The 130,208-nt window shown below is 45.9% G+C and overlaps 2 protein-coding genes across 6 annotated transcripts; one reads left to right on the top strand and one right to left on the bottom strand.

The window, feature by feature from the left end:
• Window positions 1-12,342: 12,342 nt before the first annotated feature.
• LOC142563672 (uncharacterized) lies at window positions 12,343-64,647 on the bottom strand. 3 transcript variants are annotated; one of them, XM_075674264.1, is made up of 4 exons: window positions 64,505-64,647; window positions 28,480-28,951; window positions 20,167-20,215; window positions 12,343-16,837 (listed from the first exon to the last, which is right to left on the bottom strand). In XM_075674264.1, exons 2-4 carry the CDS (start codon window positions 28,939-28,941, stop codon window positions 16,512-16,514), a joined length of 837 nt encoding a protein of 278 aa, XP_075530379.1. In that variant the 5' UTR covers window positions 28,942-28,951; window positions 64,505-64,647; the 3' UTR covers window positions 12,343-16,511. The 3 variants fall into 3 exon arrangements, with proteins under 3 accessions (XP_075530379.1, XP_075530380.1, XP_075530378.1); XM_075674265.1 differs by lacking the exon at window positions 64,505-64,647 and adding an exon at window positions 48,501-48,970 and having other exon boundaries at window positions 28,480-28,946; XM_075674263.1 differs by lacking the exon at window positions 64,505-64,647 and adding an exon at window positions 48,501-48,969.
• A 1,863-nt stretch (window positions 64,648-66,510) lies between these two features.
• LOC142563671 (uncharacterized) lies at window positions 66,511-119,679 on the top strand. 3 transcript variants are annotated; one of them, XM_075674260.1, is made up of 5 exons: window positions 66,511-66,731; window positions 78,410-78,547; window positions 87,837-88,308; window positions 96,082-96,130; window positions 112,567-119,679. In XM_075674260.1, exons 2-5 carry the CDS (start codon window positions 78,540-78,542, stop codon window positions 113,115-113,117), a joined length of 1,080 nt encoding a protein of 359 aa, XP_075530375.1. In that variant the 5' UTR covers window positions 66,511-66,731; window positions 78,410-78,539; the 3' UTR covers window positions 113,118-119,679. The 3 variants fall into 3 exon arrangements, with proteins under 3 accessions (XP_075530375.1, XP_075530377.1, XP_075530376.1); XM_075674262.1 differs by lacking the exon at window positions 78,410-78,547 and having other exon boundaries at window positions 66,512-66,731; window positions 87,842-88,308; XM_075674261.1 differs by lacking the exon at window positions 78,410-78,547 and having other exon boundaries at window positions 66,512-66,731.
• Window positions 119,680-130,208: the final 10,529 nt, after the last annotated feature.

Below are 130,208 nucleotides of genomic sequence, written 5' to 3'. Positions count from 1 at the left end.
GCTATCAGGCGCGCGCTGATTGGCTAGTTGGGCAAAACCGGATGAGCTGATTGGCTGGTAGAGCGCACTACGTCAAGTGAAGGCGATAGTATCGCCAAGTGATCGCCCGATAATACGTCCCCAGGCTCACGTCCCCAAGGCTGATGGAGGGTGGTGATGAGGACCTACAGCTCTTTAAATGTAATCAAGTTCTTTCAGTAATAGCACTGTGTGCGTCAGATGTGCCTTTCCGTTGTCCTTGTCGTTCAGCTGGCGCTACAAAATAAGTTATCCCGTTCCAGCAAGCCCCTATCTATCCTCATCGGCAATGGACGCCATGCTCATTAAAAGAGAAGTGCTAAGTTAATGAACGAACAAGAATGCATGTGCAGGAATCACAGAGGCCTACACTAGGCTTCATTATGCAGCATAATTCCAATTACCTTGTCGACATTGTTTGTATTAAATCTATCTTCGGCGGATAATACCCCTGCCAGAGCCACTGCATTGAGGCCGTGTTCTGACGCAAGGACGGGTTTTCTTAGAGATTGTTTCCAGTCCTGCGAGCTATAAGGTTGCTTTCCATGCCGAAGCCCCAAGGTCTACATCAAGTAAACACGCCGTCCGATGGCACAAAGTAGGCTTGTGCAGCCGTTATCGACTACATGTTCTTGCACTGCAATGAGATTCTGGGGTGATGTATTATCTGTTACAATGGTTTTTGGAATAATAGCAATTGCGTGTAAGTCAAACGCGGAAGAAGAAGTGGGAGTGCTGTACGTGCGCTGCGATGCTACTTATTGTTCTGGAGGCTACGGTTCTTCGCGCTTTAAATCACACGAGCTTTGACAACCAATGTGCCGACACACATCCTTATGTATTGTCAACCAGCGACAATCTTGGACGGCGAAATTTCGCTAAACATTGATGTTAACATCAGCTTATATTTTAATCCATTATAGGACCACGGTTTCAATCAGGGGTGCTATGCAGGATGCGCCGAGTTTCTCGTTCACCCGAGTTTTACCCGAGTTTGCTCGACGGCAGTCAGTGAACGGAGATAGCGCGGAACGCGCCGAAGGTGCAGGCAAAAAAATATGTAGACACAAAGCCGCGTATGACAACATGAGCGCACCCTGCGCGGCACGCTGCTTCCACGTTTCAAGCGCAGAAGGCTGCACAACGAAACGCGCCAGCGCCACGTATTGTTATCAACGGATTATCGCAACTTAGCGAAACCGTGACTGTCCCGCTGTCTGTCTGCACACTTGCCGTGAGCCGCTTGCCACGCCTTTCCCGGGCGCGTCAAGGGCGTGCCTTTTCTTTCGGGCGCTATCTTTCTTTCCTCCATCGAATGCGAACAGGGTACATGCGGCGCATTCTTGCACCCACACTTTCACTCAAACGAATACGTTAAAGTACAACAAATAAAATCATATACATTTTTATTTCTCTAAGTATCTGTTTTTTGTTTTCAACGCTGGAAATTTGTGATGACAAACGCAGATCGAGCAAATTATTAAATTTTGCACTTCTTGCCGCGAGTGGCGACAGTGAGGCGAAAGCTTAGAAGAGGTACATTGAAGCCGGTCGCGCGCACGAGGGCGTTCATACGGTGATAAGTCGCCTAGGGGCGCTGCAGAGCTATTCTCAATAATGTCGGTCATGATCCATGGAGGGTCATGGCCACTCTTTCTCTATTAGGGGAATAAAAACGCAGCGCCGCGGTACGGCTGTTCATCGCAGGCGCTTCACTAGGCCATTAAGGCTCCCGGTTTACCAGCTAAAAACGACACAACGGCTGTCGTTGCGAAATGGCGGTATGTTATTGTAGAGTGCGTAGTGACGCAGTTCAGTGAAAATGTACCAGTTTATCTTTGTGCGCGAAGCCTCTGCGATACATTGCGAAAAGTGCGTGCTTCCCCAGCGACACAATTCATCGCTTGCCCAGTGAAGGTGCCTCTGAGCGCATGTACGCAGTATATGAGTGTGTTGTGCAGTCGAAGGTGCTTGCAGATTACCTCTGCTGGAGCCAGCAGCGATCGCAGATGGATATCGTAACGACACCGTAGCACTCGCATTTTGGCAGGTGAGGGCTCTTGTGTGCAGTTATGAAATCAGATTTCGAACGGAGAGAGGTGTTGGAACTGTTGAGTGCGCAGTGCTTGTGATGAAGAAATGCCATTGCACTGGGTCTAGAAGAGCGAGCGATTCTCAGACGCTGATCGTGTTTACGACGCTGTGGCTCCGTTTCATCACCGATGACAGAGCAGCCATCTCAGACGACTGCTGCAATACGCACTCCTCAGCATCGCCGTCCCCCTCGCCGCATCGACGCCTTGTAAGCACAGTGACGTGCCGATTTACTGTGCGCTACGCGCCACAATGCAGGCCATGAAACCGTGTTGTGCGGCCATCTCAGCCCGAGAAGATGTATAAGCCAGCGACAGTCAACGCTTTGTTTTCGATAGTGGTGCTCAGTACATCACCGATGACAGTGCGTTGTGCGCGTTTTATGTCGGCGGTCAAGATTGTTGATGCCTCTCAGCTCGACACCGCGGCGCTGTTGCCGGAAGATAAGTTGGGCGTGGCCCAACTGTAGTGGGTGCGCGCACAAGAGTTACATGCCTCGCGCGGGGCGTGACCTCTGGTTTTGATTGACAGGCGAACTCGTGCTAAACTCGTACATCGCGAAACCCCCTCCGAGTTCAACTCGGGAACATGGCGGCGGCAGCAGCAGCCTGTTTCATTGCATCCAGCGGCAGCAAGCGTCAGTATGAGCGTCTGGACCCGTTCACCTACATGACCGACGGGGAGTTTCAGCGTCATTTTCGCCTGTCGACGACATCAGTGCGCTGGCTGTGCGACGAGCTAGGCGAAGACTCTCGTCTGCGGAGACAGCGTGGCGGGCTTCATTCGCTCACCGTCGTAGAGCAAGTCATCTGTGCGCTCCGTTTCTACGAGACTGGAGTTTTCAGAGGAGCGTCGGCGCCGAGCGTTACATTGGACGCCATCAAACTACTGTTAGCCACTGTGTCAGAGATGTGTCTGACGCGCTTATCGATGCGGCAGTGCGTAAGCGGTGGCTAGCTTTCCAGAATACTGCGGCTGAGCGGGCATATATAAAAGAATGCTTCCTACTTCGTGGGAACATTACGAACGTAGTCGGGTGTGTCGATGGAACGTACGTAGGAATTAAGGCGCCTTCAATGTCAGCGTTACTGTGATTAACATTGAAGCAATGTTTAGACACGCCATATTGCCAAATTCGTCACTTCTGTGTAGCCGACTTAAATTTTGTGTTAGCGACATCTCACATGCGGCTGCTAATGATACTGACTTTTTCGCTGGTTGTTCTACTTGTCTGTCAGGGTGCCTTCCAAATGGCTCACTTTCTTGGGAAAGAGGTTAATTAAGTATAAATAGATAAATGGATATCACAAATTGTGTGAAGTAGCCTATGAATCCTAATCTCATAAAGAACTTGGGGTTCTTCATTGGTGAAGTTACTTAGTATGCACAATGCTGAATTTTGGTCATGCGTAATCTATCGACCGCACTATGAAACAGCGAGGCATTGCACAATTTGTTGCAGCGCGAGATGTGGATGTTGCGCCAAGCCGGTTGTGCCTATGCATTTGTGGCGAAATGAAAATGCATTGAGAATCTTAGTGTGTTGGCTTGCATGAAGAAAATACTTCAGATTGTTTGCTCTGTTCACCGTCGATGCATGTGCCAGAGGTTCAGTGTATGTTCCTATTTTGGAGGGGCGGCGTTATTCTGGATGGATAAATTGTATATTTTCGTCTCATAATGGGGCTCTAACTCTTAAGCAGTAGAATAATGCGCATCCAATGCTCTGCAGAACTCTCTGTACATGATGTCATGAACCACCAAGGCAAAATTACACATCGGGAGAAATGTGGTGCAGATGCCAATGAAAAGTGCGTCTTTAACCCACCATGATAAAAATAAAATTGCAGAGCAAATAGACCATTTGTGCAGCTTTAGAGCAATGATTGCACAAAACGTGATATGCTCAAACGAGTAAACACTTGCTGCAATGCCAAAGTAGGCTGAGCGACATGCAGCGTATATTGGCATTGAACATGTCTCGTAACCATTATTTTTATTGTAAGCCTGCGCTGTCACACCTTTCCCTCCGGCACTCCCTTTACTTAAACGTACAATGTATTTCCTTTGGTGTCAGGAATCAAAGGGGTAAGCATTAACCAGCCTTGCAGCAGCAAGACTGGTTAATGCTTGCCCCTTTGATTCCTGTGAGTTTAGTGGTAAAGAATATGGCACGTGCATACATAAACCTGTGCTGCAAAATTTAACATTTGTGATTTTTTGGAGAGCTAATTTGTGTTGGGAAATTTCAAATATGTGCACCATTGTGGCCTAATAACTAGAGCATTGGTGATGTTGAAGACTGGGTGTATTGGTATAGTAGCTTGAAGTTTAATTGCACAACAATTCGACGGGACACAAAGAAGAGAAATACACACAGCAGAATGCTTTGCTGTGTGTGTTACTCTTCTTTTTGTGCCGTTGAATTGTTGTGCGATCCAACTTCAAATAGAGCATTGGGCTTCCTTGGTGCAGGACAGAGGAAGTGTGAGCTATTCGACAACATGCCAGTGCGTTGCCACACAATTATGGAAGTCGGAAGGTTTGCAAACAAAGCTTTGCTTTCAAATCCACCTGCTCATGTTATACAAGCACTGATTGAAAGAACCATCATACAAAATAATGGTGAAATCAATGGCCTGTGAAAAGTGTAATTTGTATATAGACACTGTTGACATAACAGGTGCCATACTGGCCTCAAAATTGTACTGGACAGAGCAGTTTGTTTCCTATGTGTAGCACAACCTCCCATTACATGCTGTGCAGACAACCAAGCTCAGTTTGTTTTGACGTGCTACACAACATTCACTGTACTCTGTTTTTGATTCTAAAGAAGTGCCAAACACCACCTCTTTTTCAAGGACGTCATGGGAATATTTGGCGAGACCTTTTGCAGCCCCTCATAATGGAAGTGTGGCCAGCCAGCTTTGCTTGGATGCCTTTATAGATTTCTGCTCCTGATCATTGTGTGCTATCAAGTTGCAGAAGTCTATGCAACTGGTGCAAGGCATTACGTGTTTCTATAGTCGGATACAACTTTAGGAGGCTGCGGAATCTGCACTTTAAGGCAGGTGAACACAAGCCTGCACCGATGGGCACGCACTCTAGACTGACATCGTGCCGCCAGACAGACTAATACCTGCTCGTTGGAGAGGGACTATTTCTTTAGACGTGGAGGCAATCGGCTGCTGCATTTTGGTCATCTGGGCGGGGCCCCTCCTGTCTTCTGAAGTTTTTTCCGACTGTAAAGGATGCTGCTTTTTATACATCACAAAAGGACAAAGTGTACAATTATTTGGCCTATGAAATGAATACATCAGAAGTGTGCTATGCAAGGGCTTAATATGTGTGAAATATAGTACATGCAATTATAAGACAATGTTAAAAAATATGTGGTATCGAACATGCATGTAATGGCACATTTGAATCGGGGTGTGTTGCAGTCATATGCACAGTCTATAGGTGATAGCATTATTAAGCTCCTGCTGTTTCCTGTCTTCATTGTGAATTACACACACCGTTCATCTTGTGGCTAATCAACACGCACTGTATTCTTGCACATAAAAAAGAACAAACAGCACAATGACGTGTATGCTGCATTAGTGTATTTCTTATTTACATGGTCCAAGAGTGGCACAGGTTGTCTTATGTTTTTGCCTATTTTGAAGGGACACCAATGCATGTTACAAGTCTCCTAATATGCACATCACAATGTTTACTGCAATAATTTTATTCATGTTCTTGAATAATAAACAAAATATTAAACTGAAAGCTCCTTTATAAGGTGCCTTCTGTGGGCTCGACAGGAGAGCAGTGAGGGCACCGATACTACTCTTGCAGAGCAGCCCTCTGGACCTCTGGCACACTCTCAACAGCACGTGCCTGGTGCTCGCCTAGTGCCACCAGGCGGTTGAGTGCCTCCAGCAGCAGAATGTTTTGCTGCAAAAAAGTGTATTGGAATGAATCAGCCGCATACAAACCATTATTTACAAAGAAAAATGCTCGTTGCACTATTAGTACTAAGTTCCCTTAACTGTGGACACCTCTAGTGTAGTATGCATAATAAAACAGTGTGTTGGGACAACGTTGCTTTATTTTTCATAACTGGGGTTTTCTTTTTCAGAGCCAATTGTCATGTTGATTAGTGTGCCAGCAGCTAAGGTGGCCCTGCACCTTCACGAGTCTCTACTGTCAGCACCACAAACCTATTTTTGCTTGCTGCAAAACAAATGCCTCACCCTACAATCCCGTCTTATGCGAGCTGATTGCATCCTATGCCTACAAACATCATATTTTTGTCCCATTACGCAATTTTCTACCACCCTCGGCTGTAGTTCTCTCTCCTTGACATCCATTCTGTCACGCTTATGTAATCACCTGTTATGAATTGGCAACAAGTGATCGATTACGTGCATGGCCTACCTGCTGATTCCTTTTTTTTTCTTAATCTCAACTAGCATATCAGTTGCCACGGTTTACTACACCACTGTCTTCCTGCCTTAATGCTATCTCCAACAATTTTTGTTACTTCGCTTTCTGCACAGTCATTGACATCTCAAGTTTCTTTGTTGACCTCCAGGTTTATGTCCCATATTGCATAACCGGTAGAATGCAATGATTCTAAACTTTTTTCAAGGATATCGGTAACGTGGCGATCACGATTCGGTAATGCCTTCCATGTGCTGTTCAACCCGTGAAATTTTCGTATAAGTTTCCTGCTTTATATCAGTACCTGCTATTGATATTTCACCTGGATAAAGATACTCTTCCATAAATTTTGCGGGCTTAATGTCACTCATGAATTTCTGTTATCTCACCAAGTTAGTGAAGGTTACCTTCAACTTTTCCATGTTTTCGCGGGCCCACTTGCATGTAGAAGCACGAACACTCATTGGTTTTCACTGCCTTCTTTAAACTGCTGGACGTTCAGTTCGTTACTACGAAAGCTACTTAATCCGTGCACTCTTATTATGCTAAATATCAAACAGTAGAAATATACTTATCTGCAGTTTGTCGATGTCTCCTTCACTGTGTTGGTAGCGAGATCCATCGTCGGTACCACCTCCTTGTCGCATCGTAGCTATATAAGATGTAATGTAACACTATGTAATGTTCGTGACGCTCGCAGAAGCAGCACCGGACAAGTTGTTTCTTCAGCACTGCGCCGTGAACAGTAGGTGCGCGTTGCGATCTGTAAAATCGCCGAAGCTATTGGCAGTCTTTCGGGGTGCACGGAAAGATTGCTCACGGAGGAACAGAACTATCCAAGAAATAGTGGTCATCGTCGAGCCTGATCACTACGTCGCGCACTGCAAGCTCGTTGTACGAGTTTGTTTACACTGGGCGCCTCCGATGCTTAGCCGCCATGCTCGCCCGGTGAATGGATGTGATGACGCCACCACAGCGTTCCCTCGTGGTATAATGCGAAGCGTACTAAATTACAAATTAGTCTAATGCACATTCAGTGTACATGTTGTAAGCTTTAAAATGCTTCTAAACCACGTTAAACTAACTAATATTGTACTAAATGCGTTTGTATGATAACTCGCTTGTGCATGTAATGCACTCGGTGGAACGACAAACAAGTGAAAGAAGGCACGACCATGCACCGACGGTATGATCACGTGAGCCCCAGTTAGTCGACCGCCCAGAAGGCAACGCCCAAGGAATGATAGCCAGCCAGAATGAATCTAGATAAACCAATGAAACTGGAGGTTTGTCGAAAGATAAACTGTGTCTCGGTACCATTCGTGCTTTCATCTTGGGGTGTCGCCAGAGCTCGTTAAGATCCCGAGTTTCGCCAAACTCGGCGCATCCTGCATAGCACCCCAGCTCTCCAGTTACCCGTCCCTTACAGCAGCTGACTGCATTTGGGCCTGCCAAATCCCGGATTTCATGAGCCGATACATTCGAGTGTCGATGTGAACTTATCTTTCCTTTATCCATGGTCAACTCTCGCACTATAGGACATCACGGGTCATCTTTTGCACGTTCTATGGACTTGCCCAACTCCGCTCATTCCACCTCACCTTAAAATGAGCCGCCGGCTTTGCACTTCTAACGTCGCACTGCTGCCTATCTGTCAACGTCCAGCCTACAATCATACCTTTCATCGCTCATTGCGCCGTCCTTAGCTTCACTTCAATTTAACTTATCCTCCTATTTCCAGCATAGTAACTTCATGCTGTCAAAATGCATTGAATATGTACTTTACTTTTCAAGAATGCTAGTGAAGCGGTATTCACGTGGCAGGGCCCTCGACGAGGACGGAAGCGCGACGTTATGATCCGTCACGTTGCTTCGCGCTGCTGCCCCACTCACAGGGAGTGTGCGGGGATTGGGAGACAACAATTTCGGCAGACAGCTTCAGCAGCCCACAGTATGGATGCCAATCGTGCGCACCGGTGCGGGTATGCTGTGGTGAGCGAGTTGAAAAAGGAAGCCGCTTCATTGTTGAGCTTTGACATGTCACCAGGCGTTCGCGTCGCTCATAACCAATCCCTGCGAAGCGAACAGGACCGCCTAGGACCACCGAACAGAGCGGTGATTTTGATACTGCTTTTATAGTGCCAGTGAGCGGGGCCTGATAGGTTGTTAGACACGTCGGCAAGATCCGCGCTGCCTCCCTCACCAAGATGAGATTTTTTTCCAGGGACGCAGCAAAACCAGCTCCCATATCCCCAGCGATGCACAGGAGAGATCCTTGGCCCCGAAGAGGCAGGTGTTCCGCACTCCGTTCTGAGAAGCAAATGATTTCTCAACAAAGCGAATACCGCTTAAAGTGCCACTCATCACTTGTAGAACATATGGAAAGAGACGTTGGCTTCCCTCGCGTGTTTCCACTCGCACATACAGCACACAGCGAGCGGCGACGATTTTATCGCCCTTGATACTTTACACGGTACCTCACGCCGAAAGCGACGGCAGAAATGCGCCTGGAGTGTCGCAATAATAAAGCCCACAGAGTGAAAAACTGTCATCTGTAGCCGTGAATTTGTGCAATGAAGAGAGACAGGTCGCTGTTATTGATGTCTGCAAGTTATTAAATTTTGTTGAAGCTTCTATGACGAAAAGGTGAGCGCAATGGTTAGCGGAAGCTCATCTTTACATGGCGAATAAGCGGAGTCCGCACCAAATGGTGGCGGTATTTATGTTTCAGAGAACATCAGGAAGCACACTTACTTCTTCACTTTGAACTATGAACCTCTAGGGCCTACGGCAGCAAGGTTCTCAGCGCCGAAAATTAGCGGCGAGAACTTGCAGTGGCATCCTCTCGCGAGTGACGTCACGCCCAAGACGCCGCTCGTTCCGGCGCGCTCGGCTGCCGTGCGCGCTCGTTCCGCTCGTGTGTGCCCGGGGTATGGGTGGCTCGAGCCGTACTTAGTTAAGGACATGTGGGCTTCTTTCTCCTGCTATGCTTGAACCGCAGCTCCTCCTTCAAAAGCGCATGAGTCGAGAAAATTTGCGGCTTGGATATGGCAAGCTATGTAGCGTTTAAGCGGCCTACTGGTTTTGCAATACATATATGCGCTGTGTCTGTCCATAAAGTTTGCTTTAAAAAAAGTCTGCAAATTCCACACGCGCAGTTGTGTATGATGCTTCGATAAACACTTAACATGCCCTTAGTACTTAGCTGTGAGAGACATTGCATTTTACATGGACGAAAAATCTTGGCATTTGGAGTCAATGTTATCCTTGTTAGAAAGACACTGGCTAGCGAAGCTGTCATCATGATTTCTACTAGTCTGGTGAGTTGTTCTAGTCAAATATGGCCACTTTATTAATGCGTAAAAGAAAGGGTAAGGCGCGCAACTTTCACCGCTCTCCGAAACAGGCCCCCATAAAAAGAATTGCTCGTGGCTGCTTACACGATGGCGCGTCATGTATAGTACTTACATAGTTAATTCACAAATTTCGGCTGCTTGCTACTATAGTAGCAATCACCTGAAAGTAAAGGTTCGTGATTAAGATCGAGAGCCAATCAACTGCAAGCGATAAAATGTTTCATGGTGGCCCTCAGTAGCTCTTATCGACGATATGACACACCCAGCTCACGCAACGGTAGCAACCGACCGTCGTTACGGCAAGGCACGCATTGTTCGCGAAACCCATCAGTTCACTACAACTTGGAATTCAAACCATGAAGCAGTTTTTTACGGCGCCAATTGCAATGGCTAAAGTATACTCCAGGTATTACAGCGCAGCTTATGGTGCATAGAAAGGAAAACTCAAGTACCTTCTGCCTCAACATGTCTAGATCTAACCATGTTTAATTTTACAAACGGAGAACTATTCACTTCGACAGTACGTAAAAGAGAACTTAGCAAACCTTAACAAGGAAGACACCACAAGCCTCACATATTTTCCTTGATTTTTGACCCTCCAACGGGGAATTATGTTATCTTCAAAATGTTCCATACTACAAATGAATGACGCTTCGGCTTATTTATGACTGCAGGCATATACAGTCCAAAAGGCATATTTAACTAAATAATTTGTGCCGAGCAGCCTGTGTCAGTTCACCAAACAGATTCACCATGTATATTCCTCAAGCAACAAACACTAGTAAATTGCTCAAGTGAGTTGAACATGTAGCACGGGAAAGGGATTATATATTGGTACATTCCGTTTCGTATTCGGCAAACAGCTGTAAGCCCCAATTAGTTTTACTTCAAATTACTGCCACTTAACATAAGCACCTGAAAGAACCGCCTAATTTCGAGGAGTTAAAGAAGCAAGTGGTGCTGGTAGAATGTAAACTGGAATGTTAGCCAAGTCCTCATGATACTGCAGAGCTTTTCTGTGAAGAAATGCGAAAATTCGATATTATGCCATGAAATACTCGTCGCGAGCTAACCTGTTTTAGCGGATTAAAATCAAGGTAACTGTTGTAGAAGTCATATACAGCCAGCGTTTGTGACATACTTCTTACACGGCGGCAGGTATGGTATCATGACTGGATTCTTATCCACCGTTTTTTCGTGGGCGCCGCCATATTGTGAACGCAGTGGCGCCGCCTATGAGCAGCGCCGTACTGGCTTGGGTGAAAGCGCTGCTTTGCATGGCGGGTATAGGCTCGGCGGTAGGTTCTGGTGTTGGTTATCGCGGTCGTGCGGTCTATTTAGTATGACGCGCGTCTTCTACATGGTAAACGGTTCTGTGAGACATGCTGAAGTGGTTAAGGGCATTGTCAACATTGTCACATTTCAATTACTAAAAAGATGGAGAACAACAAGACATCAGACATAAATTGTACACTATGAATCAAGTTGCAGCTGTGACAGAACATGTACAAAAACACTAGCTTCGTGGGAGTAAGAGAAGCAGCAAAGGTAGGTGTCACTAGTGAAGCAAGGACATCGTCTTTAGCAGATCAGTTCGTGCCTGTGGTAGAGGGACTACATGGCACACGGGCGCCTATTCTTCAGGACACCGGCTTGAGTGCAGTTCTACTTAGAAGTCTAGTTAAGAACAGTCAGCTCACAGGCAAAACAGCACCAATAGTTTTAGGCCACGGTACAATGAGGTGGCTGCCGAGGCCAATATTCAGTAGTAACAACAAAATCATACTATTCAGGGCCAAAAAATATTCAATGTGTTGAGAAGCCCTCGTACAATTGAAAATAAGTTTATTTTTTACAACCCAACTTCTCCGGACATCCACTGTCACATATATTCTCAGCTTTGTTCCCACGTAACAGCCTCTCACTATCCAAAAGGTTCCTGCGTTGTGTATATAATATAGAGACCTTGACAGTGACATTCTTTTTCCAAGGAGACACTCCTTGAGGGCGACAGCTCGACACCTCCAAGGTGATGAAAGTCATGTGCTTCGACTGCAGGTTAATCTAAAAAAAAATGCAATTCCTGGCAAAAAAGAAACAGCTAGAGGTCTTCTGCTGCTCTCTTGAAATGTACCAACAGCTGGCCTTCTCAGTGTCATGGCTCAAAGCCCACCGACCACCTGTATGTGATGGCACTTTGGATGGTTGTGCTCTTCGAAGTACTTGTCTAATAATTTAACTGCATTCTTTCGGCCACTTTCGACTAAATATACAGCCCAATATTAACAAAGTGAAAATGAACATAGCTGAGTTATCAGAAGCAAATGATGATGGCACATTCTTGTGGCCTTGTTAGAATTTCATTACGTTTTCACTGTGTAGCATGAGGCGATGCTTCAAAATGCTAACTGATTTCATCACGCAGCTAGCAAACAACTCGTAGATGCACCACTTCCATACCTTTATTTAAAACCACAGAATATCATGCTGCCGAGTTACACCCTGTTCCCTCTTATTACAATAGAAAAACAAATAAATACATAGCATGCAATAACAAAGTAACTTGAAATCAGGCAAAATGGCCCCTCTGACGGTCCAGAATGTCTGATGTGTGGAAAGAAAACAAGAACCACAATTTTTGTTACCGATGGCACAATTAAGCAGCAACAAGTCGCACGAAATGTATAAACTGGGCATTGTAAGAAAACATGAAAACAAGAAGCCATAGGCTGCTTCGTCCCGCCACCTGCTTACAGAAAGAAAAAGCCCTGCTAAAGCAACAAGCCCTATAAGAATGTATGGCAGAAATTACAAATTCATGAGAGCCAGAAATAGACATAGTATAAGTAAGCATGCACTTTTAATTTATGCATACAAGCAGACAAAATGCTTTTTCTTCCTTGTAACCAGTAAGCTATTTAAACCCAAGCCACCACGGTGAAAATTTGATGATGTACGACAGAAGTGTGATTTCTCAATCTAGATTACATTGTCGTTTAGCTTTAGTGCCACTACAAAAAACACGGCATTATCACAGAAAATGGTCAACTGTAAACAAAATAAAAAGGACGGCATTTAAAAATGTTTCTGCAATGCAGGAAACGCAGGCACCCTTATCTGTCGCTCCTATCGTGCGAGCCACACAAAGCACCAACGTGAGAGGTGGCTTATGCCCTACTGGACAGCTAGATGACATTCTCAAATTTTCATGTTAGTAACAATCAACTTCCTCGCCGCGCATGCAAGCATGGCACAAACGGCCTAGATGAGGATTGGCACATCCGGTGCAAGTGGCATGAAAAAGGTTTTGCAGGTTTTGGACAACCTACGCACTGATGAAGCTTGAGGACAGTGCTAGCAACCGCAGGAGTCAATGTTTTTCAATTTTTCAAGTATCCCTGTAAACTGTCACCCGGCGAAAACTCATCCCATTTGCAAGTAACAATTACTATAGGCAGAAATGATGTTATGCATGCTTTTGTCTCAATTTTCTTGCAACATTCAAAAGTTTCTTTGAAATATGTAATCTGCAGTTTTAGATAATTTGTCAAAAGAATATGCAACAGAAGCCAAGTCGAGTCGAGCGAAATATACAAAGTGTGGTCAACATAGTGAAATGAAAGGCGAGATAATTCAGCTAAGAGACTGGCGCTTTACATATCGCCGCAGGTCTCTTGAAAAACAGGCACTGAAAGGAGCATAAACTGCTGACTCTTTAGACTGGAGCACAGGAAGTAATTTCAAGAGTGGTATGGACGCCTTCGTTACCTTTAACATACCTAAATAGATGCCTTTTCTTCTCCTACATGTAAATAAAGTATTTTTTAGATACAGCTTTCTGCTTGTTTCCATATATTTATTGAGAGCGGGGGGGGGGGGGGGTGTCGACTTTTGCACAATTCTGAGGCAGTGTTCATAAAGGGGCCCTGAACAACTTTTTACACAAGTCGAGAAATGGATCTCAAGTTAAACAGAATATCTCAGATATACTTTGGGGCAAAAAGTACTCAATGCATTCAGGAGAAGCAGAGTTAGCAACCAAAAGTCACCTGTGATCCCCTCCGCAGTGCTCCCGCCCCTTCAATGCCTCGCCTTAATGCGGAGCGGGGCGTGCCCAGCAGGTTCTGCCTACTTAACGAAACCGTGGAACACAGCTAAAATTTGATTTTCGATATTCACGTAAGCACCACTACTTCCGATTTTGGTGCCTACAACGCGCCAAATGTGGTTGTCCATAGCGAGTCGCAGTGGGCTCAGCGAGCGGATGTGCCGCGGCACCTTGCAACGGTCGCGGTATCTACGCTAGGCAGCAGGCTGGAGCTACATGCAACTGCGTATGCACAGCATTTGCTTTCTGTACGACAGGGCTTGAATGCATGTCCGCACTCAAATGATCCACTGTATGTGCTGCTACGTGGGGCAGACCGGCTTTCGTCTGTACTAGCTTGACCAGCGGATAGTAGCCACATCTAATTTTCACGTTCTGAAGCACTGTCAATAGATCAATGTGAAGTGAAGACTGCCAAGGCGCGTAGTCAGGAGCGACCAGGAGTGAGCGCATACCAGTAAACGTGCATGAGGTCTGAGCTTATGTTTCGCGTGTTTCGAGGCTACTTGAGAATGTTCACAAGTAGTCAAAATTAGCAAGACGAGATGGCTACCACACCGATAAGCAGGGTGGCCAAAGTTTAATTCCTACATGGACGGCCGCAGCCGAGCGCGAGTAAAAAAGAGTCGGCCTGTTTTGTAAAGCAATTATTTTCAAAATTTGAAAGCCGACTTTCGCTCACTACAGCCTGTATACCAAGCGGCATCAATCAATATGCAGAGTAACAGCAGGAAGAAGTGCACTGATCCAAACACCCTTCTTGATTGATGTCAACTATTGGCCAAAAGCAGCCATGTATGAGAATTTCCTATGTGACGAAATATAGCAGCCCAAAAAGACTCTGGAGAACGCCTGTGTTAAAGAAGGGGTGCTTGAGAAAAGGGTGGCTTCACGTTCCACTTGCAAACATCGTGTGCCACGCACGACTGCGAAATTTCTCTGAGATCATCACGACAGTGCATACTATCCGCGGAATGCGCTAATTCACGAATCCCGAAGGGTGGTTCAGGGCCCCTTTAAGCAATCCTTTCACGAGATTTCGTGCGATTCAGCAATGGACGTGCTGAAATATGTGACCGAGAGCCTTTCTAGCTCTGAGCCTAGCTTGTTATCTTCACAAAGTGCCTGTAATGCTTTCGGTCATATATTTCGAAAAGTTCAATACCGAGTAATGCAACATCTCACAAAAATAATCACATCCACAAAAGTGACGGTCCGAAAATGCTATTTCTCTTTAGCTGCCTCTGGGCTTCCATATCTTTGGGACAATAATGAATGACCTCAGAAAAAAGGCCTTTCATAATACTAATAATGCAGTCTTGCGTGCAATCATTTTAATGGTTCACCTACATTGCTATGTAATTATACTGACAGTGCTGGAAAAGCGCACAAGCATTGTTAGGGACTTTTAAAACACACGCCGTGCATGTGGCAAATATATTGTAATTTCCAACAAATGGTGTTTGCGGAGCTTAATGTCAGTACTGTTGTATGCTGTCACAGTGCAAAACTAATCTCATTTGAAAATAATTACTGTGGTCAGAAAAGAGACGAAAATGGCGTTATACGAGCTTTTGGCACTCAAGCATTATTTTGGAATTGCAATTATTTTATTTTGAATAATGCAATTATCCTGCATGTTTGCAATCAATAAATGTTTTGAAATGTGTGCTCTGCCGGTTCAGACAATTTGTTCAAACTGTATGCAACAGGAGTTGAAACAAGTCCTGCCAAACATTCAAATGCCGGGTAACAAGGTTGAGCCCTGCTCTTATATGCCTGTGAGACCAACACTGCAAGGAAACAGTGAATTTCAAATTCCAGAACAGGAACGTTTCCAAAACCATATCAAAAACTATGAACTGGTATTGTCGCAACTATAAACATGGCTGATAGGGCCATCTAGCCATTGAGTCAAGAGGATATGTTCTGCAACTGCAATGTGATGCATTGCACTGTGATGCATTGCACCATGATGCTCTTGAGAATGTCATGTAGCTGGCACTTATTAAAAGTCAGATGGCGATTATTATATTAATTTATAGCATTAGAGAAGCATGATTAATAAGCAATGTAATCAGTAGACCCCTCGTGTGGAGACTAAAGATTTGGTACCAAATTCTGAAAGAATGAGTTTACTTCTGATGAAATGTTTTCAATTTATTTCGCTAAGTTTCCCCATGTGACAGCAAGACCTTATTTTGAACGAATTTCATTCGTAAGAGATTAAATGAGGTTTACCCAGCGACAAAAGTATCATATCTTTGCTGCACTCGAAAATGGTTATTTTCGAAATGCCTCTTGTTTTTTAGCTGCCTGCTCATTTTGTTCGTTTTGACAGGTCTCCTGTCCCTTTGTTTTTTCTGTTGGCTCCCCATCAGTTGATTGCACCTTTTCACTTCCAGATGCCCCATCATTCTCTCCACAAGTGTCTTTTCCATTGACTAGTTCACCTCCTTCTCCAGACCCGCCAATGCCTTCTCCGTTAGCAACGTTTACGGTTTCTGCTACAGCTCCTGTGTCGGTTCCTCCGCCACTTCCTCCGTCAGGGTTATTTCCCGGACTTTTCCTAAGGTGCGTTTCAACCATAACGCCACAGATGAAGCCGTAGCACCAACGCTGGCACCTCCCGCTGCAACTACGGCTTGTGCAGTGGCCGTCAGCCCTGCGGCTCCCCAGCTTTGGCACAGGGCAAACAAGCTGTCTTGGGCAATGTAACCCCCCAGCGTTGCTTGGTATGCAGCAGCCGCCGAGCCCGCTACAACTCCAGTCGATGTGAACCCAGCAGCAGCCAATGCAACGGGCGCTGCAAGCACAGCGGCAGCGCCTAGACCTGCAAAAAAAACGAATGTCAGCCAGCTTTTTGTTGGCTTACCAGTGCAGAGTATTGCACAATGCGAGGAGAGAAACAAGTTATAACCAGAGTTCAGCACTTCTCGCTCTCATTGTCTACCGTTAGGCTGACTAGTGCTGGTGTTCATCCAAAAAGAAAATTTGATTTCTTTCAGTGACAATACCCTTGATTGAAAACTTGCTAGACCTGTCTTTTATCGTTTATTTTTTTCACACAAGAACAGAGTACTCATCTTTTACCGCCTTCATGTAAAAGTTCCTATTCCGTTATCCATATGAGAGATTATTTGGCATTATTGTGATCAATGACGGACGCTCTTGGCATTTTTGTTGTTGTATGCTGATGAAAAATCACGACAGCAATGAAAACAACAAACAAGAGTGGTGGTGAAAACATTCATGAGCAAAATACAACAGAATAGACCTCGAAGGGAGAACACCTAAGTGAGCTCCCCAGTCCGGGACTCTATTGGTGATGGCTGCCGTTCGGAGCACGCGTCACCAGGGCACGCTGGTCGCACAAGCTAGAGCAGCTGAGCAGGGTCTCCTCCCAGGCCTCCCGTGTGGCAACGAGGAAACGGGGTACAGTGGCAAAGAGGCCCAAGCAGCCACCATATGGTAGGTGTCGGCCAGGACCCCACAATAGCGACAGTGCCTACTTGTATTAGGCAGAAAATGCCGAGCCACAGATGGACCCAAGTTGATCTGTGAGCAGTGCAGGGTTCGTTTATTGGTCTTAGACAGACCACGGGCCGGGGTAGGAAGGAGCCGACGACCATCGCAGTAATAGGACAAGATTGTTTCAACAGATGTGAGGGACTGGGTTGCAGGATTAGGCGAGGGGGATGAAGGGCAACGTCCCGGAGAAGAAGCATGCGGGCGGCCGCCTCAACAGCCTCTTAACGAGGAAAACCCTCGTGACCTGAGGACCAGGCAAGTCTGACAGGGTGATGTACGAAATGCCAGGAGGCGGCCCGGAGTAAGCGACTCACGAGACATGACCGGCAAGGCGGACCAGGCAGAGCGTGAGTACGAGATGACGCTTGCATTGGGGTGGGAGGTAGCCAAGGCAATGGCGACCTCCTCCGCCTGAGTTGAAGTAGAGGCCCGAAACGAGAGGTAATCAATCCTGTTTCCCTCGTGGATCATGGTAACTGAAATGTAGCCAGAGGGGGAAGTACCCGCGACACCCACATAGAAGACTCCGGGGTGAGATCCTTGTTGAGATTTAAGGGTGCGGACACGAGCGGCCCGAGGAGAAATCCTCCATATTACGAGGGAGAGGGGCAACCCTGTCTGGCACCATTGCTAGCCTGTATATTACCGATATAATGGTCAACGGTCTATACGAATGAATTCTATCTTTCTCCTCTTATCTTTATAATTACATTCACTCTACTTTGTCGCCAAGTGTATGGTATTCGTATATATTTTAAAGTTTCTTCCACTGCTGTCACCAGAGCTTCCTTACTTTTTGGTCCTAGTTCATTAATCAGCCTGACGGCAACCTCATCTAGCCCTGTGGCTGTGCGCTTAGGAATTTTCTCTTCGGCTTTCTTTACGTTGAAATTTGTCAACACCAGCTCCTTTTCCACCTAGGTCTCCTTCATGCTCTCTTTTGTCATTGCGCTGGAAAAATTCTGGTGTTATTTTTCGGATGCAATTTATTACCGCTTCTTCTTCCAGTCTGTTTTCATCTTCATCTAGGATATGTTGTTGTATTGTTGTAGACTTCCTGCCTAATAATTTTATGCGGTTCCAAAATATTCTAGGTGCGGCCTTCTTTTTCTCACGTATTTATGAGAACCAACCTTCACTTTCACCTTTTAATTTTGCTTGCACCAGTATTTGAACCATAGACTTTTTCTCCCTTTATATTTCCCATTTACGGTGTATTTACCATTGGTTACTTCATCCTTCGGCAACTGCGCCTTCTTTGCCTGCCTGTACTCACGGGATGCTTTCTGCTGTTCGGCGATCGCGTCTCCTATCTCCCTGTTGCACCAGCTTTTCGGTTTCTTTTTTCCTTTCCAACTCAGCTGCGCCATCTAGGAGCGATGGGTCATACTGGTTTGCTTGGAGCAGTGGAAAATAGGGGGGGGGGAAGCGGGCCTTCGCATGTGGGTCATTGGTTGCTGGTGGAGAGTGCGAGGGAATCGTGACATGGAGAGCCGGGATGAGACAAGAGGAGGGCACCGGAGATGGCCTCGCGCTGCGTATTCGTTGTGCCGCCTGGCAAACGGGTATATGGTCACATCTGCGCCTCCAAGGGGAGGTCAGGTACCCCAAAGAAGTCACGCAGAAAGTAAGCTTGCCTCTTTCAACCCTTGTAACACTGGTTGCGTTCAAAGGTGCATTGAACTCCAGAGATCCCCATTCGAGGCATCCTTGAGCCAGATGAGAAGCTGCGCAATAACAACTTCCTTATAAGTTTTGCTTTACATAGATTCCAACAGGGCCCATTGGATCTGCGGCATTATTCTCTTTAGTGTCCTTTGGGAGTAAACAGGATGAGGGTGCCCGACTCTAGCACGTTAATAAATCGGATATTAAGAAAGCGGCCAGCTACGCTGACCAAGCCGAACTCTTGGCTTGATACAAGCATGCCCCATGCTGCTTGGTATAAGCAGGTCGACTGCATGCCCCCTGTTCGATCTGTACGTGCAGCACAACGATAAAAGCAATCACAACGACATGAATACCAACATACTATTAGAAAGGACGCTGGACATGGCAAGCTCCGTTTCAAGCTTTCATGTGCTACTCTATCGATTTCATAACAAGAATAGAGACAAGCACTTAACACTTCTCAAAAAGCTTTTAGACATATACAATCTAAAAGCGAGTTTACACTCTTTGGGGCTTACTATATTTCCAAACAAAAGTCGTGTTCTGTGTCCCCTACGCTTCCTTTTTTGAAAACTTCACTCACTACTTTCTTGTCAAGAGTGCTATCTCATGCTCATAATGCGCATTCCATTCGTGACCTGGAAGTACCGGGCAGCAGCAGTAAAGAAAGAAATTTGATGGAGGATAGATTACGATTATTGTTTGGGAACAAGGTAAGCCCCAAACTGTGTAGACTTTTCTGATTGTAGAGGAGAATGCCTAGGCTCAGAGTCGACTGTTGGAAGTGTCAATCCACATTGAGAGATTTTGACTGGACCTTTGTCAGCAACTCGTTAGATGGAAGCGCTTTTGTTAAGGACTCTATGTATGAAACAGGCAAGAAGAGGTGTGGAAATGTGCCATCATGATAATGCTACTAAATTTGAACTCAGATGCAAACATCTCGAGCAGTTTACAAACCAACTGCTACTCCAGCCACGATACCTGCGGTCTTGAGCTTGTCTTTGGCCTGCAATCACACAGAGAACAAAAGGAAATGAGACTTTGAAAAAAGATGCAGGAAGCACATCAGCATTGAAGTTTAACTTACTAAGCTTTCTTTTACCCAAAGCATCGCGCAAGATGCCCGCAACCACTTTAATGCAATAAATACTCACTAAGCCCCAATTGCTAAGCTGGCGGATCTCCTGAGCCATAATAGCCAGAGCTCTAATCCAGGCACCGTACTTCTCCTGCCACCACAAGGCCTCAGGTGCTTATAGCAATTATAAAGAAAAGAAAGGCCATGCAGCCTGACAGAATTCATTTCGGCTCAAAAGCATGTACCCCATATAAGTGTATTGAATAGTGAGGCAAAACTATCGCTATTATCGATACTAGCAATCACTTAGACATTGCTGAACTATCAACAGAACAAGAACTATAGATAGCACCAGCGATAGAACTCTATTGATAATAATATCAACAGCGCCCTATCGATAAAGTAAGTTCACGAGATACATCGCATGTTAACAGTGTAACATAAGCTTGGCTCCATTTCCTTTTACTGTGATAGCAATTATATGGACACTCCAGGTCCATTTCTGTCGTGGCCGTGATGTTCCGTATAAAGTCCAAGGGCGATAACATTGTCACTGCACCCTGTATGCTATATGTGCAAGTGAAATTGAGTGAAAATGTGGAGGAAGCGCGCAGTCTTCCATGGCACGCAAAGCACCAGGGAGGAGGGAAAGGAAGGGAGGATTTCCAGCGGCTGCTGTGTATGGCGCGGCCGCACGGGCCTTATCTTGAAAGCAATCTGCGATGGGCACAGAGTGTGCGAGTGCTGACAGCTTCCTGTGCACTGTGTTTTGAACACTGAGTTCGAGTTGAAACTAGAGGCAGCCCAAAGGTAAATTCGCTCACTGCTGCTGCCGTATTTTCTCATTCCAACATTTTGACAGCGAGTTTCCGCAGTCATCGCGTGAGATGTGTTCATGTTTGCATGGTGCGAGTGACACCACGCTTGGTAATTTAGTTAGTAAGCAAGTGTTTACAAGTTTGTACGGCCAATAAAACCACTACCCTTACTACGTGTAGCTGCCTACTTATTTTCTATCATAATCGATGCTTTGCCTTTCGGGCGAAACTGCAACTTTTTTTCTGTGTTTACTAATGGTCAGTTCTGCATCTATAGCCGATAATTCCGAAACTATCGAGTGCACTGCCAACAGTGAATGACTGCACTACTATAGGTAGTACTACTACTATTATAAATATAGTCACATTATTGATACTTACTTCATGAATTATCATAATACACTATCAACAGTCAACAATCAACTGATAGTTTTGCATCCCTAGAACTGATACATTTTCTAAGTATCGTAGTTTCCTGTTATAAGATGCAGGTATTTTGCAAGAGTTTTGTCAGCGCATTTTGTACCATGTGTGACTTATAATGCATAAAACTATGTGTAATAATGGGGCCAATATAATGTTTTTTTTCGTGAGGACAGAAAAGCATGTGCGGCAGCCCTCTGGAAGAAAAATTATTTCATTTTAAAAGTGGCGTGATCGTGGTGATAAGATGTCAGCTCCTCGGGCTTGCCTGTATGGCTCCCTTAGCGTACAGGCTGGCCGCATAGGCTGTGCTGCGTATGCAATAAACGCCACTGTCGTGGCCTACACAATATAAGTGCCTCCTAAATTAAATCTCGAGCATACTAGTTTGCGTATAGTTTAGTTTTTCTGAAAGAAAATGTTTACCTAAGATATTGATGTAGGAGAAAGGCAACACAATATCCTATTACGTCGTGACACCCGACATCAACATGTTACAAAAAAGCTCCACTTTGTTATCAGAATCATCATTAGTGATGATTAGTGATGAGAGTAGCAGTTTGTCCACGTAAAAAATCGCAGCAGTCTAGCAGTAGTCATAGTGCTTCTAGCTTCAGGCTACTCCGGGACCCCACCAGCTAGACGCACGTCGGCGTCTTGCACCGCAAGCATTCTCACCAGTTGAGTGGGCATATCAAAACTTCCCACCATAATGCTCTGCGCGAAAAAGCTGCTGACCCAGGACAAATTTGAAGAGCATAAACGTAAGCTTGCCGAACCTGCTAGAACAAAACTTGTCTCGAGCCGCTCGGGCCCCATCACATCAGCGCCCACCAACGTCTCATGCTGCAACAATTCGTACAACGTCTCGCATTACATAGATGTCAGCTACAGTTGAGTCTGCTAAAATTTATACCGACTTTGGCTCGTGAAGTTTCTTTGTTATTACGTTTTTTTCTATTTTTCCCCGTAAGCATATAAGCGAGGTTTTTCAGTATTCACATATCCTGCTCAGCAAAACGAAAACTGGTTTGTTTCATTTTTCCAAAACATGGATACCGGATACCAATAAGCTAATTTGGGCTCTCCGATGCTTGCCGCTACTTATTTTCGTGTATAGTGGCATTGCACTTTGATGTGTAGCAACAACAATGACAAGCCAAAAACGTCAAGTCAGCACTCCTCTAGTCTTTTCTATGCTGTGGATGAGCCTCACTCATAAAGGAATATTCTCCAACATTTGCGCGTGACAAGCGTCACCTGTTAAGGTATACCTGCTTCCATCTACTGAGTGCCACAGACAAGTAGCAGTAGTTTTATTATTTGCATGGGAATTTTGCACTACTAGATGGCGCCAGCTTCACAGAATACTCACTTTCTTGTGGGCGCAGTTGCTATAAAAAACCAAGAACCTAGCTCTCTTGGGTTTTAAGAAAGACAGTATGAAGTTAAGCAGCTGCAGTGACAATGGCTGCCCTTTTCAGTACCGAAACGTGTTTGTTCTTCACCTCAAGTAATGAAGTATACCTGGAGAGCTTTAGCGACTTGTTTTTAGAGCATCAACTGAGCAATGACAACTGCAAAATGTTTGAGCCTCTAGCAGACTCTTTCGCATGGATACAGTAGACAGAAATGCTTTGCCAAGTGTGCCTCTGCAATTTCTTTCGTCACAACACCAGGATTTATGCACCGTGTTGACAACAAAAGCATACTCGACTTCTATTCCAAGAAATGTCAGGCCTCTTACAGACCTTTCATGTGTGCGCTGCTACACTCTCCCAAAAAGTGGAGAGAATGTAGCAGAAGTGCTCTCTTGCTCTCTCCGATCAAAAGAACCCTCTTCACCTCTAGTATGAGCCGTATTTATGTAGGACAAGGTAGAATCTTATGCACATGCTTTTTGTGCAACTCACTTTTAGTATTTGTCGAAATGGAGATTGACAAACGGACGGGATAGAGGATCGGTATCGAATTTCTTGTTAAACGTGGTAAGAATGGTGCAGAAATTCATCAAATGTAATGCCTACAGAATTATTGGATGTCCTAAAGAAGAGAAATGTGTTCAAGTGGGCTAATGATTTATGGTCAAGCTGTGAAGACTTCAAAGACAAAGGAAACTCAAGGGGCCCCTCTACCTTGTGCAAAGATGAAAACGTACATTGTGTGCATCATTTTGTGCTGAGTGAGCACCAACTGACTGTTCGAATAATGGCAGAATCACTTGGCAAGGGAAAACCATACATTCACGATATTTTGACAAAAATTTCGAAATGAAAAAAGTTGGCGTTAAAGTTATGCCGAAACTGCCAACTCTTGACCATCAGCTGCCACGAAAAGATGGTTACATTATTTGGAAAACTTCAGACAACAGCGATGAGTATTTGCAAAGGCTCTTCACCAGAACTATTTACGATCCAATTACAAATACAATGAAGCTAAATACAACTCTAAGGGTACCGCTCAATAGTTCAATATATCAATAATTAGAAAAGCAAAAATATGCCTACCTGAAGCTTATCAGGCATTTCCGCACGTCTTAGACAGTTTCCCAAGATCATGAAACACTGGACTTATCCGGTTTGCTTCTTCAAGGCCATGTCGAAGGAACCAGTTTACTTAATTTTTTCACATGAATGTCACAAATAAATCGCCCATGCTGTGGAGTAGTCTTTCACATGCTGATCACAATGTCATCCTCAAGAGCCTGCATCGCCCGAACACAAAACTACAGTGCGCCCAGGGTTCGTGCGGAACATTTTACTTAAATTCAAGGTAAAACGAGAACAAGGTAAAAGCGGGAGCCAATGTTTCGACAAGTGTATTTGTATTTCTGAAGGCGACAAATGCTTTTCTCGGCACAGTATATATATAAGTAGGGTTCTTCTAAAGGGAGGAGGGGGTAAGGCGAGTGCGTGAGGCAACGACCGAAGGTGTATTAGCGGCGACAGGGTAGAATTGATAGCCCACTGACCTCTAGCGAACCCTGTTGCCGCTAACACACCTTCGGTCATTGCCTCACCCACCTTACCCCTTCTACCCTTTAGGATAACCCTGCATACATACACTGTGCCTAGGAAAGCATTAGTCGGTGTGGAAATGACAAGTCCACTTGTTAAAATGTCGGCTCTCGCTTTTACCTTGTCCTAGTTTTGCTCATCGTCTTGAATTTCCATCTCCCGCCTTCCACTTGTTTTCCAAGGTCAATTCAAGGATTTTGAGAATGCCTAAGGACAAAATTTAAAGGGACGCTAAAGGCAAATACTGAGTAGACACGGACTGTTTAACTACCGTTCTACAAACCTCGCAACACTTGTATCGCACCAAGATAAGATTTAGTTCACAAGGAAATTGCACCTGAAGGGTCCGAATGCTTTTTTCCAAATTCGAATCATCTGCCACCCAACCGGCGGAGTGCTGACATTGCATATGCCATCCTCACCCTTTGCTGCCATCGGTGAAAACAACCCCGCCTGACAGACGGTGCTAGCGAGCCAAGACAGAGCGGTGGACTCGTGGCTGCAGCTGCTTTTTGGTCAAGTGGCGTGGACCATTCGGGCATCCCGCGACATCATATGGAAGTTGAATTCTCTGCTACTTGCAGTTTGTGCGACTTTCGCGAGCCAGCAAAACCAGTGTAGCACTGCGCAATGACGAACTAATGAAACGCGAAAGAGTGGGTGGCACTGAGTTGAGTGAAAATGAAACCTTTCGACCACCCGCGTTGTCGTCAGGGATAATTTCAATGAGTTCTTTTTTCTAAAGGATGTAATAGAACTGGACAAGTAGGATCTTATTTCGTCTTACGATACAATACAAGAATGTTTTTTGCAACGAATGGTTGAGTACTAGTGACAAAATTTAACTGAGGAGTGCTTTCGTCATCGAGCAAATGCTTGAATGTCGTGGGGGAATCACTAACCATGTCGTGCATTTACCTCAATTTCCAAATTAAGGCTAGGTAATATTGACGCCTTAGAGATTCTCGAGCGCTAATCTATCAATTTAGCTTGACTCCATATTTGCCTTTAGTGTCCCTGTAAGGAGAGGAAACAAAACTTATTCATATGCACACAATGAAAAATGGTGAAATTGTCTTCATAGCTGCAATTTCCAGCAGCTAGGCAGTTTCTGAGTTATACACGCACTTCAAGCTCTTTGAGTGCCTTTTCAACGATGACTTTCCACATTGTAATGATTACATTGTGTTCTAGCATGATATTTAGTAATGTCCGTCTTCAGCCAAAGACACTCATTATGATAATGCCAAATGGCTGAAACTTTCCACCACACATTCCTGGAGCCTAGGCCTCAACAATGGAGCCATAATGACTGTGGTGTGAAACAACTATCAACAAAAATGGTGACACGCCTTTGTGCCTTGGTCAGGTTTCGTCTAGTTCCACGATTGCAATTACAGTTTAAATAAGCCAGTCATTGGCAGCTAAGGACCTGCCACACTAACTCGCTTAGCAACACTCTGAAAGAAGATATGTAGGATTATTTCCCGGTAGACATTGTCCATGGCATAGCCCCTATGTGGATAGTGTTACCTTGTGTTACCGTGCACACAGTTTTTAAATTCTTTTTGATCGAAATCAGTCAAAGACGAATCCATTCCGTAGTCTCTCTGGTCCTTCTGAAACATGGTGCCGTGATGGATACGCGAAGACGGACATCATACAAACAACACCCTTTGCATTGATGGGTTTAAGAATGAATCAGCGGTGTCTGGCTCAACACCAAACCGTAACGGGAAGCACGACGATCTATAATCGGCAACAATGCAGCTGCACAGGCGACAGCTCTTTCAATACGATTTCAAACATGAACAGAGAAGTCGTGTCGAAGTAGCCAGAGATGTTTAAAGCAAACGTGACAATGTTTATCAGAGAAAATTATGAGAAGGTCGCGAATACACTAAGAGAGAACAATTGCTAACACTTCTGAAACAGGTGAAGTGCGTGTCAAAGACACAAAACCAGGTCAAGGCTCAGATAGAATTGCCTGTCGAACCGGAAGATATGGTAACAGAATGTCAAAGAATTTAAAAGTGCGCACTTAGGTTCCTTTTCTTGGGCTTCCCCAACTGCATCAAAGCCTCATATTCGCGACAAATTTATAACAGAATAAATATGGTAATTTGACTATGGGTACAGTGTGATGTAGATTGGATGAACAGAAGTAGACACGCACAGCACTCTGTGTGTCTTCTTCTGTCCGTCCTGTGTACTTTGCGTTGCACTCACAGTCATGAAAAACCAACAAACCCAACTTTTTACATAGCGCTGTGTGTGTCTACTTCTTATTAGTCCTGTGTTCTTCGTGCTGTACCAACAGTCATGAATAGCCAACAAGCCCAAGTTTCTACACAGATCTAGGTGCGTCTACTTTTCTCAGTCCGCTGTACCTATGCTCAATGCTATACCCAAAGCCCAACTTTGTACACAGTAATTTGCTTCAGTTCAATACGTGTGTGTGTCGCAAGTTGTGGTCAAGATAAAAAAAAGTAAACTGCATTTATAAGTAGCACTTGAATTTCTGGTGAATTCACTTGAAGCAGTTTTCAAAATAGTCTCAGTACAATTTTTGAGCCACACCTCAGTCATTCATTGACTTTTTGTATTTTGATGCTCCTTGGCGAGTTACCACTACATTCACATATCGGATTTGTCAGTTTCGAGCCTTTTCCCGAGGTGATCCCGGAGAGTGTGCAGTCTAAAAATGTTGGGATGATCCCGAAGATAGTGCACGCAATCCAAAGCTACAACAACACATGTGAGAGGTGACGCAATAGAGTGCCGCACGTAGTGAATCTGCCCGATTCCGATCCCCAACTCGCTCAGGAAGATCTGCGGAGGCCACACACTGAGGCCACGCGGTCTTGGAGGTTACGCGCCGACTTCTCGGCAGCACCACTAGATGGCACAGAGTATCCGGAAAGAAGAGGAGATTGGCGGCCGCATGACACATTTCACAGCGTGCGCACCCACCGACGCACCGTGCATTTCGGAAGCCACATGCAGGCTTCACAGCAGTGCGACTAGGTGGTCCCGAAAGGTTATAGAAAAGAACGAAAAAGGAGTCCCACTTCAGCACATGCCTCATACATACCTCATTTCGACGGTGATAATACACTGTCTCACTATATTGATCCAATGGTAAATGCATTACCGTCGACAGCTATTATGACATGCATTCTGCCGAATTTTTCCTACATCGCAATGATGCAGTAATTTCGGTGAACAGCTGCTTCCTTCTCTTTATTACAGAAGACAGTGTCGCACAGCAGACACCTCCCAGTCCGACATCAGCGGTGGCAGGTTATGACTCAACATTCTGCTGCCATCTCTGTAACTATAGGGCACATTACTGCATCCATGCAGCTCCACTGTTGTCAAAGTCACCATTTCGGACACTGCAAACGGCTTTTCTTGCCACCCCGTGCTGGCCCTAGGCTGAGACTGTAATACCGAGTATGCTTTTGGTTACTTGCACCCTCGCCCTTGCCTGCAAGGCATTGTGTACACTAACGTCAAACAGCTTGGCAATGGATATGCAACTTTGTCCATGCTTGGATAAGACTAACAGTGTAGCAGTTTCTCATGGCAGCTCAAGATGAGCTACCAAAGCTAAACCCTTAGCTTTGATAGCTTTACGCTCATATGTGTGTGCCTGAACAGTGGCATTTTTTTCTTCTAGTTCTACATGTTTAGAAACAATGGCGTTCTTTTTAAATGCTCCCTCAACCAGGTAATTTATTTCAGAGTTTGCTACACATTATCGTGCGGTGCAGTAGAGTCAAGTTCTTTGTCTATATAGACACAGTGGTTAACAGAGAGACCAGAGATGAATTAGCTGTGCAAAACATGCTTATGCGCGTCTTTTATTGATTCTTCTACAAATCTGCAAAAAGAATTTCGAGGAAACCTTAAAGCAAGGACATAAGCTTACCTCAGAACTCAGAAAATGTTGCTCATCAGGAGGCTTGCCATTGCCTGGAGCAGAGGATCCAGGCGCTGAGCCTGAGGGCTTGGGCATTGTGTCTGTGTCTTCCGACTCAGTATCATCTCTGTTGTCCACAGTGGCACCAGGCTGGTGGGAACTGGCAGAAGCAGTCTGCGAAGTCCCCGGCTTTTCAGCAACTGTGCTGTCCACAGCCCTTTTAGGCTTGATAGTTGTGGCAGAGGCGAGTGGCGGTGCTCTAACTTCAGACACTAATCTTAAGCCCTCCAACTCTGCGATCAGTTCCCCGTCCACAGGCCTGCAAGGCTGGCTGGTCCTGGAAGAAGCGCGCAGTGGTGCTGTAGCCCCAGGTACTAAGCCCAAGTTCTCCGTCTCAGCAAAAAGTTCTCCATGCGCGCTCATGCCAGGCGGCATGGAGCTGGTAGGTGCATCCAGTTGCGGCGGAGCCATGGCTACTGTACTGCACAAAACAAGGGATCAAGCTCAGTTTACTATCCCCTTTTCCAACTTATCAGTTGTTTCTCACAGATAATATCCTGTGCAACAGGTGCAGCACTATTAGAACACAGGTTGACTGACTAGTGGTCTTTAATGACTTCAACTACCACTTGAACTATGAGACACAACGAGCATATCTTACAGTCAAGATTATCCTTCACTTTGGATTGACTTTGGCCAACTGCCAGATAATGAATGAACCAGCAAGTGAACGCACACAGGCGAAACAGAGGGTATGATGAATGCAGGTTCAATCTTCATCTTCTGCTATCTTTCACACGTTCTACACACTTACCCTGCTGGTCACCGATTACCTCCACAATTAGTCCTAATACAGGACAAGGGAACTACCTTAGCCTGGAGTCAACTTCATCCAGCCTACTTTGACGCAATCCCTAGCCGCTCAATGTATCTTTCTGCCAGGTCACACTGCACTCCTGTCCCCAGGCTGCTAATTCATTTAATTTAATGAATAACAGTTACCTATTCTTCACATTACATGGCACGGCATGCCAACTCCCCTTAATACTATTAACTCTCAGCTGGAATATCATCCATTTGAATTTTATAACTAATCTATGGTGCTGCCTGCCCAGCATATTCACTATAGATTGTAGGAGATGTCGATGCCATCTGATAAAATAAAATTACACTCTTGTGTGTAGGACCAGAAGCTGGGGGAATTATGGGTAACACTGAGCTTAGTGTCACTCATTACTTCCCCCCACCTCTGGCTTCTGTATTGGATTGGCGCTGCTCGCTACGTGCTTGCGCGCGCATTTCCGAGCGCAGATTGCTGTGCGCCTGGTTTCTGCGCTAGGCTTTTACACAGTTTCTTTTTTGAGCGCAGATAGGTGTGCGTTTGCTTTTTGCACTAGGCTTTTATACGATCGCTTGTCGCTGCTTTCCATTCGGCGCGGCTTGGTGCAGGCGCACAGACTTGGTGTGCGCCTGTTTTATGCACTGGTCTTTGAACACATCGCTCGCTGTTCGCGCTTATATATAAATACGAAGTGAGCAAAGTGAGCGTCGCTTAGCGCGGAAGTGCTGCTCCGCGGGCGTACCGTGTATATAAGCGTGCAGCAATGCCGGGAAACATTCATACAAGAGCAAAGGGTCAGAAAACAGCGCTTTGTGTTCAATTACTTTGGCATGTACCTTCACACTGGGTAGCGCCGAGCGATCGCTTCTAACAAACGCAGAAATGAGTCTTTGCAGCGCGTGTGGCCATTAATTGACTCCCACCTCACGGCCATGTGAGGTGCGACTCCAGCAGCGGTGCAGTTACTCTGCAGCTGGCGGAGAGGAGGTGGCGCTTCACTTGCTGCCAATAACTTTCTATTTTTTGCGTGTGAACGCCCGTGATAGCTCGTGAGGTTGTGCGGGATGAGCTGCTCGCGCGACCCCCACTCGGTGGCCCCGGGAGGATTGTGCAAATTGATGAATGCCTCCTTCGCGGCAAGCGAAAATACAATCGAGGCCGCCTGATGACGGGCGACAACGTTCCGCCGAGCCGCCAAAATCACGGCAGCATTGCAGATGGTGGACCATGGGTATTCGGCATGATCTGCGTGACCACCGGGCAGCTCCGACTATTCAAGGTCGACAGACGAGACACGGCGGCGCTAGGCCCCATTATTGCAGCCTACGTTGAACCGGGGACCACCATACACAGTGATGAATGGGCTGCATACAACTGCATCCCGAACTTAGTGGATGCTAACGGAGCGAGACTCAATCTGCAATGGGAAACCAAACCACAGCGTGAACTTTGTGGACCCGATCACGGGCGTTGACACGCAAAAAAATTGAAAGTTATTGGCATGCAGAAAGTGAAGCGCCACCTCCTCTCCGCCAGCTGCAGGGTAACTGCAACCGCTGCTGGAGTCGCACCTCACATGGCTGTGGTGGGAGTCAATTAGTGGCCACACGCGCTGCAAATACTCATTTCTGCGTTTGTTAGAATCGATAGCTCGGCGCTGCCCAGTCTGAAGGTACAGGACAAAGTAATCAAAAACAAAGCGCAGTTTTTTTTACCCTTTGCTCTTGTATGATTGTTTCCCGGCATTGCTGCGCGCTTACATGCACGGTACGCCTGCGGCGCAGCACTTCCGCGCTAAGCGACGCTCACTTTGCTCACTTCTTATTTATATACAAGGGCGAGCATCGAGCGATGTGTTCAAAGACCAGTGCAAAAAGCAGGCCCACAGCAAGTCTGTGCGCCTGCACCAAGCCGCGCTGAATGGAAAGCAGCGACAAGCGATCGTATAAAAGCCTAGTGCAAAAAGCAGACGCACACCGATCTGCGCTCGAAAAGGAAACTGTGTAAAAGCCTAGCGCAGAAACCAGGCGCACAGCAATCTGCGCTCGGAAAAGCGCGCGCAAGCACGTAGCGAGCCGCGCCAATCCAATCCAGAAGACAGAGAAGAGGGGGAAGTAATGTGTGACACTAAGCTCAGTGTTACCGAATAATGGACGTGATAAATTGAAAGGGAGACCAACTGCATAACCAGGTAAGCTGTTGCGGTAAGGGTTAAACAATTTTTATTTAGCCAGTATTATGATTCACATCTGTGTTCCTTTTTTTGTTGTTGTTGGCATACGCTTGTATTATTCTTCCTAGATTACAAGGTATAGGTGTAGCTTTTACCTGGCAGGCTCTGTCGTGCATGTAGTTTTATTATCTTAAAACTACTGATTGTCAAGTTCTTCTGCGCAAATACATATCTCTGTGTTTGAACGATAAACTTGTAGTTGCGAGTCAGTACTCATGCGTGTTACCTTGCTTTCTTAATCCTCGCATCATTGAGCACCACATTAACATGTATAAACATTCCCCAAACACAAGTTTCCCTAGTATTGAACTATTCAAGCTGCCGTCGATGACGTATCACTGTCGGATCACTCCGATATGATCACTCGAATCTGCTATCTCTACACTGTTAACCAAGTACACCAAGAAATTCGACATTGGGTGGGATTGCCTTATATTTGCGCATTTATCCCTAAAGGTTCAAGCAAAAACCGTCAAGCAACCTAACACAACTAGGAAAGGAACTGTCAAAACCCCCTTCTCTATGTATTTGTGACATGAAGCACCTGTACGCGCCCACTGTATTTTTTCTAATCAAGGCCAGATTCGATTCTAGGAAGACCTTCAAAATACAGGTCGGAAAGAAGAAAGCCTTCCTCGATGATAAGTAGAACGTGAAAAGGCATTATATTGTTACGGTGAAGAGAAGGAAGAATTTGAATTGGACTAGAAGACGAAGTCTGGCAGTTCCCTGAACGCCATATCACTCAGTTGTAAAAATACATTATTTTACACTCGTGGGCCTGCTTTCTTCTTCCAACATTTTTGTGGAGGTGCAGGGTACAATCACGGAACTTCTCAGCGGACGTCATCTACCTGCCCCCACAATGGCAAATCAACCGACACAAGCGACAACGCCTCAGCAGTCCGCGCCAACGGTCATCCTCACTCATCCGCGGGACCCAGGGACATTTTCTGGCACGGACAACGCCGACGTAGAGAAGTGGCTTACGATGTACGAGCGAGTGTGCGACAACAACAGGTGGGATCCAACAATGATGCTAGCAAACGTGATATTTTATCTAAGAGGAACTGCGAAGCAATGGTACGTCACACACGAAGCTGACCTAACGAGCTGGGATGTCTTCAAAGAAAAAAATGCGAGACCTGTTTGGCAGACCTATCGGTCGTCAGCTGGCAGCAAAAAAGAACTTGCGTGCCGCGCTATGTCAGAATCCTATGTCATGTACATACAGGAAGTGCTGGCCCTCTGTGGCAAGGCTGATAACAACATGACCGAGGCAGACAAGATTGGTCCCATACTGAAAGGTATTGCAGACGATGCCTTCAATCTCCTGATGTGCAAGGATTCTGCCACTGTGGATGCAATTATAAAGGAGTGCCGGCGCTTCGAACAAGCCAAGGGCCGCCGCCTCACTCCGATTGCCCAATACCGCCGCGACATCTTTTTGCGAAGACCCGCCGCGGTTCGTTCAGCCCACAGGACCGGAAGATATCACGCGCATCGTTCGCCGTGAGCTTGAGGCCACGGCTCCGGCTCAAGTTCGTTCCGACTGTCGGGAAAGCGTGCCCGCTATCTCCCTTATACAAGCAGTCGTTCGTGAGGAAATGGCAGGTTTGGGCATTCCATCTCTCTGCTCAGTCCGCCATACAAACACCTACCAGGTTTCTGCGGCTGCTCGCTCCCATACGCAAAGCTTTCCGCCACTCCGTCGCAACCCATCTGACTGGCGCACAGCGGATGATAAACCCATCTGTTTTAATTGCTCCGGTATTGGACACATCGCCCGTCATTGCAGCAACCACTGGTCGTCGCCTCCTCGGTGGTCGTCTCCGAGTCGCTACCGCCAAGTACTAGACAATCGTACTTTCTCGCCCGATACGCTGACTAGGAACATCAACGCCGACAGTGCTCCATCAAGATCCAGCCGCTCCGTCTCCGCAAGGGCGTAGGTCCCGTTCGCCTCTCGTTCACCGCTCTTCGTCCCCTTCTGCAACCGGTCGCTTCGCTTCGGGAAACTACGCGGTGCAGCTGCCGGAGGTGAAGCTGCAACTCCGACCCGGCCCACAAATACTCTGTTGACCCTGCCTACATGTAGAAACCTACTGGACATTGAAGTTGATGGCATTCCTGTTAGATCACTCGTTGATACAGGAGCGCAGCTTTCAGTTATGAGCGCTGCTCTCCGCCAAAGGATCAAAAAGGTTCGGACACCCACCGTACTGGGCACTGTGCTAGCCGCCGATGGGAGTACTTCACCTGTCCTTAGAATGTGCACAGCACGTGTAACCGTTGGGGGGTCATTATACCGTTGTTCTATTTATCGTCCTTGAACATTGTCCGCACGACCTAATTTTCGGCCTCGACTTCCTTTCGAAACACTCTGCCCAAATTGACTGCTCCGCAGGTGTTGTACAATTGGATCTGCCGCTTCCTGCCGACGCGACAATTTGTGCTTCACACCACTTATGTTCTGCTGAGTTCGTAAGGCTGTCTCCACAAACGGTTACAAATGTCCTCCTGACACTCTGTTCTCCCGTACCTGATGGCGGGTACGTCGTTTCGCCGCTTACTGACGTGGTTTTGTCGCGCAATATTGCCCTGCCGAGCACCTTAATTCGGATTCGCGAAATCTGCACTCGCGTGCCCATCCTCAATTTTGGATTTTCGTCGCATGTGCTGCCACACGGTGTCGCCATAGCGCATATCACTCCTTTGGAAGAATTTGTGGTTTCTTCTTTGACCTCTGAATCCTTCCTCAGTTCCAACGGACCTTTGTCGCCCACTCCTCCGTACTCGACGCCTGCGGACGATGTTTCTAAGATGATCGCCCCTGACCTTCCTTCCGATTAAGCAGCAGCTCTTCGTCACCTCCTGTCATCTTATCGGGACATCTTTGATTTGGACGACCGTCCACTTGGCCAGACATCTGTTGTCACGCATCGCATCAACACTGGTGAAGCCAGCCCCATTCATAGGCGGCCATATCGTGTCTCCGCAACAGGAAGGGCCATCATACAGAAAGAGGTAGATAGGATGATGGACAAAGACATCATTGAACCTTCCAGTAGCCCGCGGGCATCACTGGTTGTCTTAGTAAAGAAAAGAGACAACTCGTGGCGCTTCTGCGTTGACTACCATCACCTCAACAAGATAACAAAGAAGGATGTTTATCCCTTGCCTCGGATTGATGACGCTCTTGACTGCCTTCACGGATCCCAATACTTTTCATCAATTGACCTTCACTCCGGCTATTGGCAGATTAGCGTCGATGAGATGGACCGTGAGAAAGCCGCCTTCGACACACCGGACGGTCTGTACTAATTTAAAGTAATGCCCTTTGGATTATGCAATGCGCCAGCTACATTCGAGCGCATGATGGACTCTCTCTTGCGCGGCTTGAAGTGGTCTACATGCCTGTGTTACCTCGACGATGGGATTGTGTTTTCGCCGAACTTTGAGAGCCGCCTGCGGCGCCTGACTACCAAACTATCCGTGTTTCGCAGCGCTGGCCTTCAGCTAAACTCCTCCAAGTGCCATTTCGGTCGCCGTGAAATTAACATGCTCGGCCATCTCGTAAACGCCGCCGGAATCCAACCTGATCCACAGAAAGTTCACGCCGTGCGAAATTTTCCTATACCTTGTTCAACAAACGATGTCCGTAGTTTTCTCGGCTTATGCTCTTATTTCCGGCGATTTGTGAAAAATTTTGCCGACATCGCTCACCCTCTCACTGACCTTCTTAAGAAAGGGGTCTCTTTCTCTTGGGGACCACTGCAGGAGAAAGTCTTCTCTACCCTTATTGAGCGGCTTACAACTTCCCCAATTCTGTCACACTTTGACCCTTCTGCGCCCACTGAAGTACGAACTGACGCGAGTGGTCATGGCATCGGCGCTGTCCTCGCTTAGCGTCAACAGGGCCAAGACCATGTCATCGCTTATGCTAGCCGCCTTCTTTCCACGCCCGAGCGAAATTACTCCATTACTGAGAGAGAATGTCTCGCGCTCGTATGGGCGGTCGCGAAATTCCGGCCGTACCTTTTCGGTCGGAGCTTCTGCGTCGTAACCGATCATCACGCCCTCTGCTGGCTCTCCTCTTTGAAGGACCCAACTGGACGACTTGCACGTTGGGCATTGTGTCTACAGGAATATACATTTTCTATTATGTATAGGTCAGGGCGCCTGCATAAAGACGCTGACTGCCTGTCCCGCAATCCCGTGGATCAACCGGACGATACCGATGCAGACTCGGACATCAGTATTCTATCCATCTCCGACTTCCTCCAAATTGCCGACGAGCAGCGCAAAGATCCTTTTATTCCATCACCTTGCGCGATGGAACTTTATACCGTCGTAGCGTTCGTCCTGACCGCCCGGAACTCCTTCTAGTCGTTCCCAAGCACCTTCCACTTGACGTGCTCCAGCAACTTCACGACCCTCCTACTGCTGGACATCTGGGCATCACTCGTACATACGACCGCCTGCTGCACCACTTCTTCTGGCCCTGTGCGCCGTTAAAGAAGTGCGGCACCGCTTCTTAATCGATCTGTGCACCGTTATGTCGCTTCTTGCGACCTGTGTCAGCGCCGGGAGACATCTGTTATGCCTCCTGCTGGTTTGCTGAAACCAATTGATATCCCTACACAGCCCTTCTTCCATGTGGGCCTAGACCTCCTGGGCCCCTTTCCAATTTCCATCAAAGGAAACAAATGGATTGCTGTATCAACCGATTGTGCCACGAGATAAGCCATCGCACGAGCGCTACCAACCAGCTGCGCTACAGATGTCGCCGATTTCTTACTATACGACGTCATCCTGCACCACGGCGCCCCTCGCCAGTTGCTGACGGATCGCGGCCGCTACTTTCTATCGAAGGTCGTCGATGATCTGCTCCGCTCCTGTTCTACAGAACACCAGATTGCTACCGCGTGCCACCCTCAAACGAACGGCCTCACCGAGCGACTCAGACGCAAGCTAACTGAAAGGCTGGCCATGTACGTTTCCGACGATCACCGCGACTGGGACGTCGCTTTACCATACATCACTTTCGCAGACAACTCGCCCCGTCACGACACTGCTGCATTTTCACCATTTTACATGTTGCATGGCTGCGACCCCACCTTGCTCTTTGACAGGTTGCCACCTTGCGCAGTACAATCACCCAGCACTGGTTGCGCTCGCGATGCTATTGACTTAGCCTCCCAGGCCTGAGAAGTTGCCCGTCATCGTCTCACAGTCTCGCAAGCTTCTCAAAAGCGACGCTATGACCTTCGGCACCGAGAATCCCATTTTTCACCTGGTTCCCTTGTCCTTCTCTGGACGCCTTTACGTCGCGTAGGCTTGTCGGAAAAACTACTCTCCCGTTATTCTGGTCCGTACCAGATCTTACGCCAACTGTCCGATGTCACATACGAGATCGCCCCAGTCGGTCAGCCTTCAATGCCTCCTAACGTCACCAGCGATGTTGTTCACGTCGTCAGGCTCAAGCCCTATGACCCCCCATTAAGTGAGGCTCTATAACTTGCACCGGGACGGAGCTACTCTGCCGGCAGGGTGATGTTACGGTGAAGAGAAGGAAGAAGTTGAATTGGACTAGAGGAAGACGAAGTCTGGCAGTTGCCTGAACGCCATATCACTCAGTTGTACATATACATTATTTTACACTCGTGGGCCTGCTTTCTTCGTAAAAGGTGTATGTCACATCACCAAAATGTCGCACTTTCAGAACACTCGCATTGTCAGATTGGCCGGAGTTTCGACTTCATGCCACTGCTATCCAGTTCACTACCTGACTAAGCGAAGTAGACATGTCAAAGGCGTGATGAAATAGACAAATATCTCAACTTGTTCCATGCAATGCCTTGAGGAGGAGGAGGAGGAGGAACTTAATTATTGCAGAAACTGTTGCGCGGTTTATTCCTGGGTGGTTCCCTCTGACAGGGCTCCACTGGCGATCGCGGCTCGCCGGGCCTGGTCGAGGGTCGCCAGTTGGCTTCCCAGGTCCAGTTCGGAGAGTCTCGCCTCCCAAGACCACGTAGTGTGTGTGTGTTGTGACTCGTGGCGAAATAGCGTCGCCCGGACGGTCGGTACATTCGTGTGTTATGTGCGCGAGTGTCGCTGTGTGGTTGTTACACCAGGGACATGTCCGGGACGTATAACTGCCTGGGGAGATTGCGTGTAGACGAGACAAGTGTGGGTATGCGTTAGTTTGCAGGCGGCGCCAGTCCCTTGCCTGGAGTTTATTGAGAGCTTTGTGTGGGGAAGCGCATTGCGTTCTTCCGAGACGTTGGTCCTGTAGTATTTGTTGATCTGTCGTTGTTTGCAACCTCCTTTGCCTTCACCTGCATGACCTCCCTTGTTTCCGATACTGCTCCTTCACCTTGTGTCCCGAGAAAATTAGCATCTTATTCCACCTTAGAGCATTGATGTTTCCCTAGTCATGAGAGTGAGACTGTTCCAGCAACACTACATTCTCGATTCTAAGTCGGCCACCGAATTTTGTACAGCTTAAAGGAAAATGTCAATATCCATATGAGTAAATATGGCAATAGTGTTATATTAATGCCAATGTAGCTTTTAGATGAGCAGCTGCCTTAGGCTGAACTGTATCTTACTTGCATAATGCCCACACCTCTTCTATGCGGAAAATTTATGCAAAGTGCCATGATTATATAGAATTTTTCCAATGCATTATTCTTGGCGCTAAAGAAAAAAGTTAAATTAAGTGATTGTATATTGGGCTTCTCAATCCAGCCAATGTAATCTCAAACAAAATACTTTCCAATAGCACTTAGCTTAACAATAAGGGCACCGGTTCTATGCAAGTGGAAACTGCAAAGGCCCTTTATTGGCAGACCGTAACTGCACCTAGCCACTAAACGAATGAATAAGGTGGCTCTAGCCTAACCTATTAAGAGTCTGTTCAACACTGATGTAACCGACTGCTGTCTCATCACTAGCCACTGTTGTTGGCCTTCAGCTTTAAACCAGCCGTATAGCTTCCATATTACAACATGGCAAAGCGACATGAAGAAAACAATGCCAACGTTACCTACCCATTAAATGGCAGAAACATCACGACTTGTGGAGTGAATATAATTGTGATTCCTTGCACCTGATAGATTCATGACGCCATGTAGAGCTCGACTAGCATGCACTATCACCGTCACTGACCTGAACAAGCAGACAACGGTCCCTGCAGCAATTTTAGAGGGTGCGATGAATACTAAAAAATATAATTTTCGTTAGGCAATGCGGGGGATGCGAGCATTATACGAGTAATTGTGGTATGTGCTGGCACTCTCGTCGGCTGAATCTAAGCTATACGAACTACTAGATCGAAATGAAATTGATGCAATTGCCACGGCACACGAATGCAGCATGCGACTTGGTGTGACATGAACACTGTCACATGCACTTACACACATTTGCACACAGTGGCGTAGACATGCTATATTCCTGGGGGGGGGGGGGGCGGGTGTTCTCTAGGGGGAGGGAGGGTTCATACAGTGTTTTTACCCTGGCTATTGTAAGTAGTTCATTTTAGGGGGTGCTTTTCAGGGCGTATGTTTATGGGCATGTGTCGGATGTTTTCGCCATGTGTTTATCGCCAGTACCACGACACATGCACCACCGAGCACAAATCTGAAAAACAACACACTTGTGCGAGCTGCCATGTTGTGCGGGTAGAACACCAGCCCCTCTCCTTCTGAAGCAGTAATACACTCGGCAATGACTCTTTTCTTTTTTTTAATACTCGGAAACAGGAAACAAAGCCTGGGGCTGCAGATTACCAGGTCACACGCACATAAACAAGACAACACAAAAAAACATTCTTCAAACGTACAGAGGATTAAACAAACAAATACAATGGTAAAGTAGGTATATAAAGTCAGGGAGTGTTTCAGATGCAGCAACTACAGTGGTTCTCCTGCGACATGAAATTTCTTTTTTCTGGCAGGTATTCGTTTGATAATGTCGTTTGCCACAAGATCTAGGTCCATTCACCGAGCAAGTTCTTTGTGGCAGTACAGCACTGCGGTGTGGTTGAGTCTAGCTAGTCCCATTGCGGAACACAGAAAATTCTTCCCTCTTTGGAGGCAAGTAAAATATGTCTTTGAAGTGCAAGATGTGACCGGAACTGTCAGTGAAATTCAGAGAAGCTTAACAACCTCAGGAAGGAGCGTCCTGGAATGGCTCAGCATCTTTCCCCGAAAGAAGGTCTTTCAGTCATAAAATGTTGCAACTGTCACATTACACCGCTTTGTAATTTTCATCAACATGGCTTAATACAGCTTGAGGCAGCCTGGATCAAGGCCTCGTCCCCCTTGCCTAATGCACACAAATACATGCTGCTGGCTTATCCCATCAAACTTTTCCACATGTGTCATGTGATGCCACATTTCTGGCGGAAAACACTTGTGCAAAGATGCATGCACAGTGTCAACAACTTAGGAAGAACCATTGCCAATAGAAATCTTAGAGAACTGAATGCGTCTGCGTGCCATCCTTCATCATAATGACGGGGTCCTTGCCTTGTCTTCTTGGGGACGCTTGGATTTAAAAGCTCAATGTTTAGTGCTTTGCTTGACAAGTCACTCCAAAAACTAGAAAGTTGTCTTGAAGGTGGCCAAGACTCTTTTTAACGGCCTTCATTAAGAGTGCTGCATCGCTAAAGTGCAGGTTCCTTTTTAGCAGAGCAATATTAACAGTTTCCAGCCTTTAAAAAACAGGTACCATCAGCCTAAGCATAAAGGAGTCATAAAACTTTCCGAGCACTTTTTCACAGCCACTCCCTCGGGCTCATGCCTCGTTCTTATTGTGCGATGAAACCTTGGTTTTATCAAACTACTTCGAGTAGTTCAAAGCAGTTGTTCAAAACAGGCTGAAGTGAGAATTCCTTTAGTGTCCATCTTGTTTGGCAGAATCCTCTGAGTGCTTGATTTTCTCCCTTCTAAAACTGCTCGAACCAACTGAGTCCTTTTGGAGAACTATTCACAAAATTTATCAAGTCTGTAAACAAGCTGACCGAAACCCGGCACCGATTAACTTTCATGCATAAGTCTAGCAATGCCAGGTTCAAAGTGTGTGCAAGGCAAGGCCCATAAAACAGTCTATGCTCCGCATCCTGTACTAGCGCATGAAACCCACCACTTTTATCAGATAGATCTGTGGTGAAGAGAGTACAAACGCACTTTGGTGTCTGCAGTTATGTAAAGGCTCAGAAACACCTCCACCACTTCCAGGCTTCCTGTAACGTATCTAAGCTAGAAGGATACCTGTTCATGTGTGGTTATGCACTCTAAGAACAGTTTACACCCTTTGGCTTGCCCCTTCTGCCACACAAGAATAATCGTCATCTGCCTTGATGCGTTTCCTTTCTTTATCGCTGCAAGCCCGGAACTTTCCAGTGACGAACGGCACGCGCGTTATCAGATGGGGCACTCCAAAGGGTGTAAACTGTTCTATGCTGATAACGCGCGTGCCATTCGTTACTGGAAAGTTCTGGGCTCGCAGCGATAAAGAAAGGAAACGCATCAAGGCAAATGACGATTATTTTTGTGTAGCAGAAGGGGCAAGCCAAAGGGTGTAAACTGTTCTTAGAGTGTGTCGGAGGTCTGGTCAGAAAACACGGCACAAAACAAAGCATTCTGCACTTCGTTCATTCAGAAGCAAAGCAGACTATGGGCTTGTCTGGCTTGTCTGCTTTAAAACCCCTCCATCCATGCGCCACCGCCGCTTTCTAAAGTAGCGACAACCTTTGTTGTGCGCCGCCATTTCCCCTCACACCAAATCCAGTTCCGGCATTTCCGGTTTCAAAATTTCCGGTTCCGTCGTTTCCGCTTCCTGGAGTTGCGCTGCGGGAATTTCCGCTTTGACTACCGATGGTGAGACGCCCGCGCGTGCTTAGCAGAGCTGTGGCAGTTGCCATGAGAAGAATGCAAAGGGGACAAGCTGTTGTATTCCGCTGAAGTAGTACTTCGCGGTCGCTGTTTTCCAAATGCACGAAAAACAACAGCGGTCTCCAAGCGCCCAGGCACTACATTCCACTGTACGTTCTCTCTCGTGGCACAAGCCGTCGCAGGTTGACACGAAGCAGCGAACACGATCAGATCGCTGATTACAATAGGCGGTGGTTCTTGGATGGAATATCATTCACAGTTTAAACCGCAGCTGGTGCAATTAAAGCCTCTCCAACGACGCCAAATAAACAAAGCTAAAAAAAACATAACACTTCCAGTCGGAACAGAAAGCTGCAGCTACGGAAGTTCCGCGTGACGCCGGAAGCTAAGGGGGTGAGTGGGAAAGGAGCGTGGAGGAGGAGGGTAGGTTCGCAGTACATAACCTGGTCGGCGAAAACATGTATAGAGGGGCTTTCATCTGCTTCACTGGCTTCGCCGCCGTACAGAAAACTTAGCCTAGGCTGGTGTGGCTCGGTTTGCCACCGGGCAGCAGTCAATTGCTCTGCGTGTGAATGAAACATCAGCAGCACGTAAATGAAGCACATAACCGCTAATTTGTAACATTGTATATTCATGATGACCCAGCTTTCAACCTGTGGAGTACAGGCTTACAAATACAAGTTAATCAAGATCATGGCCTAGGCATCAGTTAATCAAGATCATGCCCCCCTGAAGCCTGCGCCTGTTTGCACATATTTTGTGGTCTCAGACACTGCTCTCAAACTTAATTACAACTTGCATGATGTTAGATCCCTTAAACTGCACTACGTGGTTCCAATTTGAAACAAAAAAAGTACATACCTTAGAGGGACCCTCACCAGGTCTGGCCTTTTGAGCTGACAAGCGCAGAGCATACAATGCGTGATAACGATCATGTCTGCAAAGTATCACATCGCTACGCATCGCGGAAAGATCTAAAATATCAAGCAGAATGCCGTTTTTCCTTCTCGCGACCGCCACGCTACAAGCCGGAGGATGACGTACTCGTGTCCCTGCGCCTAGGTACTCGAGTCTGCAGTATGACGTCGCTCATGGTGACACGCGACTTCGAGAATTAATCAAGGCACGACCTGTTATTTGTGTGATCTGTTGCTTCAACTGACGAATTCAAGTTTAGAAAAATAATAAAACAGACGAACGGATTACCTGCATGTTTTTTTTTTACTTTACTTCGCAACGAAGCAAGGGAGATGTACTACCGCTTCGTCAGCTTGTTCCCATGGTCATGGGGTCACGTGCACAGGTACCAAAACTATGGCATTTTCCATCATGCTCCAGCGCATGATCATGCTCTGCAATCCGCTTGCTCTGCCTCAGTATTCGTGTAGCATGGAATTATACTTCTAGTCAAGTGTCCTTGTGCACGGCATGCAAAATAATATGCTCAGCGAAACGATAACAGCTTGCACACATTGCCGCCAGAGAAAATGCGCATCACCGAAAAAAAAAGAAGCGAGGAGACAAAAAAAGTGAAGGCGAGGCCCATGACGTATGTGTCAGGCGATCCTCGAGGTCTGGCATAGGAGAACGAAGGGAAGGATTTTCACTTGCGAAGGCTAGACGGGGCGAGTGGAGAGGGAGTCTCAATATGCAGTGGAGCCCACCTGCTGAAATCATATATAGGTTCGCGGTACTATAATATTTCTATCTCAGATATTGATGAGCCGACATGAAGAATGTTTGCGGTGGAACGCTCCCTACAGAACACGGAACAACTTCCAGCATATAACCAAAATTTGCTATGGGGCCTGCTGAGGGGCCCTTTAAGTCTTCTGAAGGGCTTTGACTGTACGTTCATAGGACATTAGAAAAAATGCTTGACCAATTTAGAGTGGTAAACTATTCTCTGAAAACTGTACTATCACTCTTTTTGGGGAAAAAGACTCAATTATAAAATTGTGAAAATAAAGGTCAATCTTGCATTGGGCTATGTTGGCATAGAAAATGTTATCAAAGCTTTCTAGGCAGAGTCTGTGGTTCCATTAATATTCAACGTAGTCCTTCTTTACCAATAAACAATTCACTAAACCTGAGCAGACAATGCCAAAAACCGTGAAGACAGTGCACGGTGGTGCAAGAACTTCTACATGGCGTTCCGCGCATGGCGTTCGCATTTATATTTCATGTCTGCATCTCTTCTGGCTTACCAAACTTCCCATCTTGCTAAGTCACTGTTTTGCTATTGCAGACGCTTAATTTATGGCGCCCTTTGGCCATAACGGGACCTTACGCCACTAAACAACACACATTCATTCAGAAGCTTAATTTACTAATCTAATGTAACTATCCCTTTTAGCTTCCTCATAAAAAGGCACTGAAAGCTTTTTGATGACTAAGAAAACATTACCAATCTATAGACAATGCTGGCATCAACATGCGAGCTGAAAATTATTCTGCTGCTTGCTGAAAGGAACCTCAAATCTTACATAATAAATTGACTGTGTAGGTTTCAAAGCCCCTACTCTATTTCAGCCTCAGGCAAAATAGGCGATGAAGCAATGAAATTCCATAAAGCACGATGGCCCACAAGCACCAGCTATTCAGCACGAGTCGTGCACAGCCTTCCAGACTTCTTCCAAGAAACAGGGCAGCGATAGTTGTCAATGCAACACCAATGTGAAACATGAAACCATTTTTAGACTGATAAATCATTCTGTAAAACCACTACTTTCGTTAGTTTCCTGGTAAGAGGTAAATTCCCGGAAGGACGAAAACTAATGGTGTATTCGGTTGGCCACTCCGGCTCAGAGTTGGCAGATCCGAGCACAGCATGCAGTCTGAGCGGGAGAAGCAGTGTATGAACTGAATGGATGAGTGATCTCAGAGCAGCGCGCCAGTGGCGCCACTTCGCTTTGCGGCTGAACATTACATTACCTCTTTGACGGAGTAATTGCTGACTACCTTCCGAATGCAGCCTTGGACTTTCAGCACTTGAAGATGCTAGGCGAACAAGTCAACGAACTTGTCTGCACAAATGTGGGAGTCGTTTTCGGGGCTCTTAGCTTCAAGGCTCTCCCTTGAAAGTGCTCTAAAAGCATCACTGATGATTCTTCCGCCTTTATTAGCGACCTTCGTTTCGACATGGTGCAATTACGCCTTGCTCAGTGTGAATTGACGGCAGTGGCACATGAAAATGCCACGGACACAGCCAAACAAACGTGCACGACGCTCCAAAACTCCCAACGGCGAAAATGTGCACTACCGCTGTCATTTGTCGGCAACAGCGTCAAAACCCGGCAGTGGGTGTCACGTGACACTACTCTCGGCTAGATCGCGCCCACATTCTCACTTGGAAGTCAGAGCGGTTGCGAGCGCTTGAGTCGGAGGCTGACGCCCCGAAAGAACCATCCAAACGTAGTCCAAGCGCTCGGCTTCTACCACCCGAATGCGTGGCCACTTTTCAGAGCGCTATGGAGCGCTGAAAACGACCATTCGAATATAACATAAGGATAAACATCCATCTTCTTTAATTTGTTCTGAAACGCCAGCGCTGGCATCTCAGTGTGTTGTGACAGATTTCAAATTATTTTCTCGCATTCAGGCTACCGTGATGCCGTAAAGATTCTCATTCTCGAATCCCTTTGTCAGACAGCTGCTTCAATGAGTCACTGTAAGTGCACCGCCAAAAGAAGAAGAAAAAAGATTCCTGGCCGAGACAACCTTGAGTTCATATCTTTATACTTGCGCCTCACGTGTTTTACAAGAAGAGATGTGCTTTCAGATTTCAATGAAAAATTCAGCCAACATGATGGTTCTTCAAGAGAAAGCAATAAAGCATCCTGATAATCACAAGATACATACAGTTGACCTTACAGAAACGTGCCACATTAAGATGAGAAACGCATAGTGAACTTTAGGGATGAAGACGTACCCGAACATTGTTTCCATTAACAGCTAGAAGATGAGGGCGCCCACTTTTTCTAATTACTGCTATGCGAAGCCCTTAATTTACCACACCTCTGAAGCATTCATTGGTAAGAGGAAGATGTTCAACAGCATACATTCTATTTCTCTTTTCAGGCATGTGCCCATGGTCTCAGTGTTAAAGCACAGGGCTACTTTGCTTCGGGACCGAAGTTAAAAAAACTACCATAAGTTCTATATATCTATACATATATATCGGGAACATACCTAGTGACACCTAGTGCCCCAAGCGTGCCATAAACGGCCACTAACATAAAAGCCGCAAAGTGGAGGGAAAAATTAAAGAAAGCTGTCGCTTTAAAAGCAGCGACAGATTTGGTACTGATACCAACACATTCCCACCAGAGAGGAAACAATGCATTGAGCGAAACACAAAAAGTAAACACTGCATACTTAGTATTTTCATAAAGCAATCCTAAAGTCTATTATCTCACTTGTTTTTAAAAATATGTGTCCAGATTCGACAGACTACGTTTTGACTGTTTTACATTCATTTAGACACAGTATCTTTCTTGAAAAACAAAGGAAATGCCCATTTCCACTTCTCATGCTCGCAATGACATATATACACAGGGCCCCTCATTTTCTGGTAAAATACGGAAACAGCCTATTTTTGCAACTCGAGCAAAATTCAAGAAAATTTACTTGAAACATTTTTTCCTCAATGTTCACCTTTTTGTAAAGGATAATTAAATGCAGGTGTTAAATAGCTAATCAACACTGCCCACTCTTTGTCAGCTAGTTGTCAAGATATATTATATATATACTATCACATGGATGTGTAAAATGCCTTATGTTCGCTTAACACACAAGGGAAAACCTGCATTATAAAATTACAACATAATCAGTACCTGCTGACCTTGAGTGAATGAAAGTTGCTACTGTTTTAGTATCCGTATTTACAAGAATACCACAACGGGACATTCTACTGAATTTTCCATACATCACATACCTATTTACTGTAATGAATGATCTAGCCAAGCAACATGTTCGCTTCCCCTGGACACAGGAGGGCGGCGTCAGACACAGAGCGTCATTTAGGCATGCCAACCAAGATACCCGCTCACAATCGATTTCATGCAAGCACATACTAGTGAAATCTCCTTTTTGCCTTTCCCAGAACACCGAGGCTTATCACACAGTTTAAGGTTCGCTTTCTCGTACGGGTTCAAGGCCTGCTCTATGAGCCTTATCATAAATCACAAGACTACATTGATAAGAGCCGAGCTCAAGTTTTGCATGACACCAAATTGATAACTATATATGGTGGTACTGAGATCAGAGGTACAAATACGCTGTTAATTTTGATGATAAAGGCGCGAAACTTGACAGCGCTGAGTTTTAACGTGGTCCCCGAAAATGAAATGGTATGGATCAGCCACATGCATGTTACAGTTCACGCAAGTGTCAAAGCAAGTTGCGAGCCGTTTCCACTCCTTTCGAATGTGACAAATAAATACTTGCTCAGCACTTCAGCAGAATTGTACGCTAGCCACCTACCTATATGCCACAAGCTTAGTGACTGCCATAGTGCTAAACCATCCCTAGGCAGTGCTTTGAGTCGCGTATAGGAAATCATGGCCTCCGAGAGGTCTTGTTCCAGCCATCCCAACACGAATACGTATTAATATCACAAGTGTCATGAGCCGATTGTGGATATAGCTCCACGAGTGGCAAGTTCTATATCGAAACCATGTGCAATGGCACTACCAAGGTTGCCTTTTGGCCATTGTCCACAATATCAAAGTGACTTGCAAGTGCTGCACAGTTGGCACAAAGTCAATTCAATTCACAAACACTTTCCGAATTATGCTTGTGCGCTAAAGGCTTTAGTTATTCATCTTAGGTGTAAGGCAATCAAAGTCGCTATTAAAAAATCCATAAGTGCAATATACCAGGGCTTTGCCATCGCGATTCACTTCACACATTGCACGATTTGTGCCCATGAACAATTTTGCGAGCGAGCGCAGGACTTCTAAGGGACGCGCAGAGCTCACGCTGGCCAAACATGAAACTGGTGTGAGCTGGCTCACAAAGTGCCAGGAAAACTTAAGAGACTTGTGTAAGTAATATTAGAAACTGATACCGTGTCAAGTGTTTTGTGGCATGACCATCTTATGGCACCTGCATCTTGAAATTTGCAAACAAGTGGAGTAGTACATTATTATTACTACACTGGAGAATTATAAAACACATATTAGTAGCAGAAGCTACGCATGAAGCAAGTGCGTGTGGCCTGTGAAGCGTGAAAGACACCTGAACGAGAAAAACTAGAGCCTACTTAAACTGAGGACAATTTTGCACAACCAAACATGCACGCAGTAAAATTTATAGAACCAATTAGAGAGTACCGGTGCTCTAAGACTGAATTTCTTGTGAGCGTCCGCCATCAGTAATGCAGCAGTGGCTTCTACATGCTTAGTTACTACACTTAGGTGGCATTTACGCGGTGGAAGCTAGGTCTTAAGTTGTAGGCTTTGACTGCGTCCAACTGACACAGATTCGTGGTCTCAAGCAGCGATGCATCACGGGACCCATTACCTAAACATACCATGACAACCAATTAATGCAGCAGTCAGCCTGTTTTGTAATCTGCTCATATGTTTTACTCTTCCGCTAAAGTACAAGTGCTGCGTTAAAGAAACCAGTCTTAGGGGGAGGGCTGCCGGCCAGTAAAGTTTAATTCTTAGCCGTTTATTACACGCTGTCGCGGTAAAAACAAAAAAAAACGAGACAAATCAACTCAGGTGCACCTTTGGACATCCTTGACATCACTGAGACACTGCCAGCTCAGCTAACTCGTGAAGTGTTGCCTAGTTTCGGTTTAGCATTCTCAACGCTGGCTCCGGTAGCTATCGTTTGAGTTTGCCTCGACGCAATTCTCTGTATTATGAATTTTCTCGCCAGAACTGGCGTCCTCCAAGCCGTCATTTACTTTTTTCCCTTCAGATCAACACTTCCAACACGCAATATCTCCAACCGCGCCTACTTAAGCGACGCTCAAATAAGCGTTCGAAATGTCGACAAAAATGCCAGAAATGCAAAAAGTGAACAAATTTTTACACTCTACCTGATGCGCCAGGTTCACCAAGGTCAACGACGTATCGGGGACGGCGTGGCTGTTCTTCAAGTTTGCTTCAGCAAAGTTACGGAATTGTATAACCGGTAATTACGACAGTGCCGTCCAAGCATGCGAACATTCACTGAAACAATGTGCATCAGCAAATGCTCTCCACGCCGTTTTAGGTACTTTTTCAGCGAAGCAGCACGGCAAGCGCCCTAGATCCTTCTAGGTAGGTCCCTAGGCACTAGGGAGATGCGGTAGACCTGGGGCGCGCACGCCCCATCTGCTCAGTCCAAGCCCGCTTTGCCTGCATTCGCAAAGTTTGGGCGCGTGTAAGCTTTTTGTTGTTTTTTCCCTGGATGGCACGCGATAGTTTGTTTAAAATACGCGTAATGTGTGGCGCCTGTGCCTTGCTACTGTTTCGCCTGGAAGAGAGGCAGTGATGTGAAGAAGGACGCTTCATTCCAAAAGGACTTCGATCTTGGGCAAGTTGGTGCTTAGATTTCCTAGGTTACTTTGTGGCGCAATATTCATTTCTTGAAAAGGGACAGAAGAAAGGGAGAGAGTGAAGCTTCACTGTCTCCCTTTCTTCTGTCCCTTTTCAAGAAATGTATTTTGCGCCACAAAGTGTACCTAAGAGACGCTTCATTGCAGCGATGATATGGCTGGTGCAAGAAACGCTCCATGCCACGCACGATTATCCCAGCTTTTGTAGATCGAAGCGCCTCACGCATCATATCCATCTTATCACGTCCCTTTATCCCCTTACCCATACTAAAAAATTTCGTCCTGTGTTACATCTAGTTTGCGCACGCCTCTTATTTCGGAATAACCTAGGCGGCCTGTATTAAAAAACCCATGTTCTCTTTAGCGACGCGATCACTTGCATCAAGTGCAAGTGCTCCACATGTAGAACGCATTGTTTCCTAATAAACTGGTAGACACTCGTGCCTTTAATCCCTTTTCAAGGTTGCAACATAAATGTTTTTTTTTTTTTTAGAACAGTATCAAACGTGGCTTCATACCAATGAAAGCTATCCCCGATGAACTTTTAGCGACTATGCTGCGATTTAAAACGCTGGACAATGTATTTTGCATTATTCGTCATTCAATTATTTTGCCACACCATGTTGCACTCCTCTATTCCCGTTTCACATGGTGAATTCGCGTTTGCAGAATCATATATGCGAGAAACCATGTCCGCCGCGCAATTTTCCGAAACTCGGTGCGAATCCGCATTTGTGATAATTGCAAATGCTCAAGCAGCAGCCAAAAATGAAGTTATAAGTATGCTCAATGTACGAGGGGTAGTGCTGCAGTTGAACGAAAACATTGCACTCGTTTTCCACAGCCAATTAAACAGTTGACCGTATCTGTATGAAGAGGCCGTACCATTACTTTCATTTGATGTTTGAATGGAGGGCGTACAGCTACATTTCTAGTAGTGCAAACTGCAAAAAAAAAAAAAAAAAAACGCTGGACCTCTCAAAAAGCACACAACATTCCAATGGCTCAAATTTTCAACTGAATAGCCTCATAGGCCTCTTACCCACACTGATGTGCTCGGTGGCATTTCCAGCCACATAGATGGGAAAAGGTGCAGTGCCTGAGCGGAGTTTCAAGGTGTTGCTTGCTTGAATGAATTTTTCTTCTACGTCCTCATGGGCCTTCTAAAGCTCCGATCCTACAATCAGTGTACACTGACAATTTCTAAAAAAAAAAAGTTTGTTGTGTTAATCATTGTAGCTGTACTTTGCGATTGTCTACTGCAAGGTTGTCCCACTTCAAGGCTTTCTTTTTTTTTTTGCAGCTCGTGAAAATGCTGTCATGAAAATGAATTCAAAGAACGGGATACAGAGCGTTGATGTGACCAAGCACAGATTCTTGTTCTGAAGGGGATTTTATTATTGGCAGCCAACTTCCGTTGCTTATCATGTGGTGAAGTGCATATTTCCCACTCAAAGTGCTGTACAGGTGCCACGGGGGATCAAGTGAAATGACCGCCTGTTTTGAGTTTCTCCCCTGCCAATAATTTACTTGTAGCACAGAGAGAAAGACACGCTGTCTTTTGTACAAAAAGGTGCCCGCAATAATGACTCTGGCCTGCTACTCCACCCATTCCTTTTACTTATTGGCAAAGTGCAACTCATTGCTTTAGTTATTATAGCTACTGGGAGAGTTCATATTGAAGACAATGAGAAGGGTTGGAGAGTCAGTGGCAAGAGAGGCCCTCATAGCATTTCATATCAAGAAATTGGGAAATGCATGTCAGCAACACATCACTTTCATTGTACGACACGGAAATTGCTCTGCAGCATACTGTAGTGTAAGGAACAATACCCATGTGCATCTCCAGTGTTATAAAGCAAAAAAAATAATTCTGATGTTTAAAGCAAAACCACCGTATGATTAAGAGGCACGCCATAGTGGATGGCTTCCAATTACTTTTGACGATTTAGTTTTTTTTAACATACATTACAATGCAGGCACCACATGGATGTTTTTGCATTTTGACTCCAAAATGCAGCCACTGTGGCTGAAATTCAATCCCACTGTCTCATGCTTAGCAGCAGTTCTGCCTTAGCCAATCATGATGGGTGCTACAAAAAAAAGACCTGTACCGTGAAAGAAAATTCAGTTGGTAGTGGCACTTTGTTTGGATAAACTTTATTTTGTGTACAGTTAGGCATGCATATACATGTACCCTTCTCGCTGGCTCTTTTTTACATCTCTTCTTCATACAGTGGTAAAGAAGAAGGCAAATAACAGTAAAGATATTCACACATCATTCAACACACAGGCTTCTCAGCCACAAGCACCACCTGCACAATGTGTTTGTGCACCATACAGTACACAGAACATTTCGAATAACTGCAGTCGCAAGTGCCCAATATTAAACGTCTAACATGGCTACAAGTGTGTATCGGGCACTGTTTTGTCAGGGACCCAATATAGTTTCTTCTTTGAAGAGAATGTTTAGCAACATCTGGGTGCTTGGTGTGTGCACCTTTCTGGTAGCTTTAGGATCGCACTCAACAAAACTCCTGCGATATCCATCCAAACTAGTATAACAAAAGGTGTATAGTACTATATGTACTGTCATGAACAAATAGAGACTGCTTAATAACTGTACTGGGTGTTAAAACAATTTTATGTGGATAATAAATACATATTTTCTCAGGTGATGGTATTGAAGTATTATTAGTCTCAGTAAATTACAGATGTACATCTTCAAATTTTTAATGAACATGCCAACAAAATTTAATGCAACCTTTTTTCTTTACTTTGGAATCGTGATTGCCAAACTGCACCTACCTCGTGCAGGAAGAATATTTGATAGAAGCTTCGTAAGTAGCACCAGTTTAAAGATATTCCAGATGCAGCGACATCCTCCTCTCTATTCTCCCGCCTGTTTGGTCAGTGTGTGAAAATTTTGCGTGCAACTTTCAATTCCAATGCACATTTCTTGAAGATGCTGCCAGTTGAAAAACCTACTAACGAATACTTTCCTGACTGGCTAGCTTTGACTTTCATTACTACATGGCCTCTAAAAGTAATACGCAAAAATCTAATTAGCAAGCTGTTTGCATGTTCATAAGCAATTTCAAGATATGCACCTGATGTCCACCACAGCAAATAATGGATTACTGGAAGAAGTGCACAAATATATACAACTCTTTTTTTACATCTACTTGACTGAAACACATGGTATGTGTAAAAGCTACTGCAGTGTAGCAGTATATGTATACTACCTGATGTCCCGAGAAAGCCAGATGGTTTGGCATCCGTTCCCAAGTTACAACACAGATGACATATCTGCATTCCAGAACAGTTTGCACTCCTTGAGAAGCTTTTGTTTCCACCAGATAGAAAACCGCTAAGAGTGAAAGGTTTCTGGCTTGGTTACGAGTCAAAAAAGACCTAGGTGCCTCTATAACGCCAAACAGCTCAAGCGCTGACTAGTAAAAGAAGCCTATGGATTGAAATGTATATATCTCTCGCTATCACAAAAGGTGCATGTTTCCTTGTGAAGTAATTTATTCATTGTGCCTCAGACTCTTCAATGAAGCATTGTGTAAGGGGGGGTTACATAACCAATAACACATAATAATACTACATAACTTCCGTCACAAGCTTGAGGTGAATTTTTTGTAATAGTGCTGTATTATGGATTAGTCCATAATTTGTTTATTTTGTCATGTATTGCATTTTCTTCTTCACTTGCAGTGAAATGCTCTTTTAGCACTTTTTTCGTAAACATTTTGTTGTGTTGCATTCTTTTGTTCACTTGCATTGGAACCTTGTTTTGTATTTTGCAATTTGCTGTGTTGCGTTACATTTTGATGTTATTAGTTTGCTTGTACTTTCACTGTAATAACTAAACCCCCCTTACACATGCCCTTTGGGCCTGTAAGGTATTTTAAATAAATACATAATCATTCTCGGAAATAAGTCTTGAAGCAATCTCATGCCAATAATTCAAAAGTGAGCAGTTCCTACAGATCATTTCAAGTTAATCAAGTGCAACGCATAGTGCAAAGAAAGTTAAGGCACCGAAACTGCAATTTCTAGCATGAAATTTTTAAGTTACTAAATAAAATATGTCAATGTGCTGTATATGTGTATACAGTAGGTCCAGTATGAGCTACATTTCACAGTGCAGTTGTTCAATATGTGCTTGCTATAAATGATACTTGATCTCTGAAACACCCAGCACTTGTATCAAACAGTAATGAGGACAGCCGTTCTTTTATGGAAAAGATGCATTTTTATTGTGCAATCAGAAATTACATTCAACAATGTACATATGCATCTCAGTATATTTCTTCTTAAACAGTAATTACTCCACTTCTTGGGTGACATCGTAAAAACTGCAATACGCAATGCAACAAAAAAAAGGCTTAGTCTTCCACACCAAAAACACCACTGAAAAGCAACCGCTAATAGTATTATAGTGGAAAGGCTGACACTAGCATGTTGCTTAGAGAGGAGAAAGAAAAAGACGACTAATATAAGTGCATGTTGATGATTTCACCTTTCAAATTTCTTCAATTTATCAGACTTGGCTGCAAAATTGGTTCAGCTTCACAGTAGGACCAACTGTAATTACTAATTGAACCAAGAGGATCAGCAATTTGCAAGTCTGTAACCTTATATCTTAATAATCTATAATGCATGTACTGCTGCCTTCCTTGTGCTCTCAACTATGTGCACAGGCAGCATTTTCAGCCAGATACGTACCCAGCCACTTGCCGAACAAGCTGACTGGACAGGTGGTCTAGCCTGCAAGATAAAAATGTGACACGTTTCACAGATCAGCCAAGAAAACAACTGGCTCACCTTGCACACCTGAAAATTGCTTTGCTTAGGCGCTGAAACGAAATGGCTGCATTTTCCCATTTTTCCCCTCGAAGAATTATTTACACAGTCTAAGGGTACTTTTGTTCTCGTCACGGTCATTAGAATGGCTTTCGTTGTCTTGACATTTGTCACTGCTCACAAACCCCCTTCGCGAAGTGATACACTTCGACAAAATTGGCTTTCATAATTACTAGTTTTATGGTACCTGAGTATCCACAAAAAGCTTGAGGGGCCCGGAAACACTTTCTATGAAAACTGAAATATGCATTGCAGCGAGTGCATTGCCCTTCCCAAAGGCTTGCCAGAAAAAATTTTTCAGATTCGCCGAATATTTTCGGAGATACGAAAAGGATTCTGCATAGCTGTCACCTCTTTGGTTAACAGTGACAATACTCAACCGAGCCATACAGAATTTATCCCTGGTACATGCTCAATGTCAATGCGGCCATCCTTTCTACAAAGCTTCACAGAGGGCGCATAGAGTAGTGTATTGCAAATGATTATTCTTCTGAATCTGAACAATAGAAATGTAAGCTTTTACCATCATAAAACCCAAAGCACAGGATGCCACCTTACTTGCTCATTTTTCACCCACGATGTCATCAAGTTACGGACATGACAGTGTCGAACAACTATGCCTGGCAGCGCCAATGAGAAAAGCAATGTTGAACAGCGAAACGTTGCTCTTCGGAGCTCTACAGGATGGAAGAACTGAAGAATTTTGACCCCGTGAAGTTCAAAATATAGAAAACAAAGAAGATGCTGGAATCTTCTTCGCTCCCAGATTGGCTACATGAGCACTAACTTAACAAGAGATAGTTAGAAACACTTGTACTTGTTCAAGACATCTTCACATATAGCGTGTGTTCAGATAAGGACCGACTTTGGGAGGTCCTTATGTCTTTTCTCCGGTTCTGAATTGCCCTTGTGAGTTTTTTTGGTGTGTCACAATATCTGTCAGTGTTTATTGCTGTCTCAGCAGCCAGAAAGTTGACCAACAGTACCCTTTTCCAGTCCCGAAACACAGTTGCCATGACTTTACCGGCAGACTGTGTTTGAATTTTTGCGGCTGGGGCAAAGAGGGATGCCGCAACTCGCGTGACTGTTTTGTCTCAGGTGTAAAGTGAAATGCCACAGTACCCATCTTTCACACGCCTTCTGATATTGCAACGTTTCCATTAAAATCTTGTGGATGGTGCTTCGGGAAGCCTCGGGAACCAAAATGCAGAGAGTACCAAGAGTGGCCCTCCGATCTTCACGCATGACCTCAATCTTCGTGACTGTCTCATCAGAAACTGACGTCCTACCACTCCTTTCCTTGTCGTGCATTTCAGTACGGCCGCCTGTAAACTCTCTAAACCACTTGCAAACGTTCTTGACATCCATGCACGAGTGGTCATACACTTCCATCAATTACCAATGAATTTAAACCTGCTTAATGCCTTTTGCATTAAAAAATTGAATAACTGCGCGAACTTCACACTTGGCAGTAGCGTTCAACGGGAGCTCCATTTTCAATGGCTGCCAAACCAAGACTGAGCATCCGAGCAAAGCGCACGCAGGCTTATTTGGGAGTGGAGGAAGTGCCACTCACAACAGTGTGACCAACACCGTATCAACGGTTCCTCTATGTCCCCAAAAAATAGGAGAACTTTCATTTGGAATTTTCCTCGTATGTACAATAACAAAATCGAAATTACATTCATACTGTATTCCAAGCTCGCGGTTTTTCTGTTAGTAAGGAAAAGCGACTAATATCGCACCTTTTTTGCCTCTTTTAAGCCACGAAATGACATGAGCTTGGGTTTTCAGTAGGGGTTGTGCAAATATAAAAATTTTTGAATATGATTACTTACAATCGAATATCAAATGATATGCACATGCATTTATTAACAAGTTGGTTTAACATGTTGGAACACTGCAACTACATTGTCATCCGTACAAAAATAAACTAGCAAGGTATACTAAAAGATTGTTATCTCTTGAAAATTGAATAATTTCTGCTGGTTGTCTGTTCTCACCAACCTGTGCCTTGTTATACTGCATGAATTTCCCGGAAACTCAGAGGCACTTGACCCTGTACCTGCCGAAATTCATCGAATTTGCTGACAAGCAATAAGCTCAGCATTGCAACCTTCAAAAGAGTGCACCCTCGTTGTTTGCAAATCCGTGTCCTTTGCCAGAGACAGGATAGCTTCGCTGCACAGCTTAGAAGTCCAGCGGCTAAGCATGTTTTACAAATGAAATTTTGCCAGCTGCATAAAATCGCGCAATTAAGCACAAAATCACACACTTGCTAACATTGGTTAAAACTAAACGTTATGAAGCATGTTTATCCTGCACAGGAAGAAATATATTAAATTTATTTGGAATATTCCTATCCAATAGAATATTCAAAAATTCTTGAGTACCTATTGTCCAGTCGAATACGATTAAAAATATTCAAAATTTTTGAATATTCGCACACCCCTAGTTTTCAGGGCTCCTGTATCAATATTTCACCTACCATATGTTAAGGTAGCAAGCACGCAAGAGAGCGCATAGCAGGCTGGTGAAGGCTGGTCTGGGGGAACTACTACTGGCACTACTTTCTAAAATGCTTCGTTTATATGACCGGTGCGCCAGCCAGTGGGAAATCGCAATGACACCGCTGTAGTAGAGGAGTCATTTGTGTGTGATCAGTTGATGACAGTCACAAGGGAGGTCCAGAATATTTTTTCTGTTAACTGAAATATTTGTATTAGGCAGAAAAACCTTTCCACACAATGTAACCGAGACTACTTTCTCCACATACATCTTTGTTTCACACAGAAAAAATCTTAAATAAGATGAAGTGCAAAAATGTTATTTCCATGTTTCAAAATGTTCTAACTTAAAAAGCATGTGGTATAGAGAATACAGTTTTGTACACATTAAAAAGTCATCTATACAACCTCTCCCACAGAATTAAGGTAAACTGAGTTTAATCGTAGCACGGCATGAACAAAAATGCTAACTTTCCACTTTCACATACAAGAAAAAATTGGGGCTTATTTAGCATTTTGAAATGATGGCTTGAACTTCAAATAATTCATGCAGAAACTCCACAGGTGTTGTCCAAGTATGCATAATCATTGTGCCAAGCAGGTCTTGATGCGGTCGTAATTCTTCTGGAAGCCTAAGTGGCCAGCCGATACATCGCCATGAAGTGCCTTTAATACTCGCAGGCGAAGGCAGCAAGGTAGAACTGGGACCCGCTGGTGACCTGTTGAGTGGAAAATGTAGCGGCGTAGAATGCCACCTTGAAGGCGGGATTGTCGAAGTTGGCGTCGCAAGCGACTGTTGGGTGGTTCGGCGAACCCACTAAGGCGATCCATGAGAGTTCGACAGTAGGAGTCGGCCCGCTGAAGCAAGACGAAATCAGAGCATGATGAAAGCGTAACTTGGTCCAGGGGTGTTATCAAGAGCTGGTGTGAGGCAGGCATAGCATCGGAACGACGTGGTGGGGAAGACGACAGCGCGTTACCTGGAGAGAGTGAGAGAAGGCAGCGAGACAATGCGTCTGCACCACAATGGCTTTTTCCAGACTTGTACGTTATTGTAAAGTCATATTCCTGCAAGCCGAATACCCAGCGTCCTAAGCGTCCTGACATGTTTTTCATTGACAGCCAACACAGAGCATGATGGTCAGTGACGATGGTGAAATGGGAACCATAAAGGTTATGGGCGAAATTTCTGAATCAACCAAGCGATAGCCAGGCACTCTTGCTCTGTAACGGTGTAGTTACGCTCAGTTGGAGAAAGTGTTTGGCTGGCATATGCTATGACTTGCTCTTTAGAGGCTGCATTATGTTGCAGAAGTACTGCGCCAATACCTTGTGCGCTTGCATCAGTATGGAGTATGGTGGGGGCTCGATCATTGAAGTGGCGAAGCATTGGTCTGGAAGTAAGATGTTGCTTGAGAGCTTGCAAAGCCGACTCGTTAGTCCATGTGAAAGAGGCACTGGTAAGAAGTAGCTTGTGTAGAGGAGCCACTATTGCAGCTAAGTTGCATATAAATCGATGAAAATATGACGCCAAACCCAGGAAACTACGTACATCTTTCTATTCCTGGGGGCGAGGAAACTGGAGAACACTAATCTTTTCCGGCTCTGGCTGGATGACATCTCTTGTGACGACATGGCCCCATATTTTGATTGTCTTGCTTGCAAATTTGCATTTTTTTCATATTGATCTGGAGACCAGCAACTGCAAGGCACTTGAGAACTTCGTCTAATCGATGAAGACGTTGGCTGAAGTTAGACAAAAAGATGACAATATTGTCCAGATAACAGAGACAGGTCTTCGATTTTAGCCCACAAAGTACGCTATCTATCATATGCTCAAATGTGGCGGGAGCGTTACAAAGGCCAAAAGGTATCACATTAAATTCATAAAGTCCGTCCGGTGTAGTGAATGCGGTCTTTTCTTTGTCAGTCTCATTCATCAGAATTTGCCAATATCCTGATCGAAGATCAAGGCTGGAGAAATACTCCGCCTCTTGTTGTGTGTCCAAAGCGTCGTCAATGCAAGGTATTGGATATACGTCTTTGCGTGTGATCTTACTGAGCGCTCAATAATCGATGAAAAAGCGAACGGAGCCATCTTTTTTATTTACCAGAACCATGGGAGAAGCCCAGGGTTAGGAGAAGGCCGTGTTATCTTGTGCACAAGCATGTCAGCAACCTGTTGTTGAATGACCTTTCGGTCGGACGGCGATACACGATAGGGGCGTTGTCGTATTATAGCGCAACCATCAGTTTCGATGCAATGTGTAGCCACAGAAGTTTGGCACAACACAGAGGAACAGCTATCAAAAGCGGCTTTGTGCTTCGCCACGACCACCAGTAAGGCTTCGGACTGCACGGCTGTTAGGTCAGAACCAAGAACGGCTGGCGTAAGGAAAGAATAATCCAAACCTGAGGTTGGTGCTGGGGACGAAGAAGGGCAAAGCGTGACTATAGAGATAGGTTGAGCGTCGGCGAGAGCTGCCACAGTCATCCCTTTGGGCAGCATCACAGGATCTGGGGTCATGTTGCAAGCAGACAGAAGGGCGCGGCCACGTGAAAACCGGACAAGACAGGCGGCAATGAGAATTCTGCAAGAAGTACAGAGGGAAGAAGGGGCGACTAGAGCGTCTCCGTCGGCGATCTGACTGGATGTTATAGCTACGTCTTCATGACCAAGACGCAGGACATAGTCTACAGCGATGGCCAAGTTCACGCATGAAGGTGCAGAGCCTGTAACAGGTGCAAGTGCTGTATCCATGATATGGACAAGTTTCTCTCTAGATGAAATGAAGGCTGAAGCAGAATGTAGGAAGTGACAACCCAGTATAAGTTCATGGATACACTTTGGAAGGATGATAAACTCAATGTGGTGGCGAATCCCGTCGATGAGAACACGAGCAGTACACTGTACGTCGGGGTAAATGAATGCATTATTAGCACCATGCAAAATAGGTCCAAGATAAGGCGTATTTACTTTCTGGAGCTGTGAACACAGATCACTACGAAGAACAGAAACAACGGCACCGGTATCGATGAGAGCTGACGCGGGAACATCTGCAACAGTTACATAAAGCATGTTGGCTGGGCGAATAGGAGGAATTTTTGAAGACTGATAGGAAGCAGTTTCCCCTCCAAAAACTGCAACAGTTAGTTTTCCGAGTAGTGGTCGGCAAGAAGTGAAGTGGGGCGAAGCGGTGATGTAGAGCACCGGTAAGGCGAAGGAGAACGACGTCTGGCCGAACAGGAACTATGAGGCAGATTGGGAGCAGCTGGAGGAGACGGAGAATGCTGCTGAGGGAATGAGAACGATCCGGGATAGTAGGCGTCTGGTCGGTGAGTGTGGTCTCTCTCGTGCCAACATAGCCTCATCTTTCATCCTGCTGGCGACGGTGGCAAAAGCAAGATATATGGCCGCGTATACCACAGTAAAAACAAACCGAACGAGGTGGACGCCACTGAGGGTAGGATGGCGCAGCAAGTGCTCTGGTTCCCATCAAAGCCAAATAGTCATAGGCAACGTCAGGAGGTAGGGGTGGGTAGCGAAGCAACATCTGCATAGGTAGGTGTGGGGCACGCTACCGGAGCAAAATGCATCGTGGGTGTAGTTTTCACTGTCAACTCATGCTTTACGACCTCGCACAAGTCAAGGGGGGGGGGTAGCACAGGCAGCAGGTGAACGCCTCAGGTGTTGTATTTGAAGCTCTTCACGGATGATGGTACAGATGAGAACACGTAGATCTGAATAATGGGGAACCTGAGGATCGCTGCTGTTATGAAGACAGACTGCAGCTCGTCTAGGCGCTGACACGAAGTGATGTCTTGGACAGAAGCCGGATTTTGCATGATTACGGCGTTGAACGTGACAGACCCAATGCCTTTTAATATGTGTCGAATTCGTTCGGCTTCTGTCATGCCAGGGTTCGCACGGCGGCACAGAGCCAAGACATCCTCTATGTATGAGGTGTAAGACTCTTGCGGAAGTTGGGAAGCGCATGCCTAGCTTCTGTTTGGCAACTTCTGCTAGGCCAGACGAGGAAGCGAAGATTTGCCGCAGCTTGGAGGTAAATGTGGACCAATCCGCGATGTCGGATTCGTGGCTGAAATACGTCTTTGCAACATCGGTCAAGTAGAATGAGACATGCCTCAATTTCTGGGTGTCATTGCACTTGTTGCAAGAACTCACGCGGTCGTAGTGGTCGATCCAACCGTCGACGTCATCACTGTGGAGTCCCGCAAAGACAGGGGGATCGTGTTGAGGGCTCGTCACAGTCCAAGAGGGCACCGCAGGCGGAGTCGGCTATGTGGTAGGATTAGAGGTGCTGGAAGAGCCGGGGTTCGAAGTGTCCATCGTTGTTGGGGCAGCCGGGTGCAGGCAGCGGCCGGAACGTATCTTCAGGGAGGACGGCAGCGCGAGAGGACGTTGGGATCTTGACGTACCTCCACCACTTTACAAGTCACGCGCTTTTTATTCCAAAAAGGAAACACCCCAGCTTATGGGCGAAGTAGAAGAACAGGGAAGATGATGATGGCTATGTACAAATGAAAACGACGAAGTATGTTAATAGTGCTTACAATATCTAGGCTTGTAAGTAAAAAGATGTTTACTGAACATGGGCCGTGAATGCAGAAAGGTCCGCAGCGATGAGCACTGGTTCAGGTCGAGCACTGTCTCGTGCTCTGCATTGGCGATCCTGCTTGCACTTCGGCTGTCCTCCACTCCTTCATTATGTGTGTAACAACCACCAGTGCTGTGGCTATAGTGAGCTGTAGGGCTAGCTTTTATTTATCAGGCAGGGCTTCTTGATTGGTAGCAGTAAAGTACAACCCAAAGCATTGTACGACTAGTGTCCATTCAGCTTACAAGTTGCCAGCCTTTCGCATAAGTTGTGCTTCAAACATTGATGCCACATGGTGGCCCTCGGTTGCTCACACCTCAGTAAATTGTGATTGGCAGTGTTATACTGGCACTCTTCGTAAATTTTGTTACTTTGGTCACAGGAACATTTCTAGCTCTGTTTGTGTCATTCTCAACCTAGTGTGAATAGAGTATGAATGTTTTTATATTGAATTCTGGGTTTTACGTGCCAAAACCATGATTTGATCATGAAGCACGCCATTTTAATTTTTTTATAGCATTAGTAGTCCTGCGTTGGAGATTGGATAAGCAACCAACACCAATACATGCCATGATGCAACATCAAGACATGCCTTGATGCAACAGAAATGCATACTACAGTTAGAGGGTGCACTGCATGAAAAAGGTAACCATGGAAGAGACGTAAGATGAGCTGAACAAAAATGCTATCTTCGTTTTGTACCATATCCTTTTGGTATTGTACAGCTCTTTATTTTCTCTGCTGCCTCTCCCCTGTGACTTCACTTTTCACCTTTTGTTCTTTGTTGTACTGTCTGTTATGTTTTTGCAGGGCAAATGTGCCAAGTTGTTTTGTAACTGCTGTTGACACATTCAGAGAATAAATTGTTTTCATTGGCAGCCTACTATTCTTTCTTGTTTCTCTTTCACAACAATCTGCGCTCTTCGACGTTGACACACAACATTTGCTCTAACCATTTAGTGAAGTTCTTATAACTGAGTACTGACAATGGACATCACATTCCAGCTTGAACAAGCAAATGAGACTAATGATCATGAACCACCTCTTAGTTAACATACCATGAATTATACTCAAAACATTTCACATGAAATATGTAAGCCAACTAAGCAGCCATCCATCATACTTCTATATTTGCCAAACTTACCAATCACCATCTCAAAGAGCTGTTGCCCTTCCTAAAACACGAATCTGAGCAGCTTTTTTCCATGTCAGTGTGGATTCATCTAGAGTTACTGATACGCTTGGCTTAAGTTACAGTGCCTGCTTATGATCCTCACTACTTTTATCGTTAATATTTTTACTCGAAAACATAAGAAAATAGAGGTGACAATGAATACACATGGCTAAAAGGTGAGAATTTTAATATTCTTAGATCTGGCAATTGTTCCTTCTGCAAACTGTATGTATGGAGCTAAACTGGAGCAAAATTACCATTTAGGTAAGACATGCTCTCACATTCAGTAGGGTGGTCAATTCAAGGTGTAGTTAGTTTTCTTTATTTAGATTTGTAGGGAAGTGAGCATCGGCATATGTGCACGTCTTAGTTCTGTGTACATGCAGTCCAGCTAATATTATTGTGTTAATGTTTACAGCTTACGAGCACTCACAGATTAGACAAGTGGGTGCCAGGCCAGCAAGTTAGTTTTTTGATAGCTACATGAAATAAGTGCAAGACATATGCAAGTTATCTATTTTTTGCACTTTGATGTGTTTACACCAGGACAAGTCAATAGTGTGCAGGAGACCGACATATTCAGGCATGCCTAGTAGCAAAGAATTTTTTAAGATACTGTCATGCACTGGCTGGAGCGCTCCAGATGGCAGAAAAAAAAAGCAACAAATGAAAATAAAGCTTTATTTTGGCAAGCTTGTGCCCAACAGGAAAGCCAAGAATAATTCATCAGCAGTGATGACAGCAAATGTATTCTGCAATCATAATATGAAATCCCACAGGCTTCAGCTGTCATTATTCATCTCAATATCATCCCACTTTCATAAGTAATGGCAGCGATGGGATAAATTGCAGAACAAACACAATCATCTTCAAACTTGCGCATAAGATCATATGACGAACCCACTTTCCCTGAAAGAACGAGAGTACTCATGACACGTGCACAATCTGACTTCTGAATCTGAGTGCATCATGATGCGACAGTACAACAGAAGCTAGAGCTCATTTGCCCAGTGTCAGATACATGGAATAGTATGTGAACACAATGTTAAAAGTAATCTGGCCAATGGAGCCTCATGCTACGGCATGCAGCCCACTATGTTAGGACATATTTTAATAGCAATATGATGTGGTAATTCATTATTAAGAAGTTGAAGCATTATTAAGAAGTTGAAGAACAAGGCTGAGGGCAGTGCCCTGCAGCACACGGGATGAGACACACGCAAAAGGCGAGTTACTTCAGTTACAGAACTTGTTAAAGGGACAGTAAAGCAAATATTAAGTCAAGCAAAAGTGATAGATCAGTGCTTGAGAATCTCTAAGGCATCAAAAACTGCACCTGGAGTCAACCAGGTATTAATTATATGAAAGAGTTAAATTCAAGGTAAATAAAAATATGTTTACACATTGTATTTTTTAGCAGTTGAAGAGAGTAAACCCATACTTCAACTAAATTGCTTGTATTTTTTCAAAAGACCCAAACCGATGACCACAGAGTTGAATGTAGTACTTCAAGAAGGTAAAAAGAAGCCAAGTAAATCATCAATTTTGGCACAGCGTGGTACAGAATGATCACAAGAAAGTAAAAGAGCCATTAATCACATGAGTGAAATAGTGAAATCTAGCGTAGAAAACGTTTCTAAATGAAACAGGAAGGGTACATAAAACTAAGACCACTTTATGATAAAAATTGAAATTCGTTGAACCCGGTGCGTATGCCATGCAAGGTGGGTTATACCGGTGTCACACGTACACTTCTGATCGCGATCGGGCCCGATATGGATGGAAATTCTCGACTGCGATTGGCTCTCTCGCGCATTTTGTGCAAAGGGGCCAATCCCGACCGAGAAATTCGATACGGATGGGGCTTGATGGCGATCAAAAGTGCGCCGTGTGACACCCGTATTACAAAAACGGTTATAAGTTCTGACTTGGTGTTGCAGAAGTCGCGCGGGGCGACGCGCAGCAGGCGGAACTTGGCGGCTGGACATAATCACATTTCGCGACGAAAAACGTGGCTCGCGACTTACAACACCAGTCAGAAGCGCGTTAACAATTAAAAAACATGTTTCGTGGGCTGATCTGTTTCAAATGCCACAATTTTCACAGTGTATTTGCGACTTCTTCAGTGAAGCTGAGACACCAGCATCAAAGGACGGAAGCGTACGCTTTATTTCATGTGAGAAACGCGGATTACTGCACGAGTATAGCGTCCAGTATATAACGTTTGCCTTCTCCCAGCCCAGACGGCAGCAAGACGCAGCCGCCACACAGCGAAGCAAAAATATCACACCAAGTTCAGAATAAAAAAAAAATATATATGGAAATGCTTACCTCTACACTCTGCGAAGACCCGCAGTATGCGCAAAAACAACGCAGTTCTTGCCGAAGACCCAAACGTGTAAAACGCCGGGGCATTGTCGAGGCATGAAGGCGGCGTCGCCGAAGGCTGGTAGCGAGCTGGCTGAGCAGACTGCGCCACAGAACACCTATACAAACTTAGAGAAGGGAAACTGTACCTTCCACAGTGCTACGGAAATAAGCGTAGCGGTGGCGTCGTGAACTAAAGTATGCGACCACGGGTGGCGCTGTACAACAGGAAACGGAAACGGGGTTTTGCACAGTTTACCAGGTGTTCTGTGGCTTTACTGGGTTTCTGGCTGCTGCGCCTTGATCGTGCTCCCGCGAGTTTAGTTGCTGTGCGGCAAACGTAACGCCTACATATGTATGTAGGCGCTACGTTTGCCACACAGCAACCAAACTGGCGGGAGCACGATCGAGGCGCAGCAGAATACATGTAGCACTGATTCATATCGAGTTAAGGCACACCCTCAACTGACTTTTAGGGGCATCCCGAGCGGTTTTTCGTTTATCACGCCGCCGTTACCCCGAGTTGTGCCGCCGCGCTCCAGCTGTTGCATTTCGTGTAGAGCTACTGACAGAATGCGGTTTCCAGGTGGCACGATGGCCTCGACTGGAATAAACGCTGACGACACCAAAGATTGAGTAAGCCTGAAAATATTTTATTTGCAGTTTACAAGTACAACGAAAAGCACACGTCTACGCATCCACACAAACGCGGTTACATAGTCAAGAACATAGTCAAGAAATGGCTCATTAATAAGGGTAGCACAAACGCACAAGAAAGAAGACCTAAGCTACAAAACGTATGGTCGGCTGCTAAGTATAATAATTTCCCTGTCACCGCGTGTCACTTTTATACAGCATCTTTACAGCACTACCAGGCCGGGTAGTTTGGCGGAAAGAACGCAACAGCTTAAGGCCGTCAGCTGCCTCTTCCTTACGGGTGTCATAATTATCCTAATCTCCGCATCAACGTCGTGCAAGTCCGCATACAGGTATCTGTATCTGAACCATATGTGCCAGCTTAATACATGTGAAGTGAAATTATGATAACCACTGCGTCTTATCAAAGGTATTGGTTTTGCAAATGCGCATTACAGCTGACGGAACGACATACTGTAAGTGAAGCACAAGAGAACAAGGACAAAAGGAGAATACAACACTTGAAGAAGAAATGAAGAATTAGTAGGCGTACAGCAAACAAGCGATGACGGAGAACACACAATGATGCATCGAGTGTTCTGTGACACCGGTTTGCGTACTTACGGTGTTATGGAGATCAACGGCATAAAAACGTACCTTCAAGCGTACTCCCTCAACCTCCGCCGCATTCATTATGATAATCAACGCCTAAACAAAATGAGGCACTATTTTTTGCCAAGAGTAGACCTCTTTACAGCAAGTCTATGTAGTGACTCGCAGACGAAACCAGCATGCTTTCGAGAATGTTTTACCGCCGTAGTATTCGAACGCCAACGGCCAGGAAAACACATCGATACCAATAGGCTGTCGGCTGTCGGTGGTTAATCAAGTACAAAAACCTTGACGCTATGACTAAAAAGCAGCTTCAACAATCAAATTTAAAAAAAATCAACTGCCTATTTGCCTAAGGTAAAAAAGCATCCTTAGACACCTCGATTGTTTATGTCAATGGTTTGTGTAAAGTAAAACATTCAGCATGTTCAGCGCCCCTAGCAGAGAAAGCACAAATTAAAGTATTCGACCAAATTACAGCAGCTCCACTTGCGCGCTTACGCTGAAACGCGCCTCGATTGATTTTTCGCCCTCTGTGGCCATTTGTTGAACTTGAGAGTGTGCGGGGCCTGACTGCGCTACATTGCGCGCCCAGGCGTAGAACACCTCCCTAGTCCCCCAAGTACCTAGAAGAATCTAAGGGATTTAAAGCGCTTGCCCTGGCGCTTTAGCGAAAAAAAGTACCCAGATGCGTGGTACGCGCGAGCGGCGCATGGCGGCGCAGCGGTCGAGCGCTGGGCTTGGACGTAAATAGAAACACGCGCCCGGCGTAGAGAGCATGAGAGCATTTGCTGGCGACCATTGTTTCAGTGAATGTTCCCATGCTTTGACGGCAATGTCGTGATTACCGGTGATACAATTCCGTAACTTTGCTGAAGGAAACTGGAAGAACAGCCGCGCCGTCCCCGATACATTGTCGACCTTGGTGAACCTGGCGCATCAGGTACAGTGTCAAACTTTGTTCACTTTTTGCATTTCTGGCATCTTTGTCGACATTTCGAACGCTTATTTGAGCGCCGCTTAAGTAGGCGCGGTTGGAGATATTACGTGTTGGAAGTGTTGATCTGAAGGGAAAAAGAACTAAATGACGGCTTGGTCGAAGCCAGTTCTAGCGAGGAAATTCATAATACAGAGAGTTGCGTCGAGGCAAACTCAAAAGATAGCTACTGGAGCCAGCGTTGAAAATGCTAAACCGAAACTTGGCAACACTTCACAAGTTAGCTGAGCTGGCAGTGTCTCGGTGATGTCAAGAATGTTCAAAGGTGTACCTGGGTTGATTTGTCTCGTTTTGTCTTGCTTTTACCGCGACGGCGTGTAATAAACGGCTAAGAACTAAACTTTACTGGCCGACAGCCCTCGCCCTAAGACTGGCGTCTTTAACGCAGCACTTGTACTCTATCTGAAGAGTAAAACATCATTAGCAGATTGCAAAACAGGCTGACTGCTGCATTGGTTGTCATGGTATGTGTAGGGAATGGTTCCCGTGATTCATCGCTGCTTTAGACCACGAATCTGAGTTTCAGTTGGACGCAGTCAAAGCCTACAAGACCTACCACCGTGTATATGCCGCCTAAGTGTAGTAACTAAGCATGTAGAAGCCACTGCTGCATTACTGATGGCGGACGCTCACAAGAAATTCAGTCTTAGAGCACCGGTTCTCTCTTATTGGTTCTATAAATTTTCCTGCGTGCATGTTTGGTTGTGCGAAATTGTCCTCGGTTTAAGTAGGCTCTAGTTTTTCTCGTTATGGTGTCTTTCACGCTTCACAGGCCACACGCACTTGCTTCATGCGTAGCTTCTGCTACTAATATGTGTTTTATAATTCTCCAGTGTAGTAATAATGATGTACTACTCCACTTGTTTGCAAATTTCAAGATACAGGTGCCATAAGATGATCATGCCACAAAACACTTGACACGGTATCAGTTTCTAATACCACTTACACAAGTCTCTTAAGTTTTCCTGGCACTTTGTGAGCCAGCTCACACCAGTTTCATGTGAGCTCTGCGCATCCTTAGTAGTCCTGCGCTCGCTCGCAAAATTGTTCATGGGCACAAATCGTGCAATGTGTGAAGTGAATCGCGATGGCAAAACCCTGCTATATTGCACTTATGGAGTTTTTAATAGCGACTTTGACTGCCTTACACCTAAGACGGATAACTAAGCCTTTAGCGCATGATTCGGTAAGTGTTTGTGAATTGAATTGACCTTGTGCCAACTGTGCAGCACTTGCAAGTCAGTTTGATATTGTTGACAATGGCCAAAAGGCAACCTTGGTAGTGCCATTGCATATGGTTTCCGATACATCTGGTCATTTGGAACAACCATATGAAGCCAAGAGGCAGTGAAGCCAAGGAAAGTGCTGAAGAAATATTTTAAAAGAAATCTATAGGTCCGATGAAGAGAGTCTAACAAAAGACAACTTGCCACTCGTGGAGCTAGATCCACAATCGGCTCATGACACTTGTGATATTGATACGTATTCGTGTTGGGATGGCTGGAACAAGACCTCTCCGAGGCCATGATTTCCTATACACGACTCAAAGCACTGCCTAGGGATGGTGTAGCAGTATGGCAGTCACTAAGCTTGTGGCATATAGGTAGGTGGCTAGCGTACAATTCTGCTGAGGTCCTGAGCAAGTATTTATTTGTCACATTCGAAAGGAGTGGAAACGGCTCGCAACTTGCTTTGTCAAGTGCTTGAACTGTAACATGCATGTGACTGATCCATACCATTCCATTTTTGGTGACAACATAAAAACTCAACGTTGTCAAGTTTTGCTCCGTTATCATCAAAATTGTATTAACAGCATATTTGTACCTCTGATCTCAGTACCACCATAATGTATAGTTATCAATTTGGTGTCATGGAGAACTTTAGCACGGCTCTTATCAATGTAGTCCTGTGATGTATGATAAGGATCATAGAGCATGCCTTGAACCCATACGTGAAAGCAAACCTTAAACTATTTGATGAGCCTCGGTGTTCTGGGAAAGGCAAAAAGGAGATTTCACTAGTATGTGCTTGAATGAAATCGATTGTGAGCGGGTATCTTGGTTGGCATGCCTAAATGACGCTCTGTGTCTGACGCCGCCCTCCTGTGTCCAGGGGAAGGGAACATGTTCCTTGGCTAGATCATTCATTACAGTAAATAGGTATGTGATGTATGGAAAATTCAGTAGAATGTCCCGTTGTGATATTGTAAATGCGGATACTAAAACAGTAGCAACTTTCATTCACTCAAGGTCAGCAGGTACTGATTATGTTGTAATTTTATAATGCAGGTTTTCCCGTGTGTTAAGCGAACATAAGGCATTTTACACATCCATGTAATAGTATCTATATATCTTGACAACTAGCTCACAAAGAGTGGGCAGTGTTGATTAGCTTTTTAACACCTGCATTTAATTATCCTTTGCAACAAGGAAACATTTTTTCCCCAATGTTCACAACTAAATTTTCTTGAATTTTGTTCGAGGTGCAAAAATAGGCTGTTACAGTGTTTTACCCGAAAATGAAGGGCCCTGTGTATATATGTCATTGCGAGCATGAGAAATGGGCCTTTCCTATGTTTTTCAAGAAAGATACTGTCTCTAAATGAATGTAAAACAGTCAAAACATAGTCTGTAGAATCTGGACGTATATTTTTGCAAACAAGTGAGATAATAGACTTTAGGGTTGCTTTATAAAAATACCAAGTATGCAGTGTTTACTTATTGTGTTTCGCTCAACGCATTGTTTCCTCTCTGGTGGGATTGTGCTGGTATCAGTGCAAAATCTATCGCTGCTATTAAAGCGATAGCTTTCTTTAATTTTTCCCTCCACTTTGCGGCTTTTATGTTATTGGCCATTTATGGCACGCTTGGAGCACCAAGTGTCACTAGGTATGTTCTCGATATATATGTATAGATATATAGAACTTATGGTTGTTTTTTGAACTTTGGTCCCGAAGCAAAGAAGCCCTAGGCTTTAACCATGAGACCGTGGGCACATGCCTGAAAAGAGAGAAATAGTATGTATGCTGTCGAACATTTTCCTCTTGCCAATCAATGCTTCACAAGTGTGGTACATTAAGGGCTTCGCGTAGCAGCAATTAAAAAAAGTGGGCGCCCTCATCTTCTAGCTGTTAATGGAAATAAAGTTGGGGTACGTCTTCATCCCTGAAGTTCACTATGCATTTCTCATCTTAATGTGGCATGTTTCTGTAAGGTCAACCATATGTGTCTTGTGATTATCAGGATGCTTTATTGCTTTCTCTTCAAGAACAATCATGTTGGCTGAATTTTTCATTGAAATCTGAAAGCACGTCTCTTGTAAAACACGTGAGGCGCAAGTATAAAGATATGAACTCAAGGTTGTCTCGGCCAGGAATCTTTTTTCTTCTTCTTTTGGCGGTGCATTTACAGTGACTCATTGAAGCAGCTGTCTGACAAAGGGATTCAAGAATGAGAATCTTTACGCATCACGGTAGCCTGAATGCGAGAAAATAATTTGAAATCTGTCACAACACACTGAGATGCCAGCGCTGGCGTTTCAGAACAAATTAAAAAAAGGGAACATGTTCCGCGCTGCTCTGAGATCACTCATGCATTCGGTTGGTACACTGCATCTGCGCTCAGACTGCATGCTGTGCTCCGATCTGCCAACTCTGAGCCAGAGGACTAGAGTGGCCAACCACATACACCATTAGTTTTCGTCCTTCTGGGAATTTACCTCTTACCAGGAAACTAATGAAAGTAGTGGTTTTACAGAATGATTTATCAGTCTAAAACTTATTTCATGTTTCACATTGGTGGAGTTGCATTGACAACTATTGCTGCCCTGTTTCTAGAGTCTGGAACGCTGTGCACTACTCGTGCTGAAGAGCTGGTGCTTGTGGGCGATCGTGCTTTACGCAATTTCCTTGCTTTATCGCTTATGTTGCCTGAGGCTGAAGAAGAGTAGGGGCTTTGAAACCCACATGATCAATTTATTATGTAAGATTTGAGGTTCCTTTCAGCAAGCAGCAGAATAATTTTCGGTTCGCATGTTGATGCCAGCATTGTCTACAGATTAGTAATGTTTTCTTAGTTTTCAAAAAGCTTTCAGTGCCTTTTCAGTGCCCAGTACCCATCGGAACATTAAAGTGCTCAGCACTCTGTGTGAGGAGCGAGCGAAGAAGTATGCTCGAATACAAGCTATCAACGTCCAAGGCAAAATATACGAAGTGAGCGCTTACATAACGACCACCTATGACACAGTCAAGGGCGTGATCAGGGGCATAGCGTTCGAGGACAGTGTAGCCGAAATAATGCAGCAGATCATTACAATGTACAACCCCCTCGCCGCGGGGGCGAAGCGTATCGGGGACACGACAGTAATCCTAGTGTTCAATGGTATCAAGGTTCCCAAGTATGTGCATTATGGATCCACGCTCTATCCATGCAGTCTCTACAGGAAGCAAATAGAAGTTTGCAAAGTATGCGACAAGGTCGGCCACAGGTGCAACGTGTGCCCCACACCGAACATACGTGTTTGTCTTTAATGCGGTGTTTCTAATCCTAGAGAGGGCCACAAGTGTGTCCCCATGTACAAGCTCTGTGGCGAAGAACACCTCACTGGGGACCACCTCGGCAGAGCCAAATACAAGGTGCCATATGTTGTGTGGCGACGGCGATGGGAACACCGTAACGCCGAAGAACAGTGAAAGCAAGCGCTCGAATCAAGCTCCCTTCCATGCTTAGGATGCTCCTGCTCGCGCAGCGCCTCCCATGGTGGATCCCGCAGCGCGTTGCGCCATTCTTCAAGCCACGCATCACGTTACGCTTCCTGTCATGCCTCGTGCAGTGCATCCCGCGGCCGTGACTCGTCGGACAGGAACAGCTGTGGCGCAAAGCGATCGCGCTCCCGTGACAGTCAGCTGGGCCGACGTAGCCTAGGGCGAAGTCAAAGGCAGCAGCGCCAGCTCCAACAGAGCCACTAGTGGCTGAAGCACTCCAAGCAGCTGGCAGGCGTGGATTACCAGCCCCTTCTACAAGGAACTCGAACAACTCTGCGCCACCAATGTGACACTGGTAGAAACCATGCGGCGGCTTGTCGAAGAGCTAGCCGAGGTCAAGAAAGAACTTCAAGCACAGCAAGCCCATCCAAGGAGAGACACAGCTCAGTCACCCGAGACACCTACACCCGCCCTTATTCCCGAGCAGAAAACCGACACGCCATCACACCAAGGCATACAATCAATGGACACAACCCAAGAAGAGCCCCAGGAGGAGAAGACCACTGACCCAACCACCAAGAAACGAACACGCACTTCATCACGAGATTACAAGGACCTGACCCAATTGGAAACTCAGCTTGAGGCCAAAAGTGAAGTGCTCGCCAACACGCATGCCAGCACGGCTGCCGTGACCAACCAACTATTGGCTCTGCTGGAGGAACTGATCACCACGTCCTTCCGCACCATACAAGAGCATTTCGACTTCATTGAACACACCCTCAAGCCCATAGTGCGCAGCCCCATCTTTTCAGTGCAATTCGCCAACCACCCATACCTCCAAGAACAGATGCAAGCCTCACCTTCGCCACAGCTATGTCCCAGCCCCAATCCACAATAGGATCGCTACCAGGCCTTACGGTCTGGCAGTGGAACTGCCACAGTTACAGCAACAAGGAAGCAGTGCTGCAGCAACATATCACCACAGTAAACAAGAAACCCAACATTATCCTGCTGCAAGAAACGGCGACGGTGACCCCCTTCCTCCCTGGGTATCGGGCTCACGTTAGCCCAGTAGAGGGACAGGGCGTCTGCACGTTCGTCCGCAAAGGGCTCGCGTTCATTGAGCACCAACTCAAACACGGCCACAGCAGGGTGGAATACGCCTTCACCGAAAACATCCCAAGCAAACAATGGAAAGGCAGCCTGTTCATCACCGACATCTACAGTAACACCAAGCACCAAACACAGAAATTCAAGACCCTACTACACACAGCCAGCACCCAAGCCAGAGACAACACGTTGCTGATCGGAGGGGACGTTGATGCCGCCCATCGAGCGTGGGGTTACGTGAAGAACATGGCCAAGAGATGGGGCTTATTACAGTATACCCTGGACCACAACTGTGTCCTGATCATGGACCCCGCGCATCCCACCCGCATCGGCAACTCCATAGCGCGAGACACCACACCAGACCTTACATTCATCAAAAATGACCACATGGGCAAAGTAAGATGGCACAACACGGGCGTCGACCTGGGCAGTGACCACTACATCCTCGAAATTTCGATACCCAACCAATTACAGAGCAATACCATTATACACAAGTGGACGGACTGGCACGGATTCCGTAAGGGACGCCTCACCACAGCACAAGACATCACAGAGATCGAAACCTGGACGGCGGAGCTCCGTGATGCAGTGCACTCAGCCACGAAGACCATAGAAACAGACAAGGACATCATCATCATGGACAGCTGCCTGGCCCATCTGATAGAGGCCAAACGTTCGATACAGCACGTTGAAAGCAGCAACGGTTGAATCGCAAATTGAGGAAGAAGGTGGCTGACTTAAACAGGGCTATTGAACAACATTTCATGCTCCTGTGCCGTCAGCAGTGGAACGAAATCTGCAACCGAGCTGACAGGGAACTGCATCGCAGGTGCACATGGAATCTATTTCGGCACCCCCTAGACGAAACAAAGACCAAGTCATACCAGTGTGACCGCCTGGCCATCACCATCACACAACAACAAGGAAAAGACTCTGTTGTCAAGAGCCTGGAAGCCAATTATCTGCCGGACACGCCAACGGAAACCCACCCGCCGTACGGGGGGCTGCCCAACGCGTGGCTCAACACCCACTTAGCAGCCGGCCTCGATCTCGTTGCCAACAAGATGCTACGCAACCTGGATGATGCTTTGATAGAGGCCCTAACCCATTACTTCAATGAATGCTGGCATTCAGGCAAGCTCCCCCGACAGTGGAAAACGGCAAGAACAATCCTGATTCTGAAACTGGGCAAACCACTTGACATCGGCAACTTGCGTCCCATCTCGCTCACGTCCTGCGTGGGCAAGGTGCTGGAGCACATGGTCGCCAACCGGTGGCAGGAATACCTAGAGAAGGAAGGCCTCTATCCTGACACGATGATCGGCTTCCGGCGCAGACTCGGCACACAAGAGGCCATGTTGCAACTGAAACAAGAAATCGACAACAAGACACAAGACAGCAAAGTAATTCTGGGGCTGAATTTACAAAGTGCATTCGACAAAGTCAAACACTCAGCCATATTAGAACAAGTATCAAGACTCAACATGGGGGTAACAGGCTACAATTATATTCAAGACTTCTTGACCAACTGCACGGTGGAACTGCATGCCCCCGAACACAAGCTCGGCAGTACGGGTACTTCGCAGGGTTCGGTGATCTTGCTGTTGCTCTTTAACATCGTCATGATCAGGGTAGCCAGGGAAGTAGCAGGGACCAGCGTCCAACATATGATCTATGCCGACGACATTACCCTGTGGGCGGCTGGCAGCACCGACGCCAGCATCGAGCAACAGCTGCAAGCGGTGGTTACCGCCGTCGAGCAGCACTTTGACGGCACAGGCCTAATGTGCTCGCCTGCAAAATCCGAGCTGTTCGTCCTCGCACTGCTTCGACCGGACGGAAGCACGCTCCCCGTCGGGAATGTGACCACATCAAGATTGTGACTGTATCGGGGCAACGCATCCCCGAAGTTCCCATGATCAGGGTCCTGGGCCTGCTGCTCAACAAGAGCGGCCGCAACAATGAGACCATCAACGAGCTTACCAACAAGGCAATGGACGCCATCCGGCTCATACACAGAGTCTCTACACAACGGGTGTGCATGCGTGAATACAGTCTTGTCCGGTCGTTCGTGATCAGTCATGTCGCCTACGTTGCAGCCTAACTGAACTGGCAGGTCACTGACAGGACCAAGATCAACACGCTGATCAGATGTGCTTACAAGACGGCGCTGGGCTTAATGGAGACCCCAAGTACGGCTCGGCTTCTGCAGCTCGGCGTCCATAACACCCTAGAAGAAATAGCCGAGGCGCAGCTCACCGCACAAATTCAGCACCTCTCTACCACCAGGACAGGCCGCAGTATACTGACGTCCCTGGGTTACAACCCCCAAGCTCCCAGCCAGCAACCGTGTGAGATCACAAAGGAGGCATGGGTCGACATTTACGTGGACCCCATCCGAAAGAACATGCACCCAGAGTACAACCAAGAATGGTGGCAGGCGCGGGTCAAGGCCCTCACCGAACAACACGCTGAAGACCCGCACGCCCAGTACGTGGATGCAGCGGAATACAAGTGGGAAGGCTTCGCGGCAGCGGTCGTTGCGGCGGCTACCAGCACCAAGACAACGGCAGCGAGCGTGCGGTGCACGAACACCACAGACGCAGAGGAGATTGCCATCACTATGGTGATCACCGAGGCCGAGTGTCGCACCAAGCTCAGCGACTCGAGGAACGCCGTGCGCAACTTTGCCAAGGGGTGAAAATGCGCGTCGGTGGCTGCCATCATCGGCAAGCTGCAACTTTAAGACCGTGGCAGCATCATCCGTGTCAAGTGGTTCCCAGCGCACGCTGGTGAGTGTGCATCCTCACCGAACCATAACGAGATGGCCCATTTGGCGGCATGAGCGCTTACCTTCTGTGCCCACGAGTGACCATGCCGTGTAGTGGTTCAAAACCAAAGACAGATTGACCAGTTATGCAGAAGTAACCAAGTGTTTAGGCACATTCACACCGAAGGCGGAGCGGACAAGCAGATCCGGCCACGCGGCCACGGATGTTCCGCTTTGCGGAAAATACGCGGCCGCTTGGCCGGATTGCGCCCGGACCGATTTTTTCAGCGCGGATAAGTTGGCCGCTTTGGCCCCAGCCAATCAGAACCCGACACTGCGGAAGTGCTGGTGAACGAATGTAAACGAATGTCTTTCTCTGAGCTTTTCACTTCTGTTATTCAAAAGCGTTAAAACGGCAAGTTGGGCCAGTTGGTTGGGATTCATAGTAAGGTTTGTTACAGCGCAACACAAGACAAGGACAAAAGAAGGTATAAAACGACGACACGGCGCCGTGTCGTCGCTTTATACCTTCTTTTGTCCTAGTCTTGTGTTGCGCTGTAACAAATCTTGAAAATCGACTAGACAAGTGGCGAGTAAAATGCCAACAATCTCGTCTTCTTCGTCTGAGCTCATCATTTTGCAGAAGTGGATAGCGGACGGGAGCGCGCCGACCCACGACGAAAAAAATATCGAAAGTGCATGTACAAACTCAAGGTGCCACGAGATGGCGGCACGTCCCTGAACTTGTTAAAGAAATTGCGAGATGCCCCGCCTTCCCGGCGGCGCGGATAGCCAGACAACGTGGCTGGTCTGAACAGGCGCGGGCGCTCGCCGCTTTGAAAATCTGCTTGTCCGCTTAGACGCTCCGCTTTCGGTGTGAATGTGCCTTTACCACTTAGCTCGACGGACAATGCCGCCTCCCCACCCGGCACTCAATTGGGAGGAGGCCGTAATCCTAAGGCACATACAGACCGCGTCACTCCTTCCCCCGCAATGCTGCACGTGCTTCACCCAGAGCTCTGTCTGAGTGGGCTGTGCAGTGTTTGTGCAGCGGGTCCGGCGGACCAATGGCACATCATGTGGGACTGTACCAGGTTCCCAACGGCAGCTACCTACAGGACTTGCCCGCCCGAACTTCAAGGTGCACTGCAGTCTGCAGACAAGGACACACAACTATGGGCCGTCCTGCAGGCCCGGGGTGCGCTCAAAAAGCACAAGCATCTTGACCCACTACAAAGGGGCCCAACTGGGGTAGTGCAGAGTAGGGTATAACCCTGGGTCGACGCTTGGCCAGCGTCACGACGCGTTAAACCATCGGTTGCTGGCACTTTATTAAAGTTATTCCTATCCTAGTGGCACAAGTGCCAGTTATGGCCAAAGAGCGCCATAAATTAAGCTTCTGCAATAGCAAAACAGTGACTTGGCAAGATGGGAAGTTTGGTAAGCCAGAAAAGATGCAAACGTGAAAGATGAATGGGAACGCCATGTGGGGAACTAACTCCATGTGGAAGTTCTTGCACCACTGTGCAATGTCTTCATGGTTTTTGGCATTGTATGCTCAGGTTTAGTGAATTGTTTATCAGTAAAGAAGGACTACGTTGAATATTAATGGAACCACAGACTTTGCCTAGACAGCTTTGATAACATTTTCTATGCCAAAATAGCCCGAACGCAAGATTGACCTTTATTTTCACTATTACTAATTAAGTCTTCTTCCTAAAGAAGAGTGACTACAGTTTTCAGAGAATAGTTTACTTCTCTAAATTGGTCAACCATTTTGCTAATATCCTATGAACGTACAGTCAAAGCCCTTCAGAAGACTTAAAGGACCCCTCACCAGGCCCCATAGCAAATTTTGGTTATATGCTGGAAGTTGTTACGTGTCCTCTAGGGAGCATTCCACTGCAAACATTCTTCATGTCAGCTCATCAATATCTGAGATAGAAATATTTCAGTGCTGCAAACCTATAATTTCAGCAGGTGGGCTCCGCTGCATAGGGAGACACCCTCTCCAGTCGCCCCGTCTAGCCTTTGCAAGTGAAAATCCTTCCCTTCGTTCTCCTGTGCCAGACCTCGAGGATTGCGTGACACATGCGTCACGGGCCTCGCCTTCACTTTTTTTTTTCTTCTCGCTTTTTCTTTCTTTTTTCGGTGATGCGCATTTCCTGTGGGGTCGTTGCATGCGAGCTGTTACAGTTTCGCCGAGCGTATGATTTTGCACTCCATGTACAAGGACACATGACAAGCAGTATAATTCCATGCTACATGAATACTGAGACAGACCAAGCAGATCGCAGAGCATGATAATGCGCTGGAGCATGGTGGAAAATGCCATAGTTTTGGTACCTTTGCATGTGACCCCACGACCGTGGGAACAAGCAGACTAAGCAGAAGTACATCTCTCTTGCTTCGTTCCGAAGTAAAACAAAAAACATGCAGGCAATCCGTTTGTGTGTTTTATTATTTCTCTAAACTTAAATTCATCAGTTCAAGCAACAGATCATGCCTTGATTAATTATCAAAGTCGCGTGTCACCACGAGCGACATCATACTGCAGACTCAAGTACCTAGGTGCAGAGACACGAGTACGTCATCCTCCAGCTTGGAGCGTGGCGGTCGCGAGGAGAAGGAAAAACGGCGTTCTGCTTGAAATTTCAGATCTTTCCACGACGCATAGTGATGTAATACTTTGCAGACATGATCGTTATCACACATTGTATGCTCTGCGCTTGTCAGCTCAATATGGTCAGACTTGGTGAGGGGCCCTTTAAATATGTACTTTTCTTGCTTCAACTTGGAACCACGTGGTGCAGATTAAGGGATCTAACATCATGCAAGTAGTAATTAAGTTTGAGAGCAGTGTCTGAGACCATAAAATATGTGCAAACAGGCGTAGGCTACAGGGGGGCATGATCTTGATTAACTTGTACTTGTAAGCCTGTGCTCCACAGGTTGAAAGCTGGGTCATCATGAATATACAATGTTGCAAATTAGCGGTTATGTGCTTCATTTACGTGCTGCTGATGTTTCATTCACAAGCAGAGCAATTGACTGCTGCCCGGCGTCAAACCGAGCCACACCAGCCTAGGCTAAGTTTCCTGCACGGCGGCGAAGCCAGTGAAGCAGACGAAAGCCCCTCCATACACGTTTCCGTCGACCAGCTAAAGTACACATGAACAGGTATCCTTCTATCTTAGATACGTTACAGAAAGCCTGGAAATGGAGGAGGTGTTTGTTGGCCTTTACGTAACTGCAGACACCAAAGTGCGTTTGTACTCCCTTCACCACAGATCCACCTGATAAAAGTGGTGGGTTTCATGCTGTAGTACAGGATGCGGAGCATAGAGTGTTTTATGGGCCTTGCCTTGCACACACTCTGAACCTGGCATTGCTAGAGTTATGCATGAAAGTCAGTCGGTGCCGGGTTTCGGTCAGCTTGTTTACAGACTCGATAAATTTTGTGACTTGTTGTTCAAAAGGTCTCGGTTGGTTGGAGCAGTTTTAGAAGGGAGAAAATCAAGCACTCAGAGAATTCTGCAAAACGAGATGGACACTAAAGGAATTCTCACTTCAGTCTGTTTTGAACAACTGCTTTGAACTACTCGAAGTAGTTTGATGAAACCAAGGTTTCATCGCACAAAAAGAACGAGGCATAAGCCCGAGGGAGTGGCTGTGAAAAAGTGCTCGGAAAGTTTTATGACTCCTTTATGCTTAGGCTGATGGTACCTGTTTTTTAAAGGCTGGAAACTGTTAATATTGCTCTGCTAAAAAGGAACCTGCACTTTAGCGATGCAGCACTCTTAATGAAGGCCGTTAAAGAGAGTCTTGGCCACCTTCAAGACAACTTTTCTAGTTTTTGGAGTGACTTGTCAAGCAAAGCACTAAAGATTGAGCTTTTAAATCCATGCGTCCCCAAGAAGACAAGGCAAGGACCCCGTCATTATGATGAAGGATGGCACGCAGACGCATTCAGTTCTCTGTAAGATTTCTACTGGCAATGGTTCTTCCTAAGTTGTTGACACTGTGCATGCATCTTTGCACAAGTGTTTTCCGCCAGAAATGTGGCATCACATGACACATGTGGAAAAGTTTGATCGGATAAGCCGGCAGCATGTATTTGTGTGCATTAGGCAAGGGGGACGAAGCCTTGATCCAGGTTGCCTCAAGCTGTATTAAGCCATGTTGATGAAAATTACAATGCGACAGTTGCAACATTTTATGACTGAAAGACCTTCTTTCGGGAAAAGATGCTGAGCCATTGCAGGACGCTCCTTCCTGAGGTTGTTAAGCTTCTCTGAATTTCACTGACAGTTCCGGTCACTTCTTGCACTTCAAAGACATATTTTACATGCCTCCAAAGAGGGAAGAATTTTCTGTGTTCCGCAATGGGACTAGCTAGACTCAACCACACCGCAGTGCTGTACTGCTACAAAGAACTTGCTCGGTGAATGGACCTATAGTCGGATACAACTTTAGAAAAAGGGGAGGCTCCGCCCAGCTCACTGAAGCGAGACGTCCGATTTCCTCCGCAACTAAAATAATCCGGCTCAAAACATCGTGCTTCTGAAACACGCAATTCTCGATATAAATAAAGAGTTTCGTATTTTGATGACTGGTTTAGTAGAGCTCTCATGTGCTACAGCACATGCCGGATCGCGACAGAAAAATAACCCCGTGCCTTCCACAACGCTGCCTGTCGTCTGCTCTTTAGCTTCATTGCAAGTGACAAAAGTAGAAAGAGCAGCTCTGCATGGCTTTTGCACTTGTTTACATGTACACGGCACATTTACTACTGTTCTGAGCTTCAAATGAATCAGTTGCTATTGAACAAGTACTTATATAAAACAGTGCATTTATCGCAACCATTACAAACTCGGGATGCTTCATGTCAGTGAAAGCAGTGTTCAGGGTGAGGAGGGAGGTCAAAGCTTCGCATATTTCGGGTGGCAAACTGTCGACGACCTTGCGAAAGTGCCCAGAAAATGCGGAGAAAAGAAAACTCAGCACGAAGTATGACACGTTGTGCGCGCCGAGGTCATGCGCCCGATTTCTTTCGCCGCAACGAGATACCGACGGTCGAGAAGATCACTAAGGAGTTCTCGAAGCATATATGGTGTTATGTTTGTGCCCTGGGATTTGCCTGACAGAAGGCCAGTGCTATGGTGTGTTGACCGTGGAGGCAGCATTTATCCCCGCATGGTGCCTGCTGCGGGCACACGACTACGAGCACGGCTCGGGTTTTCTCGCAGCTGCATGGTGTCCACGACGGACACGGCCACCGGATCACGGACTGCTATTCGGCCCCTCCCTGTGCCGGCAGCAATGCAACCCCCCCCCCCCCCCTCCTTTGTCCGGCGGCGCCCGCACCATGAACGACTCTTGCTGTGTTTGGGAACGTTTCCAAAGGGGGGCTGTGTTTCGACCCCCTGCCTTGCAGTTGGTCCCCTTTGTCCTATGTGGGCCATAAAACTACCCCGGCGCACCATTCTGACGGACCGCCAGATTGGCCCGACGCCGCAGCGCAGTTCGAAAAAGCGCCGGCCACCGAGAGCGGCGTTAAGACCACGGAGGCTACCCGGAGCCTCTCTCTCTCTCTCTCTCTCTCTGCCTTGTTTCGTCCTTAGGGACTGTCTGGGGAATCTGGGGACCGAGGGGTGTTATTTAAGCAGCTTGCAGCTGCTCTGTTGGTCTCTCTCCTGATAATGACGACAAAATGTAAACATTGTATAAAGAATTTTTCGCCGAGAAAGCTCTCCTTGTCTCTGACTCTGCATGAAGTGGGGTCCAGACCTCCTGCCGGCCACACATACCTCGGCACACGCAACAATGGATCTCCCATCACTGAAACGGTGTACTGTGCGTCAAGCACAGCAGCACGGCAGCCAAGCATTCTCCTGTGACCTCTCAAAGAAATAAGCAGTTCATTTGATGACATATTCCTTTAAATGGAAGCCCAATTCTGGAAAAGCAACGTCCTGCACAGATCGTGCTCAATATAAGTATTGGCATGGAAACGTGCTGAAATGCTGGAAAATCGGAATTCAAATGCTGTTATTAACCCTGAATAACTATGTGGGGCCCAAAATGCTCATTCGGGCAGCCACTGTCCAGCTTCACACAAAAAAGCAGTAGTCAACGTGAAATTAAGAGCCACCCTTAGCAGCCTGCACACCAAAGCACATTCTGCTTTGCGTGCAGTTGTGCTGCCCCTACTGTTTTTTTTCAGCCCGTTGATATGCATAATGCCAATGTCAGAAGGCCCAAAATACTCTATTGGGCAGCCACCTACGAGCATGACGGGCCCTGTGATGAAATAAGTTGTTGGGGCACGCTTGAAAGGCACCTTTAGCCTCTGCACTTCAAAGCACAGCCATGTCGTAGCCATTGTAGATGAAACAGCAGTAGTCAACGCAAAATTGACCGCCACTTTTAGCAGTTTGCATGCAAAAGCACATTCATGTGGTCGCATTCTTTATTTTGGTTATATGGCTCAGGCAAGTAATACGTATGAGAGAACAATTATCAAACATCATTAGCTTAGTGAGGCCCTAAATACTCATTCAGGTAACTATTAATAGCAGTAGCCGAGGGCACGCTTGAAAGGCACCATTAACATTCTGCACGTCAAAGCGCAGTCAAGCCGCAGCCATTGTTGGTGAAATGGCAGCAATCAACGCAAAAATGACAGCCACTGTTGGCAGCTTGCATGCAAACACACATTCATGTGGTGGCATTGTTTATTTTGGTTACCTGGCCCCCGCAAGTAATGCTAATAAGAGAACAATTATCAAACATCATTAGCTTAGTGCGGCCGAAAATACTCATTCGGGTAGCTGTTAATAGCAGTAGTCGAGGGCACGCTTGAAAGGCACCATTAACAGTCTGCACGTCAAAGCGCAGTGATGCCGCAGCCATTGTTGGTGAATTGGCAGCAGTCAATACGAAAATGACAGCCACTGTTGGCAGCTTGCGTGCAAACACACATTCATAAGGTGGCATTGTTTATTTTGGTTACCTGGCCCACGCAAGTAATGCTAATGAGAGAACAATTATCAAACATCCTTAGCTTAGTGGGGCCGAAAATACTCATTCGGGTAGCTGTTAATAGCAGTAGTCGAGGGCACGCTTGAAAGGCACCATTAACACTCTGCACGTCAAAGCGCAGTGATGCCGCAGCCATTGTTGGTGAATTGGCAGCAGTCGATACGAAAATGACAGCCACTGTTGGCAGCTTGCATGCAAACACACATTCATAAGGTGGCATTGTTTATTTTGGTTACCTGACCCACGCAAGTAATTCTAATAAGAGAACAATTATCAAACATCATTAGCTTAGTGAGGCCCAAAATACTCATTCGGGTAACTATTAATAGCAGTAGTCGAGGGCACACTTGAAAGGCACCATTAGCAGGCTGCACGTCAAATCACAGTCATGCCGCAGGCATTGTTGTATTTGTTTATCTGACCGGGCAAGTAACACCAGTGTAAGCACAATTATTCACCCTGAATAGCTCTGCTAGCATTGTACTAAAAATGCTGAGTGAAGTTGAATGTGTTTTATTGAGGGCAATTGTTTAATTCACAAGCCATCGGCATAGTGATCGACGGCCAGGTTCAGACAATGACATTGGTGATGTAATAAATGATGAAAGTTGCGAAAGCTCTCAGTGTACTGCTTTGCTGGGCTCCATTCACTGAAATATGTCTTTGCAATGACGAAAGCGTCAGACAGGAAATGACACCCCACTGCACAATGTTATTCATGTTGAAAATTTTTACCATCATATGTGATGGGCAGCGAAACAGTCTGTTTACTAAAACTGAATGCATGAAAAAATGCAACAGGATAGCAATGTGTTGTTTCGCAATATGCAGCCTTTCATGTGCATTTCTGGCGAGCTGCCACATGCACTGATGCATAAGCATGAGCAGAGGTAAGAGGCAAAGTTACTGTGCAACCCACATGACGCTTTTAATAAAATGTATCTCTAAACCTTTTTGTTTTCATAGGCGATCAAAATTTGTTTTGAGTGAGTTGGTTAATCACATTGCAGCAACAACACAAGAAGCAAGGACAGAAAACACAGCAAGTAGGCAGATTGAGCAGACGAGGTTGACCAGTGAGAAAGGTTTTAATGAGATGGAAGAGGCCAGCCCACAGTGTACAGGAATTAGTGCTACCAATGAGATTGGTTAATGAAAATGTTTAGACTTTGCTGAAAGGAAACTAGCAAAAACAAATGCTAATGTAAAATAAAAGGACAGAAATAAGAGTAAGCACAAACATGCGTGGAAGCAGGCACGTATTCACATACAAACGTGAAAACTGAGAAAAACTCAAAGATAAAGAAATGTGGAAAATTAAAAAAAAAATTTACAAACGCAAGAAAACACACAGATTTACAAACAGACGCGGGTAGAAGTATTATAGAAGCGGGTTCACAAGCTGCTGGACCTACCTTCTCGTATGTTGTTTTTTTAACCGTTCTCTTAACACTGTCTTGGGAATTTTTAATTGCAACATATCACGAGAATCGAAAAGCAGCACTAAGCTATGTTGTGGGAAACCATATCGAGCGCTGGCAACACAACTTATGCGTGACTGTACCACAGCATGCATTCTACATCTTGCGCGCATGGTGAGCACTGGTGGAAAGCAATCAATCGACGGTGCTACACAACGCTCGAACACCGCCGTTTAGACTCTCGGCTATCTCAGTGCTGACCACGATCGTTCTTGCTAAGTTGGCGGCAACAAATCTTTGCATTGGAGGCTTCTTTTGCAAATATTTTCTGTTGAGACGCTCGTAGGTTTGTTTCATGCGCGCACGCTTTTCTAATTTCTCCTGAGAATGGTTTTGCTCCATCACTTCATCCCGTCTGACGAGAAACTCAGCAACACTGTACACGAACACACCCTTCGCTCACTGTAGGCATCAGACTTTGGCAAACTTTTCTCGTCCTAACTTCACTCGGGAGTGAAATAAAAAAGACATGGAACAAACAGGCAGGAGGTGTGTTTGCAGCGGTCGGTGTGGGATCCTGTTTTCAGGCAAAGCGTAGCATAGCACAGCGTCAGCGATGCTCGATGCAATGTTTCTTTGTTGGATCACGGCTTAGAATAAATGCACGTGGCGCAAATGCCGCATCGTAAACTCGCAGTAATATTTCCGGCATGATAGACAATCACAAACACTTCAGGAATTCACTGTGACGAGGCGTTGCTGCGCACAGCTGACGTGACTTCACCCAGTTCGAAGCCCAGGCGGCGACCTTCTCCGACGGCGGGGTTACCGGCTGACCGGCTCATGACGTCGGTCCAGAGTGCACGCCCATTGGTGAATGCTCGTGTGCATTCGCCTCGGAGGAGTAAATGCCCCCTTTTTTCTAAAGTTGTATCCGACGATAGATCTTGTGGCGAACGACTTTATCAAATGAACTCCTGCCAGAAAAAACACATTTCACGTCGCAGGATAACCACTGTAGTTGCTGCATCTGAAACACTCCCGGACTTTATATACCTACTTGACCAATGTATTTGTTTGTTTGATCCTCTGTTCGTTTGAACAATGTTTTGTGCCTTGTCTTGTTTATGTGCGTGTGACCTGGTAATCTGCAGCTGCAGGCTTTGTTTCTGTGCATTAGAAGAAAGAAAAGAGTCATTGCCGAGTGTATTACTGCTTCAGAAGGAAAGGGGCCAGTGTTCTACCCCCACACCATTGCAGCTCGCACAAGTGTGGTGTTTCTCAGATCTCTGCTCGGTGGTGCATGTGTCATGGTACTGTCGATATGCACACGGCGACAACATATGACACATGCCGATAAACATACGCCCTGGAAAGTACCCCCTTAAATGAACTACTGACAATAAATAGCCAGTGTAAAAACACTGTACGAACTTTCCCTCCCCCTAGAGAACCCGCCCCAGGAATATAGCATGTCTACGCCACTGTGTGCTAGCGTGTGTAAGTGCACGGGACAGTGTTCATGTCACACAGAGTCGCATGCTGCATTCGTGCGCAGTGGCAATTGCATCAATTTCATTTTGATCTAGTAGTTTCTATAACTTAGATTCAGCCGATGAGAGTGTGAGCACATACCATATTTACTCGTAGAACGCTCACATCCCCCGCATTGCCCAACGAAAATTATATTTTTTTAGTATTCGTTGCACCCTCTAAAATTGCTGCAGGGACCGTTGTCTGCTTGTTCAGGTCAGTGACGGTGACAGTGCATGCTAGCTGAGCTCTACATGGCGTCATGCATCTATCAGCAGCAAGGGACCACATTTCAATTCAGTCCACAAGTCGTGAAGTTTCTGCCATTTCATGGGCAGCTAACGTTGGCATTGTTTTCTTTGTGTCGCTTTGCCATATTGTAATATAGAAGCTATACGGCTGGTTTGAAGCTGAACGCCGACAACAGTGAGGGGACATCATTCGGTTACATCAGTGTTGATACAGACTATGAATAGGTTAGGCTAGAGCCACCTTATTCATTCGTTTAGTGGCTAGGTGCAGTTAGGGTCTGCTTATAAGGGCCTTTGCAGAACTGCCTGCGGTCAATTATATATATATATATATATATATATATATATATATATATATATATATATATATATATATATATTATGTAGATAGATCATTAATGCATCTTTTTGTATTTCATTTATTAAGCACAAGTAATTTTCCCTATGTTGTCCTTGGTGTCAGTGCTTGTTGGCTTCTTATGATATGACTAATAAAAATCGGGCCCCTCGGTTAACCCCCTTTCTTCTAATTTATTACATAACGAGGGTCTCGAATCCGGCTACATTGATGCTTTCAGGTAGCATATGTGGGTTTATTGACCAGTTGCCTTCACCCAAAAAGATCACGTTCTCGTGATGCCTGTGGCAAAAAGGGCGTTCCACGTTTGCCGCCAAAGTCTGTGAGTGGTGGCGCTGGCTAACACTCCCAGGGTTCTACTAGGACACATAAATACCCAAGAAAGTGGATGGGGAAACAGCGCCGCGGTAGCTCAATTGGTAGAGCATCACACGAAATGCAAAGGTTGTGGGTTCGGTTCCCACCTGCGGCAAGTTTTAACGCGACAGCATTAAGGAGCTATTGTCGCAGAAAAGCCAGTGTCGTCGGTGTCGGCGGCGTTGGCCGTGAGCGAAAAATCCCGGAAGACAATTTTTTCATTCACTTTAATTTCCATCAATTTATCGTTTCTTTATTTCATTTATTAAGCACAATTAATTTCCCCTATGTTGTCCTTGGTGTCAGTGTTTGTTAGCTTCTTATGATATGACTAATAAATATTGGGCCCCTTGGTTCTTCTCGTTTACAACTATACTTTGTAACCTGAATAGTTCAATAGTAGGAAAACTTGTGGCATTTGGTGAATGTTTATACTTGTTAATATGGTGCTCAATGATGCGAGGATTAAGAAAGCAAGGTAACATGCATGAGTACTGACTTGCAACTACAAGTTTATCGTTCAAACACAGAGATATGTATTTGTGCAGAACTTGACAACGAAAAATTTAAGATAAAGAAACTACATGCACGACAGAGCCTGCCAGGTAAAAGTCACACCTATACTTTGTAACCTAGGAACAACAATGCAAGACTTATGCCAACAACAACAACAAAAAGGAACACAGATGTGAGTCGTAATACTGGCTAAATAAAAAAGATTTAACCCTAAACGCAAGAGGCTACCTGATTATGCAGTTGGTCTGCCTTTCAGTTTATCACGTCTATTATTCCTCCAGGTTCTGGTCCTTCACACTAAAGTGTATTTTTTCTTTTATCGGATGGCATCGACATCTCCTACAATCTATAGTGACTACGCTCGGCAGGCAGCACCATAGATTAGTGATAAAATCCAAATAGATGATATTCTAGGTGAGAGTTAGTAGTATTAAGGGGAGTTGGCATGTTGTGTAATCAGAAGAGTAGGTAACTGGCTATTCATTAAATTAAACGAATTGGCAGCCTGAGGATAGGAGTGCAGTGTGACCTGGCAGAAAGATACATTGAGCGACTAGGGATTGCGTGAAAATAGGCTGGATGCAGTTGACTCCAGGCGAAGGTAGTTCCTTTGTCCTGTATTAGGACCAATTGTGGAGGTAATCGGTGACCAGCAGGGAAGTGTGTAGAACGTGTGAAAGATAGCAGAGGATGAAGATTGACCCTGCATTCATCATACCCTCTGCTTCACCTGTGTGCGTTCACTTGCTGGTTCATTCATTTTCTGGCATTTGGCCAAAGTCAATGCAAAGTGAAGAATAATCTTGACTGTAAGATATGCTCGTTGTGTCTCATAGTTCAAGTGATAGTTGAAGTAATTAAAGACCACTAGTCAGTCAACCTGTGTTCTAATAGTGCTGCACCTGTTGCACAGGATATTATCTGTGAGAAACAACTGATAAGTTGGAAAAGGGGATAGTACACTGAGCTTGATCCCTTGTTTTGTGCAGTACAGTAGCCATGGCTCTGCCGCAACTGGATGCACCTACCAGCTCCATGCCGCCTGGCATGAGCGCGCATGGAGAACTTTTTGCTGAGACGGAGGACTTTGGCTTAGTACCTGGGGCTACAGCACCACTGCGCACTTCTTCCAGGACCAGCCAGCCTTGCAGGCCTGTGGACGGGGAACTGATCGCAGAGTTGGAGGGCTTAAGATTAGTGTCTGAAGTTAGAGCGCCGCCACTTGCCTCTGCCACAACTATCAAGCCTAAAAGGGCTGTGGACAGCACAGTTGCTGAAAAGCCGGGGACTTCGCAGACTGCTTCTGCCAGTTCCCACCAGCCTGGTGCCACTGTGGACAACAGAGATGATACTGAGTCGGAAGACACAGACACAAAGCCCAAGCCCTCAGGCTCAGCGCCTGGAGCCTCTGCACCAGGCAATGGCAAGCCTCCTGATGAGCAACATTTTCTGAGTTCTGAGGTAAGCTTATGTCCTTGCTCTAAGGTTTCCTCGAAAATTTGTTTTTGCAGATTTGTAGAAGAATCAGTAAAAGACGTGGATAAGCATGTTTTGCACAGCTAATTCATCTCTGGTCTCTCTGTTAACCACTGTGTCCATATAGACAAAGCACTTGAATCTACTGCACCGCACAATAATTTGTAGCAAACTCTAAAATTACCTGGTTGAGGAAGTTTTAAAGAGACGCCATTGTTTATAAACATGTAGAACTAGAAGGAAAAGTACCACTGTTCATGCAGACCCATATGAGCGTAAAGCTACCAAAGCTAAGGGTTTAGCTTTGGTAGCCCATCTAATTTAGCCCATCTTGAGCTGCCATGAGAAATTGCTACACTGTAAATCTTATCCAAGCATGGACGAAGTTGCATATCCGTTGCCAAGCTGTTTGACGTCAGTGCACACAATGCCTTGCAGGCAAGGATGAGGGTGCAAAAGTGACCCAAAGCACACTCGTTATACAGTCTCAGCCTAGGGCCAGCACGGGGTGGCAAGAAAAGCTGTTTGCAGTGTCCGAAATGTTGACTTTGACATCAGTGGAGCAGTGTGGATGCAGTGATATGCCCTATGGTTACAGAGATAGCAGCAGAGTTTTGTGTCATAACCTGCCACCGCTGATGTCGTCGACTGGGAGGTGTCTACTGTGTGAAATTGTCTTCTGGAATAAAGAGAAGGAAGCAGCTGGTTTGCAGAAATTGCTGCATCATTGCGTGGTAGGAAAAATTGGGCAGAACACATGTCATAATAGCTGTCGACGGTAATGCATTTAGCATTGGATCAATATAGTGAGGTAGTCTATTGCCACCATTGAAATGAGTTATGTATGAGGCATGTACTGAAGTGGGACTCCTTTTTCGTTCTTTTCTATAAACTTTTGGCACCACCTAGTGGCACTGCTGTGAAGCCTGCATGTGGCCTCTGAAATGCACGGTGCATCGGTTTGTGCGTACGCTGTGAAATGTGCCATGCGGCCGCCAATCTCCTGTTTCTTCTTTCTGGACACTCTGCGCCATCTAGTGGCACTGCCAAGAAGTCGGCGCATGACCTTCGAGACGCCGTGACCTCAGTGTGTGGCCTCCTCAGGTCTTCGTGAGCGAGTTGGGGATCGGAATTGGGCCGATTCACTTCTCACGGCACACTATTGCGTCACCTCTCACATGCGTTGGTGTAGCGTTGGATTGTGGTGCACTATCTTCGGGATCACCTCGGGAAAAGGCTAGAAACTGACAAATCTAATCATGTGAATGTAGTGGTAACACGCCAAGGAGCATTAAAATACAAAAAGCCAATGAATGACTGAGGTGAGGTTCAAAAATTGTTCTGAGACTATATTGAAAACTGCTTCAAGTGAATTCACCAGAAATTTAAGTGCTAATTATAAATGGAGTTTACTATTTAGTATTTTTGATCTTGACGCGCAACTTGCAACGCATACGTATTGAACTGAAGCAAATTACTGTGTACAAAGTTGGGCTTTAGGTATAGCATTGAGTATAGGTACACAGGACTGAGAAAAGTAGGTGCACCTAGATCAGTGTAAAAAGTCGGGCTTGTTGGTTTTTCATGACTGTGAGTGCAACACGAAGTACACAGGCCGGACAGAAGTAGACACACAGAGTGCTGTGCGTGTCTAGTTCTGTTCATCCTGTCTACATCACACTGTACCCATAGTCAAATTACAATATTTATTCTGTTATAAGTCTGTCGCAATTATGAGGCGAGGATGCAGTTGGGGAAGCCCAAGAAAAGTAACCTAAGTGCGCACTTTGAAACTCTTTGACATTCTGTTACCATATCTTCCGGTTCGACAGGCAATTCTATCTGAGCCTTGACCTGGTTTTGTGTCTTTGACACGCACTTCACCTGTTTCAGAAGTGTTAGCAATTGTGCTCTCCTAGTGTATTCGCGACCTTCTCATAATTTTCCCTGATAAACATTGTTGCATTTGCATCTCGGGCTTCTTCTCTGTTCATGTTTGAAATCGTATTGAAAGAGCTGTCGCCTGTGCAGCTGCATTGTTGACGATTATCGATCGTGGTGCTGCCCGTTACGGTTTGGCGTTGAGCCAGACACCGCTGATTCATTCTTAAACCCGTTGAAGCAAAGGGTGTTGTTTGGATGACGTCTGTCTTCATGTATCCATCATGGCACCATGTTTCAGAAAGACCAGAGAGACTGCGGAATTGATTCGTCTTTGATTTATCTTGAACAACAAAAAGAATTTAAAAACTGTGTGCACGATAACACAAGGTAACACTATCCACATAGGAGCTATGCCATGGACAATGTCTACCGGGAAATAATCCTAGGTATCTTCTTTCAGAGTGTTGCTATGCGATTTAGTGTGGCAGGTCCTTAGCTGCCAACGACTGGCTTATTTAAACTGTAATTGCCATCGTGGAACTAGACGAAACCAGACCAAGTGACAAAGCCGTGTCACCATTTTTGTTGTTTTGATAATTGTTTCACACCACAGTCATTATGGCTCCATTGTTGAGGCCTAGGCTCCAGGAATGTGTGGTGGAAAGTTTCAGCCATTTGGCATTATCATGATGAGTACCTTTGGCTGAAGCCAGACATTACTACATATCTTGCTAGAACACAATGTAATAATTACAGTGGGGAAAGTCATCATTTAAAAGCCACTCAAAGAGCTTGAAGTGCGTGTCTAACTCAGAAACTGCTTAGCTGCTGGAAATTGCAGCTATGAAGACAATTTCACCATTATCCATTGTGTGTGTATGAATAAGTTTCGTTTCCCTGCCCTAAAGGGACACTAAAGGCAAATATGAAATCGGGCTAAAGTGATAGATTAGTGCTCGAGAATCTCTAAGGCGTCAATATTATCGCAAATAAAGCCTTGACAATCGAGAAATCGAGGTAAATGCACGACATGGTTAGTGACTCCCCTGGGACATTCAAGCACTTTGCCCAATGACGAAAGCACTCCTCAGTTAAATTTTTTCACTAGTACTTAATCATTCGTTGCAAAAAACATTCTTATATTGCATCATAAAACAAAATAAGAACCTACTTGTCCAGTTCTACTAAATATTTTTAAAAAAATGAACTCATTGAAGTTACCCCTGACGACGACGCGGGGGGTCGAAAGGTTTCATTTTTGCTCGACTCAGTGTTGCCCATGCTTTCGCGTTTCACTACGGTAGTTTCGTTATTGCGTAGTGCTGCGCCGGTTTTGCTGGCTCGCGAAAGTCGCACAAACTGGAAATAGCAGAGAATTCAACTTCCATATGATGTCGCGGGATGCCCGGATGGTCTACGCTACTTTACCAAAAAGCAGCTGCAGCGACGAGTCCACCGTTCTGTCTTAGCTCGCTAGTGCCATCGGTCGGGCGGGGCTTTTTTCACCAATGCCAGCAAAGGGAGGGGATGGCATATGCAATGTTACCGGCTGTGTCTCCGGCCATGTGAATAGCACCCCTTTATTATCTGCTTTGCTAGAGGTCATTGGGCTGTCAATTCTACCCCGTCGCCGCTAACACACCTTCGGTCGTTGCCTCACGCGCTCGCCTTAGCCCCTCCTCCCTTTAGAAGAACCCTACCTATAAATACTGTGCCGAGGAAAGCATTTGTCGCTTTGACAAATACAAGTACACTTGTCGAAACATTGGCTCCCGCTTTCACCTTGTTCTCGGTTTGCTCATTCTCTTGAATTTACCTTCAATTTTAAGTAAAATGTTCTGCACGAACCCTGGGCGCACTGTAGTTTCGCGTTCGGGCGATGCAGGCTCCTGGGAATAGCATTGCTAACGCTGTGAAAGACTACTCCACAGTGTGGTCAATTTATTTGTAACATTCATGTGCAAAAATTAAGTAAACATTGGTTCTTTAGACGTGGCCTTGAAGAAGCAAATCGGATAAGTCCAGTGTTTCATGAGCTTGGGAAACTGTCCAAGATGTGCGGAAACGCCTGATAAGCTTCAGGTAGGCATATTTTTGCATTTCTAATTATTGATATATTGAACTATTGAGCGGTACCCTTAGAGTTGTATTTAGCTTCATTGTATTTGTAATTGGATTGTAAATAGTTCTTGTGAAGAGCCTTTGCAAATACTCATCGCTGTTGTCTGAAGTTTTCCAATTAATGTAACCATCTTTTCGTGGCAACTGATAGTCAGGAGTTGGCAGTTTCGGCATAATCTTGGCGCCAACTTTTTTCATTGCGAAATTTTTGTCAAAATATTGTGAATGTATGGTTTTCCCTTGTGAAGGGATTCTGCCATTATTCGAACAGTCAGTTGGTGGTTACTCAGCACAAGACGATGCACACAACGTACGTTTTCATCTATGCACAAGGTAAAGGGGCCCCTTGAGTTTGCTTTGTCTTTGAAGTCTTGACAGCTTGAACATAAACCATTAGCCCACTTGAACACATTTCTCTTCTTTAGGACATCCAATAATTCTGTAGGCATTACATTTGATGAATTTCTGCACCATTCTTACCACGTTTAACAAGAAATTCGATACCAATCCTCTATCCCGTCCGTTTGTCAATCTCCATTTCGACAAATACTAAAAGTGAGTTGCACAAAAAGCATGTGCATAAGATTCTACCTTGTCCTACATAAATACGGCTCATACTAGAGGTGAAGAGGGTTCTTTTGAATGGAGAGAGCAAGAGAGCACTTCTGCTACATTCTCTCCACTTTTTGGTAGAGTGTGGCAGCGCACACTTGAAAGGTCTGTAAGAGGCCTGACATTTCTTGGAATAGAAGTCGAGCGTGCTTTTGTTGTCAATACGATGCATAAATCCTGGTGTTGTGACGAAAGAAATTGCAGAGGCACACTTGGCAAAGCATTTCTGTCTACTGTATCCATGCAAAAGAGTCTGCTAGAGGCTCAAACATTTTGCAGTTGTCATTGCTCAGTTGAAGCTCTAAAAACAAGTCGCTAAAGCTCTCCAGGTATACTTCATTACTTCAGGTGGAGAACAAACATGTTTCGGTACTGAAAAGGGCAGCCATTGTCACTGCAGCTGCTTAACTTCATACTGTCTTTCTTAAAACCCAAGAGAGCCAGGTTCTTGCTGTTTTATAGCAACTGCGCCCACAAGAAAGTGAGTATTCTGTGAAGCTGGCGCCATCTAGTAGTGCAAAATTCACATGAAAATAATAAAACTACTGCTACTTGTCTGTGGCACTCAGTAGATGGAAGCAGGTATACCTTAACAGGTGACGCTTGTCACGGGCAAAAGTTGGAGAATATTTCTCTATGAGTGAGGCTCATCCACAGCATAGAAATGACTAGAGGAGAGCTGACTTGGCGTTTTTGGCTTGTCATTGTTGTTGCTACACATCAAATTGCAATGCCACTACACACGAAAATAAATAGCGGCAAGCATCGGAGAGCCCAATGTAACTTACTGGTATCCGGTATCCATGTTTTGGAAAAACGAAACAAACCAGCTTTGGTTTTGCCGAGCAGGATATGTGAATACAGAAAAACCTCAATTATATGTTTATGGGAAAAAAAATAGAAAAGCATGATAACCAAGAAACTGAACGAATCGAAGTCAGTATAAATTTTGGCAGACTCAACTGTAGTTGACATTCATGTAATGTGAAAGGTTGCACGAATCGTTGCAGCGTGAGACGTTGGTGGGCGCTGATCTGGTGTTGCCGGAGCGGTTTGAAACAGGTTTTGTTCTTGCAGGTTTGGCAAGCTTACGTTTATGCTCTTGAAATTTGACCTTGGTCAGCAGCTTCTTCGTGCAGAGCATTATGGTGGGAAGTTTTGATGTGCCCACTTAGTGAGAATGGTTGCGGTGCAAGACGCCGACGCGCGTCTAGCTGGTGGGGTCCCGGAGTGGCCTGAAGCTAGAAGCACTATTACTACTGCTAGACTGCTGCGATTTGTCACATGAATAACTACTAATGATGATTCTGACAACAAAGCAGTGCTTTTTTAACATGTTGATGTCAGGTGTCACAATGTAATAGAAAATTGTGGTGCCTTTCTCCTATATCAATATCATGGGTAAACATTTTCTTTCAGGAAAAGTAAACTATAGAGCAAACTAGTATGCTTGACGTTTAATTTAGGAGGCACTTATATTGTGTAGGCCACGACAGTGGCGTTTATTGCATCAGCGGCACAGCCTACACGGCCAGCCTATGCGCTCGGGGAGCCATACAGGCAAGCCCGAGGAGCTGACGTCTTATCACCACGATCACACCACTTTTAAAATGAAATAATTTTTCTTCCAGAAGGCTGCCGCACATGCTTTCCTGTCCTCACAAAAAAAAAACATTATATTGGTCCCATTATTACACATAGTTTTATGCATTGTAAGTCACACATGGTACAAAATGCGCTGACAAAACTCTTTTGAAAAATACCTGCATCTTATAGCAGGAAACTATGATACTTAGAAAATGTATCAGTTCTAGGGATGCAAAACTATCAGTTGATTGTTGACTGTTGACAGTGTATTATGATAATTAATGAAGTAAGTATCAATAATGTGACTATATTTATAATAGTAGTAGTACTATCAATAGTATAGCAGTCATTCACTTTTGACTGTGCACTCGATAGTTTTGGAATTCTTGGCTATAGATGCAGAACTGACCATTAGTAAACACTGAGAAAAAAAGTTGCAGTTTCGCCCGAAAGGCGAAGCATCGAGTATGATAGAAAATAAGTAGGCAGCTACACGTAGTAAGGATAGTGGTTTTATTGGCCGTATAAACTTGTAAACACTTGCTTACTAACTAAATTACCAAGCATGGTGTCACGCGCACCAAGCAAACATGAACACATCTCACTCGATGGCTACGGAAACTCACTGTCAAAATGCTGGAATGAGGAAGTGCGGCAGCAGCAGTGAGCAAATTTACCTTTGTGCTGCTTCTCCAACTCGAACTAAGTGTTCAAAACACAGTGCACATGAAGCTTTCAGCACTCGTACACTCTGTGCCCATCGCAGATTCCTTTCAAGATAAGGCCCGTGCGGCCGTGCCATACACAGCAGCTGTGGAATTCCCGCTCCCGTTCTTTCCCTCCTCCCTGGTGCTTTGTGTGCCATGGAAGACTGCGCGCTTCCTCCACAATTTCACTTGCACATAAAGCATACCGGGTGCAGCGACAATGTTGTCACCCTTGGACTTTATACGGAACATAATGGCCATGGCAGAAATACACCTGGAGTGTCCATACAATTACTATCGCAGTAAAAGGAAATGGAGCCAAGTTTATGTTGCAGTGTTAAGATGCGGTGTATCGCGTGGACTTGCATTATTGATAGGGCAGTGTTGATATTACTATCAATAGTGTTCTATTGCTGGTGCTATCTATAGTTCTTGTTCTGTTGATAGTTCAGCAATCACTAAGTTATTGCTAGTATCGATAGTACTAGTGATAGTTTTGCCTCACTATTCACTACATTTATATGGGGTACTCTGCTTTTTAACCGAAATGAATTCTGTCAGACTGCATGGCCTTTCCTTTCTTGATAATTACTATAAGCACCGGAGGCCTTTGATGGCAAGAGAACTACGGTGCCTGGTTTACAGCTATGGCTATTACGGCCCAGCAGATCCGCCAGCTTAGCAATCGGGGCTCAGTGAGTATTTATTGCATTAAAGTGGTTGCGGACATCTTGCGGAAAGCTTTAGGTAAAAAAAAGCTTAGTAAGTTGAACCTAAATGCTGATGTGCTTCCTGCACCTTCTTTTTTCAAAGTCTCATTTCCTTTTGTTCTCTGTGTGATTTGCAGGCCAAAGACAAGCTCAAGACCGCAGGCATTGTGGCTGGAGTAGCAGTTGGTGGGTAAACTGCACGAGGTGTTTGCATCTGAGTTCAAATTTAGTAGCATTATCATGGTGGCACATTTCCGCACCTCTCCTTGCCTGTTTGATCCATAGAGTCCTTAACAAAAGCCCTCCCATCTATCAAGTCGCTGACAAAGGTCCAGTCAAAGTCTCTCAATGTGGAATGATACTTCCAACAGTCGACTCTAAGCCTAGGCATTCTCCTCTACAATCAAAAAAGTCTACACAGTTTGGGGCTTACCTTGTTTCCAAACAATAATCGTAATCTATCCTCCATCAAATTTCTTTCTTTACTACTGCTGCCCGGTACTTCCAGGTCACGAATGGAATGTGCATTATGAGCATGAGATAGCACTCTTGACAAGAAAGTAGTGAGTGAAGCTTTCAAGAAAGGAAGTGTAGGGGACACCGAACACGACTTTTGTTTGGAAACATGGTAAGCCCCCAAAGAGTGTAAACTTGTTTTTAGATTGTATATGTGTGAAAGGTTTTTGAGAAGTGTTAAGTGGTTGTCTCTCTGCTTGTTATGAAATCGATAGAGTAGCACTTAAAAGCTTGAAACGGGGCTTGCCATGTCCACCGTCCTTTCTCATAGGCTGTTGGTATTCATGTCGTTGTCATTGCCTTTATCGTTCTGCTGCACGTACAGATCGAACAGGGGGCATGCAGTCGACCTGCTTATACCAAGCAGCATGGGGCATGGGGTATGTTTATATCAAGCCGAGAGTTCGGCTTGTTCAGCCGAGCTGGCCGCTTTCTTAATATCCGATTTATTAACGTGCAAGAGTCGGGCACTCTCATCCAGTTTACTTCCAAAGGAGACTAAAGAGAATAATGCCGCAGATTCAATGTGCCCTGTTGGAATCTACGTAAAGCAAAACTTTTAAGGCAGTGTTCATGCGCACCTTCTCATCTGGCTCAAGGATGCCTTGAATGGGGAACTCTGGAGTGCAATGCACCTTTGAACGCAAGCAGTGTTACAGGGGTTGAAAGAGGCAAGCTGACTTTCTGCGCGATTTCTTGGGGTACCTGACCTCCCCTTGGAGGCGCAGATGTGACCATATACGCGTTTGAAGGGGCCACAACGAATACGCAGCGCGAGGCCATCTCCGGTGCCCTCCTCTTGTCTCATCGCGGCTCTCCATGTCACGATTCCCTCGCACTCTCCACCAGCAACCAATGACCCGCATGCGAAGGCTGGCTTCCCCCCCTCTACCTTCCACTACTGCAGGCAAAGCAGTATGACCCATCGCTCCTAGATGGCGCCGCCATCCCGCAGCTGAGTGTTAGCTACTCTATGAAAGAGCAGCAGCCGTCGCCAGCCACGGTCAGCAAGAGAGGCACAAGGAGGTTTGCAAAGAAAGCTTCGCTTTAAAATTACTTCACTTATATTAGCAAATTACTTTTCTAGATTATGAAAGAAAAAAGGCCACTGTACCTTGAGAGATTCTATGGTAAGCCAGAAAAGTCGTAAAAGTGAATGTCTGGTGGTGACGCCATCTTGGAAGTTCCATCACCGGCTTGCCCTTATGATATATGAATTTAGCCTGTGTCTGCTTGGTCCTAGTTAATGTGTTTTTGGTAAAAAGGGACTACATTGTATTGAAAACAAAAAAATCTCAAGACTAAACTAGGCAAGCTTCAATAACATTTAGTCCCTTCGCTTCCTGCCGTGCTGCGCTTTGCCTTGTCTGGTGTTATGCGGCATGTTTTCATGCTTCGTTCACGGTGTTCTGTGCTGTAAGAAAGTAACTAATGCATGCTATAGACATTTGCAAAGTAGTTTACTGCAAAAAAACTAGAAAACAACTGTGACTGTTCTGCCACCTATCAAAACGTGCAAGAACATCTACTCTAAAAGGTAAAAAACATCCGCTCTAAAGGCGGGCGGCACAAACCCAGCCCTTTGAACTAAGGTCTCCTCAGCGCTCCCACAGAAGTGAATGGGTGAATGAGCCACGACGGTGCAAAAGTTTAAGTACATTGAGGTCCACGATGTCACACTGATGTGCAAACATTAGGGATTCTTCAGATTATAAAAAAATTTTGATTTTCTATTATAGTAGTCAACCTATTATTCCAAAATTAACTAAAGGCGAGTTTTGTGATGATACTTTATCTGTCTACACATAATCAGTGTTTCTCTTTGGCGTCCTTTACACTCTGCAGCTAAGGAAAACATTGTTAACTCACAACCACATTTGGGGACCGGCATTGTGCGGTTCGTATTTGTTGGTTATTTGTCGCATCGCTGACAACGGCAGTGTAGATGCTGTCCGGCGGAGAGAGAATCCCACGTGCGGCGAGGCGCGGTGAAAGGATGTGAGGCCAGACAGATAGTGGGGCAGAAATTGACTTTAATATTCACACAGTCCTTTAGGTCTGTAATCGTGCAACTCAGTGATTTCACATTGAATGAGAACATGAACTGTAGGGGTGCGCACTGTGAGGTCCCTTAAAACCAAAACTCTTGAGCCAGAGAATAATGGCACCTCATCATCTCCTCCCAGAAAGAATGAAGAAACATGGAGCTGCACAATGAGCTCATACGTGTAACACAAGTTTACACGACAGCATGTTACAGAACTAAGGCTACAGATGTGCAGTGGGCATGAGCAGGTGCCATAAACGGTAACACTGAGCTTGGTGTCTCACATTACTGCCCCTCTCTTCTTTGGCTGCTGGATTGGATTGGTGGGCTCGCTACATGCTTGCGCGCGCTTCACCGAGCGCAGATTGCTGAGCACCTGGTTTCTGCACTAGGCTTTTATACAGTCGCTTTTTCGAGCACAGATCGGTGTGCGTCTGGTTTGTGCACTGCGCTTTTATACGATCTCTTGTCGCTGCTTTCCATTCGGCGCGGCTTGGTGCAGGCGCACAGACATGGTGTGCGCCTGCTTTTTTTTTGCACTGGTCTTTGAACACATCGCTAACTGCTCGCGCTTATATGTAAGTACGAAGTGAGCAAAGTGAGCGTCGTTTAGCATGGAAGTGCTGCGCCGCAGGCGTACAGTGTATGTAAGCGCGCAGCAATGCCGGGAAACACTCATGCAAAAACAAAGCAACTGCGCTTTGTTTTTCATTGCTTTGCTATGTACCTTCACACTGGGTAGCACCGAGCGATCGCTTCTAACAAACGCAGAAATGAGTCTTTGCAGCGCGTGTGGCCATTAATTGACTCCCACCCCACAGCCATGTGCCGGCGGAGAGGAGGTGGCGCTTCACTTTCTGCCAATAACTTTCTATTTTTTGCGTGTAAACGCCCGTGATAGCTCGTGAGGTTGTGCGGGACGAGCTGCTGGCGCGACCCCCACTCGGTGGCCCCGGGAGGATTGTCGAAATTGATGAATGCCTCCTTCGCGGCAAGCGAAAGCACAATCGAGGCCGCCTGATGACGAGCGACAACGTTCCGCCGAGCCGTCAAAATCACGGCTGCATTGCAGATCGTGGACCATGGGTATTCGGCATGATCTGCGTGACCACCGGGCAACTCCGACTATTCAAGGTCGACAGACGAGACGCGGCGACGCTAGGCCCCATTATTGCAGCCTACGTTGAACCAGGGACCACCATCCACAGTGATGAATGGGCCGCATACAACTGCATGCCGAACTTAGTGGATGCTAACAGAGCGAGCCTCAATCTGCAATGGGAAACTAAACCACAGCGTGAACTTTGTGGACCCGATCACGGGCGTTGACAGGCAAAAAAATGGAAAGTTATTGGCACGCAGAAAGTGAAGCGCCAGCTCCTCTCAGCTGGCTGCAGGGTAACTGCACCGCTGCTGAAGTGGCACCCCACATGGCTGTGGTGGGAGTCAATTAATGGCCACACACGCTGCAAAGAGTCATTTCTGCGTTTGTTAGAAGCGATCGCTCGGCGCTACCCAGTGTGAAGGTACATGACAAAGTAATGGAAAACAAAGCGCAGTTTTCTGACCCTTTGCTTTTGCATGAATGTTTCCCGGCATTGCTGTGTGCTTACATACACGGTACGCCCGCGGCGCAGCACTTCCGCGCTAAGCGACGCTCACTTTGCTCACTTCGTACTTACATATAAGCGCGAGCAGTTAGCGATGTGTTCAAAGACCAGTGCAAAAAGCAGGCGCGCACCAAGTCTGTGCGCCTGCATCAAGCGGCGCCGAATGGAAAGAAGCGACAAGCGATCGTATAAAAGCGCAGTGCGCAAACCAGACGCACGCCGATCTGTGCTCGAAAAAGCGACTGTATAAAAGCCTAGTACAGAAACCAGGCGCACAGCAATCTGCGCTCGGAAATACGTGCGCAAGCACGTAGCGAGCCGCGCCTATCCAATCCAGAAGCCAGATGAGGGGGGGACGTAATGTGTGACACTAAGCTCAGTGTTACCCCATGAACATGGTACGAATTGAAGGCACGGAACATAGTTTAGGGATGTAACAACACGTGTGCAAGGTTGACTAGCAACATTACAATAGAAATGATTTGATATAAAGTTACAGTTCGATGCACAGAGAGTACTAATACCTTTGTAAATATATGTGCATTATAACACAGCAACATTATACAATGGTTATTACAGGTATGAGTGCAGGAACATTATTCATTATTATAGTGGGACACATTTGTATTGTGCGCTGAACTGGCCAGAATTCGGACTAACGCTTCTACATTATGTATTGCAATGAGCCTGCGCAGGACCCTTTTAAGTAGCACTTAAGAAGAAATAATGTACGGAGAAACACTATATTTGCGCGATATCATGTGATGCTACCTTGAGCTCTGGATTATTGAAAGACGGCACATAAAAATATTGCAAGGAGTATCTAAAAAATGATCAAATTCCATCCAAGCAAATATATATACATTAATGGCATACATATGCATACATATATGCATACCCCTCATGTAAAACCCCTCTCCTGGGGTATTTGAGGAATAAATAAATAAATAAATTAATTAATTAAGGCACGTAGTACATAAATTAAGCTGGGCCCTTTCAGATACATACGGGACAAGGGCGCGTAGGATGTATGGCTGAACTTTGTGTTCACTGTTAGAACCTTAACTGACTCTGAGACATCTGCAGAGTTTTATCCTTGGGGCTCACCTAAGCACTCTTTCATGAGGTTTGAGAGCGAACACTCTATCATCTATGAAGCAGTAGAGCATGACGGCTTGGATAAATGCCCATCGAGCGTGACCGAAGACAACGAATCCTGGCTGGGAACTTTGGCCATTTGTTGCGAAGGTGCCTCCTCGACTGAGCCTGTCTGCTTTGTTACACACTCCCGGGGGAACTCGAGGAGCGATGCATGTCGGCTAGGCACATCAGCCGATGCAATCAAACGCCTCTACAGCAAAATGACCTGTACAGTCGAACCCACTTATAACAATATTCAAGTGCCATGAAAATTCCATTGTTATAACCGATAATTGTTATAACCAGGTCGCGTGAAAAAACCAAAATAGGGGGATGGCAGAGATTCTGTAAGAAAACTATAATGGTGAGCAGGCCAGTGTCCCTGCCCACCACCTTCCTCCATCCAGCTTCAGATTGTGTTCACTCGTTTAACTGCTTCCTGGGTGCTCCGATTGTGTGTAACAAACCGTGGCTGTCGGCGTTAAAGAATGGCACTGCTATAACAACTGCAAAGAGGGGCCACGGGTGGAAATCGATATGCGAGCACCAGCGAGGCATTGCTTTGGTGACCCCTAAAGGGGCCTTTGAAAAATTGCGAGAAGGCTGCCACGGCAGCCTGCCAGCTTGAGAAATCCAGATGAAACGCTGAGACGAGATCGCCACAAGCATCTCGCCACATACTTCTTACTGGCTTGCAAGAGAAAATCCTATCGCCGTCAGCCTTGCATGCTTTATGCGAAGCTTGTCGACATCCTTCTCGAAGGCATCCAGATGCTCCACGTAGTGCAGGGGAAGGTTCCTCGCGAAAACGAAGCCCTGGAGGGACTGAATCCTCTGCCTGTGATGACAGCATTGAGGCAACCTGCCCTACCGCATCATCACTGTCACCGTTGCTATTCCATGCAAGCATGTTCGCGACGATCGCCTCATCAGTTAGAAGCACTTAGTTTCCAAATCCATAGCTGTGTGCTTTTTTTTCACCGGCAACGTTGTGCATGGCTGATGATCAGTGGGCACATCAGCCATCTTCTGCTTCGGCAACGAGTCAAACAAACTGTTGATCAAACGACGCTGAGAAACTGCATGGCCAAGAATGATTTCGACGCAGCCAACAAAGACGAACACGAGCGATTAAGCTGTTTGCAGAACTGCGCTGAATGAGGAACCAGCGAGCAATCTGCGAGCAGCGCAGTTGGCGCGGTCCATTCATGTTTCAAAGGGTGAGGTGGCATAGAGCTATGGGAGCAGCCCATTCGTGTTTGGAGGGGTGGAAGGGCGACGGGAAAGAGGCATGCGGAGATGGCTGGAAATTGAGCATGCGGCAGCAGTTGAAGCAGTGGTCCATCGTGCAGCAGCTTGAGTTTCTCATTTTCTCTTTCAAGGATTTCACATTTTGCTACCTTTCAGCACATACAACCAGCAGCCAGACTTCGTCTGTATAACTGATAATGTGGCATTGGGGCATTGTAGTAAGTGGGTTATTTCACCGTGTAAAACATAAAAGTTGACGGTGCAGTAGCTTCTCATTGTTATGACTGATATATTGTTAAAACCAGTATCATTATAAGTGGCTTCGACTGTATAACGAAGGGTTGATTTCCCCGCAGATTGCTTATGTTTCATATGCATTGTGAACGCCTCTACGACGAAGACCAATACATCGAATTTGCCTGCACAACTAAAGAATCAAGGCGTCCCCGATGGCTGATTTATTGCTTTAGAAATAATGCTAAGTCGTGGTGTTCACTCGGAGCCCTTCGCAGACATCACCAAAGTGTGCTTTGTACTGATAGCAGCGCTAGCGACGCCCTTGACAAGCGTGCCGATGTCAGCGAGCGTTACAGTCCTATTGTGCTGCTCCTGGAATCGCTAAACTTGTGCACTGTTTGTTGTAACGCAGCAGCGAGTGTGACGCTGGACAAATACGTTGCAGTTGTGACATGATGCAATCCTAATTGACCAACGACAACGTCTTTAGCCATCTAAAACAAAAACGACACAACTGTCGAGGAAGGCAGCAGTGATGAAGATTCTGTAAAGGAACTGTGAATTTTACTGCAAGAGAGATGGTGGCGGTGGTCGACGATCTGCAGCTTTACATCGCATGGTTTCTGCATTTTGTCACGGAGTGCGCAGTGAACCTAGGTGCAGTAAGGTTTGCTGCAGTTGCACATTCTGTCAAAGTGTGGACAAAAGGACTTGTGACTTGCTTCACTAAGATTTTCTAGAATCTGTGTTAGTAAAGGTTTTAATTTGTTGAACAAGCTTAGCCTTCTCTACAATGGGCAGTGCGGTGTGGGACCTTTGCAATGAAAGGAACTAAAGAAATTTGGAGGAATTTATTTAAAGGCATTTGACTGTATTTGATACCATTCCTGATCTCCTCCCTTATCAAGAGGAGGCGATTCGGAGACATATTAAAGGAAGGATTGCTTGACCCCTTAAATGCTGATGACGAGATAACTGGCCAACACAATGAACGTCCTCTAGTGGCGATAACGAGTTAACTCGTCGTGAATTTTGGCAATTGTTGCATACACATATGTGTTCACTTTCTTGGAACTTTGATAAGAAAGTAATACACAGTGACTTCCGGCAATCTCTTTGCACTTCTAAATAAAGTAGCAGTTTAGCCCGAAAGGCGAAGCATTTATTGCGATAGCAAATAAGTGGGCAGCTATAAGAAGTAACGATCGTACTTTTAGTGGCTGTATAAACTTGTAAACATAAGCACACTGACTAAATTAACAAGCATGGTGTCACACGCGCACAAGCAAACATGAACACATCTAAATCAATGGCCGCGGAAACTCTCTGTCAAAATGCGGGCGGGAGAAAATGCGGCAGCAGCATCAAACTAAGTGACATTCATGCTGTCTATCGCTTCAAAGAAAAGTGAGCGCCGGGAACACACAGCACAGCGAGCCGCCGACGCACGTAGACTCTGCCCCCAAAACAACTCTCGAGATGTGGCTGCACACAGCTAACACATGCACATTTGCAGCTGGAGTAGAACACTGCCCCCCCCTCTCTCCCCTCCTCCCGGTGCCTGGCAACATTGGGCGCCTCGCATGTAACGGAATAAGCTGCGCTTCCTGCCCGCTTTTGTCCCCTTCGCACGGGTGAGATTTAGCTGCGATCGTCGGCACCCCTTGCACATCTTCACTCGTACATACAGCGCAAGGTGCGCGCCGACGATTCTATTGCTGTCTCGTCCTTGGACTTTATACGGAACCTCACGACGACGCTGACATCGGTGTCAGAAATGCACCTGGAGTGTCCATGTAATTGCTATCGCAATAACATGTTTTTGGAATTTGTCGAGGCAGCTACGAGTGTTTTGGGTAAAAGTATTGTTCTGCATGAATGAAGAGTAAAGTGGAGGAGTACGTGTGTCCTGTTGGCCATTGTCATGTTCTTCGTGTACGATAACCAACTTGGACGAGTTCCACACATTTCCATCGCTCAGCTTGATGGCATTTGGTCCAACGTGACCGCGAATTGTTGAGGGACTACTGTATCTATTTTGGTTTCCTGGCAGATGTACTCTGAGGCCCACCGGTAGTTTGGGAGGCTTTGCTCCAACCTTACGATCTACGTGCATTTTAGCTGCCTGTAATCTATGGAACACTGTAGTTCTCACAGGATCTGAAACTTGGAGAGGCACTGATGGCGTTGTTTGTAGACCAGTAATGTCAATTCTAGTAAGAGGCTGGCACTTATGGAGAAGTTACACAGCTGACAGACCTGTCGTAGCATGACGTGTAAACGTGTATGTGCCCATGTACTCCGTGGCAGCCTGTTTGAGTGGGCGACATTCTGGTTGAGCAAGCCTAATTTGCTCTGTTAAGACAAATATTTCAACTGGGCCAGTGGGTTTGTGTATAGTAATTAGATGAAAATAAGTGTGGAAGTGTTCTGTCGGAGAGAAAATTTCAAACAACTGAATCCTTTGTTTTGGATCATTGCCCGTGACACTTGCACCCCGAAAGAAGTGTTAACAAAAACGCAATGATAGCTTCTGAGGCGACTGCATGGGTAAACTTCAGGCCACTTAAAGTAATAATCCACTACAGTAATGACACATTCAAGTGGACCAACAGCGGAGATTCCCAGCTTTCCCCAAGGTTTATTGGCCAGTTAACAGGCTGCTGGGCTGGAGAGACCAGTTTAGCCGACGTATCGGCTGCTTGACATACCACACAGTTACGAACTGCATTCTGAACCTTCTTATCAAGGCCCAGCCACAAATATCTTTCTCTAAGGCGCTGCTTAGTTTTGACGATGCCAGGATGGGTTTCACAAACCAGATACACAGGCCGGTGACGTAGGAAATCTGGAAGGCTGACTCGTCAGCACAGAAAACTAAGCTGTCCACACAGGAGTGTTCATCTCTCAAAGCAGATTAGTGTAGTAGCTCTGGTAAGAGATTTATTTTCAGGCCCACCAGTTCCTGAGAAGCGGGCAGTTTCAAGGGCAGTCTAAAAAGAGCATCTGCTATCACACTGTTAGAGACTTTGGAGTGCTGTGTGCTAAAGTTCTAGTGCAGTACAAAAACCTGGCGCACCAGTGGAAAGTAATGTACTAAGTGCTTGATGATCAGTGCGTAAAGTAAAATGTCAGGGCCACAAGTATGCGAGGTGTGTTCAAAAAGAAACTGAACTTTTCAAATAGCGCGCCAACAGGCAGAGGGAGCGCGCTGCGGCTACTGAGTGCATGTAGCGGCAGGTTTAGGCAAGAAACTGTGATTTGCCTCATTTCGCATGACCGTTAATTGTCAATCTACAGCCGCTGAAGTGAGGACATGAACAACTTGTTCTTCGGATTGGTGCCAAAATAACATTGAAGGAATTGGAAGAACAGCGTGTGCGTGTGTGAAGTTCTGCTACGAACCTGGGAAAACTTTCACAGAGACATTTCAGTTGCTTAGCCAAGCATACGGGGAGGACTGTATGAGTCGCACGCGGTGCTATGATTGGTTCAAGCATTTTGAACACGGTAGAATGTCGGTCGGTGACGATCCCAAGTCTGGACGACCTTCCAAATCGACAGATGCTGACCACGTCGAGAGAGTTCGAACTGTGATTCGTGAAAATCATCGTTTGGACTGTTCGAGAAGTCGCTGATGAAGCGAGTATCAGCGTTGGATCATGTCATGAAATTTTGAATGACAAACTTGGGATGCGTCGTGTCAGTGAAAATTTGAGCTGCGTTTGTTGATGGACGAGCAGAAGCAGACCTGTGTTGAAATCAGCCAGGAACTGGTCGCCGCTGCCAATGACGATGAAAACTTTCTTAAGAACATCATAACAGGCGATGAGACGGGTTTATGGCTATGATGTCGAAATGAAAGTGCAGTCATCGCAGTGGGTAGCCAAAGGTATTCCTCGTCCAAAAAAAAGCATGCAATAGTCTATTAAAACTGAAGGTGATGTTGGTTGTGTTTTTTGAGTGCAAAGGCATTATCCATCAGGAATTTCTGCCACATGGTCAGACGGTGAACAAAGAAGTTTACCAAGGAAGCATAGCACATTTGAGAGATTCTGTGCGCAGTAAGAGGCCTGAATTGTGGGAAAATCAGGCTTGGATGTTGCATCATGACAATGCCCTGGCTGACGCGTCGTTCCTTATCCGCAGCTACTTAGTGAAACGCCACACACCACTTGTGTCCCACCCACTATATTCTCCAGACCTAGCCCCAGCAGACGTTTTTTCTATTCCCCAAGCTGAAAACCACCTTGAAATGATGTCGTTTCCAAACCGTAGAGGCGATCCAGGACAATGGGAGAAGAGACCTGCGCACCATTCCAGAAAGTGCGTTCCAGGAGGCTTTCCGAAAATGTAAGAAAAGATGGCAAGTGTGCTTTGCCAGTAGAGGGGACTACCTTGAAGGGGACAGCACTTAAAATGTTGTACCATAAGCAGTAAAGGTGTTATAGCAAAAGTTCGGTTTCTTTTTGAACACGCCTCGTACATGCCACTTCTTGCAAGCAAAGAAACATCCTAGCGCTTCATGCTCACCAGCAAAATACCTGCATTCAGGAGCAGATGTTCTCGACACAAAATCAGTTTTCATGAACAGGTCACTTTTGCATTGTTGAGAAACGGTGCAGTGCCCAAAGTCGGAAGCATCAGCAGTGATAACGATAGCAAATTTCTCATCATAGTCGCAATACAGTCGAACCTCATTGATACAATCGTCTTATATATGGTTTCGCGGCACCAGTGTTCACAATTCAGAACACAGAAAACGACCTCCTCCTGGGTCGTTGCCGCCGCATTCACAGCTCTTGCCGCCAACCCTATTGCGACAAGCATTTTCACCTATTAGTTTTACAGCGCATGAGGCGTAGTGCCGTTGGAATCGTACTGCACACATTTAGTACCCGATGACCCAAACTAAAAACTAGTGCTTTAAAACACTATGTAATAGGAAAACAACAAAACGCATCTCAGACTGCCGGAGACCCATCATCTCAACACGCGTTGGCGTCTGGTGCCTTGTGCTGCAACGATCCGAGCAACGCTTCGCATTACATAGGTGTCAACTACAGTTGAGTCTGTCAAATTTTTAGTTACTTCGGATTGTAAATTCTCCCGGTTAGTGCTTTTGTGTTTCTTTCTAAAATGTGTGACCGAAGTTCTACTGTACTTTTTGGGGTTATTGAAGCTCTAATTGGCTTCTTGACACAATTGAAATGTTTAGCCTTTGCAGAGTGGTGCGTGCAGTGGTTCAATCTATGCATAATGCAGCATGAATTGGAGTATAGCCAGTTAGGCCAAGAAATGATTGCAAATATTTACAGTTGGTAGGAGCAAGAACTTTGATAATAGCATTGACTTTAGACTCGACAGGGGCAAGTATCTGGCATTGAAATTGTGACCTAAAATTGTACTTCATTGACAGCAAAGATGAACTTGTTATTGAGTTTCATGCCCGAGTTACTGATACGTGGTAACAGAACTCACAGACTGGCATCGCATTCTTCATGCGTTCGACCCCAGACAAAAATTTTATCAAGGTAGCATTGCACTCCAGAGCAACCCTTCAATATACCTGGCATAATTTTCTGGAAAATTGCAGGGGCTGATGCAAGCCCAAAGCAAACTACAAAATCCGAACAAGGCATCATGGGCAGTGGCGTAGCTAGGTCGTCTGGCACCCGGGGTCCATAGGTCTTCTGTCATCCCCCCCCCCCTCCTTGATGTAGTCGAGGAAGGCGAGGATATCGACAATTTCCGGGTTTCAGCACCAGTACAGCCACCTTGGATACCGCGCACGTTCCCCGGGTCCCCCTCTCCTTCACTTTCTTTCCCAGAGATCGCGAAAGCAGCAAATATATACGCTGTTTTTCCTGCGCCAAATAACATAGGGTGCTGCACTGATAACGTGTGATAAGCCCATGTGCACATCTTCTGTCAGACTAGAAGGCTTGGCAGCCAGTACAAATGCGGCATCGTGGAAAACATGACTCACGTCACAAGTAACAAAGTAACAAAAAGTATCTTTATAATAAAGCTTCAATTACCAATTTTAGCGGCAATATTTCATTTACAAAATTGAAGCCCGACATTCATATCTTGCCCAACAGCAACTTCACAAAAATCGTCGTAGGTACTATGGCACGCAGTGTTTTGTCTGTGGGCAGCCCTGAACGAAAACGAAAATTAAATTGTTTGTCAGTGACGCTAATCTCCCCACCCTATTAGGAAGTGCTACCTGCCTCCCCGCTGCGCGGGCGCCAATGCTATGACAATTACAAGTTCTCTTCATTCTGGTCAATAGAGCCTTGTTTTCATTTGCTGCTATACATACAAACGTGGTTATCCGAGCTGCGGTACCACCGCAAGATTGGGAACAGAATAGAGAACGCTTCGCGTCGATTCTTGACGTCACCATAAAAAAAGAAAGAAAAGCAGGGTGTCTACCAACCGGGAAAACCGGGAATTCTCAGGGAATTTGAATAGTCTGGAAAAACTCAGGGAAAACTCAGGGAATTTGTGCTTTTATCAGGGAAAATTAGCTGTAACTTTATTGAAAGGGAACGAAAGTCGTTTTAATGCTGGCTCCAGTAACATAGCAATTGCAACGTATGCAGTTTCATCGGCAGGAAATATTGCCAGAGTAGTTAACGACAGATTTTCCAGACGGCCGATTTTTCGAACATGCTCGATAATTCGCACGGCTTTGCGGCACCACCACGTACTCCATATAGTCAATGTATATTGCCTTGACTGCAGGTTCCAAATGGCATTAATCAAAGCCACCATTGCAGTCATTTTGATTATCTCGCCGCCTCGAACCGGCACTCTCGCACGCAGATCCGCTGGCAGCCGTAGCCATCACCGTGGCAACGTTAGGCCTAGCTGCTTCTACGTTCGCTATTAAGCTTCTTGCCATGCGGTGCTGTGTTTTTCATTGAAATAATTCGCCGTTGTCAGCAATGGCACCGACTCTGCCTTTGAAATCCTCCCGATTGGCTTCGAAGTTCGCAGAGCACAACGCGTTGCGTAATGCGTCTCCGAAAGTTAGCTTTGCCTTACTACAGCATTGTTACGCGGTGAAGGATAACAAGCATGGGAAGGGGCGATTGTGAAGGGACACAGTATGTATCCCTAATTATACACGCGTGCACCCCATCTCCTGTCACAGTACGAGCCCCGATATGCCTAATGAGTGTAGTGGCAGGGCTTAAGAGCTTTTTCGGGCGTGCCTATGGCAGTTTTAGCCCTTAAGGTCAGTTAAGGACATGCATTCATTTCTTTCGGACTGCCCGATTTTTCGTATGTTTTTGCGGCCTCTAGGGAGTCCGAAAAATCGGACGTTGACTGTACAACTGACCAAGACGATGCTTCAAATGATCCATGGGGTGAACGCGTGGCAGGAGGAGGATGAGAATAGAAAGGACCGACGCACCGAGGAATTAACGGTAAAGGAAGCATGCCACCGCCTCTTTGAAGGAGCTTGAGCTCAAAAAACAATGTGTTGGCTGACACCGAGATGTAGGTGTCCCTCATTGAAACCAAAATAAACTCTTTAAAACAGTGAAACCCAACATAGATGTTGTGTACGGGCTGAGAGTATGTCAGGACCGTTGAGGTTGAATTTCCAGCTGCAGAGAGAAAATATTAGTCATGACAAAGTTCAGGCCTCATACCGATAAGCCTGCTATCAGTTGATAGAAATAGCTCATATTCAAAAAATATTTACTTATGTATGCATCTCCTTTTCATTCATATTTGATTATGTTCGACACAATTTGGAATGGGTTTTGCCATTTTTTTCGCTATGCCCTCTGTTTTATTTTTAAATAAAATAGATATTACTCCTTACTATTCAAACTGGATTTAGTAATTCTTTTTGTTTAAACATGCTTCTAGAGAGTGACAGCACTGAGCAACATGGTGTCAGCCTGCCTTGACATAAAACAAAGTTCTGGCTCATTCAGGGAATTTTTCAAAGGTGCTCATGGAAAACCTGGAAAACTCAGGGAATTTGGAAATGTCAACTTGGTAGACACCCTGAGATGGGCCTCATGTTCAGTCGGGTCTCTATGAAACGTGGCAGTCTGTGGGGGCGCGGCGTCCTTTGATTGGTCCAAGCATTCATCATCAGTCGGGTCCTGTGCCTGGTCGCTTTACGTCCATCTCGGGCACTACCACGAGGCCCAGCTGGATGCTCTCATCCAGTCTGTGTACAAGCATGCGCTGGACCTTGCAGCGTCTACTTCCAACCGTCGTTTTGCCCCTTTGGAATGTGCAACTCCTACTTGGAGCTTCGGGAGGCTCACCTCGTTAACCAACTTTGTCGTCTGTCTCAGATGTCTCATCAGTGCAGTCTACTTGCGCGCCATGCTCTTCAACCTATTTCTCTGGCGCAGGTGCCACTGTGGGTGAGGTCTGCTTGCTTGCCTTGCTCTTAACCTGTTATTCCAGCACCCCTCGATTGGATTCATTATTCTTGGTGCCAGACAGGGTTACCCCTCTCCCTCGCAATATGGATGATTTCTCCTGCCCTGTTCGTCGGGCCGCTCGTGTCCACACCCTTACATCTACACAGGGATCACACCCCGGAGTCTTCTATGTGTATGTCACGGGTCCTTCCTCCTTTGGCTACTTTTCAGCTACCATGATCCACGAGGGAAACGGGATTGATGACCTCTCGTTTCGGGCCTCTGCTTCAACCTAGGCGGAGGAGGTCGCCATTGCCTTGGCTGCCTCCCACCCCAATGCAAGCGTCATCTCGTACTCACGCTCTGCCTGGTCCGCCTTGCCAGCTATGTCTCGTGAGTCGCTTACTCCGGGCCGCCTCCTGGCATTTCGTACATCACCCTGTCAGACTTGCCTGGTCCTCAGGTGACGAGGGTTTTCCTGGTTAAGAGGCTGTTGATGCGGCCGCCCGCATGCTTCTTCTCCGGGACGTTGCCCCTCATCCCCCTCGCCTAATCCTGCAACCCAGTCCCTCACATCTATTCACACAATCTTGTCCTATTACTGCGATGGTCGTCGGCTCCTTCCTACCCCGGCCCGTGATCTGTCTAAGACCGATCAGCGAACCCTGCACTGCTCACAGACCAACTTGTGTCCATCTGTGGCTCGGCATTTCCTGCCTAATACAAGTAGGTACTGTCGCTATTGTGGGGTCCTGGCCGACACCTACCATATGGTGGCTGCTAGGCCCTCTTTGCCGCTATCCCCCGTTTCCACGTTGCCACACAAGAGGTCTGGGAGGAGACCCTGCTCAGCTGCTCTGCCTTGTGCGACCAGCGTGCCCTGGTGACGCGTGCTCCGAACGGCAGCCATCTCCAATAGAGTCCTGGACTGGGGAGCTCACTTAGGTGTTCTCCCTTCGGGGTCTACTCTGTTGTATTTTGCTCAATGAATGTTTTCACCACCACTTTTGTTTGTTGTTTTCATTACTATCGTGATTTTTCATCAGCATAAAACAGCAAAAATGCCAAGAGCGTCCATCACAGATCACAATAACGCCAAATAATCTCATATGGATGACGGAATATGATCTTTTACATGAAAGCGGTGAAAGATGAGTACTCCGTTCCTGTGTGAAAAAAAAAATTAAACGATAAAAGACAGGTCTGGCAAGTTTTCAATCAAGGGTATTGTCACTGAAAGAAATGAAATCAAATTTTCTTTTTAAATAAACACCAATCCAAGTATGCCTAATGGTCAACAATGAGAGCGAAAAGTGCTGAACTCTGCTTATAACTTGTTTCTCTCCTCGCATTGTGCAATACTCTGCACTGGTAAGCCAACCCAACGCTGGCTGACATTCGTTTTTGCTTTTGCAGGTTTAGGCGCTGCCGCTGTGCTTGCAGCGCCCGTTGCCTTGGCTGCTGTTGGGTTCTCATCGACTGGAGTTGTGGCGGGCTCGACGGCTGCTGCATACCAAGCAACGCTAGGGGGTTACATTGCTCAAGGCAGCGTGTTTGCCCTGTGCCAAAGCTGGGGAGCCGCAGGGCTGACGGCCACTGCACAAGCCGGGGTTGCAGCGGGAGGTGCCAGCATCGGTGCTGCGGCATCTTCTGTGGGGTTATGGTGGAAACGCAAACTAGGAAAAGATGCGGGAAATAATACTGACGGAGGAAGTGGCGGAGGAAGCGAGACAGGAACTGGAGCAAAAACCAGAAACGCTGCTAACGGAGAAGGCGCTGGCGGGTCTGGAGGAGGAGGTGAACTAGGAAATGGAAAAGACACTTTTGGAGAGAATGACGGGGCATCTGGACGTAAAAAGGTGAAATCAACCGATAGGGAACCAAGAGAGAAAAGAGAGGGGCCGGAGACCTGTCAAAACGAGAAAAATGAGCAGGCAGCTAAAAAACAAGAGGCATTTCGAAAATAACATCTCCATTTTATAGTGCAGCAAATATGATACTTTTGTCGCTGGGTAAACCTCATTTATTCTCTTACTAATGCAATTCGTTCAAAATAAAGTTTTCTTGCTGTCACATGGGGAAACTTAGCGAAATAAATTGAAAACATTTCCTCAGACGTAAACTCATTCTTTCAGCATTTGGTACCAAATTAATGGTCTACACCAGAGGTCTGCTGATTGCATTCCTTACTAATCATGCTTCTCTAATGCTATAAATTAAAATAATAATCTCCGTCTGACCTTTAATAAGTAACAGCTACATGACATTCTCAGGAGCATCACAGTGCAATGCATCACATCGCATCACAGTTGCAGAACATATCTTCTTGACTCAATGGCTAGATGGCCATATCAGCAATGTGTATAGTTGCGACGATACTAGTTCATAGTTTGTCTTCATATGGTTTTGGAAACGTTCCTGTTCTGGAATTTGAAATTAACTGTTTTCTTGCAGTGTCGGTCTCACAGGCATATAAGAGCAGGGATGAAGGGTAACTACCTTTTTCTTCTAAGATGAATCATCTCTCAAGCATTCTGCATCAACCATGTTATCCGGCCTTTGAATGTTTGGCATGACTTGTTTCAACTCCTGTTGCATACAGTTTGGACAAATTGTCCGAACCGGCAGAGCACACAGTTAAAAAAATGATTAAGTGCAAACATGCAGGATTATTGCATTAATCAAAATAACATTATTGCAATTGCAAAATAATGCTTGAGTGCCAAAAGCTCGTATAACGCCATTTTCGTCTCTTTTCTGACAACAGTAATTATTTTCAAATGATATAGTTTTGCACTGTGACAGCGTACAAGAGTACTGACATTAAGCTTCGCAAACGCCATTTGTTGGAAATGACAATAGATTTGCCACATGGCAAGTATTTCACGGCATGTGTTTTAAAATTCCCTAACAATGCTTGTGCGCTTTTCCAGCACTGTCAGTATACCTACACAGCAATGTAGGTGAACCAATAATTTGATTGCACACGAGACTGCATTATTGTTATGAAGGGAGTTTCTTTTTTATATGAGGTAATTCATTAGTGTCCTAAAGATATCGAAGCCCAGAGGCAGCTAAGGAGGAGTAATTTCGGATCGTCACTTTTGCGGATGTGATTATTCTTGTGAGAGTTCACAGGACTTGGTATTGAACTTTTTGAAATATATGACCAAAAGCATTACAGGTACTTTGTGAAGATAACAAGCTAGGCTCAGAGCTAGAAAGGCTCTCGGTCACATATTTCAGCATGTCTATTGCTGAATCGCACGAAATCTTGTGCAAGGATTGCTTAAAGGGGCCCTGAACCACCCTTCGGGATTCGTGAATTAAGGCATTCCGCGGATAGCATGCACTGTTGTGATCATCTCAGCGAAATTTCGCAGTCGTGCGTGGCACATGAAGTTTGCAAGTGGAACGTAAAGCTACCGTTTTCTCAAGCACCCCTTTATCAGAGGCGTCCTCCACAGTCTTTTTCGGCTGCTATATTTCGTCACAGCAAATTCTCATACACGGCTGCTTTTGGCCAATAGTTGACATCAATCAAGAAGGGTGTTTGGATCAGTGCGCTTCTTCCTGCTGTAGCTGTGCATATTGATTGATGCTTGGTATACAGGCTGTAGTGAGCGAAAGTCGGCTTTCAAAATTTGAAAATAATTGCATTACGAAACAGGCCGACTCTTTGTTACTCGCGCTCGGCCGCGGCCGTCCATGTAGGAATTAAACTTTGGCCACCCTGCTTATCGGTGTCGTAGCGATCGCGTCTTGCTAATTTGGACTACTTTTGAACATCCTCAAGTAGCCTGGAAACACGCGAAACTTAAGGTCAGACCTCATGCAAGTTTACTGGCATGCGCTCACTCCTGGCAGCTCCTGACTACGCGCCTTGGCAGTCTTCACATCATATTAATCTATTGACAGTGCTTCAGAACGTAAAAATTAGATGTGGCTACTATCCGCTGGTCAAGCTGGTACAGCAGAAAGCCGGTCTGCTCCACGTAGCAGCACATACACTGGATCATTTGAGTGCGGACATGCATTCAAGCCCTGTCGTACAGAAAGCTAATGCTGTGCATACGCAGTTGCATGTAGCTCCGGCCTGCTGCGTAGCGTAGATACCGCGACCGCTTCAATGGCTGCGATGAGTCTTCTCGCTGAGCCCACTGCGACTCGCTAAGGACAACCATATTTGGCGTGTTGTGGGAATCAAAATCGGAAATAGTGGTGTCTACGTGAATATCCAAAATCAGATTTTAGCTTTGCTCCACGGTTTCGTTAAGTAGGCAGAGCCTGCTGGGCACGCCCCACTCCGTATTAAGGTGACTCATTGAAGGAGCGGGAGCACTGCGAAGGGGATCACAGGTGACCTTTGATTGCTAACTCTGCTTCAGCTGAATGCATTGAGTACTTTTTGTCCCAAAGTATATCTCAAATATTCTATTTAACTTGAGATCCATTTCTCGACTTCTATAAAGAGGGGTTCAGCTAGGGCCCCATTAGGAACACTGCCTCAGAATTGTGCAAAAGTGAACCCCCCTCCTCTGCTCTAAATAAATATATGAAAACAATCAAAGCACTGAATCTAAAAAAATTCTTTATTGACATGTAGGAGGGAAGAAAAGGCATCTAGTTTCTTCGAAGATAATCTACTTGGCAGGCAACACACTTATTCAACCTTTCCTGCATTCCTGGAATCATCTTTAGAAACTTCTGAAGCTTGATGTTTGGTGCCCTTGTGCAAAGCCGTTTTCACATTGTCGTCTATAGCAAATCTACTTCCGTTAACGGCATTTTTTGTGGTTGACGGGGTTTTCTTTATTGTCAGTCACAGGGAGGTATGTCCGATGAATTGAGTGAACAGGTGAGTGGGGAATGATGGCCTATTGCTGCAAGGCTTAATGCCATGTCACAAAATAAGCAGTATGAAGTTGGTTGTTCTTATCGAGAAACAAATCACCCCGCCTTCACAATTCTGGATGTTTCCTTTGCACATCCTCTCCCAATCACCTGAGCGCCTCCAAGTGAAATTTCTGGTAAAACAATTTCCAGAAGCTCTTACTACCAACCCAAACAACCAGCAAACATGAGCCTGCATTTGTGTTGGGAGCTTCCTCAAATCTGAGCGGAACGGATGTTTTCGCATGTCAGGACGTGCTAGATGGGCTACAAAGAGTCAAATGTAATATTCACCACATGTAAATAATTGCTATCTAATTGACCAACTAATCTAACTTGCGATTTGTTGACGATATTGCCTTGCTTAGTAACTCAGGGGACCAATTGCAATGCATGCTCACTGACCTGGGGAGGCAAAGCAGATGGGTGGGTCTAAAATTGAATCTGCAGAAAACTAAAGTAACGTTTAACAGTTTCGGAAGAGAACAGCAGTTTACGATAGGTAGTGAGGCACTGGAAGTGGAAAGGAATACATCTACTTAGGGCAGGTAGTGACTGTGGATCCGGATCATGAGATTGAAATAATCATAAGAATAAGAATGGGCTGGGGTGCATTTGGCAGGCATTCTCAGATTATGAGCAGCAGGTTGCCGTTATCGCTCGAAAGAAAAGTGTATAACAGCTGTGTCTTACCAGTACTCGCCAGGGGGCAGAAACCTGGAGGCTTACAAAAAGGGTTCTACTTAAATTGAGGACGACGCAACGCGCTATGGAAAGATAAGGATGAGTGGAACGTTAAGGGGATAAGTCAGCAGATTGGGTGAGGGAACAAACGCAAGTTGATGACATTCCAGTTGAAAACAAGAATAAGAAATGGGCATGGGCAGGACACGTGATGAGGAGGGAAGATAACCGATGGCCATTAAGCGTTACAGACTGCATTCCAAGAGAAGGGAAGCGTAGCAAGGGGTGGCAGAAAGTTAGGTGGGCGGATGAGATTAAGAAGTTTGCATGGACAGCATGGCCACAACTAGCACATAACCGGGGTAGTTGGAGAAGTATGGGAGAGGCCTTTGCCCTGCAGTGAGCGTAGCCAGGCTGATGATGATGATGATGAATTGACATTAGAGAGCTCTAGAATAGGGGCATGAAAAGTTTGGGGCCTCTATTAGATATAGCGTTGAAGCCACTGCGCATGCGTTAGACGCGAACTGCGCTTGGGTGTCGCGTCGGGCACGCTATTTCACGACCCACCGTGGTTGCTCAGTGGCTATGGTGTTGGGCTGCTGAGCACGAGGTCGCGGGATCGAATCCCGGCCACGGCGGCCGCATTTCGATGGGGGCGAAATGCGAAAACACCTGTGTACTTAGATTTAGGTGCACGTAAAAGAACCCCAGGTGGTCGAAATTTCCGGAGTCCTCCACTACAGCGTGCCTTATAATCAGAAAGTGGTTTTGGCACGTAAAACCTCATAATCTATCTCTACGCTATTTCACTGATTTAGCAGGAGCCCCGAAAGCCACCCCAAATTATTTGCGTAAACAAACATCGGGGCACCCATCGAGCGACGGCTCTAACCCAGCATCAGACGGCTCGATTCATGGTAACATGTGAAGTTTGCAAGCTAGAAGTGACAGCGGTTATCGCTTTCTGTCAACTAGCGTGTGTTATGAAGATTGATTCATTAGACTACACTGTAATTAGACTCCGCTGATTCCGAATTCGATTGTCGATTTCTTGGCTCGTAGGCCTAACACGGCTTAGCTTAGCTCGTGAAGGCACGTAAAATCGGTTACTCAAAACTGCGCAACTAATTTGCTGTTAATAACGTAACCTCTAAATTGCAATTAAACGCTAAAACACGAAAGTCAGAATTACTATTGTCATAAAATGGCATATTTTATTAAATTATTTCTAATAGCTTACCTTTCATGCCATAGTGGCGTTGTCAGTGCAAGATGCTATGTGCAAATGCAAAGCCCCATTGTAAAACTCTTCACTCCTGTGCGCCCCAACGCTAGCACCTGCAAAGCTTATTGGGGCCCCTATTCTAAAGCTCTCTGTTAATATACATCACACTGCACACTAGAAAAAATATGCTCTTGGTTCAGTGACTTGACAGCCATGTAAGCAATGTTTATTTTTGCCTTACCACTTTGTACATTTGCTATTCTTTAAATTGGGGAGCTTACCAAAACGACCACCTCATTATGAAGCACGCCGTAGTGAGAGAGTTCGGAATAATGATGACCACCTGGCTATCTTTAACACGCCCCCAGGTATGTTACAGGTACCCAAGGCTTCCATACCACTCTTGAAATTACTTCCTGTGCTCCAGTCTAAAGAGTCAGCAGTTTTTGCTCCTTTCAGTGCCTGTTTTGGGTGCACAAGAGAGCTGCGGCGATATGTAAAGCGCCATTCTCTTAGCTGAATTATCTCTCCTTGCATTTCACTATGTTGACGACACTTTGTATATTTCGCTCCACTCGACTTGGCTTCTGTTGCGTGTTCTTTTGACAAATTATCTAAAACTGCAGATCACATATTTCAAAGACACTTTTGAATGTTGCAAAAAAATTGAGAAAAGCATGCATAACATCATTTCTGCCTCTTTTCTGACCATAGTAATTGTTACTTGCAAATGGGATGAGTTTTCGCCGTGTGACAGTTTACAGGGATACTTGAAAAATTGAAAAACATTGACTCATGCGGTTGCTAGCACTGTGCTCAAGTTTCATCAGTGCGTAGGTTGTCCAAAACCTGCAAAACCTTTTTCATGCCACTTGCGCGGGATGTGCCGATCCTCATCTAGGCCGTTTGTGCCAGGCTTGCATGCGCGGCGAGGAAGGTGATTGTTACTAACATGAAAGTTTGGGAATGTCATCTAGCTGTCCAGTAGGGCATAAGCCACCTCTCACGTTTGTGCTTTGTGTGGCTCACACGATAGGAGCGACAGATAAGGGTGCCTACGTTTCCTGCATTGCAGAAACATATTTAAATGCCGTCCTTTTTATTTCATTTACAGTTGACCATTTTCTGTGATAATGCCGTGTTTTTTGTAGTGGCACTAAAGCTGAACGACAATGTAATCTAGATTGAGAAATCACACTTCTGTCGTACATCATGAAATTTGCACCGTGGTGGCTTGGGTTTAAATAGCTTAATGGTAACAAGGAAGAAAAAGCATTTTGTCTGCTTGTATGCATAAATTAAAAGTGCATGCTTACTTACACTATGTGTATTTCTGGCTCTCATGAATTTGTAATTTCTGCCATACATTTTTATAGTGCTTGTTGGTGTTTTAGTAGGACTTTCTCCTTCTGTGTAAGCAGGTGGCGGGACGAAGCAGCCTATGGCTTCTTGTTTTCATGTTTACTTACAATGCCCAATTTATACATTTCGTGCTACTTGTTGTTGCTGCTTAATTATGCCACCGGTAACAAAAATTGTGGTTCTTGTTCTCTTGCCACACATCTGACATTGTGGACCGTCAGAGGGGCAATTTTGCCTGATTTCAAGTTGCTTTGTTATTGCATGCTCTGTATTTATTTATTTTTCTATTGTAATAAGAGGGAACAGGGTGTAACTCGGCAGCATGATACTCTGTGGTTTGAAATAAAGGTATGGAAGTGGTGCGTCTACGAGTTGTTTTGCTCTCTGCGTGATGAAATCAGTTAGCATTTTGAAGCATCGCCGCATGCTACACTGTGAAAACGTATTCAAAATCTGACAAGGCCGCAAGAATGTATCATCATCATTCGCTTCTGATAATTCAGTTACGTTCATTTTCACTTTCTTGATATTAGGCTGTATATTTAGTCGAACCTGGCAGAAAGAATGCAGTTAAAGTATTCGACAAGTACTTCGAAGTGCAGAACCGTCCAAAGTGCCATCACATACAGGTAGTCGGTGGGCATTGAGCCGTGACACGCTGAGAAGGCCAGCTGTTGATAGATTTCAAGAGAGCAGCAGAATACCTCTAGCTGATGTTTTTTTTCCCAAGGAATTGCATTTTTTAAATTACCGAGCAGTCCGAGCACATTACTTTCATCACCTTGGAGGTGTCGAACTGTCTTGCTCAAGGAAGGGTCTCCTTAGAGAAAGAATGTCGCTGTGATGGTCTCTATATGATATGCAAGATGCAGGAACCTTTTGGATAGTGAGAAGCTGTTACGTGGGAACAAAGCTCAAAACATATGTGAGCTGTTACAATATACCCACCTAAGTACAACTAAGAGCGAAACTAAAACATGCTGCACAGTGCTGTAAGTTACTAGTTTAGAACAATGGAAAGAACAAAAGTGAAAAAGTTCTGGTGTATCTACCAAGAATTCGTAGAAGTCCCAGTGTTGTTCTGAAAGACCAGCTCTTAGACGAAATACACGGAACAACGATACACAAATTGCGTTGATGTCGCGTTGAGCAGGCTTAGCTGATTCTGACGTCACATTGCATGACTTTCTGATGAGGGATCTGGCGGCACTGGTTGCAGTGTCAGGGCGGCTGGTTCAGGCCCGAAGGTGGCGATGACGTCGAGTTGAACTGTCGGGTCTGCTTGAACCTGTGCGCTTAGCCTGCAAAACGTAGCCCGAGGAGCTGAGGTCCCAGCCTCATGAAGGTGCAGATGCTCCCGATTTTGCCTGCTGCGTTCACAATATGGCGGCGCCCACGAAAAAACGGTGTATAAGAATCCAGTCATGATACCATACCTGCCGCGGTGCAACAAGTATGTCACCACAAACGCTGGCAGTATGTGACTTCTACAACAGTTACCTTGATTTTAATCCGCCAAAACAGGTTAGCTCACGACGAGTAGTTCATGACATAATATCGAATTTTTACATTTCTTCACACCCGCCGTGGTTGCTCAGTGGCTATGGTGTTGGGCTGCTGAGCACGAGGTCGCGGGATCGAATCCCGGCCACGGCGGCCGCATTTCGATGGGGGCGAAATGCGAAAACACCCGTGTGCTTAGATTTAGGTGCACGTTAAAGAATCCCAGGTGGTCAAAATTTCCGGAGTCCTCCACTACGGCGTGCCTCATAATCAGAAAGTGGTTTTGGCACGTAAAACCCCAAATATTATTGTTACATTTCTTCACAGAAAAGCTCTGCAGTATCACGAGGACTTAACTAACATTCCAGTTTAGATTCTACCAGCACCACTTGCTTCTTTAACTCCTAAAAATTAGGCGTTTTGTTTAGGTGCTTAGATTAAGTGGCGGTAATTTGAAGTAAAACTAATTGGGGCTTAAAGCTGTTTGCAGAATACGAAAAGGAATGTACCAATATATAATCCCTGCTCCGTGCTACATGTTCAACTCACTTGAGGAATTTACTAGTGTTTGTTGCTTGAGAAATATACATGGCGAATCTGTTTGGTGAACTGACACAGGCTGCTCGGCACAAATTATTTAGTTGAATATGCCTTTTGGACTGCATATGGCTGCAGTCATAAAGAAGCCGAAGCGTCATTCATTTGTAGTATGGAACATCTTGAAGATAACATAATTCCCCGTTGGAGGGTCAAAAATGAAGTGAAATATGTGAGGCTTGTGGTTTCTTCCTTGTGAAGGTTTGCGAAGTTCTCTTTTACGTACTGTCGACGTGAATAGTTCTCCGTTTGTAAAATTAAACAAGGTTAGATCTAGACATGTTGAAGCAGAAGGTGCTTGAGTTTTCCTTTTATATGCATCCTAAGCTGCGCTGTAATACCTGGTGTATACTTTAGCCATTGCAATTGGCGCCGTAAAAAACTGCTTCATGGTTTGAATTCCAAGTTCTAGTGAACTGATGGGTTTCGCGAACAATGCGTGCCTTGCCGTAACGACAGTCGGTTGCTACCGTTGCGTGAGCTGGGTGTGTCATATCGTCGATAAAAGCTACTGAGGGCCACCATGAAACATTTTATCGCTTGCAATTGATTGGCTCTCGATCTTAATCACGAAACTTTTCTTTCAGGTGAATTATACTATGGTAGCAAGCAACTGAAATTTGTGAATTAACTATGTATATACTCTACATGACGCGCCATCGTGTTAGCAGCCATGAGCAATTGTTTCTATGGGGGCCTGTTTCGGAGAGCGATGAAAGTTGCGCGCCTAACTCTTTCTTTTACGCATTAATAAAGTGGCCATATTTGACTAGAACAACTCACCAGAGTAGTAAGAAACAGGATGACAGCTTCGCTGGCCAGTGTCTTTCTAACAAGGATAACATTGACACCAAATTCCAACATTTTTCGTCCATGTAAAATGCAATGTCTCTCATAGCTAAGTACTAAGGGAATGTTAAGTGTTTATCGAAGCATCATACACAACCGCGCGTGTTGAATTTGCAGACTTTCTTTTAAAGCAAGCTTTATGGACAGACACAGCGCATATATGTATTGCAAAACCAGTAGGCCCCTTAAACGCTACTTACCTTGTGATATCCAAGCCGCAAATTTTCTTGACTCATGCGCTTTTGAAGGAGGAGCTGTGGTTCAAGCATAGCAGCAGAAAGAAGCCCACATGTCCTTAACTAAGTACGGCTCGAGCCACCCATACCCCAAGCACACACGAAGGGAAGGAGCGCGCGCGGCAGCCGAGCGAGCCGGAACGAGCGTCGTCTTGGGCGTGACGTCACTCGCGAAAGGATTCCACTGCAAGTTCTCGCTGCTAATTTTCGGCGCTGAGAGCCTTGCTGCCGTAGGCCCTAGTGGTTTATAGTTCAAAGTGAACAAGTAAGTGTGTTTCCTGAATTTCTCTGAAACATAAATACCGCCACCATTTGGTGCGGACTCCGCTTATTCGCCATGTAAAGACGAGCTTCCGCTAACCATTCCGCTCACCTTTTCGTCATAGAAGCTTCAACGAAATTTAGTAACTTCCATACACGCAATAACAGAGACCTGTCTCTCCTGATCGCACAAACTAACGGCTACAGATGACAGTTTTTCACTATGTGGGCTTTATTGCGACACTCCAGGCGCATTTCTACCGTCGCTTTCGCCGTGAGGTACCGTATAAAGTCCAATGGCGATTAAATCGTCGCCGCTCGCCGTGTGCTGTATGTGCGAGTGAAAGCACGCGAGGGAAGCCGACGATCACGACTCAATCTGGCGCGCGCGAAGGAGGAAAGTGGAGAGAAAACGCGCCGTCTTCCGTCGCGCGAGACGCCGTAGCGGGATAGTAGGAAGGGGGCGGCGTTGTGTTCCGGCAGCAGCTGCGCATTTCACGACTGGGTGCCAAGGGGAACTGACGACCGCTGCTCAATCTCGCGCGCATTACAAGGAGGAAAGCGAGGATGCAGCGCGGAAGGGAGGGGGGCCCCTTCGGCTCCGCCAACAAGTGCGTACTTTGCACATTCGCGCGCGCCGTATTTTGAAAGGGATCTGCAGACAGCTCATAGTTCTGTGCGCGCTGTGTTCCCGGTCTCTTTTCCGTTAAAGCGATAGACTGCGCCGACCCGCGGTGATTACTCGTTGGCTGTGGTGTTGGGCTGCTGAGCACGAGGTCGCGGGATCGAATCCCGACCGCATTTCGATGGGGGTGAAATGTGAAAACACCCGTGTACTTAGATTTAGGTGCTCGTTAAAGAACCACAGGTGGTCGAAATTTCCGGAGTTCTTCACTACGGCGTGCCTCATAATCAGACAGTGGTTTTGGCACGTTAAAACCCATAATTTTTCATTTTATAAACTGCACTAAGGTCACTTCGGTCGCTGCTGCGCCGCGCTTGCTCGCACCAGCGTTTTGACAGCGAGTGTCCGCGCTCATCAAGTGTGATGCGTTCATGTTTGCTTGTGCGCGCTGACACGATGGTTGTTAATTCAATTAGCGAGCACATGATTCCAAGTTTATACGGCGCATTAAACTACTATGCTTGCTTCGTATAGCTGTTTACTAATTTGATATCGCAATCGATCGTTCGCTTTTCTTGCGAAACTGCTACTTTTAGTTTCACACATTAAGTGTTCCCTCACACGAAGCTGCACCGACTGCAGGCTTCTGTGGCTCGTGTTGAGCGATGCTCTTTTCTCGAACTCCTTTTTTCTCTCAAGATTTTATTAAATATTTCATGCATCCCACTTGGCGCTATTCCTATTGGTGCAATTCACTTGTTGGTATAGTCCTGTTATTATTATCCAGGCCTACGCTTATACTTTAGCAGCAAATATATTCAAGCATTTGTTTGAAGTTAGTGCAAAAAACTTGGAGGATAGCAAAGTTGCTTGAGAAGAAGGAAATGAGCGAGGAAAGAGCGATGGAGCAATATGTTACAGTGTCAGTGTAAGGGCCCGATAAAAGAGAGGAACCTAGAGACATCAGGAACAGAGCAAACAAGCTTAGCTGATATTATAAATAATTGACGGCCGGATTGTTATATATATGTATATTGGCACGCACTATACTTACGCAAGAAGTCGAGGAAGAAGTGTGCGTGGTAGCTGCTGCAAAAACGAACTGTAAACGGCCGTTCGCTTAGAACTGACTGATTGGCTTATCCTCTCGTGACAAACTGGTGTAGGTGCTGGGTACGCATCCATCGTATGCCTACGGGTCCTGAACCAGAAGCTACCGACGCCAGTACCTCGGGGACGGCAGAAATCTATCGAAGCAGCCGTCGCCTCCAAGGTCTTCCACCGCAATACAGTCCCCTGGCAAGCTCCGTGAGGAAGATGTCAACAACTACCGCAAGCCAAACCGAGGGGATCCCAAATGCTACCGTACCATGCATTCTCAACGCGCCTCGCACGCCTAACCCGTTCCATGGCGACGCCTTTGAGGACGTTGAAGACTGGTTGGACCATTTCGACCGGGTCGCCGCCTTTAACGACTGGGACCATCGCCGTTTGTTGAAGAACGTCTACTTCTCCCTTTTAGACGCGGCGAGAGTATGGTACGAGAACCACGAAGCCTCATTTACCAGCTGGCAAGAGTTTTACCGACTGCTTTGCGAAGCCTTCAGCACTCCCGAAAGGAAAGAAAGAGCCGAACAGGCACTGTCTTCGAGGTTCCAAATGCCAAACGAAACCGTCGCCATGTTTGTCGAACACATGACGCGATTGTTGCGTCGGGCCGATCCACTAATGCCAGAAGACAAGAAGGTGTGTCTGTTAATGCGAGGCGTAAAGGAACAGCTTTTCGCGGGCCTCGTGCACAATCCTCCTACAACAGTCTCTCAGTTCGTTCGTGAGGCCACAGTCATGGAACGTATGCTTCGGCAGCGGCTCTCGCAGTATGAATGCCAGACCACCATGCCTGCTGCATGCGCTCTCGTACCTGCAAATGATGACAGGGAGTCCCTTTCCGAGCTAATACGACAAATTGTTCGAGAAGAACTGCAGAAGTCCCATGCATCGGCTCCGGCACTTCCCAGTGCCGCGGTTCTTACGGATGTCATTCGGGAAGAAATAGGCAAAGTGGTTCATCCCTCGCCACCAAACACGACCCGAACCTCCCACGTTCTCGTACGCGGATGCTCTTCGGGCTTGCGCGCCGTCGACGGGCCGTTTTTCGCAGCCGCCTGCTGGGATTTCTCGACGCTCCCCAATTCCGATCCACCACACGAATCCGCAAGCACCCTTTCATCCTGGTCCACGCAAATCTACAGTATGGCGTGCCCCCGACAACAGTCCGTTGCGCTATCACTGCGGGGAGGCTGGTCACATGTATCGCGACTGCCAGTACCGACGGATTGGTCTGCGGGGATACCATCCGGACGCCCGTTGCCCGCGCTATGGCGAACGCCCGCACGAAGTCGAGCAATACTTAGAAAGTAACTGGCTTCCTCCAGCCCCACAGCGAAGACAGTCACGGTCGCCTTTACCTCTTCGGTACGCGTCACCAAACCGTGCTCGACCCGCCTTTGATTCCGCTGGTGTCAACGGTGGAAGACCGCGCCGGGAAAACTGAAAACGGCGACCTCCGGGAGTGAGGCCGCTGTTATGCGAACCGTCAAATATCCTCCGCCGACGCCATCCCCTCGCGACGTACCGCTGACGCCTTCATTCGAAACTGCAAAAAGAACTTCTGCTGCTATTACTGCTTCCATCGACGGTTATCCGGTAACTGCACTTGTCGACCCCTAGACGTCAACGAGGCCGGTCAGAAAAATTATTGCTCCGATACTTTGGCCCCTACATAGTTTTGCGTCGTCTAAGTCCTGTCAACTACGCAGTTATTCCAGCCGACACTTGGCACCACACCCGTAGACCACGTTCCTCTGACATTGTTCACGTTACCAGGAGGAAGCCCTACCATTCGCGCTGACTCTCATCCACAAACTTTGTGCCGCGGCCCCTGTCGTCACGTCCGTTGTCTTTCTCACTTCTTTTATTTTCTCCTTGTGGCATTTACCATCTCCCCAACTTTATTTATTTATTGGAGGGAGAGGTAATGGCACGCACTAGTTACGCTAGAAGTCGAGGAAGAAGTACGGCCGTTCGCTTAGAATTGACTGACTGCCTTTTTCTCTCGTGACAATATATATAATTAAATCTCCATGGGCATTGATGAAGTAATGGCACTTTGTTTTACTTTCACACAACACTTGTTTTCTCGCATGAGGCTGCAGCTGCTCTAGGCTGCTGTCGCTCAAGTGTTCAGCGATACCATATTCTTGGACCCGTGCTTCCTCTCAAGGTTTTATCGAAGATCCCATATCTCCCACTTGGGACCATTGGAAATGACGCAATTGACATGTTGGTATAGCCCTCTTATTAATAGCCATATCCAGCCTAAGACTAGCAGCAAATGTATGGAAGCATTTTGTAATATTGTGCAGAAAACATTTTGCATAACAAGGTAACATGAGAAGAAGGAAATGACTGCGCAACAAGCTATGGAACAATGCGTTACAGAGTTAAAGTTAAGGGCCCGATAAGAGAGAGGGACGTGACGACATAAGCAACAGATAAAACTGGTGTAGCTGATACTGGAAGTGGATTGACCGTAATTTTTACGAATACTTATTCATTTATTCCTTGTTATGCCTTAAGGGCGCTTGCGAGTAATACATAGGCCAGGATGATTACATTACAGTGGCGCTAAGTTCGCAAAACTAAAAAGTAAGAAGAAACAGCAAGTTCGCGTGCAAAGTAAATACGGAAATACAATATTATGCGATGCAGTACAAAATAGAATACACAAGTTAGTACAAATATTACAAGGACACGGTGCGGAATGACATTACGCGCCGTATAAAAACAAGACATCAAATGATACACCTCTAACAAAACGAGGACCAACGATAAAAAAAGTCATGCAGAAACTCCTGTGGGAGTTTAAGTATGCGTAAGCAATGCGCCACTTGCACATCTCCGCATAGCCCGGTGTCATGAATGTTGTGAAACTCGATCCTATCAGTGTAAACGACAGCGCTGCGGTGACACGAACTGCTGCGGACAGAGGCGCTGGGGAATCGATGACGCAAGCAAACTGCTACAGGTGGCGGCACCAGGTTCACTGGTGACTCTCCGTTCATAATAAGCCGTCATCGCTCTTTAGCTTCTTATTTATCCGCGTCGAAGCATTATGGACCGTGATGAACCATACACCGGCGACGTCCTCTCCTCGGTTTCCTTCCTCCATAGTTATGGTTTCGTGCGCTCACACGTGCTACTCCGGATGTTTCGTGCCGGGGCAAAGGCGCCGTGCGGGCAGGTTTGCGTTGGTCTCCGTGTTTTGTTGCGCTGCGTTATCTGGACCGTGCTCTCCCGAATGTTGCTGTGGCCAGGTGGGACAGGAGGAACTAAAGTTCGTGAAATGAACGCACATGCAACGCTGTAGTGTACGCAATGTACCGTGCTACGGCAAAGGCAACGGACGAAGGAATATCCGCGGGAAATTTTGCCCTCTGGGGGAATGGCGCTAACGTGCCGTCGCAGGCTGAAACCAATGCGTTTCTGAACCTGTACAATGAACGCCTTGCAAGTCAGTGATTCCGGCTTTTGACAGCGCATATGGCGCATTTGCGGCACGTAGAACGTACGTTATAAATGCATAGTTCGTGTTCAGTAACAACTTGCTTTTGTGCATATTAAAACACATGTTGCTTAACTGTTGCTTGTTCCTCGCAGTACTCGCGACAGCACGAAGTCTTTCAGGCAGAGTGCGTTCGAGGTTCATGCACACCTCCACGGGTGTACCTCAATACACGTGCTGATAGAGCGTTACGCAGAATACGTGGATTTTGCTGCCCTCGGCACCTTGCGCCTGCCAGCCGACGCTTCATCGTGGAATATGGGAAAGAAGCGGCTGCTTTGACTTAAGGAACGAATCCTCCCTACCGTAGGCGTGTCCTATCTGTGCGCGCGAGAAGCGCAGGGAAGTGAAGGTTAGTGGATGCGCTGCAAGAGTCGGCAAGGCTCCACAGAACGTACGCCTGCGAACATATCAAGCGGCTGTTCCATGGTCGCATGTAGGCCGGTTCTACGCGCGTCTTGTTCTGCACCGTGCGCCGGCTATCGCAAAACTTTGGTTCCGTGACGCTTCACTTACCGTGGTAAGGTTAAGGCACCTAAGGCCGCAGTGAATGTAACCACGGAGTCAGAAATGACATTCTGCCTTCTCGCCGGCGCGCTCTCGCTGTGATGCGCGGCCACCCGAAGTTTGTTCAGTAAAGCACGAAGATTTCTCAAGCGACAATGTGTTTGTGCTCATAAACTCCAAATGGATCGTAAATAAGTCGGTGTGTCGTGCGTGTCTCCAGTGCGCTCTTGCAGTGCAGTGAGAATGCGTACATTTTTTTTCGTATCGCAAGACCGTCTGAGAGCCCCAGGAAGCCCAAGCAGGGAAAAGTAAGTAGAAGGCAGCGATAGTGGTGACCTTTTTAAAAAATAAATACGCAGGAACTGGGCAGCGGCCGGTACTGCGGTTGATGAGAACAGTTCAGTTGGCTGGCCTTATAGGGAACGTTCTTTTTTATACGTCTTCATTTCTATTTTCATAAAAGCCGGTAAAAGCAGCCGATTCGACCTCACGGCCCAATTTGCGAAGTTAATTATCAACTTATTTTAACATGAATTCGGCAACGGTAATGCAATGGGACATCGCGATTGTTTAGTGTTGCTGCGCAGCGCGTGCGTCCGAGCAGGCCGAATGCGTGCAGCGCGGCGTGGTTTCGCGAGAAGCGTAAACGAGAGGGGAGAGTTGGCCCGATAGGCGGAGCAACGCCATGAGCGACAACTTCCGGCTTCGCTTCAGCTTCACAATGAGTGACGTCAGGGCCTCTCCTGAGTTTCCTTCCTCCATGGCCCCGGTCTGTTCTCCAGCGTTTGCCAGATGGTGCCAACAAAAAACCGCCAAATGATTTTAAAATGTTGCCCAAGAATCGCAAGACTTACTTTTTGTACGAACGAAAAGTAGCCAAAAACATAGCCAAACAGTTTTATGATGTTCTGCAGGTGTCTTATAGATGGTGCACAAATGTCACCGCATATTTTCAGCGCCAAAATTACGGCGCATGCAACCAGCACAACGCTGGCCTCAAGATTTGCGTAAAGAATTCTAGTGAGAGCTGCCACTCAGACCAACGTTTATAGATACTTTATAAATGTATCTATATTGTTAACGTCTATAACGTATCAAAGTATTTATAAACGTTGACTCAGACTTGGATTTGGACACCACTTATTGTCACAATAAGCCGAAGAATTTCTTTTCCGATTTACTCATGACGTAATTATCATTTACCGAGCCACGTTCTAAGCTAACTTTAGTTCATGCCTCGCTTTACCTGAGGCAGTTTTCTATAAAAGTCGTGGAAAATATTTCTAGCTCCAACCTCGAGGATCAGCTTCAGCTGGTCCCGATGTAGTGCCCGATAGGCCGCCGGAGCTCTAGGAATTTCGGAATAGGGATGCCTTCCCTAAGCTTGATCCATAAAATAAGCATGCCATTTCTCTCCCGCTCTCTCTCTTTCTCTCTCAATTTTGTGATTTGCACTTTTAAGCAGCAACTGCTGCTTCTTGGAGGCACACTGGACTCTGGAGAAAATTTTAAACCTTCTCGAATTTTCTTCGTACGAAGAAGCGGCAGTTCTCCGAGGGCATATCTTGGTCACTGTTACATTCGTGCTGACTCAGATCAGTGTCGGGGCTTGCTGCTTGCAAAAGATGGCTTGTAAGACTTGCTGCGGCGCAGTGCTCGTTCTATAGTGTACTAGAATAATGTCCTAGT

Source organism: Dermacentor variabilis, chromosome 11 (genome assembly GCF_050947875.1).
Source record: "Dermacentor variabilis isolate Ectoservices chromosome 11, ASM5094787v1, whole genome shotgun sequence".
Taxonomy (NCBI): domain Eukaryota; kingdom Metazoa; phylum Arthropoda; class Arachnida; order Ixodida; family Ixodidae; genus Dermacentor; species Dermacentor variabilis.
Note: the sequence above shows the minus strand (reverse complement) of the source record. Positions and strands in the feature narration are given on the sequence as shown.

Bases quoted from the DNA above. Each gene is read 5' to 3' on its own strand.
- LOC142563672 (XM_075674264.1), bottom strand. From the start codon at position 28,941: ATGGCTCCGCCGCAACTGGATGCACCTACCAGCTCCATGCCGCCTGGC. The intron at 20,216-28,479 runs GTAAGCTTATGT...GTGTGATTGCAG, and splicing joins AACATTTTCTGAGTTCTGAG to GCCAAAGACAAGCTCAAGAC. The intron at 16,838-20,166 runs GTTTGTAAACTG...TTTTTTTTGCAG, and splicing joins CGTGGCTGGAGTAGCAGTTG to GTCTAGGCGCTGCCGCTGTG.
- LOC142563671 (XM_075674260.1), top strand. The intron at 88,309-96,081 runs GTAAGCTTATGT...TGTGATTTGCAG, and splicing joins AACATTTTCTGAGTTCTGAG to GCCAAAGACAAGCTCAAGAC. The intron at 96,131-112,566 runs GTGGGTAAACTG...TTGCTTTTGCAG, and splicing joins TGTGGCTGGAGTAGCAGTTG to GTTTAGGCGCTGCCGCTGTG.